At 42.1% G+C, this 144,179-nt stretch overlaps 1 protein-coding gene across 1 annotated transcript; it reads left to right on the forward strand.

The window, feature by feature from the left end:
* The first annotated feature begins 38,846 nt into the window (after nucleotides 1-38,846).
* Nucleotides 38,847-117,291, forward strand: LOC124803407 (facilitated trehalose transporter Tret1-2 homolog). Its single transcript, XM_047264591.1, has 4 exons — nucleotides 38,847-39,115; nucleotides 67,203-67,449; nucleotides 86,693-86,986; nucleotides 116,788-117,291. Exons 1-4 carry the CDS (start codon nucleotides 38,847-38,849, stop codon nucleotides 117,289-117,291), a joined length of 1,314 nt encoding a protein of 437 aa, XP_047120547.1.
* Nucleotides 117,292-144,179: the final 26,888 nt, after the last annotated feature.

Here is a 144,179-nt window from a genome sequence, read left to right on the forward strand (position 1 = left end):
GCTATTTAAATATTATTCGTGGAGCAGAGCTGCGCTACGAACGAACGAGCCGCTGCCGCGGCGCATTCAAACGCCATTATATGAAACCAATCATACCGCAAAGAAGCGGACAGGTAATAGTGAAATAAAATTATTTCTTTCAGCTTTCGGGATTTCAAGGCAGAGCAGCAGATTTTATGATGTGTTTTACAGGTGGAAGCGGGTTAACAGTGCAAAAAGATAATTTACCTTCATGACATAAAATAAATCATGTTGTGCGTAGTTCTGGTCTGGCAAACACTATGGTAAAAACATTTCTTTCTCTGATAATAGTCTCACGTTCTCGTGTTAGTCGTGGTACTTACTGGTGTTTTACTGTTCACAAAAATCCATTGCAAAATTTTGATGTTGAACGATCATTGCGTACTGTAACATCAGTACTGATAACGAAATAATTTTCAGTAACCTTTTTAGTAACTGTAAAGTAAGGAAGATATGTTGAACTTTATAGCAAGTTACAGTAACGAAACAATGTTCCTTTTATAGAAAGCCAGATCCAGAATACTAAGAACACAATACATTTTCTGAATGAGATTTTCACTCTGCAGCGGAGTGTGCACTGATATGAAACTTCCTGGCAGATTAAAACTGTGTGCCCGACCGAGACTCGAACTCGGGACCTTTGCCTTTTGCGGGCAAGTGCTCTACGAACTGAGCTACCGAAGCATGACTCACGCCCTGTCCTCACAGCTTTACTTCTGCCAGTATCTCGTCTCCCACCTTCCAAACTTTACAGAAGCTCTCCTGCGAACCATGCAGAACTAGCACTCCTGAACGAAAGGATACTGCGGAGACATTGCTTAGCCACAGCCTGGGGGATGTTCCAGAATGAGATTTTCACTCTGCAGCGGAGTGTGCGCTGATATGAAACTTCCTGGCAGATTACAACTGTGTGCCCGACCGAGACTCGAACTCGGGACCTTTGCCTTTCGCGGGCAAGTTCGCAGGAGAGCTTCTGTAAGGTTTGGAAGGTGGGAGACGAAATACTGGCAGAAGTAAAGCTGTGAGGACCGGCCGTGAGTCGTGCTTCTGTAGCTCAGTTGGTAGAGCACTTGCCCGCAAAAGAGAAAGAAATGTTTTTACCATAGTGTTTGCCAGACCAGAACTACGCACAACATGATTTATTTTATGTCATGAAGGTAAATTATCTTTTTGCACTGTTAACCCGCTTCCACCTGTAAAACACATCATAAAATCTGCTGCTCTGCCTTGAAATCCCGAAAGCTGAAAGAAATAATTTTATTTCACTATTACCTGTCCGCTTCTTTGCGGTATGATTGGTTTCATTTAATGGAGTTTGAATGCGCCGCCGCAGCGGCTCGTTCGTTCGTAGCGCAGCTCTGCTCCACGAATAATACTTAAATAGCTGAAAATGTCTTAAAAGGATGGGATAAAATACCAAGCAAGCTTATTACAAATCATAATGCAAGTTTTCACTAAGCAACTCTATTCAAAACATTTAGAGAGATTAAATTTTTACACACCTTTAAAAAAAAAATTATTCAAATGGCTCTGAGCACTATGTGACTTAACAGCTGTGGTCATCAGTCCCCTAGAAAAATGGTTCAAATGGCTCTGAGCACTATGGGACTCAACATCTTAGGTCATAAGTCCCCTAGAACTTAGAACTACTTAAACCTAACTAACCTAAGGACATCACACATACCCATGCCCGAGGCAGGATTCGAACCTGCGACCGTAGCAGTCCCGCGGTTCCGGACTGCAGCGCCAGAACCGCACGGAGTCCCCTAGAACTTAGAGCTTAGAGCTACTTAAACCTAACTAACCTAAGGACATGACACACATCCATGCCCGAGGTAGGGTTCGAACCTGCGACCGTAGCGGTAGCGCGGTTTCAGACTGAAGCGCCTAGAACCGATCGGCCACTCCGGCCGGCTTACACCTTAACAGATCAATGCATAATGGCGTCCTTCTCTCAATCTTGACAAAAGAATGCTACACAAACATACAATATACCGTCACAGGCTCTTCCTACCCACGTAACTCCAAGAAGACGACAGAGAAATTAATGCTCGGTCAATACAATTTATACTCGTTGTGACATATTCTCATCTTTTTTTGATATTTAATAAGTATCGTCTGTGGTGGTTTCAGTACTCGCCGACACAGATATTATCTTTAAAAAAGTCGGTACATAATTCCATACAAGTATAAAACATGACACATAATGGTTACTTTTTATTACATAAAGTTCACGCAATCATTATCCACGCAGTTATAATCATCCAGCCAAATTATTCTTTTCTCTTTTCTTTAGCACATACGTGTTTTGCCAGGAGACGTTACACGTTGACAACTCTGACCGATACGGCCGGAACCATTTCCATTGTCTGCCAATAAAACTGATGCACCCAAAACGGGAGGAGGAAACTAAATGAAACTACACGGGCTGAGAGAATATGTACAGTTATTTCAACGATCGCAATGTTGAGTCAAGTTTACTGAGAACATGGCAGTATGAGCTCACGTGTCAACATGACGATGCACTCCTCCTGGCTGCGATACATGCACGGATTCGGCTGATAAGTATCCTTTCGAGATACAACTGTAGAAATTGGTCCTTGGTACACTAGATACTGCCATTGGAACCGAGTTTACATCCAAGCTGTTTCCACACATAGTCTATAGAAGACAGATTTGGGAATATTGTTAGTCACAGGAGCACTACAACAACACGCAGCCAGTTCACAGGGAAGCGTGCCATGCTGAAAAATGCCGCAACAATACTGATGCATGAGACTTAACACATGACGAAGCAGGATGTCCGCTACCTACCGTTGCGCCATAAGAGTTCCCTGCACCACTAGTGGCTTGAAGACATACCCAATACTTCCTCACACCATGAAGGCAGAAGTAACACTACTGTGCCTCTCCAAAACCTAAGAAGAATGGGACTTCTACCCAGGTGATGATATTCATCCACGGTAGTGCAAAACCATGATTCTTTACTGAACACAATGCGACGCCATTTATCAGCAGTCCATGCTTCACAGACATGCACCAGTCCAAATACTGTTTGTGTTGTGGTGTTAATTGGCTGCCCACACATGGGATAGTAACTCCCCAGTCGGTCGGTTGCCAATGATGGCATGGACTCTAGCAGGGAGTCCATTACTTGTTCTCGGATGGCAGCTGCAGATCTAAAGGTGTTACGATGTTCCTGTTGACAATATGGCTATCATCCCACATGGTGGTCAGACGTGGTCGACTGGAATCTCCAAGATGGGTATGCCTACCCTCACGTTCCCACCCAGTGCGACGTCAGCCACTGTCTCATCGAAACGCCAAAACGATACACTCAGCAGTCCAAATGGAGACACACAATTAGACCTGTTTCATGCTCCGTCAGTTCTGATAAGGCTGTCTCAGTCGAGTACGGTACATCTCCATGTCCTTCACAGTGATCGCTCTACATCTATCGCTGTTCACTACCTTACATATCCTACCTGACCTGCTAACAATACCAAACATGAACAACACTAATGCTCTCTCTCTGTTGATCCATCTTGGAAGCGGAACTGCGACAGGCCACATATTTACCAAAGAAAAATCACCAAACAACAATATGTTTTCAAAAGTTACTTCATTTAGATGAACAGTTTCGGCATCATAGGAGACTGAAGATAAGATTAACGAGAGCGGGAACCAGTCGTCTAAATAAAATAACTTATGAAAACATAAGGCTGCTTGACCATTTCTCTTTGGTAAACTAATATTCTCTGGTGGCCGTTCTGTCACTGAGAATTGTAGCTCTAATCATTTACATGCCCGCCAGTGGTGTGTATGTGTATGGAGTTACATATGGACATCTAAGCATGCCTTATGGATGCTTCACTTTTTCGTCAGGCAGTGTATATCCCACAATCTGTCGGTGCCGCAACTACAAAAGTGCTTTTATTTTTCTTATTGCAACTCACATCTATAATTAATAACATCACATTCAGCTGAAGCATGGATACCTCTGTCATCATAAAACGTACCACTTTTTATTGAGATTCCTCTCGAATCATTCTTTGCGAACTCTTGCCAATATTGCGTGTTATGTACTAAATTTATTGCTACCATTTTTATTACATTATTATTACATAAGAATACGAATGAGAATTTCATATGCTTATCCAACTTAGATGACTAATTACTGAACTCTAAGAGGAATCTGATATCTCAATGTTGCTGGTATGATATTCAACCACATGCTGACAAAGTAACTAATTTTTTAATGTAACTCAATTAGCTCTAAGATATTGGAACTAGCCTTCTGGCTTCTCATTCACATTATTTTATATTTACAAAAGTCTGACTCTGTTGTTTCATGGCGCAGTCCAAGCATTGTCTGATGATATTTGATTTAAGATAATTGCGTAACATCTTTGAAAGTTACTATTTTTTTTAAGGACAGCACCATTTCAGTTCATTTTTCATACTGTTATTTTATAACGAACCGAGATTACGGGATTCCTATCCCAATATAGCTGTCGACACTATCTTCAGTTTAACGAAAACTGCGATCTTATTCTGTTATCAGAATGTTCAAGCTGACTGTATTTATATGGGATTGATGTCTACTAGATTAGCATACTATACTAAAGTACTTATGAAAATTACATACTTTTCCAAAGTATTTTGCAAAATACAGCAACATTATTTGTGTTTTTCAATGCAAAAGTGTTTGCTCATAAAAATGAGTTATCGTTTTTTTTCCACTTTATATGAGCTATAACAAATGCCACATAAATCTAATATTTTCTCAAATGTAATTTACGTAAAATTTCATGTAAATTTATTGTTTAGTAAATAGAAAGCTATTATTATGTCCCAAAAATACACTAAACTGTTTCATAAATAATCCAGTATTTTGTAAAAGCTGAACATAAACAAACTTAGTGATGTGTCATATTTTAAAATTATTGATTTTATTTTTGTAGCTGTGTAAATCCCATTTGTTTCCCTCTTATTTCTGAGAATTTTGCAGTCATACAAGGTGATGTACTGTTGCTTCTGGATGCTTCCCGAACAATGCAGTTTTATGTACACATCGGGCGCGCGCCAAAATGCCCTCCTGCTTCTGTGCTAGCAGAGGGAGCATTTTGTTATTTGCACTAAATTACTTGTTAACAATCTTGTGAGTATAAAACATCAAAACAAAGAAGGTTAAAGTTAAAAATCAGCGATGTGCTTCAGTCCTGTACAACCTTAAAACATGGATGAAATGTATTATAATCAAGATATGTTCTTGTTTAACCTTTTCTCTCGCAAAATTAAAAACGCTAGAAATGCATGTCTGAAGTATTATTAGCATATCCAAGGGAATTGATATAACTTATAGAGCGACCTATTCGCACAGTGATAATTAATTATAGATTTTTCTTTGAGTTATCATCATTCTGACTGGTTTGACGCGGCGCTCCACGAATTCTCTCCGGTGCCAGTCTCTTCATCTCAGAGTAGCGCCTGCAGCCTACGTCCTCAGTTGTTTGCTGGGTGTATTCCAATCTCAGTCTTCCTCTACAGCTCTTCCCGATAAGTCATATCCTGATGTCTTAACAGATGTCCTATCAACCTGTCCAATCTCCTTGTCGTGTTTTCCACATATTCCTTTCCTCTCCGATTCTGCGCAGAACCTCCTCATTCCTTACCTTATCAGTCCACCCAATTCTCAATTCTCTAATGTAGCGCCACATCTCAAGTGCTTCGATTCTCTTTTAGACTGCAGCGTGACTACGCTTGCATATCCATAGTTTTATTACGATGAGTGATGGTAAGTAAGCTATTGTGTGTGCAGTAACATCACCTCCCCTCAGGTGTGAATCTGTTTGTGTAAGTATAGGTCGTGATGTGGGTGCTCGTGGGAGCCCTACTCAATATTAGACCAGTTTCTTTGGCTCTTCAGTGTATAATCATACGTAAAAGGTGTAACACAGTAAGACAAGTACTAAATTTAGAAACTATGTATATGTCTTGCGTCAACATAACTCTCGACGACCAAATTGTCCATACGTCATTCATCCAGTATTTGAGAATGAAAGCACTTGTGACTCGTTCTGCATCTTTAAGCTTTCGTGTGATGTTCTGAATTTAGAATTTGAACCGCATAAATTATTTCTTCGATTGGTATGTGGGCCAGTTGAAAACTGCGAACAGCCTCGCTGCAGCAGTGACACCGCTTCCAGTCAGGTCCTCGAAGTTAAGTACAGTCGGGCTTGACTAAAGCTTGCATAGGTGATCGTCCGGTCTACTGAGTCCTGCTGGTGAGTGCGCTATGCCCTTGTGAAGACAGTCGATTAGCTACTAGATTAAGAAGTAGCGACTCTGGCCACGAAAACTGGCAACGGCCGCGAGAGAGGTGTGCTGAGTACAATCCCGACCACATCCGCACCCAGTGACGTCTATTGACTGAGGATGACACAGCGGTCGGTAGGTACCGCGTGGTGTTCCGAGGCTTCATTTCTCCGCAGGACCCATTTGGTGATCATTCACGGAACCCTTACAGCACAAAGTTACGTTGTCGATATTCTATGCCCCGTTTTGTTGCCCTTCATGCGAAGCTAGCCAGCTTACATTTCAGCAAGATAAAGCCCACCTGCTCCTGCTGCTTCGCTTCATGCTTGTCAAACCCTACCTAGGCCAGCAGTGTCGTCATATCTATTCCCAAAAGAGAGTTAACTTACAGCACAATTTCGCCACTCCAGGCGTCTTGCGGCAATTATTTCTTACGTAGCCATTTCCTCTTTTTTTTCTTTTGAGTCATCAGTCCTCTGACTAGTTTGATGCAGCCTACCGTGAATTCTTCTCCTGTGCCAAGCTCTTTACCTCATAGTAGCACTTGCAACCTACGCCCTCAGCTAGTCCTGGAGTATGTCAATCTCTGCCTCTTAGTTTTTAATCCTCTAATCTCCCCCTAGTACCAAGGAAGTTATTCTTGGCGTCGTAACGGATGTCCTGTCATCCTGTCCCTTCTTTATGCCAGCGTTTTCCATAGATTTCTTTCCTCTCCCATTTTGTGCAGAATCTCCCCACTCCTTGTCTAATCAGACCACCTATGTTCAATATTCGCCTATAGTATCACATATCAAATGCTTCGCGTCTCCTCTGTTCCGGTTTTCCCACAGTCAGTGTTTCACTACCATATAACGCTGCGTCCCAAACGTACATTATTAGAAATTTGTTCCTCAGATTAATGTCTATGTTTGGTACTAGTAAATTTCTCTTGACCTTAAACGCTCTTTTTGCTAGTGCGAGTCTGCATTTTATGTTCTCCTTGCTCAGTCCGTCATTGGTATTTTGCTGCCTAGGTGACAGAATTCTTTGACTTTCTCTTCTCCCTCATCACCAATCTTATTTTAAGTTCCTCGCTGTTCTCATTACTGCTACTTCCCATTACTTTCGTCTTTCATCGATTTACCATCACTCCACATTCTGTACTCATTAAATTGTTAATTCCATTCAGTACATCCTGTAATTCTTCTTCACTTTCACGGAAGATAGCAACGTCATTAGAGAATCTTATCGTTGGTATTCTTTCGCCTTGGATTTTAATTTCACTCTTGAACCTTGTGTTATTTCTGTCATTGCTTTTTCGATGCACAGATTGAACAGTAGGGGTGGAAGATTACATCACCGCCTTACACCCTTTTTAATCTGAACACTTCGTTCTTGCTCTTCCACTCTTATTATAGCCTCTTGGCTCCTGTACATATTGTACATTACCCGTCTCTCCCTACAGCTTACCCCTATTTTTCTCAGAATTTCGAACATTTTGCACAATTTTACACAATCGAACGCTTTTTCCAAGTCGACAAATCCTTGAACTTGTCGTGATGTTTCTTTAGTCTTGCTTCCATCATCAACCACAACGTCAGAACTGGTTCTACGAGTATGGTGTCCTTACCTTACCTCAAGCTAAACTGATCATCATCTAACACTTCCTCCATTTTCTTTTCGATTCTTCCTTATTTTATTCTTGTCAGCAACTTCCATTCATGAGCTGTTAAGCTGATCGTGCGATAATTCTCCCTCTTATCGGCTCTTGCAATCTTTGGAACGGAGTGGATGATGTTTTCCGAAAGTCGGATGGTATATCGCCGGTCTCATATATTCTACATACCAACGTGAACAGACGTTTCCTTGCCAATTCCTCCCAACGATTTTAGAAATTCTGATGGAATGTTACCTATCCCTTCTGTCTTATTCGATCCTGAGTCTTCCGAAGCTCTTTTAAATCCTGATTCTAATACTTGACTCCTATCTCTTCTACAGTGAGGGTTGCTTTTTCTTCTGTCACGTCATCATACAAGTCTTCCCCCTTATAGAACCCTTCATTGTACTCTTTCCACCAATCTGCATTCTCGTCTGCATTTGACAGTAGAATTCCCATTGCACTCTTAATGCTACCACCGTTGCTTTTCATTTCACCGAAGGCTGTTTTGTGTTTTCTGTATGCTGATTCCGTCCTTCCCACAATCATTTCTTTTTCGGTTTTTTCCAACCATATCGCCTTAGCTTCCCTGGACTTCCTATTTATTTCAATCCTAAGTTACTTTTTTTATGTATTCCTGAGTTTCCCTAAACATTTTTGTACTTTCTTCAACCGGAGTCTTTCTTCTGTTACCCACGATTTTTTCGCAGTTACCGTCTTTGTAACAACGTGTATTTTCCAATTTCTGTGACTGCCCTTTTTAGAGATGTCCTTTCCTCTTCAGCTGAACTGCCTACTGAGCTATTAATTATCTCAGTGTACATAGCCTCAGAGAATATCAAGCGCATCTCTTCGTTCCTTATTATTACTGTATCCCATTTCTTGGCGTAATAATTTTTCCTGACTTACTCTTCATTACTAAATTGCGATCTGAATCTATATCTTCTCCCGGCTCCGCCTTATAATTCAGTATCTGATTTCGGAATCTCTACCTGACCATGATGTAATCCAAGTGAAATTTCCCGTATCTGCCGGCCTTTTCCAAGTGTTCGCCCCCCTCTTGTGATTCTTTGATAGAGTATTTGCTGTTACTAGCTGAAATTTATTGCAGAACTCATTTAGTCTTTCTCCTCTCTCATTCCTATTACTTCACTTGTGTTTTCCTGTAACCTTTACTTCTTACTCTAAAACCGCATTCCTGTCCTCCATGACTGTTCTACATCTCCCTTAACGTACTTTGTTACATGTTCAATATCCTCATACACTTTCTCTATGTCTTCATCTTCAGCTTGCAACATTGGCCTGTATACTTTAACTACCGTTGTTTGCGTTGGTTTCCTGTCGATTCTGTTCAGAAAAACGTTATCACTGAACTCTTCACAGTATCTCACCCTCTGCCCTCCCTTCCTACTGATAAAGAAACCCACTTCCGCTGATATTACCCTCTACTCATCTGAACAGAAATTCTTGTCTTCTTTCCATTTCACTTTACTGATCAACGCCATATCTAGTTTGACTGTTAGCATTTCCCTTTTCAGGTTTTCTACTTTCCCTGCTTCTGACATTCCACGCCCCGACTCATAGAATGTTTTCCTAGGTTGGTTATTCAGTTTTTTCTGATCATCACATCCCCCTTGGCAGTCCAACGCCCGGAATTCGAATTAGGGACTATTCCGGAATCTTTTGGCAAAGAGATCTTCATGATACTTTTTCAATTACAGGCCACATATTCTGTGGACAGACACTACGTGGCCTTATGGCAGTGGTTTCCATTGCCTTCTGAATCCTCATGCCGTTGATGATTGATGATTCTTTCGTCTTTAGAGGCAGTTTTCCACTCCAAGAGTGTGTCCTGAATCTATGTACGGTCCTCCTTCCTCTTTGACATGGCCGTTGGCTGAATAAGGGTGATTTCTTATTATGGAAGTCTTCGGCAGCCATTGCTGGCGATTTTTATTCAAAATTTGAGCTGTAACGGTGTACGAACCCGGGAACAAGGACGTTTTGATTACTAATCAAAGACACTACCCCTCCTTAGGACAGTATATTCTAACACGACTATGTTGTGGTGGTACTCAAGCTTTAGTCATCTGACCTGGCGGCGTGTTCCTATTGTCCCTTGATCATTGATGTCACACCTGATGATAACTTGTTTCAATAACGACAAGCACATGGACCGTCTGCTACTGTAGCCCAGTTTATATGGTGATGTGTCGAAGCAACTGTTGCATTGACCGTCGCTGTTCTCCAATGTCGGATTGCAACACAGATAGTACTCTATTGTCTCTTACAGACAGAACAAGCCTCCCGCGTGCATTTTCACTGTCGTATTACAATATGTCTTCGGTAAAACATTGATGAGTTAAAACAGTCCTCCTTTCAGAAAACCAGGACGGACTACTCAGAAGAAATCGTAGGCAAAATCGTATATGGCGCACTGTGGGTCGAGGAATGGAATGTTAGAGCCTTTAATCCGGTAAAGGTGTGGCAGAAGTAAAAAACAATAATGGATAAGCTGAAGAGAGATATTGAGAGAATTAGTGAAGTATTGTGATAGAAAGAATACAGCATTTTGTTAGGTGAGTGCAGAGTGAGCAACACAAAATAAAAATAGTGGTAATTCAGGAGTAGGTCTTACTATGAATGAGAATATAAGGAGGTGGATAAGCTTTAATGAAAACATAGTGAACGGTTCATAGAAGCTAACACAGTAACACAGATACAAAACAAACACACTTTACAGTAGCAGAACTTTGTGTGAATTCTAGTTCCGAAGATGATTAGAATGAGAGAAAGCATTATGTAAAAGAAACTACTTAGATAAGACAGACGAAAATTTGACTGTGGTGGGGAATTGAATATTCGCTAAGTGGAAAGAAAGAGGAAGAAAAATTGTAGGAGGCTATGAATTGGGAGAACACAACAAAGGGAACGCCACCTGGCAGAATTTTGCACCGGTAATTTAATCATTGCTTGCACTTAGTTTAAGACCTATGAAAAGGTTGCATATGTGGAAAATACATGGAAATGTGTCACACAGCTTTTATAGTGAAAAGACAGCTTTTGTACAGCATCCTTAAAATTGGGCCGGCCGAGGTGGCCGAGCGATTCTAGGCGCTTCAATCTGGAACCGCGCAACCGCTACAGTCGCAGGTTCGAATCCTGCCTCGGGCATGGATGTGTGTGATGTCCTTAGGTTGGTTAGGTTTAAGTAGTTCTAACTTCTAGGGGACTGATGACCTCAGAACCTCAGATGTTAAGTCCCATAGTGCTCAGAGCCATTTGAACCATTTTGAATCTTAAAATTGGACGTGAATTCGCTAGAAGCAGTGGAGAAAAAAGTTTCACTTGAAATGGCCTATTTAAAAATTTCGTTCCTTACAAGTGAATGAAATGCAGAGGAAATATTATTATGACGAGATCTGTCTTCTCTAAGTAACAGTTCGAATTAGACACGCACACACATCGCACCAGCACCTGAACTGCTCTACTACTGTTCACTGAGACCTGGTAATGTAACGTTGTCAAGGAACATAAAAACAAGACAATGAAACACCTGTTGTCCTGAAGCTCTTGAGACAAGCTTACATTACATCTGAAAGCAGGCTGCTAATGCAAAGAGTGGCGTATCTCAGAACGTTTATTACAATTCATTACAGACTGAAGCTTTAATTTAATTAGCTACAAAGTTTTCGAGCAAGGCCTTATACACTCCTGGAAATTGAAATAAGAACACCGTGAATTCATTGTCCCAGGAAGGGGAAACTTTATTGACACATTCCTGGGGTCAGATACATCACATGATCACACTGACAGAACCACAGGCACATAGACACAGGCAACAGAGCATGCACAATGTCGGCACTAGTACAGTGTATATCCACCTTTCGCAGCAATGCAGGCTGCTATTCTCCCATGGAGACGATCGTAGAGATGCTGGATGTAGTTCTGTGGAACGGCTTGCCATGCCATTTCCACCTGCCGCCTCAGCTGGACCAGCGTTCGTGCTGGACGTGCAGACCGCGTGAGACGACGCTTCATCCAGTCCCAAACATGCTCAATGGGGGACAGATCCGGAGATCTTGTTGGCCAGGGTAGTTGACTTACACCTTCTAGAGCACGTTGGGTGGCACGGGATACATGCGGACGTGCATTGTCCTGTTGGAACAGCAAGTTCCCTTGCCGGTCTAGGAATGGTAGAACGATGGGTTCGATGACGGTTTGGATGTACCGTGCACTATTCAGTGTCCCCTCGACGATCACCAGTGGTGTACGGCCAGTGTAGGAGATCGCTCCCCACACCATGATGCCGGGTGTTGGCCCTGTGTGCCTCGGTCGTATGCAGTCCTGATTGTGGCGCTCACCTGCACGGCGCCAAACACGCATACGACCATCATTGGCGCCAAGGCAGAAGCGACTCTCATCGCTGAAGACGACACGTCTCCATTCGTCCCTCCATTCACGCCTGTCGCGACACCACTGGAGGCGGGCTGCACGATGTTGGGGCGTGAGCGGAAGACGGCCTAACGGTGTGCGGGACCGTAGCCCAGCTTCATGGAGACGGTTGCGAATGGTCCTCGCCGATACCCCAGGAGCAACAGTGTCCCTAATTTGCTGGGAAGTGGCGGTGCGGTCCCCTACGGCACTGCGTAGGATCCTACGGTCTTGGCGTGCATCCGTGCGTCGCTGCGGTCCGGTCCCAGGTCGACGGGCACGTGCACCTTCCGCCGACCACTGGCGACAACATCGATGTACTGTGGAGACCTCACGCCCCACGTGTTGAGCAATTCGGCGGTACGTCCACCCGGCGTCCCGCATGCCCACTATACGCCCTCGCTCAAAGTCCGTCAACTGCACATACGGTTCACGTCCACGCTGTCGCGGCATGCTACCAGTGTTAAAGACTGCGATGGAGCTCCGTATGCCACGGCAAACTGGCTGACACTGACGGCGGTGGTGCACAAATGCTGCGCAGCTAGCGCCATTCGACGGCCAACACCACGGTTCCTGGTGTGTCCGCTGTGCCGTGCGTGTGATCATTGCTTGTACAGCCCTCTCGCAGTGTCCGGAGCAAGTATGGTGGGTCTGACACACCGGTGTCAATGTGTTCTTTTTTCCATTTCCAGGAGTGTAGTCACTTAAAGCTATGACCGACAAACGTTGCACTTCGTTTAATTATATGAATGGTCTGGATTTGAAATAAAGCTATAAAATTAGTGGTCACTTTGGATTATTGTTGTGCCTCAAACATACTGAAGTTTACATAACCCACTCCAATTAAAGTTGCATGAGACATATATTAAGATCAGTTTAACACCGAACTTTTGAAAATCATGTAAGAAGAAACGTATTTGCTGGATGAAGTACCATCTTACTAAACCTAATTCCAAGATAACTACAGTTTATAAGGAATCCGAAATGCTCCAGTGAATCATTCTTGCGGGAGTCGCCCTGTCAGAACATTCCATACATAGGCAAGATAAACTTCGGACAGCCGACATGGCAGGCCCTGCATTTAGTAATGAATGATACCTCCTGTCCAGAGTTATCATTTTATTTTAATAAAATCTCTCTCTCTCTCTCTCTCTGTCTCTGTCTCTCTCTCTCTCTCTCTCTCTCTCTCTCTCTCTCTCTCATACACACACACACACACACACACACACACACACACACACACACACACACACAAACATAATAGCTCTGTCGCACTAGCATAACGTCTTTGGCACGTTGTCATGTAGCACGAGCTCAGGACTGACACTAGGGGGCTGCGACTTAGCGCTTCACTGGGAATCAGCCTCATGCATGAACTAAGGCTGGGTGGTCAAATGACTGTGAGAACTTAGAACCACTTAAACCAAACTAACCTATGGACATCACACACATCCATGCCCGAGGCAGGATTCGAACCTGCGATCGTAGCGGTCACGCGGTTCCAGACTGAAGCACCTACAACCGCTCGGCCACTCCGGCCTGCCTGAGTGGTCAGTTGAGTGTGAATTGCAGTACTGTGAGCTACAGGCGACACTTTGTTGATGGCTCCATGTAAGGGGCGACAAGCGCTTCGGCATCTGCGTCCACCTGGAATGTCGAGGTGGACGCGTTGACGGTGAAAGGGGTGGCTCACTTTTGGAAGAGGGCGTTTGCTTCCTGTTTGGGCAGGGGCGAGTGGCGGGTTCGAGTCCGAGTCCCCGAATATGCTGCCTTTCCCGGTGGAGAGGGGGCCTGTGATGGTTTCAGTTCCGTGAAGGAACAACGTGGAAACTGCGGCGAGTATCTGCTTTATAGCCATCAGATACCAGGGAGGAGATTTTTGGAAAATCCCTGTGGTCTTCTGTAAGAGTCTATCATACTAATTATCACGATACATTGCACTGCAATATTGTGTGGTCCCGACCGGTGTGGGCGCATTGGTTGTGCTTTGTTCTTGTAATAAAGAAGCGTGTTGTTTGGTCGTTAAACTTTATAAAGTACGACTTCATATTTCGCGTAGGATTGGCTTCTGAACACTGTCTGCGTGTAATCTGTTTTATATGTATTTACATTGTATATAAAACTGCGTAAGACCGACGGCACTGACAGAAGAACTGCGCACATTTATTGTTACCTGCCTTCCGACTTCGTGTGTGCGACTTCAGCGTTAACTGGTATTTCGATTCTTGTGACCTCGCACACTGTTGTGGTGTATTCTTTACTTTTTTACCCTCTGAACACTACATGTTTGATCTTCTTTGTGTATTTTAAATTCAGGCTTTAAGCTGTGTGTTTGTAGTATCGACTTTTGGTGTGTCTGAGGTAGCCTCTTACTGTTTATGGGCCTTCACATTAAGTTAAAATCTTAGAAGATAGCCCAGTGTAGGGCCTTGTTTCATAAAGATTTCTATTGAAAATCAGCTTTGTACGGTTTGGTAATTCATCTAAAACGCATGACGCGTATAGTGATGTTCTTTATTTTGGTAATTTAATCGGCAGCTGCGTCCAGTTGGCTATTTGTGAAATGGTACATTTTTTTATTTTTTATTTTGCTCTTCTTGTTGTCGACTAAGGCGAGCTACTAATTGTAACTGTTTTTAAAATTGTATTTAAACGCATTGGAGGCCGTGAAGCTGCTTAGTTACTGTTTGTTCATTCTATTGCCTTTAAAGGCGGATAATAGTTGCAGTTGTCATTCATAATTGGTTGTGCCCTCATCATTCTTACTGTTGTGGTCTTCAGTCCTGAGACTGGTTTGATGCAGCTCTCCATGCTACTCTATCCTGTGCAAGCTTCTTCATCTCCCAGTACTTACTGCAACCTACATCCTTCTGAATCTGCTTAATGTATTCATCTATTGGTCTCCCTATACGATTTTTACCCTCCACACTGCCCTCCAATGCTAAATTTGTGACCCCTTGATGCCTCAGAATATGCCCTACCAACCGGTCCCTTCTTCTTGTCAAGTTGTACCACAAACTCCTCTTCTCCCCTATTCTATTCAATACCTCCTCATTAGTTACGTGATCCACCCATCTAATCTTCAGCATTGTTCTGTAGCACGGCGAAAAGTTAATAGGGTGTAAACGCTTTTCCTAAAATGTCCACTTGGAACTTTAAGAGAGCTAACTTATGGTTGTTTTTGGCGTTTCAGCTTACAGTTAAGTAAACTAGTTAGAACTCCGAGGATACATAACAGGAAATGTATCGGTTTATTTGATGCAGCAATGCACCAGCCTAGTTCCGCACCGTTTGAGCTCTCTCTCTCTCTCTCTCTCTCTCTCTCTCTCTCTCTCTCTCTCTCTCTCTCTATTCCTCAGTATGTATAGATGCAGCCACTTCCAATAGCACATCGCTTCACACAATAAGAAATTAAGAAATTACATCTTATCTCTACCATAGCCACGAAAGGACCAGGAAGCCGACGTAGTTCTTTTTCTCCTTAAAAACTTGAAAACGATAGCCAATAACTGTGCGTCTAAGCATTTCATTGGCTGATCCACTCACGCCTCAAGGAACCTCAGCAGGTACTCCGCCGTAGCAGCCTCCGTAAATTAAGTCGATCAGTGTATTCAGAGACTAGAGCAAAGGTTGTTAAGGAATAAATGGCGTGACACAAATTGAATCATTGGAAATTGGGACATATACAAATATAACAAATTTCAATTTCGGGAAAGAATTTTCAAGATTAAAAATTATACTGGTAATATTTGGACTGTGACCGTTTGGCTACCAAGTTCAGTTTAAAAACAGAAAAAATTGCAGAAAGATAGGAATTTAAGGAAATGGGATTTGGATGATTTGAAAGAACCAGAGGTTGTTGGAAATTTTAAACGGAACATTAGGCAGCGAATGGCTAAAAACAGTGGGAAGGAATACAATAGAATACTAAAAGGTAGCTTTCAGAGATGAAATACTGCGGAGGCAGAGTATCAAATTGGCAGAAATACAAAACCCATTAGGAATCCTTGGACAATACACGAGTTACTGAATTTAAGTGACTAAAGACAATTCGGACATTTGGTTCACGCACTCGGCCGAGCGGCCGGTGGTGCGAAGCTACCATCCGTGGGATTAAGCCTGAACGCCTCTAAGGCCGAATCCCGTCTAGCCATTGTGGCAACGATATCGCTAAGGAGTCCCGAGGGTCGAAAGGCTCGAAAATACGTGACTTTACTAGGCGCGGTCAACCCACGTGGCGCCGCGCCGTACGAGCCCAACTTGTTTGCCGGACGGGGCACTCGGGCGGCGCTGTCTGTGATCTGTTCCCGGCGCCGCCCTGCCGCTACCGGTCGACCATGGGTGTCTATATTTCGATGTCGGGACTCGGAATCGTCTGTAGACGACTTAGATGGAGAAAAGAGAAAATATGAAAATGCAGCAAATGAAAAAAGCAAAAGACAATACAAACGTCTAAAGAATCTGACAGATAGTGCAAAATGAGATAGCAGAACTGACTAGACAAACACGAAACTGTAGAAGCATGCTTGACTGTGGGAAAGATAAGTGGCATCTATAGGGAAAAAAAGGAATCCTTGGAAAAGAGAAACAGTTGTATGTATATTAAGACCCCATGTTGCAAGCCATTAATAAACAAAAGACGGAAGAAATGTACAGAAGTGTTATACAAAGGAAATAAAGACGACGCTATTCAAAGGAAAGAAGAAGGAGATACAGATGAGACTGAACATCTTACACTGTAAGAATAATTTGACAGAACTCTGTAAGAACTAATCCGAAACACAGCTCCTGGAGTAGATGATATTACCGCAAAATTATTGAGATCCTTGGAAAAGCCTTCTTTGGCAAAATTATTCCATCGCGTGTGCAAATTGCAAAACAGCGGTATCCAAGCGACGAGACTGAGGTATGCATGTTACGAGAATGGCGAAATACCCTCATTCAGAAGAGTCTGATAATTGTAATTGCAAAGAAAGCAAATGCCGACAGTGTACATATTACCGACTTACCAGTTTTGTATGTCGTGGTTGGAAAATACTAACACTATTATTAACAGAAGAATGGAAATTTTGGTGGGAGTCAACCTCGGGGAATATCAGTTTGATTTACGGATAAATGAAGGAAAACGCCAGGCAATACACTGTGGCTTATCCTGGAAGACATTGAGCCTGGTCGAAAAATACGTGCCAGGAAACCGACAGGCCGTGAGATTAGATTCCGGTTGGACCACGGGATATTTCAGTCTGCCCTGGACCTAGCCTTCATCTCCCTACTACAATACGACAATATTAGTATTAGTAATACTATGGGCCACTGCTGGAAGGAAACATGTCGAAATTTTGAAAGGGAATTAAAATTCAATGACAAACAGCGAAATCTCTCAGAGTTTCTAATGATAGTACAATTTTACAGAACGAATATTCACTCTGCAATCAGATAAGCACTAATAAGGACCTTCTTGATAGATTAAAACTGTGTCCTTAACACAGTCTGCTAATCTGGGGCCTTTGCCGTTCGTGAGCAAATCCTCTGCCTATCTAACTAACCAATCATAACTCAACACCTGCCCTCACATCCCTATTTCTGCTACTACCTCTATTCATACATTCTATATTTCACATAAGTACTCAACGTATCTTTGTGGGATTAGTACTGATGTGAAAAACGAAACTGCGTTGAAGAGCTGATTTGAAACTTGCCTGCGAATGAAAACTGTGTGTCGGACCAGGATTCGAATCCGGAACCTTTGCCTTTCGATAAAGCACTTACTTGCAAAATATTTGGGTGCCAAGTTAGAGTCTCGGACCGGAACGCCTTTTTTTTATCTGCCAGGAAGTTTCATGTTGTAATTCTGATAGAGACGGCTAAACACTTGGAAGAACAGCTGAACGGTATGGAAATTTCCCACAGAGAGTTATAGCTGGTACTAATCCAAGATACGGAATTGTGTGATAAGTCTGAGTAAGCAAGTGATCCGCATTTCTGGGGAGTTTAAAAATGGTATTAAGGCCTCTCCACTATTTGCGTCTTACTGCGACGTCGCTTTGTCTGGTATCTCGCTCCGAAAGCTGTGTTAAATACGTTGCCTGACAAAACAAGTGAAGCTCCTGAAAGACGTAGTCGAATGTCAGCATAACTTGGTACACATGCGCGTTTCTCTGTGACAGTTAGGACAGACATTTTAGTACATGAGTGTTTTTCATGTAGGGTATATAAAGGACGTGAACAGCGTCAGATGTAGAATGATCACTATGAAGGACACGCAGAAGATGCATACTCGCGTGAGATAGCATTATTCGCACTTGACTGAGTTTGAAAGGAGCTTCATTGCGGGCCTCCATTTGTCTGGCTTGTAGAATCGCGCAACATCTAAGTTTGTGGAGTACACGGGAAAGTGAGGGCAGTTGTCAAGGCTCCACTGGGCCACGTCTGACCACCAGAAGAGAGGATTGCTGTATTGTGAACCAGATGAATTGTACTACCTTCATATCTGTGTATGGGAACGGGTAATGGATTTCCTGAGAGATTCTGTTTGCAGAACGAATATTCATTCTGTAGTCAGATATATGCTGATATGGACCTTCTTCATAGATTAAAACTGTGTCCTGAGTATGGACTTAGTCTTATGTCAAAGCGGTAGGTGAATCAAAACAAAATGTCCAGGCACTCTGTGACGAAAATGGTACTGAAACAGAGGATGCCAGACTAATGGCCGAAATACTAAATGTCTTTTTCCAAAGCTGTTTCACAGAGGAAGACTGCACTGTAGTTCCTTCTCTAGATTGTCGCACAGTTGACAAAATGGTAGATATCGCAATAGACGACAGGGGAATAGAGAAACAATTAAAATCGCTCAAAAGAGGAAAGGCCGCTGGACCTGGTGGGATACCAGTTCGATTTTACACAGAGTACGAGAAGGAACTTGCCCCCCTTCTTGCAGCGATGTACCGTGGGTCTCTAGAAGAGCGTAACGTTCCAAAAGATTGGAAAAGGGCACATGTCATCCCCGTTTTCAAGTAGGGACGTCGAACAGATGTCCAGAACTATAGGCCTATATCTCTAACGTCGATCAGTTGTAGAATTTTCGAACACGTATTATGTTCAAGTATAATGACTTTTCTGGAGACTAGAAATCTTCTCTATAGGAATCAGCATGGGTTTCGATAAAGATGATCGTGTGAAACCCAGTTCGCGCTATTCGTCCACGAGACACAGAGGACCATAGACACGGGTTCCCAGGTAGATGCCGTGTTTCTTGACTTCCGCGAGAGGTTGTAACAATGGAAAATTGTACTGAAATGCAGGACGATCTGCAACCAATTGCCGCATGGTGCAGGGAGTGGCAATTGAATCTCAATGTAGACGAGTGTAATGTGCTGCGAATACATAGAAAGAAAGATCCTTTATCATTTACCTACAATATAGCAGGTCAGCAACTGGAAGCAGTTAATTCCATAAATTATCTGGGAGTAGACATTATGAGTGATTTAAAATGGAATGATCACATAAAGTTGATCGTCGGTAAAGCAGATGCCAGACTGAGATCCATCGGAAGAATCCTAAGAAAATTCAATCCGGAAACAAAAGAAGTAGGTTACAGTACACTTGTTCGCCCACTGCTTGAATATTGCTCACCAGTGTGGGATCCGTACCAGATGGGTTTGATAGAAGAGATAGAGAAGATCCAACGGAGAGCAGCGCGCTTCGTTACAGGATCATTTAGTAATCGCGAAAGCGTTATGGAGATGATAGATAAACTCCAGTGGAAGACTCTGCAGGAGAGACGCTCAGTAGCTCGGCAGGGGCTTTTGTTGAAGTTTCGAGAACATACATTCATGGAGGAGTCACGCAGTATATTGCTCCCTTCCTACGTATATCTCGCGAAGAGACCATGAGGATAAAATCAGAGAGATTAGAGCCCACACAGAGGCATACCGACAATCTTTCTTTCCACGAACAATACGAAACTGGAATAGAAGGGAGAACCGATAGAGGTACTCAAAGTACCCTCCGCCACACATCGTCATGTGGGTTGCGGAGTATGGTTGTAGATGTAGATGTAGAACTTGTGACGTCACACTAGTAGTCTTGTCCGCCACAATTCGCGAGCGCTAGGCTCCGTGCAAGGCCCACGAGATATCAATATTTAAACGAAATGGTACCGTCCAAATTTCCTAATACTTTCGTGTGCTATCAAGAACTTGCTTGCATTTAAACGCACAGTTACGAATTATTAAATTCCTTCTAAATTGTTTCTCGTTCCCAACTGCTGGCGCCGGCCTGTGTGGCCGAGCGGTTCTAGGCGCTTCAGTCTGGAACCGCGCGACGGCTATGGTCGCAGGTTCGAATCCTGCCTCGGGCATGGATGTGTGTGATGTCCTTAGTTAGGTTTAAGTAATTCTAAGTTCTAGGGGACTGATGACCTCAGATGTTAAGTCCCATAGTGCTCAGAGCCATTTGAACCATTTTTTGAACCCAACTGCTGGCACTCGTAGGGCCTGAAGTATCACGTGCTGTGATGTACGCGCCATGGCCTGTCTTTCTCGTGGGCCTCGGCGACATCTCTGAAACAAGCAGCAGTAACTAGCTCATAAATACAATAATTTTTGAGAACATTTCTCTCGGAGAATAGCGGGCTTTTTGCTACTTAAAAATGAGCATGAACAGTCACAACTCCAAGAAACTTCTTTATTTTTAGGAGGTAACCGGTTTCGGTCTGTTTTGGACCATTTTCGGAGCAGACGTCTCGATAACACGAACGCCAACAGCTGCAGTTTACATAAATACAAAACCTTCGCTGCTCACTCCTTCGAATATGTAAATACTCATACGCTAATAATAGTTTGGAGAAAGGAAGTAAGGAAGATTAAGAGTTTAACGTCTCTTCGGCAGTATGAGCATTACGACGGAGTATATGCTGGAATTACAAATGGATTGGGAAAGAAATCGGTCGTGTCCTATTCCAAGAAACCATATCAGCATTTGGCTAGAGCGATTTAGGGAAATCAAGGTAACAGTGCAAGTTGTAATTTTCTATCCACTTATTTGGAAAAGCATTAATGAATTTCTACCCAATTCGAAATTTTGAAATTAATCACCAATTGACAACTCTCGACAGTAAACATGAAGTTTTTTCCCATTCCCATTCCAATCACTTTTTCTCTTCTTATTTCTGATATTAGCATACAAATTTACTCTTCAATCTTAATTTCTGCTTGTTGATTGCTGTGAAGTTCAGATATCGAACCTCGGCGTACTTGTCGCGGCATAGTAAATTACGTACGTAGTGCTGTCGACCATTGGACAAATATGCACCTGAGAAAGCTGCTTCAAGGTCTGCAGAACCTCTAAATTTTTCCACGACGAACTTTCCCAAAATGTAGTTCTTTGCAGATCTGCCTCATTAGAAAATCTTGAGCATGAAACATAAACTTGTCAATCTTATGTTAGGTGTTAACGTTGCATCTACCTTGTATCAACATATCAGTATCTTCTCGTATCAAACACCGATCAAATTCAGCATTACAGTTATGTTTGTCCTTGACATATTTATCCAGTTTATTAATTTTAATATAAAAAGAATGTCGTCGTCCATTAGAAATCAGCTTGACGTCTGAATCATTTTTCTCACATAGTTTTAACGTGTCAACAACGACATCATGAATCATTGTACTTGGTTCAATAGTGTGAAGAATTTCTTGTTGCTGCGCGATTAACTGAGATTGACTTCAGCCGCCTTGTCTTCTTCGTCTTTTCGTGTATTTTATTGTCCTAAGTATCATTAGACTGTTCCGTATTCGTCGACCGCATAGGTTCGTTTTCCAAATCTGTTCTCAGCACTCGGTAATCTGTTACATTGCTCAGGTCGTGATAACGATATATAGTGTTTTGGACAAATATGTCCTACACACTCGTAAATACTGCATTAGTTTACCATCTCTTCCTGCGTTATCGACATGGCTGTCTTCTATTCTTGCATCTAACGAGCAAATGACTGCATTCAAATTTCAACCTTCATTTTCAGTTGACTCTGTAGTTTGAATCTGCTAATTAGTACCGATTCATTAATAACATCCACGTCAAAACTCTGCCGCACGACATTTTTCTTCTCACTGATTATGTCACATTTCTGTTTTTCACTAGACATTGTTATTCAAATATGTATACTACACACACAGTTACTAACCGAAATTATAGTTAAATGTCTGTATCTTTCTTCCTGTCCAATATTGCTTGGAAAACCGAGGCGCAGATGACTATTTCAAATTCACTGACCGTATGTAGACGCTGGCGCTCGAGCTACGCATTCAAAGATAGTTGGAGGATATTGTGTCCCGTCACTAGCCTCCATATACAGTGTACGAGGTGCATTCAAGCACTAAGGCCTCCGATTTTTTTTCTCCGGACTGGAAAGAGATAGAAACGTGCACATTGTTTTAAAATGAGGCCGCGTTCATTGTCAATACGTCCAAGAGATGGCAGCACCGTACGGCAGATGGAATTTTACCGCCAGCGGCGAGAATGAGAACTGTTTTAAATACTTAAAATGGTGACGTTATCCTTATTTGAACAGCGTGCAGTCATTCGTTTTCTGAGTTTGCGTGGTGTGAAACCAATTGAAATTCATCGACAGTTGAAGCAGACATGTGGTGATGGAGTTATGGATGTGTCGAAAGTGCGTTCGTGAGTGTGACAGTTTAATGAAGGCAGAACATCGTGTGATCACAAAGCGAAACAACCTCAGGCTCGCACGAGCCAGTCTGATGACATGATCGAGAAAGTGGAGAAAATTGTTTTGACGGATTGCCGAATGACTGTTAAACAGATCACCTCCAGAGTTGTCATTTCTGTGGGTTCTTTGCACACAATCCTGCATGACGACCTGAAAATGCGAAAAGTGTCATGCAGGTGGGTGCCACAAATGCTGACGGACGACCACATGGCTGCCCGTGTGGCATGTTGCCAAGCAATGTTGACGTGCAACGACAACATGAAGGGGACTTTCTTTTCATCGGTTGTGACAATGGATGAGACGTGGATGCCATTTTTCAATCCAGAAACAAAGCGCCAGTCAGCTCAATGGAAGCACACAGAATTTCGGGTAACCGCCAGTGCTGAAAAAATGATGGTGTCCATGTTCTGGGACATCGAGGGCGTAATCCTTACCCATTACGTACCAAAGGGCACTACGGTAACAGGTGCATCCTACGAAAAGGTTTTGAAGAACAAATTCCTTCCCGCACGGCAACGAAAACGTCCGGGAAAGGCTGCGTGTGTGCTGTTTCACCAAGACAACGCACCCGCACATCGAGCTAACGTTACGCAACAGTTTCTTCGTCATAACAACTTTGAAGTGATTCCTCATGCTCCCTACTAACATGACCTGGCTCCTAGTGACTTTTGGCTTTTTCCAACAATGAAAGACACTCTCCGTGGCCGCACATTCACCAGCCGTGCTGCTATTGCCTCAGCAATTTTCCAGTGGTCAAAACAGACTCCTAAAGAAGTCTTCGCCGCTGCCATGGAATCATGGCGTCAGCGTTGTGAAAAATATGTACGTCTGCAGGGCGTTTACGTCGAGAAGTAACGCCAGTTTCATCGATTTCGGGTGAGTAGTTAATTAGAAAAAAAAAATCGGAGGCCTTAGAACTTAAACGCACCTCGCAATACGACCAGCCGGTGTGTTATCTCAATAGAAGCTGCATTACTGCTCTTCACCTAAAGATCTCAAATTGTGTGCAATTTTTAGATGGCGAACACTGAAAGACTCAATTTAGACCAGTTACTGGCGGATCACTGACTGTACGATTTATTAAGGAAGTTGTTATTCATTTCAGATATGCTTAACTATACTCAGTTTTAGCAACGTCCCGTACGCCGTATTACAGCGTTGTTCGTTTCACAAAGAAGGTTAACGAGTGGCAGAAAGCGGCGCGAATAATTAACCTGAATCTGTGACTTCCGAACAGCATGCCTTAACGCGAGCAAGGCTGGCTAACGGATAACGACAGACACCAGCTATCTCCATTGCAACTGTGCTTAGTAGCATGAGAGCACAGTGCGAATAAGTAGCCTCGGTGGCCGAGCGGTTCTAGGCGCTTCAGTCCGGAACCACGCAGCTGTTCCGGTCGCATGTTCGAATCCTGCCTCGGGCATGGATGTGTGTGATGTCCTTAGGTGAGTTAGGTTTAAGTAGTTTTAAGTCTAGGGGACTGATAACCTCAGATGTAAGTCCCATAGTGCTCAGAGCCGTTTGAACCATTTAGTCATAACATATTATTCAAACATACACGTTACAACCGTGTGCAATTAGCGAGAGTGGACAGCCAATACCGACGCACTATCGCAGCTGCCTACTCGCCACAGCAGTGCTACGCCACATGCATGCAGAAAGCAACATTCACAGTTTCAAAAAGCATTATCATACGTGTGTTAAAAATCCAAGGAGTATGAAGTGTGAAGAACAAAACACGCCAAACGAAAAACAGCAACAAGAGATAGAAATGCTGGACACGGCTAAACCTGCAGTAGCTGCAGTAATACCCTGCGTGAGCCTTATCAGTCAACTTACAAAAAATATCACAAAATGTAACAAATATTCCGTCGTGGGTGAACATAGGACGGTATTCTTTTGTGGCACTGAAAATAGCCTTAGAAGAAACATTTAACATACGTGGAACTTGATCAAATACAAGAAAACAACGCCCCAACTACGTCTGAAGAAGAGGTATCGAAACACTATAGTACTGTATTTACCAAATGTAAATAAATACTTAACTTAGATCGGTTTATGTGTGTACCGGTACACTTGAAGACCATCAGTTGTTCTCCAATGTTATAGCGACGACATAACCTACTCCTGAATCTCTTCAGCTTTACAAAATGTTAACGACAGTTACGAGTGTGAATGTGGGTTTCCTTTGTGACGACTGTCGCCAGTGTATAGCGGTGTCTGTTCCATCGAATATGTCCACCAAAACAGACACCCCTCAAACGTATACATTTATACTGGAAAATCAATCGTGACGGATCTCCTCACCAATTCATACTGGTAATTACAGACCTTCCTAACAGAATAGATATCGACAGATTGGTCGTTCGGGAAACAAAAAACTGTTCTGCACGCTTCTAGATTTTTATATTTGTGAAAATTAAAACAATAGATTACAAAGAAATTCCGACAACTCTTGAATATATGAAGCGCCGTATGACATAGAGCTGTGTGCCGGTAAGTCCAGATGAAGATGAATGTGCAGTACTGAACCCTTCACACGGCATAACAATAAACACAAGAGCGGACAGAGCCGATCATTTGCTCACACTTCGTAAGTTAGGCCACACATCTATGGGCCCTCTTTTCCTGAAGGTAGCATAGTTGTTTGGGGCCCTGTCACCTTGTTAGTACTTGATCAAGTTGAACCTGTTTTATCACTAAATCCCGTTCCGAAGGTTCTTTCAAGTCCCATAGGGAAAAAGTGTACAGTTCCGTTAAATCTCCAGGTCGATGTCATTTTCCGTCAACTATAAACGATAAAGATTAGTTGTGTGCGTCAGAAATCTCGCAACATTGTCAAATGTAAATCTGCAAAAGCAGCACTTTGTTATATTTCCGTCCTCTGTATGCTTTTTGTGTGGCGTCCATGTATTTATACTACGTGATTGTCGTTACACTACTGACTCCACAATAAGAAACCGTGGTTAGCAACAAAACTGATTCTCGTATCGTCTGTGCCACATCACTCCTTTGACTTTGGTGTAGGTGTTAATAAGCTCCCAGTCTTTCGCTGTGCCCTCGTGTTTTATACAAACACTGGCGCCTGAGCAGACACGTGTGGATAATCGCACGGATTTTTCGCAGGTACTTAAGGAACGACGTCTTACTGCAGGTAAGTGCAGGAATGAAGACCTTCACAAACAAACGGTGCAGTGTGGCTGACGGATGCGGAGTGGCAGGTGTCTTCAACAACACTGCAGCGCCATGGCCCAATATCAAACCTATCACCAACGGGAAGATGGTTGAAGAGGGGCAGTTGGCCGAAGCGAAGCCGGCTACGTGGCCTCAGTTACTTGCTGCTATTGTGGGTAAGGCGAGAAATAAATCGTTATTTGAATGTGTGTGTGTGTGTGTGTGTGTGGGATGGGGAAAGGGGTGCGGGGTTGCTCATGCAAAATAACCACAAATAGAATCGAGTCTCGAAGAGCAGATTATTTACAATCTTCTCTAGTTGCTGCAGAGCTTTAGAACCAAACAGTCAGCACGTGCTATGGAAGTTGCCAGTCGCTTTTTCGCACAACAGCTATTGGCATGACTGAGAAAATTCTTGCCAACACATACTGCAGCATGAAAAACACAAAATTATTTAGCGTCATGCCAATATATGTAGCTACGTCCATACTCTGTTGAGCTTTGTACAATGTGGAAAGATGTTTTTCTTGTTATATTTTAAACATCTAGGGGCGTAGGATCAAATTGAGGGGCAAATTTCCATGGTAACAGAACGTGTCGGTACTTGAAATTACGACAGAAAGGTAATAATAGATAAAATACAATATTTATGAATCTTACAAAGACGACAAGCTATCTCCTTTGAAGACCGATGGCATCTTCCCGCTTACCGAGCAATAAATCGATGCACTCTCTTGTTTTACCTACCACTAAGGATATGTTACCGGTACATTTCATACCCCTAAAAATATTAGATTTACTCGTACGATTGTGGTTCCAACTGGGTAACAGTGATTTTATTTTGCAACAGTAAATTCAGGGCAAAGAGTAGTCTTTATAAATTTTATGGAGAAATGAATTGAATAGGGGATATATCGTCAACTGAGATCCTCGACATGGAACACTGGGAGAAGGGAGTAACGCACAGTTAATGGTTTTTCTGTAACATCGATCCTGGACGATCCAGACTGCCGTAGGGACATGTAAAATAGAATGTATTTTAGGAAGGACATAAGCAGAAGGATTCGCACGGGACATCCTTCGACCTCAGCCTTATTCCCAGAAAGTGGGTTCGCATTGAGTATAGTCACTATATGAGTCGGGGGTAGTGTGACAGATTTTCAAGACCAAGGACAGAGTACAAAGTACTTCGAGCGTCAGGGCAGGGGGATATTAATAAATGGGACGACGTTTGACATTTGGGTGCTATATTTTTGATTCCCAGGAACTGTAACAGGAGGTACAGTCCTGAACATAACATATCCGCTACTGACATTGCCCGGCAAACCTTTCGGAGTATTACCAGCCGACACCACGACCTTCCCTCACGATTCCTTGTATCTCACCTAACCCAGTTCGCTGGACGAGGCTACAGCAGTATAGAAGGAGCACATCGGTGCAGAGCAAGTGTTTCAACATGTTCAATAGTATCGCAGTAGAACCTCCACAGAATCATAGTGATGGGAATATTATCAACGGGTACCATCTTGATTATGGTTCTCACTTGTGCAGCCCATGTCTTTCCATAACGGAGAACCATACACCTTCCCGCACTTCCCAACCACTGACTGAGTGGGTTGGTTCAAATGGCTCTGAACACTATGGGTCTTAACTGCTGTGGTCGTCAGTCCCCTAAAACTTAGAACTACTTAAGCCTAACTAACCTAAGGACATCACACACATCCATGCCCGAAGCAGGATTCGAACCTGCGACCGTAGCGGTCGCGCGGTTCCAGACTGTAGCGCCTAGAACCACTCGGCCATTTCAGACTGAGTGGAAAACGTGTAGAGTTTAAATAATCAAAAGTATCTCATCCATTATGCGCAGAGAGGTGTGCTGGACTAGTATCAAGATAGTTTGTGCAGTTGCTGTAAATACACACATAAAAAAGTGCACCATCTCGTTTCCTAGAATTCCGGATCCTGTGCAGAAAATTTGAATAGAGATCAACATACACATCATTTCCACCCATTTTATTGCTCATGAAAACTACACATTGCATGTTGTACCACCGTACAGAAAGACCTTCAGAGGTGGTGGTCCAGACTGCTGTACACACCGGTACCTCTAATACCCAGTAGCACGTCCTCTTGCATTGATGCATGCCTGTACTCATCGTGGAATACTATCCAAAGTTAATCAAAGCGCTCTTCGTCCAGATTTCCCCACTCCTCAACGGGGATTCGGCGTAGATCTTTCACAGTGGTTGGTGGGTCACATAAACAGCCCTTTTCAATTTATCCCAGACATGTCGATAGGATTTATGTCTGGAGAACATGCTGGCCACTCTAGGCGAGCGATGTCGTTATCCTGAAGGAAAACATTCACAAGACGTTCACGATGCGGACGCGAATTGTCATCCATGAAGACGAATGCCTCGCCAATATGATGCCGATATGGTTGCACTATCGGTCAGAGGATGGCATTCAGTCGGAGGATGGCATTCACGTCTCGTACAGCCGGTACGGTGCCTTCCATGACCACCGCTGCGTTCGTCGGCCCAACATGATGCCACCCCAAAACAGCAGGGAACCACCACCTTACTGCACTTTCTGACCAATGTGTCTAAGGCGTTCAGCATGACGGGGTTGCCTCCAAACACGTCTCCGACGATTGTCTGGTTGAAGGCATATGCGACACTCATCAGTGAAAAGAACGTGATGTCAATCCTGAGCATTCGGCATGTTGTTCGGCCCATCTGTACCGCGCTGAATGGTGTCGTGGTTGTGAAGATGGACCTTACCATGGGCGTCGGGAATGAAGTTGCGCATCACGCAGCCTGTTGCGCACAGTTTGACTCCTAACACGACGTCCTGTGGCTGCAGGAAAAGCATTTTTCAACATGGTGGCGTTGCAGTCAGCGTTACTCCGAGCCATAATACATAGACAGCGGTCATCCACTGCAGTAGTAGCCCTTGGGCGGCCTGAGCGAGGCATGTTATGGACCCCGTCTCTCTGTATCTCCTCCGGACAACATCGCTTTGGTTCACTCAAAGACGCCTGGACACTAACCTCGTTGAGAGACCTTCCAGGCACAAAGTAACAATGCAGACGCGGTCGAATCGCGGTATTGACCGTTTAGGCATGGTTGAACTACAGACAACATGAGCCGTGCACCTCCTTCCTGGTATAAGGACTGGAACTGATCGCTGCTAATGCATGGCTGTTTACATCTTTGTGCGGTTTTAGTGACATCTCTGAACAGTCAGAGGGACTGCGTCTGTGATACAATATGTACATTACGTTGAGCACGGATATCTCGTGCTGCTCCCACTTCTTGTTGAATGAATGCCTGCTGAGCTGCACGACCCATGCTACTCAAAGATCGCAATGAACATTGTGTCACTTTTAATAGGCTATGAATACTAACCATTTAAATGTCTTACTTAGGGGAGGAAACTTACAAGTCTTTTTTTTATTGAAACAAATGATTAACATGTGTCTAAGCCTCCTAATAATGACACTGAATTTTTGTTCGTTTAGAAATAGTTATATTTAGAGTAACCAGAGGAGAAATAAAATAAAGAGAATATGTTCTTCAACTAAACCTCCGTAACACAAGAACCGCAGTTTTTTGGAAGATTCAAAACTGTGTTTTGAAGGACAAAGAACTTGTTATTCGTGACCAAGGCAGGAGAAACAATGAGGGAACAATGAGGAAAAGAGAACTAGTTGGAAAATCACAATCGATTAAACAACTGCCAGACAGAGCATCGTGTGAATGATGAAAAGGCGTAGTAAATCTATGACTGTTTGAGGCTGGTAATGAATGGAACTTGCGATAGAAAAGAGAAAAATTTCTGTAATGTTTAGAACATGTTGAGTCTTAGCCAAAGTAAGATACATGCTGGCTAATGACAGTGAAAGGCTCCTAAGCTGTTAAGGTTTCCAAGCTCTTAATCAAGGGCTAACCTACTACAAAAGCAATATGTTACAAGGCAATGGTTGTTTCTCATTATCAGATCCTTGTATAAATTCGTAGGTCTAAAATTAGAAACAAATTAAATTTCATAGTAGGCTTCGCTGAAAAGGTTATGTATATACAAAGAAATACGACAGAAATAGCTTCAAGCTAGTTTTAACTACGAGAAAATGTAATAGAAATACTGGAAACACATAAGTGGCAGACAATCACTGAACGAGGCTTCACCTTATGAAAAGTAGTTTATAAAATTTCCACAGCCGGTTTAGGGTCAGAGCTTCCGTATTTTATAGGTACGTCGTCTATCAAAGTAATGGAGGCCGCGAACAACTGAAAATACTATGTTATCTTTTCTCTGTAAAGTACTGAATGAATTAAAAAGAAGTTTTTGAACGCTAGGCATCCTTTTTTGTATTTAACCGAGGCGCTCGATTGTGTTGATCACAAAATATTGCCCCAGAAGTTGCACCATTATGGAATATGGGGAGTAGATCACAATTGACTCACCTCTTACTTTAAGAACAGGCAGCAAAAGTAATTCTCCACAGTACTGAGAATGGCTAAGAAGTTGGGTCCGAGTACAGCACAGTTAATTGGGGAGAGAGAGAGAGAGAGAGAGAGAGAGAGAGAGAGAGAGAGAGGTGCCTCAGGGATCCGTACTGGGGCCACAACTTTCCTTATTTATATAAATGGTATACCTTCTAGTATTACTGGTGATTCTAAAATATTTCTCTTTGCTGACGACACTTGCTTGATATTAAAGGATGTTGTGTGCATCGCTGGCACTGTTTCAAATAGTGTAGTTCAAGCCGTAAGGTAATGCCCTGTAGAAAATAAACTAACGTTAAATCACAGTAAGACACAGTTTTTACAGTTTATAACACCCAGTTCAATAACACCTGACGTTTTAATTACACAGAATGGGAATACTGTTAGTAATACCGAACAGTTCAAATTTCTAGGTGTTCAGATAGAAAACTGGCTTGGACAGCCCATGTTCAGGATCTTGTTCAAAGGCTTAATGCTGCTACTTTTGCTATCAGAACAGTTTCTGTAGTAACTGATGGTTCGACACGAAATGTAGTCTACTTTGCTTATTTTCATTCGTTTATGATGTATGGTGTCATATTTTGGGATAACTCTTCCCATTCTCAAAGGGTATTTTTGGCTCAGAAACGGGCGGTTCTCGCAATAAATGGTGTAAGTTCGCAAACCTCTTGTCGACCCTTGTTCTGCCTCTGGCCTCTCAATATATATATATATATATATATATATATATATATATATATATATATATATATTCCTTGGTGTCGTTTCTCGTTAACAATATCAGTTTCTTCCCACGAATTAGCAGTTTTCACTCAGTTAATACCATGCAGAAATGCGATATGCATTTCGATCGCACTTCCTTGACTGTTGTGCAGAATGGCGTGCAGTATTCTGTTGCATCAATTTTCAGTAAGATACCGCAAGAGTTTAAAAATCTTAGCAATAATCCACGTGCATTCAAATCTAAGCTGAAGAGTTTCCTTATGGGCTACTCCTTCTATTCTGTTGAGGAGTTCCTTGTAAAATTAACGATCATGTAATACTGTTCAAGTATGTGGGATTCATACCAAATAATGCCATGAGAGGATACTGAACACTTAAAAAGGTGCCGGCCGAAGTGGCCGTGCGGTTAAAGGCGCTGCAGTCTGGAACCGCAAGACCGCTACGGTCGCAGGTTCGAATCCTGCCTCGGGCATGGATGTTTGTGATGTCCTTAGGTTAGTTAGGTTTAACTAGTTCTAAGTTCTAGGGGACTAATGACCTCAGCAGTTGATTCCCATAGTGCTCAGAGCCATTTGAACCATTTGAACTTAAAAAGGTGAGCCGCACGAATGTTCACACTTGTTCCTACCCATAGGAGAGCATCACGGATATTCTGGAAAACCTGAACTGGTAGTCGCATGAATTTAGACGCAATTTCATGAAAGACTTCTTAAAGAATAACAAGGAACAGCATTAAGTGAGGAATCTAGGAACATACTACAGCACTCTACCTATGGCTCCCGGAGTGACCCCAGGGACGAGATTAGCCTAATTGCAGTGCGCACCGACACAGTTAAGCAATCGTTCCTTCTGCACTCCATACGCTTATTACACACATAAAAGACCTAATAATTGCTATAATGCCCTGTACTTCACAGTGGTTTGATGAGTACAGATGAACAGCTGGACTTTGTGTGATGTCCGCGTTCGAGAAATTACACAAAATCGTTCTTACATGGAAAGCGTACATCCAACTATATTGTTCTACCGTCATACAACCAAGGAACGGAATAGTGAGTACGAGAAATGGATCTCAACTAATGTGTACCCTACTGCACGTAACGAACGACGGGATACTCAGCATGAGTGTATGATGTAGACATACAAATCACCAAGGAGACGAACACTAAATTTTTTTATAACAAACAGCTTGGTTAGTATGCGCGGCAGCAGGAAAAGGTATCAGCCGCTCACGGTACCATGTGAAGCTTGTTTTTTGGTTCATTAGTCTTGTAAGACATAGTGGTCTCCTGACCTTCATTGCTTACATATTCCGCCCTCACCATCATATTCTACACATCAAGACGCTTCATTCGAACCCAAACTCGATAAGATAAAGTCAATGTTGTATGAATTCATGTAAACGATATGCAAATAACTAATAAATCGCAAGTGAACACTGTGGTTGAAATACTCGAGGACGGCGTACACAGATACATTCCAGACACGACGGTCACAGGAACTTTTAGTTCGAGAGAGGCAACCGCACGCCAGGAGGCCGGTCCCAACCCTTCTACGTCGGTCGGTGGCCGCCCGTGAAGCAGACAGCGTTCGCCGGAGGGAAAGCAGGAACGACCACGTGTTCGGCTTAAAAGCAACTTCCGCTACATTGTGTGGGAGCGGCCAGCCTACGCATTCTTTACACATAGCACGCAGTTTCAGAGATTTTCACAGGGGGACAGCAAACGCCAAACGCCGATACTACAGATTTCGGGATTGGTCGCCTTAAACGAAACGTCATTCTCCCATTTTAAAAGAGCAATGCTGATTGGCAGACGATATTTCTGACGCCTTGAGCTGAAGGAGTAATGGAAGAGACCAAAAGATATACCCCTTCACGTCTGGCGTGGAGAGGCGCCGTTCCATTGTCGCTCTTGGAGCGAGGAACAAGTCTCTCCTCAGTAATTCACTGGGAGAGCACCTCTGTCGAGAGCGAATTGAAGTGCGACTCTCTATATTGAGTCCTTGCGATTAAGCGTTGTTCAATGTGTTGGCCGACACACTTAGTTAAACGCCTCCGAGTGAATTTTGAGCGGCATCGCGGTGGACTGGTTATCTGACCGGTGTACCACGCCAATAGTTAGACTAGGGCGAATAGGAATCCTAGACTTCATCAAGGCATAGGGAGAGTTTGATTGGCGAAGGTCAAACCAGATAGAACGAGAGTTATCTTATTTGTCAGCAGCGAGCGGCGCAGACAGCAGTCATCTCAGCTTACGGCATTGTGCGCTACAGCTATTGCGAGCCCCATATTTCCTCCACAACAGTACACTTCACTGCATTTCACATGTGACAGCCTTGACCGTACCTAGCAACATTCTAAAGGATAATTATTAAAGTTGAGTAGGCGCGCCTCTCAGCCATTCTGCCAACTCAACAACAATCTTAAACTTTATATAGAAATTTCATTAGCGAATCCTATCCTTGAGAGGTAACTTCACTTTCCAAAAAGAACCAAGATATAACTTGTTCAATTCATAACTAAAAGTGCCATTGCGATCTTTCAGAATTTTTGCAAAATAAATAATAATTTTCATTAGTTTCATGTTTTCCTTACACTAACTAGCACTACTCCAGTACCCAAGTATCCCACTAGTTATGTAAGAAATTTTGTGAATTTTGGTGTCATTTCCTTATAGCGGACGACTCCAGAAGATATTTATTGCTGAAAGTTTTTCAGGCATTTCTCTTTAGAACGTTAGGAGCGTCTGTCTGACTTCTGTAGTAGTGTGGGAGTGGAAATTGCATCTTTCAGGAGCCACAGGGCAAAGGGTACATCTCAGATTAATCCGTTGCGCAGAAAAACAGAATAGCAGATCATCCCCACGCTCACAGTCTTCCCACTGGCATGACGCGACCAGCCACACATTCGTCTCATGACCCAAGCTCTTCGTCTTAGATTACCATTTATACCCAATGTCCTCAATTTTTTGTATGTTTTCCAATTTCTGTCTTCCCCTCTACAGATGCCCCCCCCCCCCCCTAGTACCATGGAATTTATTCCTTAATGGCTTACCACATATCCTGTCACCCTTTCCCTTCTTCTTGTCAACGTTACTCTTATGTTCCCCTCCTTGGCTATTCTGCGGACTGTGTGCTCATTCCTCATCTTATCAGTCCATCAAGTTTTCACATCACATCTCAAACACCTTGAAGGGTTGCTGTACCTATATAATGTGAGTAGACTTCACGACAAAATTGTGGATGTGAGCACTGTCTTACTTTGATTTAATTATATTTGCAACAAAAACTGCCTAAGTCGCTGTCCTTACGTACACCAAATTCACTTTTCACACATACCCTGGACAGATTTTAGCGCAGAAATCAAAGGATTGGCCCGACAAAAATATGGAACGACCACCCATGAATTATTTAATTACGGGACGGGTAACGCGAATGTTAATTTGCATGAATACTAAGTAAGTATGTACGGCTTAGTGAAAGTGGCGTCATAAACATGAAAGGTTCTCTGAATCTTCTACATACAGGTAATCATCCCTTCCTAACATTCCTATTACACTTTTGTCAGGACATCTAACGCTTTGAGGTTGCTTGCAGCGACGAATGAGGAAGAAATAAGTGATCGGGATATAAGCTTCTAAACTGGTTTAATTTAATTTTAACTGTTTCATTACAATTCGGAAAACCAAACTTGACATGCTAGTGCTCATGTTCTCGCAATTAATTATTCAATGCACACAAAATATCTGCGATAAAAGAGATCCCTTAAGGTGAATTGAAACACACAAACTAGATTTATTTAACCTTGCACATTGCTGATAGGACTGAGGACGCGATAACTCTGCACGGTTAAAAAGAAAGGATATACTCGTTTTCTCAAACATCGATCGGTATATTCCCTTTAAGTTACTGATCTTTACCATCCAGTAGATGCTGAGACACAATCTGATGGCAATATCTGACAATGTTTGTACTAAAAAATGCTACATGTGCGTAAATAATCTCGATAGAGAGGATAGAAAAGAAAATATATACAAAGCGGTTACTAAAAAAAAGATGAAACTTCCGCTGATGTACTACTGAAACAAAATCCTAGCAATTACGTTCTCAAACTTCAAAGCCAGCCGGAGTGGCCGAGCTGTTGTAGGCGCTTCAGTGTGGAACCGCGCGACCGCTACGGTCGCAGGTTCGAATCCTGCCTCGGGCACTGATGTGTGTGCTGTCCTTAGGTTAGTTAGGTTTAAGTAGTTCTGAGTTCTAGGGGACCGATGACCTCAGATGTTAAGTCCCATAGTGCTCAGAGCCATTTAAACAATTTTTTTTCAAACTTCAAAACAACGACCTATGTAGGAAACACCACGTGGTTGGATCATGGGACAAAGTTAAAGTATCGTTCAGAAAGAAAATTAGTCAAAAATGTGAGACTTCACGTGCCACATGAATACAATTGTTACAGCACACGCACAGTCATTTATGAAATGTTCTGTCTTAGAGACAGAATAACCGACGACATATCTGGTTGAGGGCCACAATAACGAAGATGTGAATCAGAAGCAAAACTAGTTAAAATTACGAAAATTTACAATTAAATTGTATATCATCGTGCTTATTGTAACACGCGCGGTCATTTTCTAATCGTTCTACTTTGGCAGGGGAGAGTTAAAGACTACTTGGTTGGCTGAAGACCACAACAGCAAAGATATGGATCATAAAGAAAACTAGTTATAATGATGAGGTTTCAGGCGCTTTCCATACGAAGTATACTCAATAGTCGAAAAACTAACACGACCCCTAGTAAAGCCTACAACGCCTAGAAACTGAAAAGAAAACGCTACGTAAGTGCCAAGGACCTCTGTCGATAGAATTAAGAGCGCACTTACCAGAGACTTCCACACCTTACCGGTCGTGCTGCCAGGAACCTAGTAACCCACGCACGTCTCTCTGTCCCAACGACAGGACTAGTCACTGGGTGGGAAAACAGGTACCAACTGATAATAAGATGCATGCGGAGACGGTGGTTCGACAGTACTAGCAGGTCAGCTTCTTCGGTCCCAGCATTACCTACCCAAAAGTTGGAGTTTGCAGTATTACATTAAACCCTAATAGACTACCAAACACTCTGACAATGCTGAAGCGAGTTTTGTGTTCTCTTTTCCCTGTTTCCTCATTCACCCTCATTCATACAGGTTGAATGCAAGGAAGTGGGGCTGTGTATGGGCAGAAAATCAATAAATAGGAGCATTCCTCCTCCAGAGTCTCTGTGTGGGATTGTGAGTAAGCATGTGAAAGAAATTTCGGACATGTCCGAAAGAACGGACATATACCACTTCAGGCAATGATGGCCAATGATCCCTTCAGTGTAGAGGCACACGAAGGTTGAAATGGCTCTGAGCACTATGGGACTTAACATCTGAGGTCATCAGTCCCCTAGAACTTAGAACTACTTAAACCTAACTAACCTAAGGACATCACACAACACCGAGTCATCACGAGGCAGAGAAAATCCCTGACCGCGCCGGGAATCGAACCCGGGAACCCGGGCGTGGGAAACGAGAACGCTACCGCACGACCACGAGCTGCGGTTGGCACACGATGCTCTGACTCTTACTGGAATTGGTGAGATGGAGCGACTAATGAGGCTAAAGAGCAGTGGCACTACTTCAGTAGTGTGTAGTATAAGTAGAGAATTTGAGCCTGACGGGAGGTGTGCTAGGCTAGTCCACGTGGTTGTAATGACTACTGTGTCCAGATGACATAGTGGTCCGCTAACTTACCTAGTAATCAGGAGACCCGGTTCGAATCCTGAAATGGCATAAATTTTCAACTTAAATCAGTGCCCACTGGTAGCTAATATCTTCAATTTCTTTGACTCTTCCAATGACCTCATTATCGACAGGACTTTAAACTCACTTCTTCCTTCCTTCTTCCAAGGTGGGAGAAGTGCCTCATTTCACCTACGGTGTGGTCACCAATTTTGATGTTAAGTTTATCAGTAATCTTATTTCTGGTAATTCTCATGGTTTTCGTCTTTTTTGCGTTACTCTCAATCCATATTCTGTGTGTATTAGACTGGTCTTTGTTTTTAACAGGTTCTGCAGTTCTTCCTTACTTTAACAGAGGGTGACATTGTCATCAAAGAATCTTAGATAAATACTATCCTTTCACTCTCAATTTTTATCCCACTATTGAACTTTTCTTTTATTACCGTCATTGCTTCTTCCACGTGTAGACTGAACAGTAGGAGGGAAGGACTACATCCTTGTCTTATATCCTTTCTTAATTCGAGCATTTCGTTGTTTACCTTCCATTCGCATTTTCCCCACGTACCCGTTTTTCCCCATACCTTTCATCTCTATTTGTGCTAATCCCGAACATCTTGCACCATTTTACATTTTCGCAGGTTTTTTCTAGGTCGACAAATCCTAAGAATATGTCTTGATTTTTCTTATGCCTTTCTCCCATTATCAAGCTCTATGTCAGAAATACCACTCTGGTGCCTTTGCCTTTTCTACAGCCTAACTGGTCGTATTCTAACAGTTGCTAAATTTTACTTTCCACCGTTCTGTGCATTATTATTGTCAGCAGCTTAGATGCACGAACTGTTAAGCTGCTTGTGCGATAGTTCTCGCACTTACCTGCGCTTTCTATCTAACGGTTTGTGTGGACAATATTTTCCCATGAATCTGATGATATTTCTCGTATCTCGTTGATTCTACACACCCACTTCAGTAGTCGTACGGTTGGCACTTTCCTAATGGTTTTAGAAATTCTTACGCAATATTATTTCTGCCCTTCTCCACATCTGATCACAGTTCTTCCATAGCTCTGTTAAACTCTAATGCTGGCTCTCCAGTGTCATCCGTAACGACTCCAATTCATCTGTCACACCAGGCTAGTCGTCGTCCTCGTAGAGGTCTTCAGCATACTTTTTCCATCAATCCGCTTCCTCGTCTGTGTTTAACATCGGAACTCCCATTCCACTCTTGCTTTCTTCAACAAGGGATGCTTTGGCTTGTTTATACGCTGAATCAGTCCTTTCGACGACCATTTATTTTCTGATTTCTTCATACCTCCCCTGCAGTCATTTCGCTTTCTCTTCCATTTTTTTCAAGGCACTAGACCTTTCCTCATCCTCTTAGAGGCCTTCAGTGTACTCTTACCACCTATCCTCTCTCTCATCGTATTTAACATCAGAGATCGTCTTATACTATTAATGTTGACGCCTTTGCTTTTAATTTCACTGAAGATTGTACCGAATTTTCTATGTGCTTGCGCAGTGAGCCTGAACGTATTCGCCATGGGCTCGGCCATGGTGTGGCCGGCGATGGCGCTGCCACAGCTGATGTCTGCAGACAGCGGACTCCGAGATCGGCCGATAACTGTGGATGAGGCATCCTGGGTGGCCTCTCTGCAGCTACTCAGCAACATGGCGTTCATTCCCTTGACTGCGGCTGCCAGCGCTCACGTGGGCCGCAAAATGCTCGGCTACGCCACAGCAACACCGCTGCTCGCCAGTCTGATCATCCAGATGTTCTCAACTTCCATCGAAGCTCTCTACATCGCAAGGTAAGAGTGGTAGTCTTGAGAATTATGGAAACCTGCTTAATTTTTTTTCCCCTTGATTTAACGCAGCCCACCGTGACTTCTTCTCCTGTGCCAGAGTCTTTCCTCACCTCCTCATTTGCACACAACGTCCTGTATTATTTGTTGGGTATGTTCCAACCTCTGTCTTTCCGTACAGCATATCTCCTCTACGGCTACAATTAGTACGTCACTTCCTCTAGTCACTTTTTTTCTGCTAATTCCTTTCCCCGCCAGTTCTTTGGAGAACCTCTTCATTTGCATAAGGAGGCCGCTTTAATCTGAGGAAGAGCAGCCAGAGGCAGGTCACATGTGTCACTGCCCAAGGCCAGGACATTTCCTAGCGAGAAGGCGATAGGCGTCCTCTCTTTTGGCCACGAGAGAATTTTCCGTTGCAGAACTGTTGTAAGTAGGCTGTTTAGGTTTTTATGTTGGTAACGACACGTAGCGCTCTATATGAAAATCACTGACTCTGCTGTGTGCAATCTGTGGCTGGTTGGCATTGTTGGAATATTTGCTATTGTAGTGTTGGGCAGTTGGCTGTTAACAGCGCGTAGCGTTGTGCAGTTGGAGTTGAGCAACCAGCTGTGGTGGGTGTGGGGAGAGAGAAGCCAGAGTTTTGAGATGTTAATATGAGTGGACGATTTGAACGTGTGTCAGTCAGAAAAAGGAATCTTGCCAAACTGGATGTCACAAATCATATAATGAATAATGACCTTTTGATCACTGTTAAGGTAAATACATCTTTTGTTGTCTATCAAAATCTTCCATTTGCTAACTATGCCTATCAGTAGTTAGTGCCTTCAGTAGTTAGAATCTTTTATTTAGCTGGCAGTATTAGCACTCGCTGTATTGCAGTAGTTTGAGTAACGAAGATTTTTGTGAGGTAAGTGATTCATGTAAGGTATAGGCTATTGTTAGTCAGGGCCATTTTTTTTTGTAGGGATTATTGTAAGTCAGATTACGTTGCGCTAAAAATATTGTGTGTCAGTTTAAAGACGAACAAAATAAGTAAAGAGAGAAATGTCTGACTACGTTCAGTTTTGCACAGCTGTTTGAAAATCAAATAACGTAAGATGTTTATCAGCACAGAAATTTATAAGTTTTTTTAAGGGGATGTTTCACTGTAAGATCCTCCACCGTGCCTTCCAAATACAGTGAAGGCCAAATAAACTGGTACACCTGCCTGATATCGTGTAGGGGCCCCGCGGGCAAGCAGAAGTGCCGCAACACGACGTGACATGGACTCGACTAAAGTCTGAAGTAGTGCTGTAGAGAACTGACAACATGAATCCTGCAGGGCTGTCCATAAATCCGTAAGAGTACGAGAAGGTGGAGATCTCTTCCTAACGGTATGTTACAAGGCATCCCAGACATGTTCAATAATGTTCATTGTAGTGTTGGCAGAAGAGCCAACACTGTGTTGCTAGAGGAGGCCGAAATGCACGCGTTTAATTACACGCTGACTGGTGTGAGGTCTGTAACAGTTAAGGGAATTAATAGTAGCAAATAAAGTACGTAGTTGATATAATACTTAACTTTAATCCACAATTGTAGAACATCTCTCGTTACGGTACATGCTTCATAATATTAATTGTCAAATGCTATGGCGCCTTGCTAGGTCGTAGCAAATGACGTAGCTGAAGGCTATGCTAACCATCGTCTCGGCAAATGAGAGCGTATCGGTCAGTGTAGCTTCGCTAGCAAAGTCGGCTGTACAACTGGGGCGAGTGCCAGGACGTCTCTGTAGACCTGCCGTGTGGTAGCGCTCGGTCTGCTATCACTGACAGTGGCGACACGCGGGTACGCCGTATACTAACGGACCGCGGCCGATTTAAAGGCTACCACCTAGCAAGTGTGGTGTCTGGCGGTGACACCACATTCATGTCTGGATAGTTTAGTAGCCAACGGAAGTGTTTAGACTCAGAAGAGTAGGCTCACTTCTGGAACCACTCTGCAGCAATTCTGGACGCTTGGGGTGTCGCACTGAAGAGCTGGAATTGCCCAAGTTCGTTGGAATGCACAATGGACATGAATGGATGCAGGTGATCAAACTGGAAGCTTACGTACGTGTCACCTGTCAGAGTCGTATCTAGATGTATAAGGGAACCCATATACTCCAACTGCACACGCCCCACACAATTGGCCGGCCGGTGTGACCGTGAGTTTCTAGGCGCTTCAGTCTGGAACCGCGTGACCGCTAAGGTCGCAGGTTCGAATCTTGCCTCGGGCATGGATGTGTGTGATGTCCTTAGGTTAGTTAGGTTTAAGTAGTTCTAAGTTCTAGGGGACTGATGACCACAGATGTTAAGTCCCATACTGCTGAGAGCCATTTGAACCATTTGAACCCACACAATTACAGAGCCTCCAAGAGCTTGAACAGTCCCCTGCTGACACGCAGGGTCTGTGGATTCATGAGGTTGTCTCCATACCTGTACACGTCCATTCGTTCGACACAATTTGAAATGAGACCGTCCGACCAGGCAACATGTTTCCAGTCATCAACAGTCCAGTGACGGTGTTGAAGGGGCCAGACGTGGCGTAAAGGTTTGTGTCGTGCAGTCATCAAGGGTACAAGAGTGGGCCTTGGACTACGAAAGCCTATGTCGATGATGTATCGTTGAACGGTTCGCACGCTGACACTTGCTGATGACCCAGCATTGAAACCTGCATCATATTGCGGAATGGTTCAACGATTCTCTTTAATTGTCTTTGGTCTCGTTCTTGCAGGAACTTGTTCCAGTCGCAGTGCTGTCGGAGATTTCATGTTTCACCGGATTCCTGACGGTCAGAGTACATTCGTGAGATGGTCGTACGGGAAAACCTCATTTCATCGCTACCTCGGAGGTGCTGTGTCCCATTGCTCGTCCGCCGACTGTAACACAACGCTCAAACTCAATTAAATCTTGACAACCTGCCATTGTAGCAGCAGTAACCGATCTAACAACTGTGCCAGACACTTGTTGTCTTATTTAGGCGTTGCCGACCGCAGCGCCGTATTCTGCCTGTTTGCGTATCTTTGTATTTTAATACGCATGCATATACCAGTTTCTACGAAACTAAAAGCTACTGTTCGTTGGTTTAATTCATCATCACCTACACTCTGTAAGTTCAACACGGAAATAATCTTCTTGTAGAAATAGTAAACAGCTATTCAGTTGCAAAATGGATGGTTTATTAAATCTCTTTCACCATTGTTCAACGTTTATAAAAATGTCTTCTTTAGAAAGAAATATTGACGACTGGATTACATGTCGTGGCAGAGCTACGTTATAATACAGCTGAAAGGCATCAGTCAATTATAAAATTTCACCTCCTTAATAATTAAGACATCCATAACATGACGCGTCTTTCGACTGTATTTTAAGGTGTGTCTGCCTTAAGATGTAATGTAGCTGTCAATATTTCTCTCTGTGTAAGAGGTTTTTTTTTAACGTTTAAACCATGGTAAAGGGGTATTTATAAACCTTCCGTTTTTCAACTAATTGGCTGTCACTGTTTCTACAAGAAGATTTCAGTCTACGGTTGGTGCTGCAGCCATATACCAAATTTTTAAACGGAAATAATCATTGCGATTGTTATTACCCCAGAACTTAATTGACGCCTGTCGATTTCCAGCATCCTTCTGTAAAAGTACATCTCAAACCCACTTCTCCTCTTTCTCGACGTTAATTATGAAAAACCACAGTTCGTACAGTTCTGTTCTGTTGCAAACATGCCACCTCTTATTAGCCTCTTATAATAAGACGCAATAGATAAGGAAGAAAGTTAAAATTTCTTTTGTGTTCGTACTCGTGAAAACTTAAATTTAAAAAACTGTGCTTAGCAGAGCTGCTACGCTTAGATTCTCTTGCTTCTGCCACAAAAATAGAATGCCAACTTTGGGGATATTTTGAATATTTTCATTGTCAAACGCCACACAAGATAAAATTATGGTATACCGCAAAAAATCATTGTACAAAGAAAGTAATTAGAATTATGTGGAGGGTTCACACGTGTACTTTTTTCAGGCATCTCCAACCAGCTGGGAACGTCAACTATGGCCTCACAAGACATTTACGCATTTACGAAATTTGCTATGAACATTCCATCTGTTTGGGAAAGCAGAGACATTAACAATGATAATACCACAAATAAATAAATCTGCGATAGTCTTTAACGATTCCAGCTTTGGCGCAAAAAGGGGTGAAATACGTAGCTGCAAAACTGTTTGGCAATCTACCCAGGAAAATAAAACGTCTGACAGATGGCGGAAGTATTTTTCATACGTAGATTTCATAGGTTTACTCCACACGGAGTAGCCGTACGGTCTGCAAAAGTTCGCGCGGGTCGCCCCGTCGGAGGTTCGAGCCCTCCGTCGGGCATAGGTGTGTGTGTTGTCCTTAGTGTAAGTTAGTTTAACTTAGCTTAAGTAGGGTGTAAGCCTAGGGACCGATGAACTCAGCAGTTTTGTCCCATAGAACTTACCACAAATTTCCAAAATTTCCATAGGTTCACGTTACCAACACCTAAAAAAAGAATAGTTCTTGAATAGAAAGTAATCAGTCATTTTTAGAGGGTAAAGCTATAAACGGCCAGCATGTAGGCTTATAAATATTTTTGCAGCTTTTCGCATGTAGTTATTTTATGTTCTATACCGCCTCTGTAGCGAATGGTTAGCGCAGTTGCCTTCGGTGCAGAAAGACTTGCGTTTTATTGTCTATATCTCCTCGGATTTTTGTGAAGTAAGGAGGTCTGGAATGGGGTTCTTCACAGACGAATGGCAAAACTGGTCGAAGCCGACCTCGGGGAAGATCAATTTGGATACCGTACAAATGTTGGAACACGTCAGGCAATACTGACCCTACGACGTATCTTAGAAAATAGAGTAAGGATAGGCAAGCCTACGTTTCTAGCATTTATAGATTTAGAGAAAGCTTTTGACTGACCTCTGTTTAAAATTCTGAAGCTGGTAGGGGTAAGTAAAACACAGGGAGCGAAAGGCTAGTTACAATTTGTACAGAAACCAGATGGCAGTTATAAGAGTCTAGGGGCATGAAATGGAAGCAGTGGTTGGGAAGGGAGTGAAACAGGGTTGTAGCCCATCCCCGATGTTATTTATTCTGTATATTGAGCAAGCAGTAAAGGAAACAAAATAAAATTCGGAGTAGGTATTAAAACCCATGGAGAAGAACTAAAAACTTTGAGGTTCGCCGATGACATTGTAATTCTGCCAGAGACAGCACAGGACCTGGAAGAACAGTTGAACGGAATGGACAGTGTCTTGAAAGGAGGATATAAGATGAACATCAACAAAAGCAAAACGAAGATAATGGAATGCAGTCGAATTAAGTCGGGTGATGCTGAAGGAATTAGATTAGGAAATGAGACACTTAAAGTAGTAAAGGAGTTTTGCTATTTGGGGAGCAAAATAACTGATGATGGTCGAAGTAGAGAGGATACAAAATGTAGACTGGCAATGGCAAGGAAAGCATTTCTGAAGAAGAGAAACTTGTTAACATCGAGTATAGATTTAAGTGTCAGGAAATCGTTTCTGATAGAATTTGTATGGAGTGTAGCCACGTATGGAAGTGAAACGTGGACGATAAATAGTTTAGACAAGAATAGAATAGAAGTATTCGAAATGTGGTGCTACAGAAGAATGCTGAAAATTAGATGGGCAGATCACATAACTAATTATGAAGTATTGAACAGAATTGGGGAGAGGAGAAATTTGGGGCACGACTTGACTGAAAATTAGATGGGCAGATCACATAACTAATTATGAAGTATTGAACAGAATTGGGGAGAGGAGAAATTTGGGGCACGACTTGACTAGAAGAAGGGATCTCTTGGTAGGACATATTCGGAGGCATCAAGAGATCACCAATTTAGCATTGGAGGGCAGGGTGCGGGGTAAAAATCGTAGAGGGAGACCAAGAGATGAATACACTAAACAGATTGAGAAGGATGTAGGTTGCAGTAGGTACTAGGAGATGAAGAAGCTTCCACAGGAAAGAGTAGCATGGAGAGCTGCATGAAACCAGTGTCTGGAATGAAGACCACAACAACAACAACTATTTCATTCTGAAGTTGGTGTTCACTACCGACCAATCTCGCTTCTTCTTCTAGGCGCTTTTGCCTTATTTCTTCCCCATCATATATATAAGTATCTTCGAGTATAGTCTTCCAACAAAAAGGATAACTGTCAATCCTCTAAAAATATTTGGGTCATTCCGTGGCCCTTTTCTATGCACCGGTGTTATGTAACATGATATCCATTCCGATGGAACGTCTTATCCAGTTAGTATACTTTCAAACAACTTCCTTAGTATCTCCAACAACTTCAGTGGTCTGAACTCCACCAGCTCTGGATATATTGATCCTTATCATCTTGCCTAACTCATTTCATAGAGCCTCACAGCTTGATGAACTTTTATATGTAAAGGCCGTGTGTCCTCCTATTGCCTCATCGCCTCCCATACTTTTTTCTTTTTAACACATTTACAGTTGTGTATAGAGGGTCCAATACTTTGACTGCCATTCACATTCAGGATTCTTTTTTTCATTCCTTTCATCTCAGGTAATTCTAGATCCCGCCAAACTTATTTTTTCTTCGTTTCATATTCTCCAAATGCTTCTTTTGCTGCTTCATCTATGGCCTTCTTTATGTTCTCATATTCCTCTTCTACTTTTCTCTTTGCACTCTCCAGTTTTTTTGACAGGTGCTGTTGGTATAAGTACTCAGTACTGTCTACTTCGGGCTGGTCAGAATTTTGCGTCGTATTCTGTGCGCCACAGCTTCTGTAAGTATAGGAGAAATATACTTTATATTCCACCAGATGATGGTCACTTCCACAACATTGTCCTCTTTTAACTCTGACATCCTCTATTTTTATATTGGCCTTTTGCCTAAAGATTAGATAATTCGTAACTGATTTCAGCCCTCTCGTATGGTTACACTGTGATAATTTATGTATATCCTTACAAACATTCGTAAATCATATCGCTCTAATCAATCCACCAAACTTTTCACATTCTCATTCCTAAAATCATCCTCAACTTCTTAAGATATAGAATGCAGTATTTTGCCTCGGCAGCGAGTGTTCATCAGAGACATGCGTATCGTCAGGACTGCTCCAGGTAAGTGAGATAGGACGGCTGTTGTTCTCTATACAGGGTGTTACAAAAAGGTAAGGCCAAACTTTCAGGAAACATTCCTCACACACAAATAAAGAAAAGATGTTATGTGGACATGTGTCCGGAAACGCTTAATTTGCATGTTAGAGCTCATTTTAGTTTCGTCAGTATGTACTGTACTTCCTCGATTCACCGCCATGAGTTCATACGGGATACTCTACCTGTGCTGCTAGAACATGTGCCTTTACAAGTACGACACAACATGTGGTTCATGCACGATGGAGCTCCTGTACATTTCAGTCGAAGTGTTCGTACGCTTCTCAACAACAGATTCGGTGACCGACGGATTGGTAGAGGCGGACCAATTCCATGGCCTCCACGCTCTCCTGACCTCAACCCTCTTGATTTTCATTTATGGGGGCATTTAAAAGCTCTTGTCTACGCAACCCCGGCACCAAATGTGTGAGACTCTTCGTGCTCGTATTGTGGACGGCTGTGATACAATACGCCATTCTCCAGGGCTGCATCAGAGCATCAGGGATTCCATGCGACGGAGGGTGGATGCATGTATCCTCGCTAACGGAGGACATTTCGAACATTTCCTGTAAAAGAGTGTTTGAAGTCACGCTGGTACGTTCTATTGCTGTGTGTTTCCATTCCATGATTAATGTGATTTGAAGAGAAGTAATAAAATGAGCTCGAACATGGAAAGTAAGCGTTTCCGGACACATGTCCACATAACATATTTTCTTTCTTTGTGTGTGACAGGAATGTTTCCTGAAAGTTTGGCCGTACCTTTTTGTAACACCCTGTATACACAAATGATTTGGAGGATAGAGTGGGCAGAAAACTGCGGTTGTTTTCTAATCATGCTGTCGTGTACGGTAAGATTTCGAAGTTGAATGACTGTCTGAGGATACCCGCTGAATTAGACAAAATTTCTAGTTGGTGTGATGAATGGCAGCTAGTTCCAAATGTAGAAAAATGGAAGTTAATATGAATAAGTAGGAGAAACAAGCCTGTAAGATTCGGATACAGTATTAGTAGTGTCCTGCTTGACACAGTCACATTGTTTAAATTTCTGGGCATAGCAATGCAAAGTGATATTAAATGGAGCGATAATGTGAGCACTGTGGTAGGGAAAGCGAATGGTCGGCTTCGGTTTACAGGTTTTACTTGTAGGTTCGAACAACACGTGTCTCGGAAATGCTTCGAGAACACAAGTGGGAGTCACTGGCGAGAAGCAGACGTTCTTTCCGAGAAACACTATCGAGAAAATTCAGAGAACCGGCATTTGAAGCTGACTGCAGAACGATGACGATGCTACTGCCACTTACATAGATTGCGAGTAACGACCACGAAGACAACAAACGATAAATTACGGCTCAACGGAGCATACAGACAGCTGTTTTTCCCTCCTCCACTTGCGACTGAGCAGGAAAGGAAATGACTGGGAGTGGTACAGGATATCCTCTGCCACGCGCCGTACGGTTGCTTTCGGAGCATCTATGCAGATGTAGATGTAGATGTCAATAGCTTTACTGTTGCGCTCTTTCCCTACTGTTCTGTTAAAATCTCCTGCCAGTAGCAATTCATGGTCACTTGGAACGACTTCTATAAGCTCTATCAGCTAATGTTCAAAATCATTTTTACTTTCACGGGTGCACCGTCGGTAGGAGTGAAGACTCCCGTATTCATATTCATAGATCTATCACTTAGACTGAGCATTATTAATCTTTCCTTAACTGCTTTTCTCTAGATAACATATTTAGACCATAGTTTACTTAGAATAATGGACAGTCCTCTTCTCGTCTGTTTTTGACTACTCCACTAAAACAATGGGCGAACTCCTGCAGATATTCACAGCAATACCTCTCCTCTTTGTTTCGGTAAGCATAGCAACATCAGTGTTGTATAGTCTTATGGTGTTTATTCCGGATTCTTTGTACAATCTAGAAATCAAAATGCTAAGACTAGTTTCACCTCCGTCGCCGAATTCCACGAAAACCAGCCGGAAACCCAGTCATATTGCCAGATATTTCAGCTGGCTATCGGCGAGGAGCTGGCCCGTAATACAATCCCCAACCAGGATTTGTCATCACGGTTATCTTTCCCTAGGAAGATTAGCTTCACCAAGCCTTAGAGTTCCGTCTACCTTACCATCAAGAAGATGGGAAATTAGTAACTGAGGGTAGCAAAAGAAGCCGAGTTACTTACTTCACCCACCGACTCTTGCGGGTAAGGAAAGGAAAGGGAGTGGTAGGTCGCTGTAGGACACAGTTCGTGATTCATTAATCGTAATTCATTGAGTATATCTTTTTACAAAATCTTTGAGTATTTGCCATATCTCATTTCAGGCGCGAGGAACTGATTACAGCCGCAACTGAAACGGGAAACCATTATCAACAAAACTGTATCCAGTTTCTAAGAACCAAAGTGTAATGTCAGCCTTTCTACAAATTTTTTTCGTCGGTGACTAACGTCCTGCTTTCAAGTGCTAAGGAATGCTGGAGGTGCAGTTCGGTGATAAGTGCGCTACCTCCATGCGTTTGGCGTATGGTATTGGTTGTGGTGGTGGTGAGTTCCTATGGGACCAAACTGCTGCGGTCATCAGTCCCTAGGCTTACACACCACTTAATCTAACTTAAACTAACTTACGCTACGGACAACACACACACCCATGCCCGAAGGAGGACTCGAATCTCCGAAGGAGTTAGCCGCGCGAACCGTGGCAAAGTGCCTGAGACCGCCCGGCTACCCCGTTCGCGCATGAGTAAAAATTCCGATATCTACGGTTTATTTTTCCTACGCCACCCTTCTTGTTCTCGGTGCAAAGTTAGCCTATCCCAATAAGGCGGCTGACGACTGTTAGCTCTAGAAACGAAATATCGCACCGTTCGTAGGGTTGGCATGCTATACTCGTTGTCTCGCTTTTCTGTGCCGTTCCCTCGAGTACAATCGCTTGTTCACAGATACAAGCGAAAGGTAGTGAGCATTGGCAAATTATCTGAGAATGCTCGTTCGCTTTTGACCGCTTCCATTCGCTGCAATGTAAACGATACAGTACGCTTCGATATGTTCACTTTCGTTTCACTTGAACATCGGTATCTCTCAAGATCGCATATACCGTGATTATCTGGAACATCAGCTGTATAGTCCACCACTGTTTATGCTTGAAACACTGAGCAGACCTTTCCTGTGACACTGAAACATTCACGACCAATCATCTGACCATCCCCATCGCTGTTATTTACGGCCACTCGTGAAATGCGTGCAAAAACAATGATCTCTTTCGTCTACTGCTGATCACCTAAGTGTTACAGTACTTCGTTTTTTTGGGAGAGCATTTGCGACGTGTCCATCGGATGTATACTATTCCTATCACACGTACAAAATGACATCATTCTCATCTCATAACTGTCTGCCAAAATTACATCGTAGGCGCCTAACATAACAGTCGCTCCAAATGTTAACATAAATTAAGCCGTTAATGAGACCAGGGTACATACGAGGTGCACTTGTAGGTAATCCAGACTTAAGACGTGTTTGTCGTAACGTATTAATTACGTGTAACCTTAATTTTCTTCAGTGGAAAAATTTCCGTGTCGCTGAAGTTGGCAGTGCGCTTCTTAAGACGTTCTTTGAATATTTTGATCCACTATCGTGTTCCTATTCCGCCCATATTGTTCAAAGACAACTCTTTCTGTGGTAAACAGAAAAACGCAGTGCGTTATCACAGTCTCTTGCCACTCGGTATCTTGTTAAATTACGAATAAAGTAAAAACTTTGAATATATTTACATGCAATAAACCTCCCGGAAAAAAAATTGTCGCCTGGGAGATGAAAGTTAATTGCTACTTCAGACGACAGTACATGGCTCTGGACGAACCAGATGGATGAATCAATAGATATCAGATGACATCTCTTTGCTTTCTAGATGCTGCCAAGGTTACCTAGTAGTCAACCAGATATGTATGGTAATTCCATTTGCACGCCAGAAGTGGCTCAGAGGCTCCGACCACATAAATGTTATATGTAATCCAGCTTGAAATCATTCTATTTGATAACATGTTACTCCTATGGTACATTGTTGCCGATGGGAAAATGATTTATAGAGTAGCCTTGGAATTGGTGCAAACTGATGCCCATTTCGCCTGACGAGTGTGACGTGAACCCAAGGCTGATGTGGCGGGGTGGCCAAAGAATTTGACCATACCAAGGGTAGTCCAAAGAAGGTTGATGCAGGTTTTGGTTGATCGATCGCACCTACATTTGTTCCCAGATAGGAGCAGAGACTTTCATGTCAAAATTGTAGCCGAAAGACTATCATGTCGTATTAGGATTGGCAGCATGTTTACACCCTCGTGATTATTTATCAATTACCTGTGGATATTGAAAATATGCAGTCACTCTGTAACGGAAGAGTGTGGTTCCTGGCTCAGGCCGCAGAAGGATAGGTAACCCGCTAAATAAAGATCAAGGTCGCCCTCCCCCCACCCCTCACCCCTCCCACATTCTATGTCACGATATCGACAGGCCAACTGAATGAGTCAGAAACTGTGTGAGACTAAAAGCGGCCCTGTTGTACTGGTCGAGAAAGCTGGATGAGCCTACATGATTGCCAGATTTATCCACACCTAGTCAATTCACCTACCAATGAGATTAGATTGCGGTCAAGTTCAAGGTTGAGATTTATTTGATAGGATGATTTACATACAAAATTACACTGTCAGTTACACTTCTCCCACACAACTTCATGTCGTACTGAATACAGTTAACCACAGAGCAGCTGCTGTGTAAGTTATTCATTAGTTGACCCCACATTAGGTGACTGGAACAGAGTTAAGCAGAGCACATCGTAAATACTCTCTGTTAGTATTTAATACAGTTGAATGCTCTTTAGAGCATTCCTATGGACGTCAGAAAATCTCACTTTATAAAGTATAGCCACAGGTTCTTTTCTGCTTCCTCGAAACTATTTCCAGTGCTTCCTTTCGAATATGCCTCTTGCTGCCTCAGTATTGTTCCCATGAAGGGGAAATAGTAGTTTCGTCTTGACACTCTGACTCTAGAATGCTTCGTCTCTCTTCTATTACAGTACAGATATGTAATGTCATCCACCACTTACTTATCGAGTGCTTACATTAAATACTCATACCTTATAGCACAAATTCCCATTACTTCCACTGTATAGTACTTTTTTCTAACAGTAAATGTATGTATAAAATCAGTTTAATATTATGAAAGTGGGAGAGTTTGTAAAGCATTCTATCACAAGAATGTAGGCAACAAATTATAATTGTAGTGTTACAGAGGGATTGTGTGTAACAGAATCAGGTATTTTCCATGCTACCCGTCCTAATGCAGCCTAGAGTCGATACTAGGTTAGTGGAGCATACAATTTGTCGTTGGCGTGCTTTTCCTAGATAGCAAAGCCATTCTTAACAGATGACATGGAACAGCTCAGTGCAGGTCTAAATATCTTAACAACAGGTTTTTGCAGAGAATAAAATGATATTTTAGCCCTGCGAAGGGCGTCTACGTAAAAAAACGTTGATATTGCCTGACAGTTCTTCGTTTTGACAAAAAATTCAGGATTCTTTTCTACAGGTCAGTTTTTCGAAGAAACATCTGACCTACCTAGGTATTATTTGTTTCTATTATGTGTTTCTACAGAATGTTTTGCGCTGTGTCTCACTGTAACGCATGTAGATGTCTTGTATCCTCCTTTTGTATCCAGATTTATCCCATACCCTCTGTTTTAAATAATATGTAAGCCTTGCTTACACATCAGCAGTGGTTTGTTCTTGTTCAGGTAGGAAGCTGTTTATAGTTTTCCTTCATGGCAAAGTTTTTCACGTTAACTGTATTTGAAGCAGTTATTTCTCTAATAAAGAGTGGCCTTAGTCTATTTGACACATTGCTATTTTTTTGTTAAGGCCTCAAGACCTGGAGAATAACATTATTTGTAGAAGATGTAACCGTTTATGAAACTTTTTTTCTTTCCTTAAGACAACATGTGCAATGTCCAGTCCACAATACAATATAACCACTCTTTTTTAAGAAGATCCAAGTGAGGTTTATAATCAGATTTTTTGTATGTTCTCTAATATAATAAACGCCTCAGATCCACCATTTTTCTGCAAGTATGCCAACATGTGACTACTTTCCATTACCATATATAGTGAATGCAAATATCCTTTCTTGCCTTTTGATCCAGATTTTTTTCATATTTCATGTCGAATTGTATATGCAAATTATTAAAGATTTTGAACAAGAATATTTTATTCTTATTGGTTATCCTGTCAGTTGTAGGCAGCTTTCTTTACCATCAAACAGTGATACAAATGCCACACCCAACCAGAGCATCTACTAAGTGATTGCAGGAGCACTTCTGCTACTTCCTCCTCCAAATGATTACCCAGGTAAACTTTTATAAACGCACACAATGCAAACTGCCAAAGCCACCCCTTATGTGGTCTGTGATGGAGTGGGTTAAAGTGTTAGTTATCTGAAATACAGCTTTATGGTTTGTGATTCTTGCAAAAGTCACTCCATGACCCCCCTGACGAATGTGACACCCAGTCTCATTTTCTCATATGTTAATAACTCAGAGTACTGATCAACTCCAGCTGTCAAAGCTTTGTATATGCTCTGAAAATCCAAAATGTATGCAAGAACTGGAAATAATTGTAATCACCTAGCCCTAGTCCTATTTTGTGTATATGCTGGTTTGTTGCCAATGCCCCAAGACCCTACCCTGGACCTAACACAGGTGGACATATCCAAAAACTGTTCCAGATGTACCACAGGTAGATACACCTCTGAACCCTACCCAGACCTAATGCTGATAGATTCACCTTCAGACACCATCCCAGACCTAAAGCTGGTGCACCCATCTCCAAACACTATTCTGGTCCAGTGAGGGTGGATTCACCTCCAAACCAGACCTGAAGTTAGCAGTGATGAATTCACCTCAGCACTCTGCTCCAGACCTATACTGTGATCTGGGGTCACTGCCACAAACCACCACATACACAAAGTAGTGCACGTGGGGGCACATTTTTCTCATATGCAGACTGCAGTGGGTGGAAGGGGAAATGGCACGACCCTGCTGTGGCTCATTCAGACACCACAGCCAATTGCAACCACACTCCAGATGCGATGTGTGCATGCTGGTTTGCACTCACTGGCTGTCGATTTTCGAGTATGCATGTGTACAGCATTGTTGCATAATAAAAACTTCATACCATTCCTTCTCCACACTGTACTTGCAAAGTGTGCATCATGTAACACAGACTTCGAAATGGTTCCTAAACAGCGTGCTAATCTCCAAAGTGTGACTGCCGAAGTGAGCTATAGTGTAAATGTACTTGTGAGTCATTTTGTTCAATAAATCCTGATCTTGAAGATTGCAACCAGCTTTTTTGCATACTAAAGACTTCTATAGTTGCATCCACCCTTCCCAACGGCATCCCCGTCGATTAATTGAAAAAGTGAGTTACATTATACATGTAAAAATAAATAGAATCATTGTAGCTGCCAATATAATTGTGCTCGTAAATCATCCTACCCAATAAATCCCAACTTGAGCACAATCCATCCTCACTAATAGTTGAATTGAATAGGTCTCGATAAATCTGGGAACCATTATGTAAACTTAAATCTTTATCCACTGTTCAATAGGTCGATAAGTAAGTATTCACTTTGCTGTTGAGAAGTGATTTATTGGCGTGTTTCGAGGTCTGACAATCATCAGAAATATCTACCAAAGAAGAATACAACGCCATAACCATAAATGTAATTAGCAACATAGCACATATACTAAGTTTTACAAAAGATGTTATGTACATCTGACAGCAGAATGGCATGACAAAGCTTAACCGATATCAGTTGCTGCCAGATACCATGAATGCATAACAGAGTCGATGTACTGTGTTCATAGAATTAGTTGAACTACCTCTATTAAAAATGTAAATAATAAAAGGAAAAAATTCAAGAGTAAAGCATGAAATATTGTAAAACAATGAATATATACAACAGTGCATTTAGAGCACAGGATTCAATAAACAAAATGTAGCCGACAGGAACAACTACCACGTGGCGAGACTGAGTTAAAAATGACGTTATGTGCGTCACATTAGTAGTAAATGGTAAAATACAAATAACTCCCAATTCATAATTCATACAAAAAGCAAAATATAAAGTAAAATAGTGAGTGACAATATATAACCACAAAGCATTGCAGTAAATAGGCACATTTAGGATGAGGAGAGGTATGTCTGTTGCTTATGTGGTGCCACTTTGACAAAACGTTAAGAGTGTGAGCTATTTTATAATAATCATTGGCTCAAAAGTCTGTGTGTGTTTTCATAATTATTTCCTTATATCGTTACTATACAAAGCACAAACATGGTACAATGTATAAAATATTCGAAAAATGTTGACAATGTCAACTGTATGCAATATTGTAAATACTCCTCTTTTTCTAAGTTCATACACAGATTCCTTTCCTTTCATTATTTATGTTTTTAATATAAGGTTTTTCGGCTATTTCTGTTGGTACAATACAGTGATACAGTCCTTATGCATCCACAGCACCTGGTGGCAAATGAAGTCAGTGATGCTATGTAAGGCTGTCCTCCTATCAGTTAAGTTCTGGTTACGATTTGTGGTATACATGACTACATTCTCTATATGAAGATTTTGTTCATATTTTTAGTGTGTCTCCTCCTGTACTTCATGCAACAACTCTCGATAAATTTTATACAATTGATGTGTTGGTCATTACATTACTGGTTATGGCTTTGCATTGTTATTTGACAAGAGTTCTGACGATGGACAGAGCCCAAAATGTGTCAATAACTCACTTCTGAAAAGCAAAGGGAATATTTCTGTTAGCAACCGTGTTTAAATGTGTTCTGCACTTTGTTACTGGGGGACGATAAGAACAACCACAAGGTAAATGGTCTATACGTAAACTTTCCAGGCACTCAGGACCTACAAAACATTATAAACTGTGTTCTGTTTCCCTATGTGGAAATTATTAATGCAGATTCCAACAGAGAAGACGTAAGTATTATACATAAATGTTGTATTAAAGCTGTAGAAACATAATTTTCTGAAACCAAGACGACGATCTCCACAATACCATCAGATATAGATATTATCGAATTAGGATTGATTCCTACAATGTTATTCCACAGGCCTTAAAGGAAAAAATGCTGTCTCATACACAGTTAAACCAATCTGTATTAAAGTTATGGAGTGTAAAATGCCTGTGGATGACTGCTGTGACATATTGCAATACACAATAGTTTGCATTATATTTCAGACGTAGGGGACGTGGACGATAAGTTGACCTTTTTGATACCCTACACTGAAGAGCTAAAGAAACTGGTAAACCTGCCAAATATTGTGTACAGCCCTCCGTAAGCACGCAGAAGTGCTGCAACACGACGTGGCATGGACTCTACTGTAGTAGTGCTGGAGGGAATTGACACCATAAATCCGTAAGAGTACGAGGTGGAGGAGATCTCTTTTGAACAGCACGTTGCAAGGCATCCCGGGTATGCTCAATAATGTTCACGTCTGGGGAGTTTGGTGTTTAAAATCAGAAGAGCTTTCCTGGAGGCATTCTGTAGCAATTTTGGATGAGTATTGTGTTTCAATGTCCTGATGGAATTGGCCAAGTACGTCGTTCGTCGGAATGCACACTGGACATGAATGAATGCAGGTGATCAAACAGGATGCTTACGTACGTGTCACCTATCAGAGTCGTATCTATACGTATCAGGGGACACACATACTCTAACTGTACACAACCCACACTCTTACAGAGCCTCCACCAGCTTGAACAGTCCCCTTCTAACATGCAGGGTATGTAGATTCATGAGGTCGTCTCCATACCCGTACACGTCCATGCGCTCGAGACAATTTGAAACTAGACTGTCCGACCAGGCAACATGTTTTCAGTCAACAACAGTCGAATGTCGATGATGACGGGCCCAGGCGAGACGTAAAACTTTGTGTAGTGCTGTCATCAAGGGTACACGATTGGGCTTTTGGTTCCGAAAGCTCATATCGATGATGTTTCGTTGAATGGTTCGCACGCCGACACTTGTTGATGGCCCAGCATTGAAATCTGCTGCAATTTGCCGAAGGCTTGCACTTCTGTCACGTTGAACGATTCTCTTCAGTCGTCGTTGGACCCGTTCTTGTAGGATCTTTTTCTGGCCGCAGCGATGTCTGAGTTTTGGTGTTTTAAAGGATTCCTGATTTCACGGTACATTCGTGAAATGGTCTTAAGGGAAAATCCGCACTTCATCGCTACCTCAGAGATGCTGTGTTCCTTCGCTCGTGTGCCGACTGTAACACCTCGTTCAAACTCACTTAAATCTTGATAACCTGCCATTTGTTGTCTTATATAGGCGTTGCCGACCGCAGCGCCGTATTCTGCCTGTTTACATATCTCTGTAAGTCAATACGCATGCCTATATTAGTTTCTTTGGCGTTTCATTGTATATAACTTACCTTGCGTTTTAGATACACGGTCACAAATCCTACCGTAGAAATAGCAAAATGTTGTATCATTATATACAGCCATACGCAGTTAATTGATTGTGCGTGTTACTGTGGACATCTTAGGAGTCTATATATGTTCACGCAGTTGGAATAAGACATTCAGGTAAGTGAAACAACCTCACTGCCCCAGTAGTAAAATATAATTCTGACCTATCTCCCTATTCTACTACACACAGTTGTGGTAGCACTATAAATGTTTAAACAAAATGTGACAGATATGTTTACGACTGGGTAATCATCGTATAAAACATCCTGATATGTTTCTCCCTGACTAAAGAACATAGTATTAAGCTGTTAGTTACGTCATCATGGTGGTACTATGTCGTTTGCATACTACCAGTCGGTTTTTACATAAATTGGCAAACAACCATTTGTTTGTTAAAGTTACAGAAAATCTAGTTCTATACACAAGCATACAGGGAAAGCATTTGCTAATGTGCACCCATCTGCTAAAGCCTATCTCAATGTCATCCACCCATTATAGTGACCACTTTATGAGGGTAATTTCTGAAATTAACAGTTGATTGACATTTCCTTGTTGACCGTCTTCGGTTGTTCACCTGGGCATCACATCTTAAAAAGATACGAGGCCGATACTTTATTAAATACACGCCACTAAATTTGTTCCGTAAGTAAATGTTTTTAAGTGCAGAGTGCGACGAGAAATGTCTCATCGACCTTATTAAATATCCTATTAAGCTGCTGTTTGCAACTCCATGGTAGTGCTAGACATTTTATGTATAAGTATTAATAAATATCTACACTTAAGTAAATGTATCATTGCTAAAGAAATATCCTCCACATTCTACAAAGTTATAGCAACGATCTTGACAGAAGCAATCTATTAAGAAGTCGAAATTATGAGTTAGAAACCTTTCTCACCTGGACGGACTAGAAATCAATGACTTTGTACGAATTTTGTCTCAAAATCGGTAACAGATTCTTTTAGGATTCCCAATAATATTCTTGGTTACATGTAAGCTTACAGAATTGCGATAGTTTACTCCTTACATCTCCATTTTACAACAAAATTGTGGCAATCTACTCTGATGACAGTAAAATCTTCAGGCATTTAGTAGAATACTACACACATTGCAAATTACAATTGCATAGCTGTATGGGAATTTTATAAATTTTCCAGGAAATTGAATTCTCAAACAAACTTCGGGCTTTCAGCCGCTCGTCATTGAACGATTCTGACTGTGCACCTGCCAATCATCACCAGGCCAGCAATCGACTGACGATGAGTTACTCCGTTTCACCTTGTTCAAGTTGGCGGACGGACCACACTTCAAGGCGGCAGCGCCCTCGCTGGTGGAACTGCGTAACTCAGATGTCTTCTGCGTTACTGCTCGCCGCAACCATTGGCGCACTCTGTCGTCTTCGAACAGAACCAGCCGTGTAAATGAGGGTGTTGCACGCGTTGTTAAACTGGGAACTGCTATCACAGTTCATTAGGTTTTGCGCCAGTTTCCACGGATCCTTCAATAATCTAGTCCCAAAAATATGTAGCTGTGGTCAGAATCACTGTTACACCATAAAGACTAAAACTCCGCCCGAACAGGTCATGGGGCCCAAAGATACCGACCGGCCGCCGTAACATTCTCAGCCCACAGGCGTCGCTGGATGAGGATTTTGAGGGGCATGTGGTCAGCACACCGCTCTCCTGGCCATTTGTTAGTTTACGAGACCGGAGCCGCTACTTCTCAATAAAGTAGCTCCTCAGTTTGCCTCACAAGGTCAGACTGCAGCCCCCTTGCCATCAGCGCTCGGCAGACAGGATGGTCACCCATCCAAGTGATAGCCCAGCCCGACAGCTCTTAACTTCGGTAATCTGACGGGAACCGGTGTATTTTCATGGACATTCAATGAGGACGGCAAGGCCGTCTCCATTGAATGCCCATGAAAATATAGTGTTCGGCAACAGCGGGCTTGCTTGTTTGCAAAAGGCGAGTGCAACGTTGATGTTCAGTGCACCGTTACTTCATAGTGCGTGTGGTCTGTCCTATGTAAGCCATATCACACTCATACGGTATTTTGTAAATTACGGCCTTCCGTAATAACAAGTCGTCCTTCACCGATCCCAAAACGTCTGCAGTCTTACACGGTGGACGAAAAATAGCTTCCACTTCAAATTTACAGAAGAATCTTGCTATTTTAAACGAAATGTGCCCACAAAAGTAAGAAAGGCTAAAGATTTTGCCGCGTGTTCTCCTTTTTATCAACTTCCCGAGTCTTGATTTTAAGTGACATTGTCCATTTAATCTGCTGGGTGGAATACCCACTCTTTCTGAGCACTGACTTCAGGTTGGCGTGTTCTTTAGGTAAATTATCCAGTTCTGAGACGGTGTGAGCTCTGTGTACGAGTGTTTCAAGCACGCTCATAGACCCATCATTCTTTCGTCTAACCCAGACATCCAAGAAAGGCATATAACCGTCTTTTTCTATTTTCACGGTTAACCGAATGTTGTTATGAATGGAGTTGAGGTGGAGAAGAAATTCCGTCAGTTTACCTTCTCCACGAGGCCACACAATGGAAGTATCGTCCACGTACCTCCAAAACATAGCTGGTTTAAGGACAACTCTTTCAAGCTCTCTCTCCTCGTAATCTTGCATAAAAAGGTCGGCCACCAAGGGAGACAGAGGGCCGCTCATGGCGACGCAGTCAGTCTGTTTAAAATATTCTTGATTGAACGTAAAAGAGGTTGAGGATAGACGATGCTGAAACAAAGCAGCGATGACGGCCTCAAACATTTTACCAATTAGTGCCAATGAATCTGCGAGGGGGACCGTTGTAAAAAGTGATACTACATCAAAGCTAACCCAACGGTCAGAACTGCTTAGACGGAAAGCCTCATGTCCACTGATAAAGTGGGCGAAGTTACGGATGTGATGGCATTTTCCCACCAACGATCTCAGCAACGAAGCAAAACGTTTGGATAAATCATACTTAGGCGCTTCATTGTTGCCCACTATTGGATGTAATAGAACACTTTCGTTGTAAATTTTGGAAAAGCCATACTGTCTTCGTGGTATACAACCATGTGGTCTTAATTTCGTAAAGATCTCCTGAGGTGTTGAAGGGGTAATTTAACAGTGCTGAAGTTTTCCATTGTACATCTCCTGTAGGGTCGTATTGGACCCTATAGGTAGAGTCGCTTAGCAGACAATGCATCTTATCGTCAGACACACTACGAGGTAAAAAATCGGATGCATTATCTTTGTCAGCCTTCAGTACCACTACATAAGGGGCCTCTCTGAGATTTCGTAATCTTTGCAGAAAAGGCTTCACTACAATTTTTCCTACAATAAGGTCCTGTTCATTGTTTCTGTAGCACTAACAGTTTGCGCATATCGAGTGAGAGAATACGGAAATCATGTGCTCAGTATTTGCAGGCGTTACAGGTGTTTCAGGCTGCATCTACATCTACATGGATCCTCTGCAAATCGCATTTAAGTGCCTGGCAGAGGGTTCATCGAACCACCTTCACAATTCTCTGTTATTCCGATCTCGTATAGCGTGTGGAAAGAACGAACACCTATATCTTTCCGTACGAGGTCTGATTTCTCTTATTTTATAGTGGTGATCGTTTCTTCCTATGTAGGTCGGTGTCAACAAAATATTTTCACATTCGGAGGAGAAAGTTGGTGACTGGAATTTCGTGAGGAGATTCCGACTGAACGTAAAACGCCTTTCTTTTAATGATGTCCAGCCCAAATCCTGTACCATTGCTGTGCCACTCTCTCCCATATTTCTCGATAGTGCAAAACGTGCTGCCCTTCTGTGAACTTTTACTATGTACTCCGTCACTCATATCTGGTAAGGACCCCACACCGCGCGGCAGTGTTCTAAAAGACGACGGACAAGCGGAGTGTAGGAAGTCTCCTTAGCAGATCTGTTACATTTCCTAAGTGCCCTAACAATAAAACGCAATCTTTGGTTAGCCGAGGGCCCACTCATTACTCTTGATGACTGCACGAACAAAGCTTTACATCTCGCCTGGGCCTGTCAACGCAGACATTGGGCTGTTGATGACTGGAAACATGTTGCCTGGTAGGACGAGTCTCGTTTAAAATTGTATCGAGCGGATGGACGTGTACGGGTATGGAGACAACTTCATGAATCCATGGACCCTGCATGTCAACAGGGGCTGTTTAAGCTGGTGGAGGCTCTGTAAGGGGGTGGGGCGTGTGCAGTTGGAGTGATATGGGGCCCTGATACATCTCGATACGACGCTGACAGGTGACACGTACGTAAGCAGCCTGTCTGATCACCGGCATCCATTCACGTCCATTGCGCATTCCAAAAGACTTGGACGATTCCAGCAGGACAAAGCGGCCCCACACGTCCATGATTGCTACAGAGTGGCTCCAGGAACATTCTTCTCAGTTTAAACACTTCCGCTGGTCACCAAACTTCCGACACATGAACATTATTGAGCATATCTGGGATGCTCAGTAGAGATTTCCACCCTCTTGTACTCTTACGGACTTATGGACAGCACTGAAGGATTCATGTCGTGCCGGCCGCGGTGGTCTAGCGGTTCTAGGCGCTCAGTCCGGAGCCGCGCGGCCGCTACGGTCGCAGGTTCGAATCCTGCCTCGGGCATGGATGTGTGTGATGTCCTTAGGATAGTTAGGTTTAAGTAGTTCTAAGTTCTAGGGGACTGATGACCACAGATGTTAAGTCCCATAGTGCTCAGAGCCATTTTGATTCATGTCGTCAATTTCCTCCAGCACTACTTCAGATATTTGTGGAGTCCATGCCACGTAGTGTTGCGGCACTTCTGCGTGCTGGCGTGGGCCTTGCACGATATTAGGCAGGTGTACCAGTTTCTGTGGCTCTTCAGTGTACATATTACTGAATTATGACTGGTTCCCACAAACAAAATTAGTCCAATGGTCTTGGGAAAAATAACCAGTCTGCCAAATGGAATTATTATAGAAATTACTCCATTTAACACTCTCGCTGTTAGAGACGTGCTCTTTGCATTCCGTCCTTGGGCGGCTTTTGTTATAGCTGTACTCCTCGCTAAGTATTGGTGCTCGTGTGGCGATACGGTGTTCTGGTCGATATGAAATACTTATTATCTGATGATTCGTAAAAAACTAGGTGAAAATATCGACTCTTTCACGTCTTAAATTCTGATGTATTCACTTAATATAGAAGTGAATTTATATTCCTTATACGTCATACTTACTGCGCTGCACCAAGCTAAGCGAAACATTGCACGAAATTTTAAAGTTTGCATTGCGTAAACTTTGCGTGCGGTTGATTTCAGTTCGTACACTGTAGTGAATGAAATGTACGTAAGGTAAAGAATTTTTTTATAAATTTGAGAGAAAAGCGATATCTCATTTCCTTCTCAAGTTCAAAATGGTTCAAATGGCTCTGAGCACTGTGGGACTTAACATCTGTGGTCATCAGTCCCCTAGAACTTAGAACTACTTAAATCTAACTAACCTAAAGACATCACACAGATCCATGCCCGAGGCAGGATTCGAACCTGCGACCGTAGCGGTCGCGCGGTTCCGGACTGAGCGCCTAGAACCGCTAGACCACCGCGGCCGGCCCTTCTCAAGTTATTGGGTTTTATATCAGATGGACGGGTGAGCGTGACTCGCATAGATCCGTCCATGAGGACTGGCCGGCAGCTAAGAATTACTCCTCATCTGTTTTCTAGAAAACCGTTAGCTAAAAAAAATGATTTTTTTTTTCACATCTCACAATCTGATATCTTCATATCATAAAAGACTCAATTTCTTTTCGTTACATCCCATTGTTACAATGCTGCATGAAATTAAGTAAAACATTACGTGAAATTTTAAAGATTTTGCAGGGGTACAAACGCATTGCGTAAACTTTGCATATGATTGCTTTTAGATCGTAGAAGCAAATAAAATGTAGATAAGATACCGAAACTTTATTTAAAACTGAGAGCTAAAGGATATTTCATTTCTTTGTAGAGTTATTGGGTTCTATAACCGAAGGACGGACGCGCCCTACACGCCCCTTCACGTCCTTGTGCCTCACGAAACGTGGTCATAACTATCGTCATATCTCACAAACTGTTCGAGGCCTCGAGCCGAATCGTAGTACGCAATGAGTCAGATATATAGTACGATAAATACTCGAAATGTTTTTATTCACCTGGATATGTAAGTAACTCATCCGCGGCAGTGAGAGGTCGGCAGTTCACGACGCGTACAAATGTCCAAAGCACTGTAAAAAAAAAACCTAAGTGGCGGGCGTATACATGTCCACACCACCTGGGGAACGCCGTACCAGGATATGTACACACACTACCACAGAAGCGGAAGGGCGAAGTGCAGTTAACATGTTTTGCACATAGAAAAGAATACTGTGGTATATGACGACAACGATTGTCATAAACTACTGCTAAATAGACAACAGGACGAGGCAATCGTGTGGGCGAGTCTTGTACATTACATTAAACACAGTGTATGGGAAAGTTTGGAAATCATCAACCAGTACAGAATACGAGCATTTTCTGTTAATACCGATGGAAAGTGTCCATATGTTGGAACACTCACAGAAATCAATGGATCCATGGACACTTACTACACCGAAGAATACAGCAATTTTCTTAGAAATATCCACTCACATTTGGATTTGTTTAAAGGGGGGTAGGACGTCAAACGGGACGACTTGGAGCAGGAGAGACGCCACAGGACATTTTAATTTCCACTGTCTATACTTTTAAAAATAAATTCATAAAAAATTGTCAGAATGACCAGAAAGGATTCAGGATTTACACTTATAGTGGTGGAAGTTCAAAATTATAAGAAAATAATTTATTTTTTTACATTAGTATTTCACCTTTTTTCACTTACCATTGGCTGCATTTGTTGCTATAGGTACACTTTTTCCATAAGTAAAGGAGATTCTTCGATGAATTTTGCACAGCATACAAACCATACTTACAGGTGTATGAAACTCTAGAATTTTCCAAATCTATTAAAAACTGTGGTAAAAATTGAGATAATTAACTATAAAATTTGAGTTTTTTCTAAACATGAAGTTTAAAATACGACAGCACATTCATTTTTTCATAAATTAAATAATATCTAGAGTTTCATACACCCGTAAGTATGGTTTGTATGCTGTGCAAAATTCATCGAAGAATCTCTCTTACTTATGAAGAAACGTGTACCTATAGCAACAAACGCAGCCAATAGAAGTGAAAAAATAATGAACTTTAACATGTAAAAAAAATGATTTTGCTATGTTTTTGAACTTCCACTGCTATGATTGTGAAACCTGAATCCTTCCTGGTCATGCTCACATAGTTTTATGAATAGACTGTGCAAACTAAAATATCCTGTGGTGTCTCTCCTGCTCCAAGACGGCCCGTTCGACGTCCTACCACCCTCAAAAAGTATGGTTATATTGCACCTAAATGTGGTATACTGGACATCATGCATATTGCATTACCACAGGTCTTAAGGAAAAAAGTGTATTGTCAGTACATGGAAGCAGGATTGAAAAGAAAATCGCTAATACAGTTACGATAAATCCCCTGTGGCTGCAGAGTATGAGTAGACCCAGTGCAAAACAGCTCACAATTGTTATGGAGACGCTAGACAACAAACTCTATTGGCCTTTGGTACAAGACACATGTCGCTTATCACTGGATGAACACTGTTTCACTTCAGATAGTTACTCTCTGGGTAACATAACTTCCATGTATGTCTTGTGAAATGACCACAATGAGAAATTATTGTTTGTAAAAAGATTTACCAACAATAATTCTTCCCAAGTGAATATAGCAAAATACAGTCTTCATTTCGAGCAGTAAACTCACCCCATATTTATGTACACCAGTAGATATTCAGATACTTACAATAAGTGTCTACATACAATGTCGAGGACACTATGAGAAGCTGATACGGGCATAAATTATTTACCACACAACTGGAGAAGAAACATAGGTTAAATGACTGCTGTACTCTACTCCAAATATCATAAGATGGTATGCAGGTGTTATGTATCTGATTTTTTTTTTGTATAATACATATAAAAACTATATCATCATGTGGGAAAAGCACATATATACAATGTTATCTATTGTAAACAGTATAGGGGGTGTAGGTATGGATTATGTCAGGGTTGAAAGGTAAATCAGTTATGTTCTCCCATAAGAAATCATTGTAGTTTTTAGGAATTTATTTTTGTCATTGCGATATCAGTCTGCATAACCAGTAACAGCTTGCAGGTTGGGACGATTTTCTGTGCAATGGAACGAGGGTATTCCATCATAACAGAAATCACTTTCTGAAGTGGCAAGGCGAGATAACTCTTGAAACAGAATAGACTACTGCCCATTAAAATTGCTACACCAAGAAGAAATGCAGATGATAAGCAGGTATTCATTAGACAAATATATTATACTAGAACTAACATGTGATTACATTTTCACACAATTTGGGTGCACAGACCCTGAGATATCAGTATCCAGAACAACCTCCTCTGGCCGTAATAACGGCATTGATACGCCTGGGCATTGAGTCAAACAGAGCTTGTATGGCGTGTACAGGTACAGCTGACGTTTTCAATTGGTGAGAAATCTGGAGAATGTGCTGGCCAGGGCAGCAGTCGAACATTTTCTGTATCCAGAAAGGCCCGTACAGGACCTGCAACATGCGGTCGTGCATTATCCTGCTGAAATGTAGGGTTTCGCATGGATCGAATCAAGGGTATAGCCACGGGTCGTAACACATCTGAAATGTAACGTCAACTGTTCAAAGTGTCGTCAATGCGAACAAGAGGCGACCGAGACGTGTAACCAATGGCACCCCATACCATCATGCCGGGTGATACGCCAGTATGGCGATAACGAATACGCGCTTCCAATGTGCGTTCACCTCGCTGCCGCCAAACACGGATGCGACCATCATGATGCTGTAAACAAATCCTGGATTCATCCGAAAAAATGACGTTTTGCCTTTCTTGCACCCAGGTTCGTCATTGAGTACACCATCGCAGGCGCTCCTGTCTGTGATGCAGTGTCAAGGGTAACCGCAGCCGAGCTGATAGTCCAAGCTGCTGAAAACGTCCTCGAACTGTTCGTGCAGATGGTTGTTGTCGTGCAAAGGTCCCCATCTGTTGACTCAGGTATCGAGACGTGGCTGCACGATCCGTTGTGGCCATGCGGATATGATGCCTGTCATCTCGACTGCTAGTGATACGAGGCCGTTGGGATCCAGCATGGTGTTCCGTATTACCCTCCTGAACCCACTGATTCCATATTCTGCTAACAGTCGTTGGATCTCGACCAACGCGAGCAGCAATGTCGCGATACGATAAACCGCAATCGCGATAAGCTACAATCCGACCTTTATCAAAGTCGCAAACGTGATGGTACGCATTTCTCCTCCTTACACAAGGCATCACAACAACATTTCACCAGGCAATGCCGGTCAACTGCTGTTTGTGTATGAGAAATGAGTTGGAAACTTTCCTCATGTCAGCACATTGTAGGTGTCGCCACCGGCGCCAAACTTGTGCAAATGCTCTGAAAAGCTAATCATTTGCATATCACAGCATCGTCTCCCTGTCGGATAAATTTCGCGTCTGTAGCACCTAATCTTCGTCGTGTAGCTATTTTAATGGTCAGTAGTGTATTATCTGACAGGGATACCATACAGTACTATAAAGGAGGACTGATAGGTGTACTTTCTTTAATACGTTCTCCACACATTGGAAGTTTTCTGGCAATAAAACACAGTTCTTTCAGGTCCTTCTATCTAAGAAAGCACCAGTCCTACCTGTTGTGATTTCCTTACAATATCAGTAGCAGGGAGACAATGCTCCAGCAATAAGACATGTGCCTCATTATGGCCTTCACGAATCTGCTTCGATGTAGAGTGGCAAAAAAAGCTCGCCATTTTGCTTGGGGTTGGATCGGCCACAGCCTTCATCCAAGGTGTCACATTCCCTGGCGCTCACTGTGGCTGACGTGGTTTTGCATCGTAAGCACGAGTCTAGTGGTGTCAACCATGGCCATACAACGTCTGTGAGGTGGGCAGTTTGGACTTTCCCAGCATTTGTAACTCATCCAGTTGGTCTAGAAAAGTGAGGAAGAGAAGGCGAGCAGGGAAGAAGGTGGGGGAGGAGTGACCTTGACTTTGCGGGCTGCCTGAGCCAGGAACTACACTGTCCCTTTACTTGCCTCAAAGCTGATTTCTCCCAGCTAGGTTCTGAACAAATGTAACAGAATTACAGTGATATTAAACAACTTATCTGAACTTTTTTTACTGATACTATCTCGTAAACTTTTCCAAGTAATGGGGTGTATCTGTCCGTATAGCCAGTACTTCGCATGTCCCGGCCCTCCTCGGCTTGCAGGGTGCTGGCTGGTGTGCAGAGTGCTGGCTCTGCGATGCTCACGACGCTGTACATCAGCGAGACGGTTAGCGATGAGGTGCGAGGCAGCGTGGGCTGCATGCTGCCCCTGCTGTGCAACAGCGGCATCCTGTTTGCTTACATCATCGGCGCTTTCCTGCCTTACTACGTCGTCCTGTACGTGAACGTCGCTCCTGTGGCCATCTTCTGGTTCTGTTTTGCCTTCATGCCGGAGACCCCATACAGGCTGGCATCTACTCATTGATATCAAGAGGCAAGAAAGGTAATGATGTTGCATGGCCTTCCTTTTGTGGCTTTATCAAAACAACCGTGAAAAAGATTTATTGCTACAAATCGCATTATTGTTTAAAAAAATACTGCCAATTACTTACACTCTTTGAAGCTTCCACACTAAGTCTGAAAGCTTTTTTCCAGTAATGAAAATCTGGGCAATCTTAAGACTTAATCCTGGGTTTCCTGCTCTTGGCAAACTGTCACTTTAACGATATGGCTCTCTGATAATGAGTACAGACCTGACCCTAACCTTTATTGTCACTGTGGTAGTACCATATGTGAAAAAAGAGCCAGAATTTATTTATGGGGTGTAAGGGTGCACCAGGCCCACCTGGTTGGCCATGCGGTCTGACGCACGGCTTTCCGGGGGCCAAGGAGCGCCAGTCCGCGGCACAAATCCGCCCAACGGTTCCCCTTATTCCGCCCCAGTTACACCATGTCAGCGATTGCTGCGCAAACAAGTTCTCCACGTACGCGTACACCACCATTACTCTACCACTTAAACATAGGGGTTACACTCGTCTGGTGTGAGACGTTTCCTGGGGGGGCCCACCGGGGGTGGGTTCGGTGTGGGGTGGCAGAGTGGTGAAGTAGACTGCGGTAGTCGTCGTGGGGTTGTGGACCACTGCGGCTGCGGCGGGGATGGAGCCTCTCCGTCGTTTGTAAGTCCCCGGTTAACATACAATACAATTCAATGCAAGCATGCACCACGTATGATAGCAGTCTGCGGCTGACGGTGTCTTCAGGATCTATACCAATTGAATTTAAATGAGATGAATGGAGCTATTTATTTGTTTATTTACGTATTTATTTCAGCTGTTACCAATTATTTACGCATTTATTTCACCTAACCAGACATCCTTTGTGAGCCAACACATCCGTTCTCAAGACATTCTCCGGCAGAGAAAATTGTGTACAAAGTTTCTGCTAGACACCTCGACTCCAAAACAAAAACGACGCGTGGACACCTCCGCAATTTGACTGAAATGCAAAATGCGGAATATCATTTTCTGGAAAAAAATCATCATAGTAATCAATACGAATCTACCGCGAAACAACGAAGTCCAGAAATTCACGTGAACGGTCAATGCTTTGACGACATTACGACAGTCAAGCCTGTGTGACATGCGAGTTGCCGGCCGGAGTAGCCGAGCGTTTCTAGGCACTTCAGTCTGGAACCACGCGACCGGTACGGTCGCAGTTTCGAATCCTACCTAGGGCATGGATGTGTGTGATGTCCTTAGGTTAGTTAGGTTTAAGTAGTTATAAGTTCTAGGAGACTGATGACAGACGTTAAGTCCCATAGTGCTCAGAGCCATTTGAACCATTTTTGACATGCGAGTTGAAAAACGCCTCACAGAAGGTCTCTTCTGACAGTTTCACATGGTTGTATGAACGTTTTGTGCGCTGCACTGAAGTGGAGGAGAGAGACTACGTAAAACATCTGAAAAATCTCCGAATCAGTTATCAGATTCACAAGTAGTATGTTACGACGCATGTCGGGCTATGATATATAAACTGGTGCCAGGTGTTCACGTTTCGACACCTGGCTGAATATGTTAAATAAGAAATAAGGTGCCTTAGAGTCCTAAAGGTAGGATTTTCTCTTTGGAAATCTAACAATCCTAGTCTTTGGACAAGTCGCCCTGAGATTCCGATGTAGAACAGGTGGAGCTTTCTTTTCTAATACAGTGAACAAATGGAGCAGTTATTTATAATGTACAGAAGGAACAAAGGAAGAGGAAGAAGTTGGGAGATCCTTCGCCACAGAAGCAGTCCGCTGCAGTATACACAAAGCACGACACAAAGCTTTACGCCACGCCTGGCCCGTTCAACACCGACATTGGACTATTGATGGCTGGAAACATGTTGCCTGGTCGGACGGGTCCCATTTCAAATTGTATCGAGCGTATGGACGTGTACGGGTATGAAGACAATCCACAGACCCTGCATGTCAGCAAGGGACTGTTCAAGCTGGTGGAGGCTCTGTAATGGCGTGGGGCGTGTGTACTTGGAGGGATATGGGATCCCTGATACGTCAAGATCGACTCTGACAGGTGACATGTACGTAAGCACCCTCTTTGATCACCTGCATCCGTTCATGTCCACTGTGCATTCCAAAGGATTTGGGCAATTCCAGCAGGACAATGCGACACCCCTCATGTCCATAATTGATACAGAGTGGTTCCAGGAACACTCTTCTGAGTTTAACCACTTCCCCTGGCCACCAGCATCCCCAGAGATTATTGAGCATACCTGGGATACCTTGCACGTGCTATTCAGAAGAGATCTCCACCCGCTCGTATTCTTACTGATTTATGGACAGCCCTGCAGGATTAATGTTGTCAGTTCCCTGCAGTACTACTTCAGACGTTATTCGAGTCCATGCCACGTAATGCTGCCGCAGTTCCGCGTGCTCGCGGCGGCCCTACACGATACCAGTTTCTTCGGCTCTTCAATGTATAACAGAGAGCCTAATGGAGGATGTGTCTTCAGAGTCACAATTCCAACCAGCCTTTCCGCCCAATGTGGAGAATGTTGTTGCATCTCCCGAATCTGGCAAAAAACTTTCTGGGCCTGAGGATTTTGGAAATTCAGTGTGAGTATTCTTCGGGACGGACAATTTGATAAACTCATAAGTGTGACATGAAGAAAGTGTCTCAGATCAAGAACAAGAAACAGTTCTAGTATCGAATGGTGAAATTAACTCGCGAAAAAGAAACTGCGGATGACAGTGATCGAGTAGGGAAAAGATAAGGGCAAACTTACGAAGAACACTTTGGAATTTTATTATTCTTGTTTGAGGAAACTCTATGATCACCACTTTTTTTTCTGATCAACACTTTTCGGGAATACACAAAATAAAAGCAATTCTAACAGAGTTAAAGAGGAAACAGCTGGACGGTTTGTAGGTAAAATCGTGAATGCAACCAAATTTACAAGACGAAAATGCCTCACATATGGAAAACGAAGAATGAGAAGAAAATATTTATGAATCAACTACGTGTTGCGAACAAGGAAATTCTTCTACAACACAAAAAATTATAATTAATGTATTTCGTGGGTTATTAAGGACTTACACAGTTGGAGAAATAAAAGTGGTCTGAAGAATGGAGTTCCAGGGTCAAAGAAACACAGCAGAGGAAAGGGAATACAGTACTAAGCTGACTATCACTGATGTTGAAAGTGACCAAAATTCATATCTTGGCACTTGTGGGCACTGGTGAGGAAGTTGCTGAAGGTGGATCGAAGCTGGACTACTGGAACTGCTGAAATCTCACCCGTACAGTTCTACTGCAGTTCTTGAAGACTATGGTATACATTACATATACCAAAGACTCGAGGACTCCCGACACAAATTAATCACACACTGACAGATCAGGTGACCTGGGTGACAAGCTAGGCCAGCAACTAGACTGACCTCTGCTGACAGTTCTGTCATGAAAAGTGCATAAATGTACTCCAAGGTTCAGCTGGCTGTATGGACAGCTTCTCCATTCTGTATGAAGTAAATGTAGGTCTTTTCCTCCTCCGTTAAAGCTGCCACAAATGGTATCCAATCGCCTGGGCAACTGAATACAATGAGCCGTCTACAGTGTAGTCACAGAGTCTGATAACAGTGTGTCGTTGACAACATTTTCTAGTGACGAATATCTGTATGTCAATGTCGGAATCTCAGAGTAGCGAGATTGGAAGAAATGGACAGGGAGTGGGGACAGGTGGTACATGTTGAGAATGTGGATCGGATGTGTTCCGGATGGAGCAGTGGTTAACACACCTGCCTACTAAGGAGGAGATCCCGGGTTCGAATCCGCGTCCATTATACATTTTTACTCGTCGCTGCTGATTCTGCGTAATGTCCCGATGCAGCCAACATCGGTAATCTCTTTCCTTTCCTTTCACTTCCTTTCCTTTCCTTTCCTTTCCTTTCTTCCCCCCCCCCCCCCAACCCACTTTCAAAATACTATGAAGAAGATAGAGATTAGAATACCTTCAGTAAATAATTGTGGACATAGATTGCAAGTGACACTCTGAAATGAAGAATTTTGGTCAGGAGAGGAATTTGTGGCTGGTCGCTGGTGACTAAAACAGAAAAGTGGAATTTCATTCCTATTACTCCTCCCCCCTTTGGGAGCTTTACCTTTGCTGTCTGGCAGTGTTAAGTCATTCTGGAATGAAATACATTAGAAGCGGAGGGAATAAAAAGCGAAATGGCTGCATAAAAATGCGAAAAAATCTAAAAAAGAAATGCTAGTTAGGACTGATTCAACATACATAAAAGTGCAAGAGGAATTCCACCGAGGAGAGACAGGTAGAAGGAGTGCACTGAAGCCATGGCCGAGGAATTGTCTGATGACGTGATAGACGAAGAAATGGTAGTCGATATGGAGGACACAGGGGCTCCAATAATAAAGTGAGAGTTTAAAAGGACTTTGGAAAACTTGCAGTCAAATAAAGTGGAAGTCATCGATAACGTTCCTTAGGAATTTCTGATATCATTGGGGGAAGCGGCAACAAACGAGTAATCAAGTCAGTGTGTACAGTCTATGAGAGTGGCGACAAATTATCCGACTCTGTGCGAGACCTAACGAGCAGTCCGCTTGAGAACTAAGGCATCAAAGTTGCCGAGAAGAGTAACACACAGAGACGTATTAGTATCAGACATCCACCTTAGTTTGAGAAGGAAAATTCTGAGAATTTACGTCTGGAGCATAGCATTGTATGGCAATGAGACGTGTACTATCGGAAAACCGGAACGGAATAGAATGGAAGAATTTGAGATGTGGTGCTACAGGAGGACTTTGAAAACCTGGGTATTTTATAAGAAATTAGGAGTTCCTTCGCCGAATCGTCGAGGAGTTAAACATGCGGAAAATACTGACAAGAAGAGGGGAGAGGATGGTATGATATCTGTTGAGACATCAGGAAATAATTTCCTTGTTCGTAGAGAGAGCTGTAAGTTGTATAAACTATAGGGAAAGAAAAGGACGGGAATACATCCAACAAGTAACTGAGGACGTTGGGTACAAATGCAGAAGAGGTTGATATATTAGAGGAATTCGCGGTGGGCCCCATCAAACCTCTCAGAGGACTGAGACTCAATAGCTTTGCACCATGAGATATAGGCCAGTGTGTGTCAGCTTCCACTAAACAGAATGCTCTGACAGCCCATCTGGTTTTCGTTTGAGCAAAATACCTTAAAATTTTCTTTTTTCTCTACATCCCAGCTGTGAAACAGATAGTAAGATGTATTCTCCTCATACCAACAATGAACAGGCGAAGAGCTTCGACATCACATCGAAAGGTATTTGTGAAGCATTAATCCAAGGATGTCGCGACGGAAAAATACGTTCTCAAATAACTCAGTCCATATTTTGTTTGATACTGTACATGACCGCAATTTTGGAATTAAATGTTGCCATCGTGCAGAGACCAATAGTCTTCGAAAGTCAAGAAATACTGAGTTCTCCCGATTGCCTTGAGCATGGATTTCAGGATATCACATGAGAAACGCTCAGCGTTAAAGACCAGAAATTTGGAAAAAATCATTTTTTTTTGCCACCAGCTTTACAATTTTATTTAGTCTCTACCGGTTTCGTTACTGGCTACTGTCTTCAGATGAGATACTGCAAGGTGCAAAGCAGGATAACACAAGTATATGCTTTCCTACAATCTTACAACATGAAAGTAGGTGCAAAAGTTCTTGAAGCATGACGTATTATTTACGTGATCTACACCAATTATTCAAAAATACGTCTCTGCCAAATACGGTAACATCTATGTGAGGAATTATCATAAAAATTGATTTACTGAATTTTCACTTTAGGAGATTTACACAATCAAAATGAGTAAACATGTACACTCTTATTAATATGAAGTTAATTAATATTAATTTAGTTATATAATATTAATTTTTAACATTGCAATTTTATCTTTGGACTGATGATGATGACAATGTTTGGTTTGTGGGGCGCTCAACTGCGCAGTTATCAGTGCCTGTACGAAGTCCCAATCTTAACACAGTCTAGTCTCGCCACTTTTCCGATGACAATGAAATCAAGAGGACAATGCAAAACGCAGTCGGCGGTTGGAGAAAATTCCGGACACACCGGGAATCAGGAGCCCGTGATCCAGAGGCAGTAACAATAGGCACTTTTTTTTGGGTGCCTTCCTGACGCCCAAATGGAGGGGTGGGAGGCAAAGTGGGCAGGGGTCGCAACCCGAGGTCTGGCTACCATGTCCCGTTCCACCCTCCAGGAAGAAAGGGAAGTGTAGCGAACGTGGAGTAGAGATACAATGAACATCAATGGTTTATTTAGTTATTTCCATTTTTTATCAACATTAATGCCACGGAGAATAGCAGGAAACCTGCGAACCCGCGTCGTGGTCGCGAGGAGAAGGGCTCAGCAAGACATCAGACTCAATGAGATTATCGACTTTTTCCGAAGATACTCCGATGACCAGAGAATATATTGGTTGTAAGTGTGTAAGAGGCAGGGACCAACTCTTTATGACAGGAACATCCAGCTCTGGGATGGGTTAAAGAACACACTGCAAAGGAAATTGGAGAAAAATCGTCTGTATTTTGGATTACAGACAACTGCACTATGGCGTTCGTTAAGGAACTGCCAAAAATCAAGGATACTTTTCTCGCCATCAGCAAACAGATAATGATCTGCGCGTCCACAAATCCACTTCACAGAATTCGTCTTGGCTTGTGTGGAGTATCCTGCGTCCGGAAATAGGAGCACTTCCTTAGACTTCTGATGAAGTATCGTGCGGGTAATTACGGACAACATTTGTCGCACCAATAAACAGACACCCATTGCCGATCTGCACACAGGGCGATGCTCACCTGTGTCCAAAACATCACAGATGATACACAACGGGGTATCTGCGAGATGAATCCGGTGAAGACGTGTGTGGCATACTTGTTTCCCAATTATTCAAAAACAGTCTTAATCGCATTTATTATTATTATACCGCCAGCCGGTTTCAACCCGACATAGGGGTCATCTTCTGGGCGTTTACACCACTGGTCGACTGCTGGTGGTGTCACTCCAGTCTACATAACGGCAGGAAACTATGCGTTTCAGGAGTGACACCACCAGCAGTCGACCAGTGTTGTAAACGCCCAGAAGATGACCCCTATGTCGGGTTGAAACCGGCTGGCGGTATAATAATAATAAATGCGATTAAGACTGTTTTTGAATAATTGATTAATCATACTAATCGCTGCTTCATATCCACAACCATGTTGCCCAAAAATACTTGCTTCCCATTGACACTAAGGTACGATGCAGACTGGACGTCAGTGTCGAGAAAAGGAGCGCACACCGATCGCCAGACAGCAAGCAAGTCGACATGGGAATGCATCCCCTCAACCAAATTCGGTGACCTGTGCTGCGGAAGAAAACCACAGATCGTCTCCGTGGATGTCAAGTGAGCTGGCATTATAGTAGTACGGAAGTAGCTCAGTTCAAGGAAAACGTGGCGGAAGTAAAAGAACGGCGGCGGGACAACCGAAAGCGAGATAGGTGCTGAGAGTGGATGTGGCACGAGGCCCTCCAGCAATAAGATAATAAGGCACGTAGGACGACGGTGCCACAGCACCATTTGAGAGCCACTGAAATAGGCACATGATACAGACATAAACCGCCCCTGCACCGCGGGAGGGTTAGGGTCTTGTACCTTATCAGGGTGCATCCGCGAGAAATCGCGCAAAACACGGGAATTTTTCATTGTTTCAGTTTTTCAGTTAAAACTGACATTCTAAGAAAAAATATTAGTGTCTCCCGATGCTGCAGTATAATACTGCAGAAATGAAACATAAACGAGAGAAAAAAAACGAAGTGAAACTGAAGTTGCAAAGGGACAATGCACACACAAGCGTCTGCCAACAGCAAAACGTATCGAGGGCTTTAGGACGAAGGCTGTGCGGTACTTCGTAACAACAAACTGCTTGCGATGAGTGTGACGTCATAACTGTTTACATTAGGTTCGTTTTAGTCGTTGCCAGCGGGTTCATGCGCAGTTTGGTCGCCTATGAGCAGCACTTTATCCTTTTTATCCTGTTTCTCGCTGCTTAAAATGTGGCTGTTAGCTATATCGACGCGACAGAAAAAATTTTCTGTCGCGCCCAAGCTGCCATATTCGCGCATGCGTAGAGCAGTCTAAGTTGTAGAGGGGAGGGGGTAGTCTCCTTGTGATCCGTGTCTACGTTTGGTGATTTTACTGTTTCCTCTTCGTTTACAGCTCTCATATCAAATGAACACAAAGCGGATTTCTGTTGTCGGGAGCCATTAAGTGAATTAAAACACATTCACATAACTACAGAAGGCTAAAATATGTTATTAAGTTTTCTTATTTACATGTTTTTGACAGTCAAGCATTAATCCCCAGCAAAACAATGAAGTTATTTTTGTCGATTAGCAAAAGAAATGTGGTCTTTATTAATCTTTTCGGACGAGGCAGTCTATTTATTTGAAACGAAGCGTTTCATTCCATACTGTTGGCTAGTTTCAACTCTTCAATGAATTTCAAGTGCATGTTTTCATCTTCTGGCACATGTGGCATTATGCCATAATAAAGAACTGAAGTGGTGCCATTCCAAAAATGTTTACATCCCCAAAAACTAAAGTTGAAAGCTTAATATCAGTCTGGGGTCTACTTCATTGTGAATCTGGACATACGAATGTGCACTGTAAGTCGAATTATGGGTTTTAGTATGGCTTACGAAACTGCGATGCTCTTGGAGTTTCCTGTGATGTCCTGCTTCTTTTATGACATGATTTAAGATCACTCAATTCTTTATACGTACAAGCATACGGGCTTCCTATTTCATCGTAGCTGTGCACGAGCTGTATCGCCTGTTTCCTGTCGCTCTCTGGCAACTTCTGAAGTGAACATATTTCTAACAGGTAGCAGGAAAATTGCGAATGGTTGCTTGAAAAGCGTTACTTTCAAAGTAAACTTCCTTTTACGCAAGATGAATTATGTTAAGTGCGAGAACGTGCGATGAATTTCTTAAATCACAGAGCGTTTGACTCTCACTTAAACTTAATACTTTGAGAACCAGCGTCTCTGAAGAATTTAGAGCGCGGAAAACTGGAAATTTATTTCATTATTAAAATTTTACTGGGACATTTGTCTGATGTATCTTTCAAGTGTAACACACGCAAGAAAGACCAATGTAAGTGAAAGCTTCGATTTTCTTGTAGCTTATTAATCTTAGAGTTCAATATTACATGAGAAAGCTTGGCTTTTCTCGTAGCTACACAATGTATCTTAATTTAAACCATTACCTTCTTCTAATTGTGTCTTACTGCCGCTATTTAACAGTGCTGCTGCAATTGGCCGATTACATCACGTACCCAGCCATCGGCTGGCGTGATCAGTGACATGAGCTTACAAAATCGGATCGTTATCTCGATTTCAATACTTCGGAATCGAACGTGCTGTTTACGGTGGAGTTCAAAATTATACTTTCATGATACGAAAATATGCTGCATATAGTAATAGGAAAATATGCAGCATACATGTTGCTGTACATCAAAGATCTTTCAAAGCCAGGCGGTTCTAGGCGCTACAGTCTGGAACCGCGCGACCGCTACGGTCGCAGGTTCGAATCCTGCCTCGGCATGGATGTGTATGACGTCCTTAGGTTAGTTAGGTTTAAGTAGTTCTAAGTTCTAGGGGACTGGTGAACTCAGAAGTTAAGTCCTATAGTGCTCAGAGCCATTTGAACCATTTTTGACCTTTCAAAAACGTGGTTCTTTTTCTAAAGAGCTGGAAAGTTCTAAGACGGCGTGTAAAACCTTCACCATTCAAAGGGTTGTTAATTTTTATAGTTATGAGGAAAAGTATACTGCCATCCGGGAAAAAACTGTATTTTTATCCGGGAAATTTGAGAAAAATCTGGGAATTTCTTTTCTTGTCCGCGAGCACACTCTGTTTATCTTGAACAACAGGTCGTGGCAAGAAAATGAACCCAATGCCGCTAGCATAAGGCGGGCCATGAATGGCGGAGTAGAAGGAATCTGTGCCATGTGGGGATACGTGACGCCAAATATACATTAACACTAGCTATACCCGGCGAACTTCGTTCCGCCTCTGAAAATCTTTATATGTTATAGCTGACCCGGCAAACGTTCTTTTGCCATAGAAATTATCTCTAGTCTATAACAATAATGTATACGTATAACACAATGTATACGTGTAACGCAATTCTCGTTGTTGGTGGGAGCTCGTGACACAAACAATAATAATGGCTTAAACTGTGTAGGGAATGAGAAAAGGCTTAGGGGGAAGTCCGGCAGTACCGACACTATTAGTTCTAGCGTTTCTACGGTAGATCGCGCGGATTTAACAACTGCAACCGATGCACAGCTCGTCCATGAGCATACAAACATAGCAGCAATTTCGTGTCGAAACGTGTTCACCAGCATTATGAATAAGGCCAAGCCCACACACATCGATTTTTATTGGTTCAAATGGCTCTGAGCATTATGCGACTTAACTTCTGAGGTCATCAGTCGCCTAGAACTTAGAACTAATTAAACCTAACTAACCTAAGGACATCACACACATCCATGTCCGAGGCAGGATTCGAACCTGCGACCGGAGAGGTCGCTCGGCTCCAGACTGTAGCGCCTAGAACCGCACGGCCACTCCGGCCGGCGATTTTTATTGTACGCATAAATATTGTACGATGAAATTCTTTTAGAGGAACAAAGGAGAGCATGGGAACTTCTTTGTTCCACTAAAAGAATTTGATCGTACGATATATTTCCGTACGGTAAAAATCGATGCGTTTTCGCTAGGCCTAAATGTCGGTTTGGGAATGACACGTGCTACCTAGTTAAGCTTCTGGGTCTAATTAGGTCGATTCAAAGAGGGATATTCGAGTCGTTACTTTTGATACGTATTCTTCAATTACCTATCTATCGAACAGTGAAAGACTATCACCTGTAGACACCTGGCGGGGATAACTGATCAAGTGATAATTGATCAGTTATCGACCAGGGTTGAAAATTATTAAATTACTAAAACCGCTATTAAAAAATAGGGCTTGGTGGTAGAAGGTTGAAAATTTAGGGTTGCGTGTATTTTGTAATGCCACATCATAAAAAATAAAAATAAAAAGTTCTGTCCAAAAAGTAAGAAAAAATTTTTTAGGGTGGACCACCCTTACACTTAGGGGTATGAAAAATAGATTACGGCCGATTCTCAGACCTACCAAATATACATGTCAAATTTCATCAGAATCGATCGTGTCGTTTCGGAGCAGTATGCAAGTAACACTGTGACACGAGGATTTTATACATAAGGATATTGTGTCCATTGCAGAAGATCTACTTCTCGTAAACGGTGATCTAAGAGCCCACCACTTAGTTAGGAAAGAAGACGCCGGCTGTTGAGGATAGTCCTGCACCGCAGATCACTTGCGAAATCGAGTCTCCTGCGTCATCCGAACAAGACACAGACAGGGAAAAAGCTCCACAGGCGCAAAGATGCGATCTGGTGCCCGTATCATAGAGTCTCGCCACTTGCGCGAGTTCCACCAGCGCCACGGGCGGCGCTGAGGATGAAGATATTGACTTCGCCTCGCCCACTTGCCGGACGAGTACAACCCGCTAATGGCCGGACGCCAACGGACAGAAGCCTGCTCGGAAGACAGAAGAACAGCTCTCGCCCAATTGGTTACAGATCATCGTCTAGCTGACTTAGACAGGGAACGTCGATTAGTGAACTTCAACGAGGTGCATTCAAGTTCTAAGGCCTCCGATTTTTTTTCGAATTAACTACTCACCCGAAATAGATGAAACTGGCGTTGCTTCTCGACGTAATCGCCCTGCAGACGTACACATTTTTCACAACGCTGACGCCATGATTCCATGGCAGCGGCGAAGGCTTCTTTAGGAGTCTGTTTTGACCACTGGAAAATCGCTGAGGCAATAGCAGCACGGCTGGTGAATGTGCGGCCACGGAGAGTGTCTTTCATTGTTGGAAAAAGCCAAAAGTCACTAGGAGCCAGGTCAGGTGAGTAGGGAGCATGAGGAATCACTTCAAAGTTGTTATCACGAAGAAACTGTTGCGTAACGTTAGCTCGATGTGCGGGTGCGTTGTCTTGGTGAAACAGCACACACGCAGCCCTTCCTGGACGTTTCTGTTGCAGTGCAGGAAGGAATTTGTTCTTCAAAACATTTTCGTAGGATGCAAATGTTACCGTAGTGCCCTTTGGAACGCAATGGGTAAGGATTACGCCCTCGCTGTCCCAGAACATGGACACCATCATTTTTTCAGCACTGGCGGTTACCCGAAATTTTTTTGGTGGCGGTGAATCTGTGTGCTTCTATTGAGCTGACTGGCGCTTTGTTTCTGGATTGAAAAATGGCATCCACGTCTCATCCAATGTCACAACCGACGAAAACAAAGTCCCATTCATGCTGTCGTTGCACGTCAACATTGCTTGGCAACATGCCACACGGGCAGCCGTGTGGTCGTCTGTCAGCATTCGTGGCACCCACCTGGATGACACTTTTCGCATTTTCAGGTCGTCATGCAGGATTGTGTGCACAGAACCCACAGAAATGCCAACTCTGGAGGCGATCTGTTCAACAGTCATTCGGCGATCCCCCAAAACAGTTCTCTCCACTTTCTCGATCATGTCGTCAGACCGGCTTGTGCGAGCCCGAGGTTGTTTCGGTTTGTTGTCACACGATGTTCTGCCTTCATTAAACTGTCACACCCACGAACGCACTTTCGACACATCCATAAATCCATCACCACATGTCTCCTTCAACTGGCGATGAATTTCAATTGGTTTCAAACCACGCAAATTCAGAAAACGAATGATTGCACGCTGTCCAAGTAAGGAAAACGTCGCCATTTTAACTATTTAAAACAGTTCTCATTCTCGCCGCTGGCGGTAAAATTCCATCTGCCGTATGGTGCTGCCATCTCTGGGACGTATTGACAATGAACGCGGCCTCATTTTAAAACAATGCGCGTGTTTCTATCTCTTTCCAGCCCGGAGAAAAAAAATCGGAGGCCTTAGAACTTGAATGCACCTCGTAGAAGTGAAGAGGCAGTTTTTGTAAATTGCATTTGCATTTTACTGTAAAGTTTACTTAAGGTTATTTTCACTTAGCCGTCGAGGACTTTTTTGTGTTGTGTTACATGCAGTGCTGCAAACTTCATTATTCAAAGTCACAAAAATAGGTAAACCTTTTTAACTCATTTGTGTGACTTTATTACTAATTTGTTGCCGTGTTGTAGAATCTTAGTTCTCCTAACCTATTACCTGACCCTTGGGCGTAGCTGTGCAATAGTGAAAGGGATAAATTGTCCTGGTGTACTGCACCAGAAGCCGTTTCACGAACTCACAAACTCGGCCTACCGTAACAACTGTGGCAACTCGGCCTCCACAGTAGTAGCGACGAAGCCTTTACAAAACTGGTGACTAAGGTCTACGAAAGAGTCCTAAGCATCGTGTAGTATCAGCTACGAGCAAAAGAGCAGCGCTGTCCGAAAGAAGCTGAGCACCTGTAGCCATGGTGCTCGATTTGTGGACGTTAAGGCAGCTAACAGGTGCTTCGCCGTAGGTGGTAACCATACCAGTCACTCCCTGACCTCAGCGCCGCTACGCAGAACAATGACGAGATCGTCCGCATAAACAATACATGGTCACAGAGAGACATCCCAGAGAGGCGTTGACAGAGGCCGCAAAGCAACGGTTGCTTGGCGAAAGCATACAACCGTGCACAGAGCGGGCAGCCTTGACGCACTGATCGACGTATCGAGATGGGAAGAGCGAGAAGGCCATTGTAGAGTACAAGGGACGTAGCTCCGCGTAGGATCGGCGTTCCGACGGCGACGGTAGCATCAGGGTATTCCGCATTGTGGAATACCCCTTCTAGATGGTAGGGATTGGCGCGATCGATTGTCTGGCTGAAGTCAAGAGCTGCCAAAAGTCCAGTCATACGACAAGCGTGAGCAAGAGCCATTACGTCCTGATAGCGACAGAGGGCAGTACGGATGTTGTTAGCACCTCCTTCAAGAAGTTTGATCGGGAGAAACCACGTACGGAGCTGTCCGCTTACGCCGCGCAGCTAACAGTCGGGTAAAAATCCCTGTGTCGCTATTGAGTAACGTCAAGGGGAGGCAACTGCACATCCGTGAGGTACCCCGAGGCTTGTGGATGGGGATGAATAAACCATCGAGGAAACCGTCTGGAATTAGCATGAAATGTGACATTAGGTCCTGACAAATTTCCGTCCACACTGTTGCCTGAAAGGGACGAAATGTCTAATAAAACTCCAGTGGGAGGTCATCAGGGCCAGGCGACCTTTTCGTAGACCAAGTCTGGAGCAACTAGACCACGAACTGCATACTGTCTTTGGACTGAATTATGACCATTGTACTATATATTGATTGTGTAGATCATACTCCCCTAAGGGGCTGAGTCTGTGGTGGTTGTTTGCTGTTAATATCAAGAACGTACATGTTACCACGCTTTTTTTTCGATTGCGTAAATTCTGTGAAACAATTGCTGTAATAATTCGTCACATGACATGGATGATGTTGCCGTATTTGGCGAAGATTTATGTTTGACTAATTGACGTACTTTAAGTAAGTAGCCGATGCTTCAAACATTTTTGCACCTACTTTCATATTGTAAGATTGCAAGAAGTAACGAATTTGTAGTATCCTGATTTGCATCTTGCAGTATTTCCTGCGAAATTAGTAGCCAGTAGCCAGCATAAAATCGTAAATTTATGGTAAGGTCCTATGGGACCAACCTGCTGAGGTCATCGATCCCTAGGTTACCTTAAAGTAACTTACGTTAAGGACAAAACACACAACCATCCCCCAGGGAGCCGAGCGAACCGTGGCAAGGCGCCTCCCCCGCGCGGCTAGCCAGTAGAGACTAAATAAGCTGTAGTACTGTTGGGACAAACAACGATTCTTTACAAATACACAGCCGGAAAATGTTACTACACCTGGAAAAAAGATGTCGACCTTATTCCGATGACGACATATACTACCTGGGGGACAGCAGATGTACACCACTGGCCATTAAAATTGCATCACCAAGAAGAAATGCAGATGATAAACGGGTATTCATTGGACAAATGTATTCTACTAGAACTGACATGTGATTACATTTTCACGCAATTTGAGTGCACAGATCCTGAGAAATCAGTACCCAGAACAACCACCTCTGGCCATAATAACGGCAGTGATACGCCTGGGTATTGAGTCACACCGAGCTTGGATGGCATGTACAGGTACAGCTGCCCATGCAGCTTCAACACGATACCACAGTTCATCAAGAGTAGTGACTGGCGTATTGTAACGAACCAGTTGCCCGGCCACCATTGACCAGACGTTTTCAGTTGGTGAGAGACCTGGAGAATGTGCTGGCCAGGCCAGTAGTCGAACATTTTCTGTATCCAGAAAGGCCCGTACAGGACCTGCAACATGCGGTCGTGCATTATTCTGCTGAAATGTAGGGTTTCGCAGGGATCGAATGAAGAGTAGAGCCACGGGTCGTAACACATCTGAAATGTAACGTCCACTGTTCAGAGTGCCGTCAATACGAACAAGAGGTGACCGAGATGTGTAACCAATGGCACCCCATACCATCACGCTGGGTGATACGCCAGTATGGCGATGACGAATACACGCTTCCAATGTGCTTTCACCGCGATGTCGCCAAACACGGATGCGACCATCACGATGCTGTAAAAATAGCCTGGATTCATCCGAAAAAATGACGTTTTGCCATTCGTGCACCCAGGTTCGTTGTTGAGTACACCATCCCAGGCGCTCCTGTCTGTGATGCAGCGTCAAGGGTAACCGCGGCCATGGTCTCCGAGCTGATAGACCATGCCGCTGCAAACGTCGTCGAACTGTCCGTGCAGATGGTTGTTGTCTTACAAACGTCCCCATCTTTTGACTCAGGGGTCAAGACGTGGTTGCACGATTCGTTAAAGCCATGCGGATAAGATGCCTGTCATGTCGACTGCTAGTGATACGAGGCCGTTGGGATCCAGCACGGCGTTCCGTATTACCCTCCTGAACCCACTGATTCCATATTCTGCTAACAGTCATTCGATCTCGACGAACGGGAGCAGCAATGTCGTGATACGATAAACCGCAATGGCGGTAGGCTACCGTCCGACCTTTATCAAAGTCTGAAACGTGATGGTACGCATTTCTCCTCCTTACACGAGGCATCACAACAACGTTTCACCAGGCAACGCCGGTCAACTGCTGTTTGTGTATGAGAAATCGGTTGGAAACTTTCCTCATGTCAGCACGTTGTAGGTGCCGCCACCGGCGCCAACCTTAAGTGAATGAATTGCATATCACAGCATCTTCTTCCTGTCGGTTAAATTTCGCGTCTGTAGCACGTCATCTTCGTGGTGTAGCAATTTTAATGGCCAGTAGTGTACTAGTAATGGTTTCTACGTCGTCTGCTAACAGAGAGCGTAGTGGTATATCTACCTGAGTGCCATATGTGTCTATCCTTTAATATGGACTGCTCACAGTGAGAGGGATCAGTGTGATGCTAACGTGTGAAGCAAGCAGGCAACCATGCCGTGGCGACTCGTGGATCCTTCAGCCAAACGAGCGAGTTTGGAAGGTGTGAAATTATGGCCTTCCGAGTGGCGGAATTGTCCTTTCGGAGAATTGCTACGCATGTTCGACGTGCTGCGTCAGTTGTGCAACAGTACTGATATGGCTGGTCACGTGAACATACGCACACTCGTAGACGAATTTTGGACGACCACACAGCACAGATGTCCGCCAGGATGGGGCTCGACTGGCGCCGTCAGAGGATCACTTGGGGGATGGAATGAGCGCCGTGGTCTTCAGCAAAAAAAAGCGGATTCTGCCTGCATGCAAGAGATGGCCATGTTCGCGTGCGACATAGACCTGGAGAGCGCTGCCTCCTGGAATGCACTTGTCCAAGACACACTAGTCCCATCCCAGGTTTTATGGACAGGGTTGCGACAAGCTACAACCTTTGGTGTTTCTGGAGGAGACGCTAAACAGCGCTCCATACGTGCAGAGTGTTATTAGACCCGTTCTTTTGCCAGAAGGTGGTGTGTTTTTTCAACAGGATAATGCTCGCCCACACACTGTCCGTGAAACTCAAACTGCTCTGCGAGACGTGCAGCACCTTCTCCGGCAACCAAGATCTCTGGACTTGTCTCCAATATGGCAGGTTAGGATATGATGGGAAGAGAAGTGACGCATGCGACTCGGCGACCGACATCTCTTACAGGACTACATGAACAGATCGAGCACGGGTGGCATAACGTATCCCAGAACAGTATTTGACAACTGAACGATCGACTGGATACCGGTCGATGCCTGCAGTGCCGTGCGTGAAGGTTACACTACGTGCTAAATTTGGTATTTCAGCAAAGGCCGATACCTGGCACCTCATAACTGCTTGTGCTGTAAGGTGTCTGGCAAATCCAACACCTTCCATGAAAACCCTGACATGAAAGCAAATCCGGCAATATGTCACATACCTCTGAATAAATCCTGACATTAAATTAACCAAAGTAATACGATCAATGAGTGAGCAAATGGAATACCACAGACTAACACAAGAACGTCTAAATGCATGTCATACCTTCCCACCGTTAAACAGATGCAGTTCCGAGGGGAGAAACGAGAACAGAACCCGAGAGCAGAGCCGTGTAGGCTAGAAGGACCTACGATAAGAGCGGGACAATAGGACACCCTCATCGCCAGCTGACCGTCAAGAGGTCCATCCCCCAGCCCCAGTTAAAAGATAGAGCCCTCTAGAAGAACAGTATAGATCTTACGATAACATTAAAAGGGTCACACCAGCTGCAAGTTTTAGTGTGAGACTATACACATCTCTGTTAAAAGCATTCCCCCCCCCCCAATGAAAAGTATAAGGTTTCTCATTGGATAGACAGAACATTTGTAGGCGGTACTTAAGGTTAACATTGAGACGCTGATTGGTCTGTTGAAAACAAAGCCAGATACCTTTTTCTTAAACCAACTTCGGTAAACAGTAGTAATGATAAGTTCGAGAGAGTTGCTACCGAGGCAGCGAGGTGTGTAGAGCTGCACCGCCAGCCACCCCTGATGCTGCCTAACCACCTACAAGGTAATGAACGCACGCGATGCCGCATAAGAGCGCATAAGGCTTCACTCAGAACTGCAGAAGTCTCATCTGTTACATCCCCTTTTTACGTAATACTAGTGTCGATTGTCAATTAAACTTCATGGTATTCACATTTGCTACTTGAAGTTAAAATCTGAAACGTGATGATTTTTCTGTTATATAATTACTGAGAAGCCACATCAGCCACTGTAATTTACTAGTTAAATAAGTAATTAAAGGTAACTGAGGGTCACTGTAGACCATTTTTAATAGTTTTCTCTTTTATGAAACTTAATTTAAACCTAGATTATAGATGTGAATGGCATAGGTCATCCATTGATCCATTATAGAACTTGGAAATCCATTCAGGGAATATTCGTTCAGATTTCTGTTGAATGCAGTTGGTTTTTATCATCCTGTATTAAAATATTTCCTTTTATCAATAGTACAATTTATAAACAATGCTTTGTGAGTAGAATAAAAATTCCGATGGTAAACTTAACTGCTTTTTCGATGTTATTTTACCAGCTAACTAAAAATAGGAAAGCCTTGAACCCCTTCCACTAAATTTAGTTAGTATTAAGATTCTTTTACAGGGAGTGCAGTGGAGCTGATGCTGAAATCATTAAGTATTTGATTATATCATCACTAGTCTCACTGAACTCTTCTGACCTCTACATGTGATGTGTGGTCTGGCGTCTCCTTACCAGCAACAGGTCTCAGGTTCAAACTAGTCAGTTCCCTAAAAAACACGCTCAGAGCGTCGTTGCGAGAAAGTGGTAGGGAGACACGACTTAGAACAAACAGACACCACGCAGAATGTTAGAGTGCTATTGACCTATAAATGTAATCATTTCGTGTACTCTGTAGGAACTGTTGCAACAATAAATCTTGAGTGAATTGGAAACATATAAAAGGGTGTAGTAATTTTTTTCCTGCAGTGTATTTACAGGCTACCACTTGGAGGATCGTTTATCAACATCATAACGTCACACAATTTATTAGGATTTTCTGAGAAGGTGTATGTTCTGTGTCAAAGGCGCTGAGGTGGCTGCGCCGTGGAATCTCAGATGAGCAGGTGGAGCATGAGATGGAACGCATTCGGGCGTCCCTGGCTGGAGACGGCACCCAGGATGGCGGCGCCGGACGCTTCACGCTCAAGGAAATCTGTTCCAGAGCCCCGCTCAAGGGCTTCGCCAACGTCGCCACCCTCAGCGCCAGTGTGCAGCTATGCGGCTCCTTAACTGTGCTTAACTATGCCGTCGTGATGTTCGATGAGGCCGGCGGATCTGTGCCTTCCGAGTTGGCAACAATTATTCTAGGAGCGCTGCAGGTACGTTACGTAGCTCAGTACGTGAGGCAGTCTACGCGTGCAACGTTTCCCTTTCAAGTTAACGATATTTGTCAAACTTCATTGTAGCTGACCATCAGATGTTTATTTTTATATTATTTTTATACTCCACGCTACCGGTTTCGATCAACGGACAGACAAAAATCCTTAAAGTGCACAGCTCACAATACACCGACAAAATAAAAATTAGGGCGTTAAATAACGCAGCAATTAACTACAAAGAGTACCCAGCTTGTCACCATAACATTTGAAGTAAACAACTTCGACGTAGATAGAAAAACTTAGCTTCTGTTGTAACAAAGAATCTGAAAAAGACATAGATATGTAGGAGACGCACAAAGACGATCGTACATTTCAGACTGAAGAAGGCTGTAACGGACTTGTAGTAAAAAAAAATCAAATAGCTATTTGACTATTTACATTATTAAAAGATACATGTGATACAAGATTAATTCATTGTACCTATCGTTGTACTTGTTTGAGATCCCACTGTTCACATATTCCTTTAATTGATATGATTAAAACACGACACGTAACCTTAAAGGATATTAACTCCATCTTTTCGTATTTACTTTTTACTATCTTGACATTGCATGTTTTGTAAAAATTTCTATGTCGACACATGTCACTTTACTGTAATCTTTTTCATGATTGTGCTTTGTTGACACCGTTTGTTAAGTACATTTTTCGTTAAGTTTACATCGCTGTTACATCGATGTTCTCCAAAACACTCCAAAGCCCTCACATGTACCTACGATATGTACACATGATCGATGCTACAGCTATAGACACTGTCTTACCGTCTTTGTTCAAGATTCACAACGATTTGAATTCGATCTTTGCCGTTAATTTTTTTTCAGTAAGTCCGTTACAGTTTTCTTCATTTTGAAATGTGTTATCGTCTTATGTGCGTGTCCTGTATAACCATATCTTTTGGAGATTAGTTTTTGCAACAGAAGCTACGGTTGTGTATCTGCATCGAAGTTGTTTACTTCATATGTGGTCGTGATAAGCTGGTTACGCTTTGTAAATAATTGCTATGTTATTTAACGTCATAATTTTTATTTTGTCGGCATATTGTGACCTATGCACTTCAACGGTTTTGTCTGTCCGTTAGGTTTCAGCTTGATAATGGTCTACTGATCGAATCCGGTAGCATTGAGTATAAAAATAAACGTCTGACGGTCATCTACAATGAAGTTTCACAATTATTTGACAGATCTAAAGTCCCACCTCATCACAAATCTAATCATCAGTATTTTATTTGGTGTGACGCCTTCCTCAGTCGCCTCTTACCACAGGTTAAACATTACATCTCTACATAACAACTACACCAAACATCGTCCGCAAAATGTTGCGCTTAAACAACTCTTAGTCTGCACTAGGCGAATTTTTCAGATAAGCGAAAACGTGAGGGAGAACAAAGAGCCGGCCGTAGTGGCCGTGCGGTTCTAGGCGCTACAGTCTGGAACCGAGCGACCGCTACGGTCGCAGGTTCGAATCCTGCCGTGAGCATGGATGTGTGTGATGTCCTTAGGTTAGTTAGGTTTAATTAGTTCTAAGTTCTAGGCGACTCATGACCTCAGAAGTTAAGTCGCATAGTGCTCAGAGCCATTTGAACCATTTTTGAACCAGAACAAAAATAGTGGGAAGAGGGGGGTGGAATAGGGGCGGGACAAAAATAAGGAATGAAATAATAAGCAGTCAATTGCATAAAAGAAATTTAGATTTCCAAACTGGTTGCTTAATATTTCATTATATACGACTACAATTGCTGAAGATGAATGAAATAGTAACAATAAGAAAAGAAGATGTAGGGAATGGTTTAAAAGACGTTAAAATAGGGAGACAGTAGAGGCACACCGACGGAAAAAGCTGCAACATAAAGAAGGAGTTGTGTGACATAGACGAAAGTTAGTAGGCGTGTTTCTACATCTGAAAGATGATGTCTGTTCAAATTTCAAGCCAGACCCATTAGAGGAGATAGTAGCGCCACTATGAGGAAGCAAATCATGTTTGCTTCAAACTGACGCTGTAACAGTCGTGAGCGTTAGTTACCTTCTAGACTGGACGCGGTGAGTCGACAATCAAGAATGCCTTAAAGGCGATAAAGACGCAATTATCAGCACCTCACTGAGGTTGAACGATGTCATGTAATAGGCCTACGAGAAGCTGGATGTTCCTTCTGTGATACTGCGGAAAGACTTTGCAGGAACGTAGCCACTGTATGTGATTGCTAGTAGTGGTGGTCACGAGAACGTAAGCTCGCAAGAAGATCTGGGCCCGCATGGCCACACAGCACTACGGAGAGGGAAGACATTCATGTTCCGCGTGTGGCTGTGCCGCATCGTACAGAATCTGCAGCAGCAATCTGAGCAGCATTTGGAACCACAATGACAGAATCGGTTAATTCAAGGATAGCTTCAAGCCAGACGCCCTGAACCCTGCATTCCTCTGGTCTCAAACCACCGCCGTTTGTGGTTTCGTTGGTCTCAAGCTAGGGTTCGCTGGAGAGCGCGGTGGAGATCTGTTGTGTTTCCTCATGAAAAGTGTCAGTGATAGCCATGAGTTGATTAGGAAGAGGCCAGTTGAGAAATTGTACCTAACCCGTCCGCTTGCTAGACACACAGGTAACGGTCTTTGGTGCCATTTCGTATGGCATGGGATCATTCTCGTTGTTACTCCACGCACCCTCACTGCAAAATTGTAAGTCAGTCTGGTGATTCGATTTGCATTGTTGCCATTCATGAACGGCGTTCAAGGGGTGTTTTCCAACAGGATAACGCTCTTTCACATAACCCAACATGTTCTGAAGGGTGTGTACATGTTGCTATGCCTGCACTATCAGCAGATCGAACACAGATATGGCATATCATAGGACAACAACTCCAGTGTCATCGACAAACAGCATTAACCGTCCCTGTACTGACTCGCCAAGAGCAAGCGGCATAGAATTCCACCGCACGATCTGGTATCCGACACCTGTGCAATACAATCGGTGCTGTGATTTTTCTGTTGGTTTATACGGAAAGGAATCATGAGGAATTTTGTATTGCGCTCTGAGGAGCAGCACTTCCATAAGACCTAGGTCTCTCTCTTGCTTGCAGATCCTCTTTTCTTGTGCTTGTGCGGTTCTAGGCGCTTCAGTCTGGAACCGCGTGACCGCTACGGTCGCAGGCTCGAATCCTGCCTCGGTCATGGATGTGTGTGATGTCCTTAGGTTAATTAGGTTTAAGTAGTTCTAAGTTCTAGGGGACTGATGACCATAGATGTTAAGTCCCATAGTGCTCAGAGCCATTTGAACCATTTTTCTTGTGCTTGGCTTAAAAAAGAAGCCACTCTCGTTATGCCAAATGATCTAACGCAAGCGTAAAGAGTGTACACTGTCTGATCAAAAATATCTGAACATTTATTACTGGACATTAACATGAGGTGTGCCCTCCCTTTGTGTTTATGATGGCTTGAATTCTGCTGCGGACACTTTCAGTGGCCTGTCTCAATGTCGGTGGAGGAATCGCAGTCCATTCTTCCTAAAGAGCCGAAACTACAGAAGTTTAGGACGTTAGGGTCGGAAACAAAGTCGGCGTCGTAATTCATCCCAAAGGTGTTCCATCAGGTTCCGTTCGGGAGTCTCTGGCGGCCACTTCATTTCAGGAATGTTATTCTCCACAAATCATTGCCTCATACGTGCTGTTTTATGACATGGTGCATTCTCAGGATGATCAAATAATCATCGTCTGCCAATTATTCCTCTACCGTACGGTGTACACAGTTCTACAAGTTGTATCGATATCCTACTACATTTACCGTTTTCTTAAGTTCAATAAGGGGACCACACCATGACCAACCTTCCGTATCCCGATCTCTTTCGCATTTCATTGTTGGCACTGCGCAGGATGGCTAGTAAATGTCCTTACTCATTTGCCACTTACAAGCCCTTCCATTGGATTGTAATAAGGAATAACGTGATTCATCAACACAATTAATTTATTTCCATTCACCCACTGCCCAATGGCGTCACTCTTTGTATCATTATAAGCTACGGTTAAAATTGACTGCATATACAGGGTCATCCATTGATCGTGACAGGGCCAAATATCTCCCGAAAGAAGCGTCAAACGAAAAAACTACAAAGCGCTAAACTTGTCTAGCTTGAAGGGGGAAACCAGATGGCGCTATGGTTGGCCCGCTAGATGCCGCTGCCATAGGTCAAACTGATATCTACTGCATTTTTTTAAAAATAGGAACCCCCACTTTTTATTACATATTCCTGTAGTACGTAAAGAAATATGAATGTTTTAGTTGGACCACTTTTTTCGCTTTGTGACAGATGGCGCTGTAATAGTCACAAACATATGGCTCACAATTTTAGGCGAACAGTTGGTAACAGGTAGGTTTTTTAAATTAAAATACAGAACTTAGGTACGTTTGAACATTTCGGTTGTTCCAACGTGATATATTTACCTTTGGGAACTTATCATTTCTGAGAACACATGTTGTTACAGCGTGAATACCTGGAAATACCACATTAATGAAATAAATGCTCAAAATGATGTCCGTCAACCTCAATGCATTTGGAAATACGTGTAACGACATTCCTCTCTGTTGTGGGTTGGCAGGAGAGCCAACACCGGGTACTAGAGGAAGCCGAAAGGCACGCGTGTTAGCTCACGCAGGCTGGCGTGAGGTCTGGAACAGGACAAGGAAATTAGACTTTAGAAAAAAGGACGTAGCTGGTGGAATACTTAACTTTAATCCATTAATGATGAGCGTCGCTCTTGACGGTACATGATTACAGTATCAATAGTAACTGGTACTGGCACCTTGCTAGGTCGTAGCAAATGACGTAGCTGAAGGCTATGCTAACTATCGTGTCGGCAAATGAGAGCGTATTTTGTCAGTGAAGCATCGCTGGCAAAGTCGGTTGTACAACTGGGGCGAGTGCTAGGAAGTCTCTCTAGACCTGCCGTGTGGCGGCGCTCGGTCTGCAATCACTGACAGTGGCGACACGCGGGTCCGACGTATACGTACTAAAGGACCGCGGCCGATTTAAAGGCTACCACCTAGCAAGGGCGTGTCTGCCTGTGACACCACACTCTCAACAGCGAGTAGTTCGCCTTCCGTAATGTTCGCACATGCATTGACAATGCGCTGAGGCATGTTGTCAGGCGTTGTCGGTGGATCACTATAGCAAATATCTTTCAACTTTCCCCACAGAAAGAAATCCGGGGACGTCAGATCCGGTGAACGTGCGGGCCACCGAATGATGCTTCGACGACCAATTCACCTGTCATGAAATATGCTGTTCATGCTTCAACCGCACGTGAGCTATGTGCCGGACATCCTTCATGTTGGAAGTACATCGCCATTCTGTCATGCAGTGAAACATCTTGTAGTAACATCGGTAGAACATTACGTAGGAAATCAGCATATATTGCACCATTTACATTGCCATGGATAAAATGGGGGCCAATTATCCTTCCTCTCATGATGACGTACCATGCAATAATCCCCCAAGGTCGCTGATATTCCACTTGTCGCAGCCATCGTGGATTTTCGTTGCCCAATAGTGCATATTGTGCCGGTTTACGTTACCGCTGTTGCTGAATGACGCCTCGTCGCTAAATAGAACGCGTGCAAAAAATCTGTCATCGTCCCGTAATTTCTGTTGTGCCCAGTGGCAGAACTGTACACGACGTTCAAAGTCGTCGCCATGCAATTCCTGGTGCATAGGAATATGGTACGGGTTTAATCGATGTTGATGTAGCATTGTCAACACCGACGTTTTCGAGATTCCAGATTCTCGTGCAATTTGTCTGCTACTGATGTGCGGATTAGCCGCGACGGCTGCTAAAACACCTACTTGGGCATCATCATTTGTTGCAGGTCGTGGTTGACGTTTCACATGTGGCTGAACAATTCCTGTTTCCTTAAATAACGTAACTATACGGCGAACGTTCCGGTCACTTGGAAGATGTCCAGGATACCGAGCAGCATATATAGCAAACGCCCGTTGAGCATTTTGACCACAATAGCCATACATAAACAGGATATCGAAATTTTCCGCAATTGGTAAACGGTCCATTTTAACACGGGTAATGTATCACGAAACAAATACCGTCCGCACTGGCGCGATGTTACGTGATACCACGTACTTATACGTTTGTGATTATTACAGCGCTATCTATCACAAGCGAAAAAGGTAGTCCAACTGAAACATTCATATTTCTTTACGTACTACACGAATATGTAAACAAAATGGGGATTTCTATTTTAAACAACGCAGTTGATGTCCGTTTGACCTATGGCAGCGCCATCTAGCGAGCCAACCATAACGCCATCTGGTTTCCCCCTTCAAGCTAGACGAGTTTCGTTCTTTGTAGTTTTTTCGTTTGATGCTTATTTCGTGTGATATTTGTCCCGGTCACTATCAGTGGACCACCCTGTATAATATACAATGGCCGGGTGCTTCCTGTCGGGAGATTCAAGTGGCATCCTGGAGTCATATACGCTGGTGGCTCAGAAGTCCGATGCGAGAGCCGACTTGGCGCCCACAAGCGAGGCAAATATGAGTCGCTCCAGCGGGTGCGTTAGTCATAAGCTCATGTGTGTGCGCGATCGTTTTGCAGGTAAGTTGTGAAGCCATACTTGGTCGGGCATCTCGCTTCCATCTGCAGTCAGTTTCCTATATTTGTTGCGATCGTCAGCGAGTTGCTCCCACTTGTCACTGTCAATATCAACTGCCCACGTATCAGGCTTGTCGCAGTCCCTAAAGCGTAGTGAAGGTCTTCCACGAGGTCTCTATGTTCCTGCTATTTCATTGCGCACTGTGCGCCGGGACAGACGGGAGTGGTCCACGCGATGCAGATGTCCTAACCACCGCAGGCGACTTTGCTTCAGCGTGGCAGTGATACTGTGTTGTTTTGCAGTTTTCAGAACCAAATCATTTGTCGCACGATCCTTCCCAATACGCGCCGTAAGCACCGCAGGTGAAAGGCGTTGAGCATTCGTTCCATTCCTGTTTGGCATACGACGTCCAAGTGTCAGCTCCATACAGGAGAGTACTCAGCACACAATATTGATCTACAAGAATTGTTGTCGACAATGTGAGATGTCTGTTATCCCATACACGTGTGCGGAACTTCCCGAAAGTACTGGCAGCTTTTCTTATTCGTGCATTTATCTCGTCATCCAGGGAGAGATCTTCTGTCATTATTGAACTAAGATATCAGAACTTACCGAATACCTTCAACAAGGAGGATCTGTGTATCCTTGTGCCATGACAACTGTCTTCTTTACGTTTATAGCCATGGAGAAGGGCTTGCATGCAGTAGAGAATTTATCCATAAGCTCTTGCAGACCGTCTTGGGTGTGCGCTACAAATGCAGCATCGTCAGCAAATAAAAGGCTATTTACAATTAAGTCCCCTCGAAAGCGCTTGGATCTGAGTAGAGAAATGTTGTAGAGCTCCCCATCAGCTCTGGTATACAGACGACTGCCCAGATTAATTTCACCAAAAGCAACTTTGAAGAGTGCTGAGAAGAAGGTATTGAACAGAGTGGGAGCCAATACGCAACCCCTCTTTTCACATCAAACGGGTCAGATGTGATTCCGTCAAAGACCACAGCACCTTCCGTATCTTCTTGAAAATCCTTGATCATCTTTAAGAGCTTTGGAGGACACCCTGTCTTCAAAAGTACTGCATACAGTCCTGATTGCGTCGAAAGCCTCGTATAGGTCGATAAAGGCAATGAACAAAGGGGTTTTCTGCTCGCGGCAATTACCCTGAATTTGTCTGAGTGTGAAGATCATGTCAACTGTAGATCGCTGAGGATGAAACCCACATTTTTCCTCAGGGTATATGCGCTCGGCAAGCTTATGAAGTCTGCCGAACACCATACAGGAAAATGATTTTTCCAGGTATACTCAGAAGTGAGATTCCACGGTGGCAGTTACAATCGCCGCGATCACCTTTACCTTTGTGTAACAATATTGGCATCGCGCATGCCTTGCGGCACTGCAGCCTGAGCCCAACATTTCAGTAAGAGCTTGAAAAACAGCGGAAAAACTGGCTTAAGTTTTACAGTTTCTATGGAGATGTTGTCTTCGCCAGGGCACTTCCCACATTTGAGCAGTGCAATTGCTCTTTGAAGCTCCAGCATAGTAGGCGTGACATATAAGTCATGTTACGGTGTCATCTGAGGAGTTTCATCCATTGCTTCTGGACTAATGTTGATGGGATTTGAGTAGAGGCTGGAGTAATGTTCTTTCCAACGGAGCAATTGACGATTTCGATCTGTGATGACTTTTCCATCTATTTCCTCGAGTGGTACGCTCTTCTTTGGAATGGATCCACTGGCCCGTTTGAAGCCCGAGTACACACCACCAATGCCGCCAGCATTGAAATACTCCTCTAAGCCAGTGCAAAGTTGCTCCCAATAGGTATTGATACAGTCGCGGAGAGTGCGTTTAACAGCTGCCTTTGATTTTCTTAGCTCCCTGCGTGTTGAACTGCGTGGGTTTTTATAACAGGTGACAGTGGCCTGACACGTAGCCTCAAGGAGAGGTTTCAGGACATCTACGTTCTCGATGAAACAATCGTGGGATTTTGCTTCCAGATTACGAGCACATTTCCAGCCGTAGCGATAAGATGCGATTTTATCTTCTGCCAGTCTTCAGAAATAGGAGCGGCTGGGTCCCAGGGATTAACCTCTTTTGGTGTCTCTTTACCAAATACATTTACTGCAGCAGTATTTCTTTTTTGGCAAAGATTAATTTTTGTTTTGTAAGATGTTCTGGCAGAGTGAAACTTTTTAGTCATGAAGCCCACTTTTGTCGCTGCTAGTGCTTGATCCGTGTCACAATCTGCACTAAGGACAGAATTTGTATGAAGAAAGTAACGCAAATCTTTCCTTTCAGTTAGAATAAGATCTAATTAGTGCCAATGTTTTGAGCGGGGGTGCATCCAGGAAACCTTGTGGTTCAGTTTGCCTTTGTATTATGTATTGGTGACACATAACTGATACTTTGCACAGAATTCAAGCAACCGTGGATCATTATCATTCATTTTGCCCACTCAGTGTTTGCCTAGGCAGTCAGGCCTAGTGGCAAAATCACTAGTAATACGAGCGTTGAAATCACGATGGTTGCATATACAGTCCCGGAGTGCGCTCCCTGTACTACATCACAAAGCTGTTCATAAAACTGATCTTTGACATTTGCAGCTGAGGTAAGTGTCGGTGCATACAGGGTGTTACAAAAAGGTACGGCCAAACTTTCAGGAAACATTCCTCACATACAAATAAAGAAAAGATGTTATGTGGATATGTGTCCGGAAACGCTTAATTTCCATGTTAGAGCTCATTTTAGTTTCGTCCACCTACGATCAATAGAGCACGTTATCATGATTTCATACGGGATAATCTACCTGTGCTGCTAGAACATGTGCCTTTACAAGTACGACACAACATGTGGTTCATGCACGATGGAGCTCCTGCACATTTCAGTCGAAGTGTTTGTACGCTTCTCAACAACAGATTCGGTGACCGATGGATTGGTAGAGGCGGACCAATTCCATGGCCTTCACGCTCTCCTGACCTCAACCCTCCTGGCTTTCATTTAGGGGGGCATTTGAAAGCTCTTGTCTACGCAACCCCGGTACCAAATGTAGAGACTCTTCGTGCTCGTATTGTGGACGGCTGTGATACAATACGCCATTCTCCAGGGCTGCATCAGCGCATCAGGGATTCCATGCGACGGAGGGTGGATGCATGTATCCTCGCTAACGGAGGACATTTTGAACATTTCCTGTAACTAAGTGTTTGAAGTCACGCTGGTACGTTCTGTTGCTGTGTATTTCCATTCCATGATAAATTTGATTTGAAGAGAAGTAATAAAATGAGCTCTAACATGGAAAGTAAGCGTTTCCGGACACATGTCCACATAACATATTTTCTTTCTTTGTGTGTGAGGAATGTTTCCTGAAAGTTTGGCCGTACCTTTTTGTAACACCCTGTATACAGATATCAGCGTCAGTGGTTCACTGTTTGTTGTGAATCGTAGTCACAATGCGTTCAGAGATCTCAGTCGGGTTTTCGGTACAACACAGCAAGTCATTGCGTACAGCATAACCGATTCCGTGCTGTCTGGGGCTAGCAACATCTTTGTCCTTCCAGAAAACAGTGTAGTTTTTTTCCCGTATTGTGCCTCCTTCTGGTAGCCTGGTTTCTCGCAGTGCTGTTATAGCGATATTGAGTCTGACTAGCTCTAAGTCGATAGCAACCGTTTTGCGTAGCTCTTGTGAGCTTCCACAGGTGCCCAGGAAGTGTTGCAGCATAGTGTGGATGTTCCATGTACCGATGCACAATGGAATATCTTTACTTTTTATTTTATTTTTATTTTTTATTTTGTAGCAGCGGATGTCGATATTATGGTGACGAGTACTAGCAAAGCTAGTGTTCCATACACCCAATGGAACAATCGGCACCAGGATGGGCCAGTGCCTATCTGACTGGGGGCTGCCCAGCTTGAAGCAGGCGGTGACTGGCCAGTGGAGCTACGATGGGCCCTCCCACTGTCAATAGCGATCACTGGCGGCCGCTCCTACGACCTATTGAGCTAGCTTATGACCGGTAACTGCAGCTATCAGTGTTTTTATTTTTTTATTTTTTTTTTTTTTTTTGGATGGAGTGTCCTCTACGTAGATGCTACTGCGTCTGGGACGCAGATTTAGGTAACGATGAGCTTGCCCACTACTCGTGCCATCCTCTCGGTCTAGCTGACTGGTTCCACAGAAGTGAAAATACACGAAATACGGAGTCAGGTTGGCTACAGACAACTGCCGCTCATTTCCGGTTGGACCGTACTTGCGCCTGACGGAAGTGCCAATTCTGGGTTTGCCGGCCGGAGTATCCGTGCGGTTCTAGGCGCTACAGTCTGGAGCTGAGCGACCGCTACGGTCGCAGGTTCGAATCCTGCTTCGGGCATGGATGTGTGTGATGTCCTTAGGTTAGTTAGGTTTAAGTAGTTCTAAGTTCTAGGCGACTGATGACCTCAGAAGTTAAGTCGCATAGTGCTCAGAGCCATTTCAACCATTCGAACCAATTCCGGGTTTCCATTTATAGTTGCCCCTCTCCTATACGGATGGCATGCCAGTGCTAACGAAGTCCGTATCTCCGAAAAACAGGACAGGATTAGAGGAAAGAAAGGGCGTTGTGAGAGACACTTTGTCCAGCTGCTGTGCAGAAGCCCGTCCGGCTTAGGAGGCCCTGCCGGTAGCTACGCTACTGCTGGCATGGCCCTCTGCTTCCCTGGAGCACGCAAACCATCCCGTCCGCACGGACAGTGTTACTCTAAGGCGCTGTCTCCTGAGAGGGTGACTACACATACGGGTGGCTTAAGAGGAGCTGCTACACTGTTCTACCTCATTCTTCTTAACATCCTAAGTGCAGTTATAGTGCTAGCTGTGCTGCTGCTAGTTGTTTGGAACTCACGAATGTTTCCTTTAGCTAATTTCCTGCAATTTCTTGCAAGCACCCGGTCCATGTTCGTCAGCACAAGAGCTGTGATTGGGCAGCTTTAGAAGAGGTGAAATGTCTCTGGGGTTGTAGAAAAATATCCGCTACCAGTCACAATAAAAGGTTGTTTATTCTTCACACGACCGGTTTCGGGCTTGCGTCCATCTTCAGGTGTTTATACATTCGTTTACATGTTTGTACTGTCGGAGATCACTGTATAAATACAAAAAAAAAAATTATTTGCTGGCGACTACACAAATATAAGTGGGACAATTGTAAGTGGTAAGGCAGCATTTGACGAAAATATATCTGTACTTACAAAAAGATGAAGCACCAATATTACAGTTATGCTGTGATGATAGTTTTGCCACTTAGTTACACATTTATCGTCATTTTCACGTCCATATATCAGGTATATCACCATATTACACTATTATGATGTGCACTACACTATGTTTACATACAAATATGTGGGCTGTGGTCAAAGAACTTCCATGTAACATCTGCTATATAAACATCTGAAGATGGGCGCAAGCCCGAAACCGGTCGTGTGACGAATAAACAACCTTTTATTGTGACTGGTAGCGGATATTTTTCTACAACCCCGTAAAGGAACAGTCACGGAGTTCGGCAGCATCGACTATGGATGAAATTCATGAAATGTCTCTGATGAATATGTTACTCAGGTGACATCCAGTGACTAGTCGACGTACGAAGCCACTCATCTCTCTCGAGTGACTCTTTCTCCTATTATTGCTTTTCTACTGACAACACAGTTCTCCACGCCTCCTTTCATACTGGCGAGTCTGCCTCGTGTGACGTCTAGTGAACAATTCCGCATTACATAGGTGTACGGATGCTTCTGGCCCGATGCTGTATTTCGTTTTTGTAGCCTATTACAGTTTAGCAATGATGGGAAATGAAACAGTGCAGAAGAAATCGAGTTGCTGGACTGTTGGAATGAGCGTTGTTTCACGTTTTGACTTGTCTCTTTTTTTCTTGGTCATCATTCCTCTGATTGGCTTGATGCGTCCCGCAACGAACTCTTCTCCTACGCCAACCTCTTCATCTTAGAGTAGCACTTACAACCTACGTCCTCAATTATTTGCTGGATATATTCCAATCTCTGTCTTCTTCTATAGTTTTTGCCCTCTACACTTTCATCTAGTACCATGAAATTCGATGCCTGATGTCTTAACAGGTGTCCTATCAACCTGTTCCTTCCCCTTTTCAGTGTTTTCCACATATTATTTTCCTCTCAGATCCCGGCAGAATCTCCTCATTCCTTACCTTATCAGTCCATCTAATTTACAACATACGTCTGTGGCACCACATCTCAAATGCTTCGATTCTCTCCTGTTCCGCTGGCCGGGGTGGCCGAGCGGTTCTAGGCTCTACAGTCTGGAACCGCGCATGGATGTGTGTGATGTCCTTAGGTTAGTTAGGTTTAAGTAGTTGGAAGTTCTAGGGGACTGATGACCTCAGAAGTTAAGCCCATAGTCCTCTGAGCCATTTTTTTTTCTCTCCTGTTCCGGTTTTCCCACAGTCCATGTTTCATTGCCATACATACGAATAAGAATTACTGGTATGTAACTCGCGTTTATCTCAATAAAGGAGTAAATACACTAACTAAGAGAGATTTCCTGTGGTGGGATCGACTTTTTGAAACCATCTCTACGGCTGTGTAGGTTAATATCCCAGGTATCACACGCTGTAGCCACGCACCCTGGTGAGCTCTCGTTTGTAAGTATTGTCGACAAAATTTCAGAATTTTGCGTGATCCTCAGAATCGTTAAAAAAGCTGAATAAAGTTTTCTAGTTGCGTAGCGTAATGGATAGGATTATAGCTTCACATGCTTGAAGTTGTGGGTGCGAATCTTGTCACATATAGCAAATTTTTCATTCATAAATCTTTATCGAAATTACGTTGATCATTATTTTTATTCAGTTAATTACTTTAACTGCAATTTCTATTCTGCTGTCACATCATTTTAATCATTGTATGAACTTTTTTCATTTGTTTCAATGTTTCCTTATATCATTTTTTTCCGTCGGAATGTTTGTGAATATGAATTTCACTAAATTTATCAATTATAATATTAAATTATTTAAAAATTCCGATTTATCAGTTAAAAACAAAAGACTAAATATGTTTATATTGACTACAGTGTTGTGAAAAATGTACACACATCAAAAAAAGTTTTACATCTCGTCGGTTCCGAGAGTTCCGGAACATCTACAGAAAATTGCAATAGAGATCAACATAAACATCATTTCCGCCCTTTTTATTGCTCATGAAAGCAACACTTTGCATGTTGTACCACCATAGAGCGAGACCTACAGATGTGGTGGTCCAGATTGCTGTACACACCGGTACCTCTAATACCTAGTAGCAGGTCTGTGTGCATGCCTGTATTCGTCGTGGCATACTATCCACAAGTTCATCAAGACATTTTGGTCCAGATAGTCCTACTCCTCAACGACGATTCGGTGTAGATCCCTCACAGTGTTTGGTGGGTCACAATGTCCATAAACAGCCCTTTTCAATCGATCCCAGGCATCCTCGATAGAGTTCATGTCTGGAAAACATGCTGGCCACTCTAGTCGAGCGATGTCGTTATCCTGAAGGAAGTCATTCACAAGACGTGTACGATTCGGGCGGCAATTGTCGTCCATGAAGAAGAATGCCTCGCCAATATGCTGCCAATATGGTTGCACTATCGGTTGGAGAACGGCATTCACGTATCGTACAGCCGTTATGGCGCCTTCCATGACCACCAATGGCGTACGTTGGCCCCACGTAATGCCAACACAAAACGGCAGGGGTCCTCCACCTTGCTGCACTCGATGGACAGTGTGTCTAAAGTGTTCAGCCTGACCAGTTGTCTCCAAACACGTCTCCGACGATTATCTAGTTGAAGGTATATGCGACACTCATCTCTGCTCAATCCTGAGCGGTCCATTCGCCATGTTGCTGGGCCCGACTGAACCGAGCTGCATGGTGTCGGGTTGCAAAGATGGACCTCGCCATGGACGTCGGGAGTTGAGTGGCGCATCATGCAGCCTATTGCGCACAGTTTGAGTCGTAGCACGACGTCCTGTGGCTGCAGGAAAAGCATTCTTCAACACAGTGGCGTTGGTGTCAGGCTTCCTCTGAGCCATAATCTGTAGGTAGCGGCCATCAGCTCCAGTCGTGTCCCTTGGGCGGCCTAAGCGAGGCAAGTCATAGACCTTGTCTCTCTGTATCTTCTCCATGTCCGAACAACATAGCTTTGGTTCACTCCGAGACGCCTGGACACTTCCCTTCTTGAGAGCCCTTCCTGGCACAAAGTAACTATGCGGATGCAATCGAACCGCAGTACTGACAGTCTAGGCATGGTTGAACTACAGACAACACGAGCCGTGTACCTCCTTTTTGGTGGAATGACGAACTGATCGGCTGTCGGATCCCCTCCGTCAAATAGGCGCTGCTCATGCATGGTTGTTTACATCTTTGGGTGGGTTTAGTGACATTTCTCAACAGTCTGTGATACAATATCCACAGTCAACGTCTATCTTCAGGAGTTCTGGGAACTGGTGTGATGCAAAACTTCTTTTGGTGTGTGTATCTTTCGTTACCAGATGTGCATTCTTTCTTTTTTTTTTTGCACGGTAATCGTCATATGAACATTTAAAACATATCCTAAATACCTATTGCACTATGGACAAAATAACGCAGATGAAGAGTCAAATGAAAGAAGGGTTTATAAGTACAACGAAATTTTAAAAAAATGAGTAACAGATATAATGAACACGATAATGTGGACAAAACAAACAGGGTGATAAAACCAAAGAAAATAAATCAAAATTAATACATAAAATTAATTAAAGACACATGACCTAAGAATACAAGTAGAATAGGAAAGATAGGAAGAAAAATGAGAGCAAATGAAGAAGTCGATATTATCATTAAAATGATGTGACAAAGGAATGGAAATAAAAAATTACATTACTGATTGTCTATGCACTTATGTTAAGTTCATCTTACAACATTTACTGGTTATTTTTATATAAAGCCCAATTATATGCAATATACAAATATGTTCCACATATAAAAATAAATTGTTTTGCAAATATAGACCAATTCCTACATTAAAAACGTATAAACTGTCCAATTATAAAAGCAAATTGCTTTATAAACAGTCTAATTGCATTAAAACTAAAAAGAGGAAATTGTTTTAGAAACATAGTCCAATTATAGTGGTTACTGTAACCATAGCCCAGTTATAAAGAGTATGATGCGTCCATCAGATCTAATTAGGAAATTGTAGTGCATCATCGACAGCACCAATACCGAGTTAAGAAATCCTACTGCAGTTTTAACTCAAAATGGGAGTTATTAATGCACTATATGTGATCAAAATTCCTTAGGAACTATAGTTTAATCTGATTATATGACTATTATCATTGAATTATATTATATGAACTACAGTACCCCACTGATATTTAACACAAGTAGTTGCCATTGATGTTGAGATGTCAGAAAAATTATCTAACAATTTTCAGAGTGATCCACATACTCATTGACTCTTCTGTGGATTGTTCCAGTCAGGTACTGCACCATATTTCACTGAATGTTAAGAGGATGAATACATTACAGTGTTAAATCTCACTTTATATCAATCTTACTTTATATCCACTTACTTTCCAAAGGAGTTTTAGTAAAGTAGAACTGCCACACAATCACACCCACTCACCACTGCAAACCGCCCCCCCCCCCCCACACACACACACACATTATACATGTATATTTACTCTTATACATCTGTACAGTTAATACTCCTAAAATTGATTACAGTGGCTACATCAATCCACGACACTTCACTCAAAAATAAACTATGTAAGTAGAATCAGTTGACCATGTGTTTATAAAAGGCGGATATCGATATTCATTTAAGATATCAGAATGATAAATTTTGTTTCTTATATTTCTGCATTCTCTAGCTGTGAGGAGAAATCAGTAGAACAGTGTCAAATTATGAAGTTGCACTGTGACAGCCTGGTCAGTAGTAGATGCCTATAGCCAAAGTGATCGTTTCACCTCAATGGATATACATATTTTGGGACCTTATCCATTGGAAAGCATATTATTGTTGTTGTTGTTGTTGTGGTCTTCAGTCCTGAGACTGGTTTGATGCAGCTCTCCATGCTACTCTATCCTGTGCAAGCTTCTTCATCTCCCAGTACCTACTTCAGTCTACATCCTTCTGAATCTGCTTAGTGCATTCATCTCTTGGTCTCCCTCGACGATTTTTACCCTCCACGCTGCCCTCCAATATTAAATTGGTGATCCCTCGTTGTCTCATTACATGTCCTACCAACCGATCCCTTCTTCTTGTGCCACAACCTCCTCTTCTCTCAAATTCTATTCAATACATCCTCATTAGTTATGTGATCTACCCATCTAATCTTCAGCATTCTTCTGTAGCACCACATTTCGAAAGCTTCTATTCTCTTCTTGTCTAAGCTATTTATCGTCCACGTTTCACTTCCATACATGGCTACACTCCATACAAATACTTTCAGAAACGACTTCCTGACATTTAAATCTATGCACGATGTTAACAAATTTTTCTTCTTCAGAAACACTTTCCTTTCCATCGCCAGTCTACATTTTATATCCTCTCTACTTCGACCATCATCAGTTATTTTACTCCCCAAATAGTAAAACTTCTTTACTACTTTAAATGTCTCATTTCCTAATCTAATTCCCTCAGCATCACCCGACTTCATTCAACTACATTCCATTATCCACGTTTTGCTTTTGTTGATGTTCATCTTATACCCTCCTTTCAAGACACTGTCCATTCCTTTCAACTGCTCTTCCAAGTCCTTCGCTGTCTCTGACAGAATTACAATGTCATCAGCGACCATCAAAGTTTTTATTTCTTCTCCATGGATTTTAATTCCTACACCAAATTCTTCTTTTGTTTCCTTTACTGCTTGCTCTATATTCAGATTAAATAACATTTGGGAGAGGCTACAACCCTGTCTCGCTCCCTTCCCAACCACTGCTTCCCTTTCATACCCCTCAACTCTTACTACTGCCATCTCCTTTCTGTACAAATTGTAAATAGCCTTTCGCTCCCTGTATTTTACCCCTGCCACATTCAGAAATTGAAAGAGAGTATTCCAATCAACATTGTCAAAAGCTTTCTCTAAGTCTACAAATGCTAGAAACGTAGGCTTGCCTTTCCTTAATCTTACTTCTAAGATAAGGCGTAGGGTCAGTATTGTCTCACGTGTTCCAATATTTCTACGGAATCCAAACTGATCTTCCCCGAGGTCCTCTTCTATCAGTTTTTCCATTCGTCTGTAAAGAATTCGTGTTAGTATTTTGCAGCTGTTACTTATTAAACTGATAGTTCGGTAATTTTCACATCTGTCTGCGCCTGTTTTCTTTGGGATTGGGATTATTATATTCTTCTTGAAGTCTGAGGGTATTTCGCCTGTCTCATACATCTTGCTCACCAGATGGTAGAGTTTTTGTCAGGACTGGCTCTCCCAAGGCTGTCAGTAGTTCCAATGAAATGTTGTCTACTCCCGGGACCTTGTTTCGACTCAGGTCTTTCAGTGATCTGTCAAACTTCACGCAATATCATATCTCCCATTTCATCTTCATCTGTATCCTCTTCCATTTCCATAATATTGTCCTCAAGTACATCGCCCTTTTATAGACCCTCTATATACTCCTTCCACCTTTCTGCTATCCCTTCTCTGCTTAGAACTGGGTTTCCATCTGAGCTCTTGATATTCATGCCAAGTCGTTCTCTTTTCTCCAAATGTCTCTTTAATTTTCCTGTGGGCAGTATCTATCTTACCCCTAGTGAGATATGCCTCTACATCCTTACATTTGTCCACTAGCCATCCATGCTTAGCCATTTTGCATTTCCTGTCGATCTCATTTTTGAGACGTTTGTATTCCATTTTGCCTGCTTCATTTACTGCATTTTTATATTGTCACCTTTCATCAATTAAATTCAATATTTCTTCTGTTACCCAAGGGTTTCTACGAGCCCTCGACTTTTTGCCTATTTGATCCTCTGCTGCCTTCACTATTTCATCCCTCAAAGCCACCTATTCTTCTTCTACTGTATTTCTTTCCCCCATTCCTGTCAATTGTTCCCTTATGCTCTTCCTGAAACTCTGTAAGACCTCTGGTTCTTTCAGTTTATCCAGGTCCCATCTACTTAAATTCCCACCTTTTTGCAGTTTCTTCAGTTTTAATCTACAGTTCATAACCAATGGATTGTGGTCAGAGTCCACATCTGCCCCTGGAAATATCTTACAATTTAAAACCTGGTTCCTAAATCTCTGTCTTACCATTATATAATCTATTTGATACCTTTTAGCACCTGCAGGGTTCTTCCATGTATACAACCTTCTTTCATGATTCTTAAACCAAGTATTAGCTATGATTAAGTTATGCTCTTCGCAAAATTCTACCAGGCGACTTCCTCTTTCATTTCTTATCCCAAAACCATATTCACCTACTATGTTTCCTTCTCTCCCTCTTCCTACTCTTGAATTCCAGTCACCCATTACTATTAAATTTTCGTCTCCCTTCACTACCTGAATAATTTCTTTTATCTCACCATACATTTCATCAATTTCTTCATCATCTGCAGAGCTAGTTGGCATATAAACTTGTACTACTGTAGTAGGCGTGAGCTTCGTGTCTATCTTGGCCACAATAATGCGTTCACTATGCTGTTTGTAGTAGCTTGCCCGTACTCCTATTTTTTATTCATTGTTAAACCTACTCCTGCATTACCCCTATTTGATTTTGTATTTATAACCCTGTATTCACCTGACCAGGAGTCTTGTTCCTTCTGCCACCGAACTTCACTAATTCCCTCTATATCTAACTTAACCTATCCATTTCCCTTTTTAAATTTTCTAACCTACCTGCCCGATTAAGGGATCTGACAATCCACGCTCCGATCTGTAAAACGCCAGTTTTCTTTCTCTTAATAACGTCGCTTCCTGAGTAGTCCCTGCCCGGAGATCCAAATGGGGGACTATTTTACCTCCGGAATATTTTACCCAAGAGGACGCCATCATCATTTAATCATACAATAAAGCTGCATGCCCTCGGGAAAAATTACGGCTGTAGTTTCCCCTTGCTTTCAGCCGTTCGCAGTATCAGCACAGCAAGGCCGTTTTGGTTAGTGTTACAAGGCCAGATCAGGCAATCATCCAGACTGTTGCCCCTGCAACTACTGAAAAGGGTGCTGCCCCTCTTCAGGAACCACACGTTTGTCTGGCATCTCAACAGATCCTCTTATGTTGTGGTTGCACCTACGGTACGGCCATCTGTATCACTGATCCCGCAAGCCTCTCACCAACGGCAAGGTCCATGGTTCATGGGGGGGAAAGAATATATTTCTCCCATAAATATAATCATAATGGGTTAAGCTATGTGATTCAGCCTTGTTATTCGTGTAATATTACGCCCGTATCATTTGTGTTTCATCCATAAAAATGTGTCTGTTTAACTATAGGCACCATTTGCATCTTTTATTTTTTGGTGGTATTTCTGTAACTACATACTATCCCAAACTGTAATTAGACAGCAAGTGAATTTTCCTAATTAGCTGTTTGACATATTGTTGTGTCTGTAACATAAGATCTTTGGAAAACAGCAGCAGTAAACTACATACTATTGGCTGTTCCATGCACTTTAATGTTTATATTCTATGATATAGGAGATGTTGTGTACAACACACCTTATACTGAATTAGTACATTTCAGAATGAGTAACCATTGCAGCTGGGAAATAGACAGCTGAATAAGTTTGAATATATGTTGTTATATCTATGTCACACTGTGTGCGTAATACTCATACATATAAAATGAATGTTGTAACCTTCCCACAAAAATGTAAAAAGACAATAATTTCCCCGCAAATAATGTAAAAGACTATATTTGAATGTCAACCGAAATTGTGCCAAATGTAACTTCCCAGCAAAAATAAAAGAAAAGTCTATGATAATGAAAACGAGCCAAATATTTGGTCCCCACAAAAGTTATAGAATAATAATGACCAAAATGTAAACTCGACACAAAAATTGAGAAATGAAATTTAATCATTAAACCCACAATAATAGGGCAGCATCGCTGACCTTAGGCCCTGTGCAATAGTTAATCTGATAAATTGAAGGGCAGCATCGCTGAGCTTAGGCCCTGTGCAATAATTAATCTGATAAATTGATTCTGGGAGGAAAAGCATAGGAAATATTGTTACAATTGGAATGATTCTTTTCTTAAAAACGATTGCTTTGAAAACAAAATTATTATTGGGGCATTTCTTGAACAAATTAAAAAATATACAAAAATGGATTATTAAACTGAAAGAAGAAACGCATTTTATGCTGAAAAGTAGTGAACTTCGAATTAACAGGTAGTGAATGTGTATAAAAATGTGTTCCATAGCTGTCCTTTCCAAAACCTTCAGCCATTATACTCTGCAATAAAACACCTGCTGTCAAAACGAACTGCAACAAATACTTAAATAACTGCATAGCATGAATACATAACTTCCACATTATCCTTATCTGTAAAAAAACTTCATTATCCATCACTTCATTATCTATATTATCATAACTCTGTTATTATCATCACCTGTAAAGATAAACTTCATTATCCATAGTAGTATATTCTTCATCATTATACATCAGTATTCATTATCATCTGCAAAAAAATCACTTCATTACTCATTATACAACTATTCCTTATCTCTAGCATATTTCATCACTAAAACTAAGATGTGTAGTTCTGTCTGACAGCCTGCATCAATCGCCTTGTATTCTGAAAGAAAAAATTAGTTAAGACTGCTATTCTACAATGTGTATAGTATATTCTTGTTAATGCTTGTTAATTCTGATCCATTTACTCTTCCTCATAAGGTTTTTGCATCTTCTTTCGTCTATTCCGTAGGTGAAATTCCCATTTCTGTTTAATTTATTTCCTTTACACGCATCATTTCTTTCTGAAATTGATGAACAAAGATTAATGTCTTGCATTTACATCATATACTCACTAAATAATGACTGGTTTATGGTAATATAATTAAGCATTCAGCATAACATGACAAAAAACGTAATATGTCAAAATATATAGACAGTGTTCAGATGCAAAAATGTACACAGAATATCATAATGCAGCAGCAAAAAAAATGTAAAAGAGTCACGATGTTGAGATATCATAGGGCAAAAATGTCAAAGTCAACTGGTGTTTGCTATATCTTAACTATTTCATAGTGCATACAAACAAAACATGAAACAATCATATATACATAAAAAAATGGAAAATGTGCACGGTCTGATATGTAACGACAAGAAAAGCGACCTGCTAACCTTACCTTGCCGGGCACTTGCCAAGAAAAAATACGACAACCATCAGTAAGTGTTCATGTGAATATAATTGCATATGTGGTCATAAATAAAAAAAATTAGGAAATGGCATTACAGTGTGATAAATCATAAAGTATGTTCATTCAATAAAGGGTTTAATGTTGGAGACGTGGTGGTTTCCTTTGGATTTTCTGGTTCTCAAAGTTTCAACGTGTACAACATTGGGGTGAGGAATGCTGCGAATCCGATATGGTCCTGCGTATAGAAGTTCAAATTTACTGCACCTACCTTTTCCTTTATTGGACAAATGCTGTGTACGTACTAATATCTTCTGTCCAATGTGAAAGTCACGGCGTATAAAACCTGTTTTTATTGTCTTCTCCGGCGCTCTGCGGCACGTTTGATGTTGTTCAGTGCAATGTCAATTATTTCATGGTGTCGTAGTCGACGAGATGTAGGAAAGTTTACTAATTCTGTAATCTTGTTAGGTGGTTCAACATTTTTCAGTATAACAGACGGAGATAGCATAGTGGATTCATTTGGTATCGAATTAATTACATCTTGGAATGAGAATATGTGTGTGTCCCAATCAATATGTCTTTTGTGGCAGTATATTCTACACAGTTTACCAATTTCTTTCATTAATCGTTCACAAGGGTTCGAAGAAGCATGGTACTTGGATATATAGATCGGAGAAATGTTTCTAGCTCGTAACGCACATGTCCATATAGCAAAACGAAATTGTGATCCATTGTCAGAAATTACTTTCAACACATGCCCTACATGAAATAGAAAATGCTTTACAAATGCTTTCGAAACGGTTTTAGCAGTAGCTTTGCGTAACGGAGTGATGGTAACAAATTTTGAAGTGAGTTCATCAGCGACAAAGATGTAGCAAAAACCTCTATTTGTTCTCGGAATCGGACCAAAAATGTCTACAGCGGCCATGTGTCTTAATTTAACAGGTACAATGGGATATAATGGAGGAATATGTGAAATTGTGTCTGACTTAGCTTTCTGGCAGATTTTACATGACGCTAAAACTCGTCGTATACGTTTCTCCATGTTGGTAAAATAACAGTTCTGTCGCAGTATAAGAAAACATTTTCTGGCTCCGTAATGTGCGTAACTTAAATGAGTATACCAGATTAATTTGTTAACGAGTTTATCAGGAATGCATAATAACCAATTGTTGCTGTCAGGGTGAGGGCGCCGAAACAGAATGTCATGGCGTACAGTGTAATGGTTTCTAATCGTAACATTATTCTTATCTTCCCAAAGGTGTTTAATTTCTTTCCACACGTTGTCTTTACTTTGCTCTTGTGCTATGTCCTGTAATGACGATGAAATGAAATTTTCAAATGCAACTTGTTGGATGTACATCACGCTGAAATTTTCTTTGCAGTAGTTGGTTGCGACGTCTTGCTGATTGTTGCTGAGAGAACGAGATAGTGCGTCTGCTACAACATTTTGTGTGCCGGGAATGTGAACAATTGTGAAATTAAATTCCTGTAAATAAAGCTTCCATCTGCTTAATCTGTCGTGTGTGAATTTAGCTGAAAGTAAAAATTGTATTGCTCTACGGTCTGTGTAAACGGTGGTGTGTCTTCCATAAAGAAAGTGCTTAAATCTCGTAAAAGCCCAAACAACACATAATGTTTCCAGTTCTGTAACAGAATAATTTCGTTCAGCAGGTGACAGAATGCGACTTGCAAATGCGATGTTTTTAATTACTGTAGAACCATCTTCTTCAACTTCCTGGAAAATATGTACGCCTAAAGCGATGTTAGAACTGTCGGTGGCAATGGAAAAATTTCTGGTAAGATCTGGGTGCGATAAAAGTGGTGCATTCAACAAAGCATGTTTCAGGTTCATAAATTCAGAATGTGCTTGCTTATCTCAGGACCAGATAGTGTTTTTACCTGTCAATTGACATAATCGGGGGGTATCTAAAGCAGAGTAATGAATAAATTTACGAAAAAAGTTAATTAAGCCCAAAAAACTGCGTAGTTGTTTCTTCGTCGCAGGAACAGTAATGTCACGTAGAGCTTGAAGTTTTTCCGGGTCAGGCGCAACGCCTTCTGCTGAAATTACGTGTCCAAGAAATTTTATAGAAGTTTTACCAAAGTGCGATTTACTGAGATTAACTGTGAGTCTTTGTGCACGAAAAGTTTGTAACAGACGTTCAAGAATCATGTTGTGTTCAGACCAGTTAGCTTCTGCGATAAGAATGTCGTCTACGTACGTCGTGATTCTGTCTTTAAGTTCTGTCGGAAGTATTGTATTCAAACCGCGAATAAAAGCTGCTGAGGAAGTAGTTAAACCGAATGGTAATTTGCAAAACTGATAACAGTCACCAAAACAGAGAAATGCTGTGTACTTTCTGCAGTTCGGATGGAGCTGAATTTGCCAAAATCCCGATTTCAAATCTAATGTAGAATAAATAGCAGTACCGTGAAATTTCTGTAGAAGTTCCTCTAGTGTCTGTGGTCGATCTGTTTCATTAATAATTATGTCATTGATGTGACGTGAATCAAGCACGAGGCGAAGTGAGCCATCTTTTTTCTTAACAATATGTAGCGGGTCTATGTACGGACTAACTGCCGGTTCAATAATTCCTTGGTCAAGCATAACTTGCAATTCCTTCTTAACTTGTTCTCTATAGATATATGGAATGGGATAATGCTTTGCTTTAAGTGTGTCGTGCTGTTTGACTTGAAATTCATACATAAAACCGGACGTAGTACCAGGAACATTGTCAAAAACTGGAGCTTGCTGTAAAAGAATTTTGTGTAGTTGCATGCGTTCGTCGTCTGTATTTGCACTGCTTTGTTTAACTTTATCAGAAATCATCTGCATTACGTTGTAGTCAGCTTCGTCTGAAGTATTATAGTTATGGACGTACGTATCCGTGAACAATTTGGAATTACAGTCTATGCCACGTGATACGGAAATGACCTCTGTACAATTAATTGTTTGTTCTTCCGCAGATAAAGAGTGCTGAAATTCTAAAGCCAACTGAACATTTTCATCCTTTAGCATTAAATAGGAATTTTGAAAATCAATAACTGCGTCGTGTTGTACCAGAAAGTTCGTGCCTAAAATAACGTCTGTTGTCAATAAAGGAACAATCCAAAAATTTGACTGAAATGTGTGACCTGCAATACAAAATGATAAATGTGTCTCTAATTTAACGTCTACTCCTTTACTCGATACTGCTCCTTTCACTTTCATTTTGCCTAATGGTAATGTAGGATAGGTATTCTCTTTGTTACACTCGTTGAAAGTTTCTTCATTTATTACTGACATAGGTGATCCGGAATCGATTACTGCTGAAAATTTCGATGAACCAATTGTAATTTCGATGACAGGATGTGAAATGGTTTTTGAACAACTGGTCTTTCCTGTAAAAGAATGTCTCTGATATCGTCAAAAGTAATAACATTTTCGTGAACAACATTCTGCGTGTCAAAAGTAGTGCTTGTGTTACTGGAAGATGCGACCTGTACAGTATCTACTCAGATTCTATCTGACGTGTTATTATTTTCTGGAGGATGTTGTGGCATTTCAACTATTTGTACTGTTCTATTATTTCTTCCAGACGTATTACGCTCTGGATGATACCTACCGTCGGGTTCATTCATGAGACTATGTTGCTGCTGATCGTTTTGCTGCTCGTAAGACCGACTGTTATTATACGTACGCTGATAATTGTGCTCATTGTTTTTACGTCTATCGTGATAGTCATTACTTTACGGTGCATTGCGATAGGAACTGAAATATTGAGTTTTCTGTACGTAGTTATTTCCTTGCTGGCGTGCGTTACTGTTTGTTGTAGCTGGGGCTATACGTGCACGCGGCGAAACATTAAAGTTAGGTTGACCTTGTGCATTACATTGTTGGTTATGTATGCTAACCGGCTGGTTTTGTTGCTGTTGTTGTGAAAAATCCCTATTGTTACTAAAATGTGGTTCCTGTTCCTGCTGATAATTTTGTCGATACTGATAATCAAAATTTTGTCTGCTATTAAAGTTCTGGTGGTTGTCGTTCCTAAAGCGTCTATTAGCTTTGCTATTGAAATTGCGTGGTTGATCGTAATTACTGTAAGTTTGTTGGCCTTGGTTGTTATATGAAAAATTTTTGTTCAAGAAGGAATAATCTGATTGCTGCACTTCTAAAAGCTGCAACAGATCCCTGAATGCCGAAATATTTTCTTTTTGCCGACCCCTTAAAAGTGTCTCTTAATGATCGTGGCAATTTAGAAATACATAATTGAATGAGTGCAGATTCACTATATGGTTCACTTAAGTACTGGTTTTGTTGTACCATATGCTCAAAAAGTTGCGTGACAGTGAAAAAATTCGAGTTCTCATAATTTGGCAACCTGATTAACTGATCTTTAATTCCACACTGTGTCGTCTTCGACCAATACGCAGGCAGAAAAGCATTCTGAAACTCTTCTACCGAGTAACATTGTCTCGTGATAGGTCTCATACGAGTTGCCGGTTCGCCTTCCAAAATACTACAAATAAATTCAAGTTTGTGCGATACAGGCCAAGTCGGTGGAAAAGCAAAGCTAAATTGTTGTATCCAATCCAAGGGGTGAATCTGTGTTCTGTCATTTTTAAATACTTTAAATTTACTCACTGATAGAAAATGTTTGTAATCGAAATTATCGTCTCTGTATGACGGAACAGGTTCAGTATTGTAAGAGAATCTATTTGTCTGTGTCTGTTCGGAATCTAAGTCCCGTACTCTCTGTGGATTACCCAAATTATACGCGCTGCGTGAGTCTGACAAATGTTCACAAAGTGGCGTCTGCTGTGATGTGTTAAACGCTGAAACATTTTTTATCTCTGTTACCTCTTGCTGTAAACTTGACAATTTTCTACGTAATGTGTTATTAGATGAATCGATCTCATTGATTGTCTGTTGTAGATTTTGAAATTCCGGTGTTTGATTAAATGAAACCGGTGAAGTATCGTCTGATTTGCTGTCTTTATTACTTTCAAAACGTCAATACGACTGGCCAATTCATCATATTTTTCAGTCAGTATTTTTACCTGGTCATCGTTCTTACTGTCAGAAGCATTAATCTGTTTTTGTAATTTACGTGTGGTTTCGTTCAATTTTTTAACGTCAGCTTTGACGACATCAGAATCCTGTGTTAGTTCTAATTGTTCGAATCTGTTTGTCACTCTCTGAATATCTGCTGTGTGTGTATCTGTTTTTGATTTAAGGTCAGAAATCTCATCACGTAATTCGGTGTTCAACTGTTCGATGGTATTAATTTTGTCCGATACTGTAGCAATATTGTTGTTTACATATGTTTTTGCCTTCGCAAACATTTTACGTTTGTCTTCTTGTCGCTGAGCAGTGAGTGTTTCCATGACTTGACGTTTTACTTTATTTTGATCCTGTATAAATTTGCGGAAACGCATATCACTGTTTTGTATGTGGTGATTAAAACGTTCGTCAATCTGAGTGTTCTGTTGGTCGAATTTCGCGTCTATCTTTGCATCCATTGTGGGCGAAAGTTCTGATGTCATTAGTTTAAACTCGTCACGTAATTGTGTAGCCTTTTCAGAGCATTGTTTACCGACTGCACTAATTTCGTCTCGAAGTGTTTCTGTTGTAGTTGTTTGCATATGCCTTAATTCTTGAGCAACAGATCTAATTTCATCGCTACTTTTCCTAGCACAAGCCTCAATTTCTTCGCGTAACTGTTCTTTAGTATCATGACACTGCGCAGCAACGGCTGTAATCTGCTCGCTAAGCTGTCTGGAATTGTTGTCTAAATTTTCATTAAGGCTGTCATGTTTTTCATTAAGCTGTTTGATCTGTTCACTAAGCTGTCTGGAATTGTTGTCTAATTTTTCATTTAACTGTCTGGAATTGATGTCTAATTTTTCATTAAGGTGTTTGTTCTGTTCACTAAGTTGTTTGTGATTGTTGTCTTGTCTTTCATTCTGTTGTTTGGAATTGCTGTCTAAATTTTCACAAAGTTGTTTGAATTTTTCATCAAATTGTTGTAGCAATAGTGCTATAATGTGACCCGAGCCAGTATTACCTACTCTATTCTCTGTGCTCTTTAATGACGTGCCTGCAATTGTCACGCTTTCTGTAACCATTTGGTTATTTTGTGATACTTGAAAATGGGTGTTGATCAGATGTGCGTTGTTAGTCACTGCACCGGAATTAAATAAATCTGTCATACTTTGAGTATCCTGTTCATTTTCATTAGAAAAATTTATCTGTTCGTCACGTGAATTTTTCAAACCGGTTGTGTTAAGCTGGGCAGCGCTCATTGCAACAGAACGCCCTGCGTCATCAATTGTCGTCAAATTAATAGAGGACACAACTGAATTCGTCTGTTCATCACTAAGATCAAAATCAACATTAGTGGTCGGTATGCACTGATTGTCACTAAATGGAGGGTTGTCATCATTACATTGTGTGTCACAAGTACTATCGGTGAAGTTATTTAAATCGGTTATCTCACTCATTATACCTCGCGATGCGCTATTAACAGTCTTTCGTGGCATTTTTACACTAGTCACAATTATTCACAATGAAACAAAGACAATACGAAATGCAACAAACAAATACAACAAAGGGCAACGAATTGCCGATGATCTGAGGAAAGAAAGTCACACAATTAGTAAAAGCGTTGCGCCAAAAATGCTAATTATATTAAGTAAATAAGAGCAGATATCTGACTACTTTTCAAAAGATTCTCAACGAAATACGATCCTGGTCCGGATGTCGCCAAGTGTAATCTTCCCACAAAAATGTAAAAAGACTATAATTACCCCGCAAATAATGTAAAAGACTATATTTGAATATTAACCGAAATAGTGCCAAATGTAGCTTCCTGGCAAAAATAAAAGAAAAGTCTATGATAATGAAAACGAGCCAAATATTTGGTGCCCACAAAAATTATAGAATAATAATGACCAAAATGTAAACTCGACACAAAAATTGAGAAATGAAATTTAATCATTAAACCCACAATAATAGGGCAGCATCGCTGACCTTAGACCCTGTGCAATAGTTAATCTGATAAATTGTACGGCAGCATCGCTGACCTTAGGCCCTGTGCAATAATTAATCTGATAAATTGATTCTGGGAGGAAAAGCATAGGAAATATTGTTTCAATTGGAATGATTCTTTTCTTAAAAACGATTGCTTTGAAAACAAAATTATTATTGGGGCATTTCTTGAACAAATTAATTACAATTAACAGATGTTATTGGCTGAGCGCAATGCTGCTTCATTACCTTTGATAACAATATACCTCGTCCTGAATCGTGACTAGAGACCCATGTCGACGCCCGCCGACTCCTCACAAACGACTACTAGCACTGACTGAGTGCAACTAGCAACTGACAACTCGCAACTGAGTACAACTGGCAACTGAACTCTCGCCCGGTCAAGCGCAGACTAGCCACGATAAACAACTCTCTGGTCAGAGATTCTGTCATGCCTCGCCATCGCTGGTACTGTTTCAATGTATGTATGTATGTATGTATGTATGAACAATCTTTTGTGAGGTGTAGTCATTGTATATACTTTATGTATAGTTTGTTTCCTTTGTGCAGATGACCCGTGGAATGTCAGAAATTGACCAAAGTCGATATTTAAAAAAAGAATAACTAGTACAGCTGTGTATGGTTTAAGGCAGTTCTCACCATGCGTATATGCTGTCTGGCACTGCCTATAACAATATTTCCAATTAAACTGTATGTACATTCATAAATAATATTTACAATACCTTAAACAGTCACATCCTCATTACCAAAATATTTCGAAAATAAGCAATGTACAAATATTTCTGAACGTTGATTTTCCATTTGTTGTCTTTTTCGACAGGTTGTGGGCACTTTGGTGTCTGCACTGGTGATAGACCGCCTAGGTCGACGACCCCTGCTGTTTCTCTCTAATGGGATTGTCGGGACTTCGGTAGCAGTCCTGGGTGTCTACATGTACCTCAAGCAAGAGATGGAGGTGGACCTGTCTTCCTTTGGCTGGCTTCCTGCTACATGTCTCTCTATATATTGTTTTACAATGGCAGCTGGACTGAGCTCACTGCCATATGTGGTGCTATCTGAAATAGTGGCTCCAAGGATCAGGCCCGTGGCCGCCATTATCATGTACACAATGCTCGCTGGCGCTTCAACCATCATTACCAAACTTTATCCAGCCATGTCAGAGACAATGGGAGCTTACGGCACCTTCTGGTTCTTTGCAGCTGTCTGTCTGGTCTGTGCTGTCATCGAATGTTGGTTGCTACCAGAAACCAAGGGACGACCTCTGGAGGACATTATCAAGGAACTTAATGGTGCAAAGGATGTCATTATCGACAGCTCCCAATGATGTGCTATTTTGCATTAGGAGTATTTCTGAAATTTGTCACTTCTGTTTGCATAACATTTTGTCTCCTACTTGCTGTTTCACCCTGTAGTAAAGCATTGCCTCCAGAATACTGCTAAACTGCGTCGTAATCTGAAAAGTGCCTTTTCTTGATAATTGATGCGTTATGTTCCAAAATCATTTTCTTTAGCCACTGATTTGAAGAATCTATTAAAATAGACGTGAAATTGTGTGTATGATATTGACCCAAATCTCGCTCCTCAGAAATCTTTTCAGCATCTGCATCTAATTATTCACCACGTCAAATAAGAAGACTTATGGTGATAAGAGAGCTGGAGTATGCGTACACAGAGTGTTTTTTACATGAAGAAGCTTTAAGATTTTGACAGATGAAGGAAGATTCCATTGTAATAGAATTGCTATATGCTTAGTTACTATAGTGAGATCGGCGCACCATTACTGCATGAATGTCATGCACAGTTAATTGTCAGTCATAGTGTAGTTAATTAACTCCACAGTTTTCGAATGTTGACTGCAAAAGGAAATGTTGATGTAAGAGTCTACAACAAGCAATATTTATAGTTGATCAGTGATTCCCATAGTCTTTATGTCGTGATCCGTCTTCCTTGCTTCAGATGTTTTCCAGAGAGTATCAATGTGTTCTGCTCTACCTTTGGGACGGCAGCGAACTGTTGTCAAGTGCGTCACTCGTTATGGGGTGGCGTTTTGTGGGAAAACGAATAAATTAAAAAATAAACCCAGATATAATTGTTTTGTAATGTAATGTTCACTTTGTTTGTCAGCACCTAATATTACAATATAATGCTAGTTCCAATTGCATCACTTTGCTTAATCATGTCAGACAGTTGCGAAATACACATGTTTCATTATTTTACATGTAACACTTGCATCTTTCATGCACCGTCAATACTCTGTCCCCAATGTTAATATCATCACTACTTCTACTCACAATTTCACGTTCTCTATCGTCGATTTCTTCACTGCTACCATCCGACCGACAATGACTGAACGTCGGCTCCGCTGGATGCGTTCACCAACATTGCACGCCACAATTACACTTATATCCCACAGTGGTTGGCAGCAACAAGGCGGCGGAACATGCACCTTTTCACGTGAACGTAAGTGAAGCGGAATAGTCTTCGGGAGAGGTCCTTCCCTTTATGGTACTTTTGTAATAAAAAAGCCACATAAAAAAGGGCACTGAGTTGTAGCTGAAATTTAGATATACATTTACATACACCGAACTATAATGTACACTAATAAAAATTTTAATTGAAATCTGAGGACTCTGAGGATACGGTCACCTCACATCATATACAAATTGTTCCCAATATACTATTCGTATGTATCTGCATTTAAATTCATCTTATATGCTCCATGAACTGGGTGACCAGCTTCACTGGTGTCAACGCCTCCTTATCAAGGGTCTGCAGGCAAGAGGTATACAGAACGAAGAAAAACGTGTAACGAAAGAACTCTCCAAGATGCGATCCTCACCATTCTATGAACAGCGCTGATTCGCATGCGGCATGCGCGCCAGTGACAGAGAAAACATATCTCGACATATTAGAGAATTATGCAGTTCCATAGATGGCACCCGACGCCATTTCCAGCAGGACGATTCCTGCCCCTCCCCCTGTTATGAGTTCTGTGTTTTGTATCTGAAGGAGCGAAGGAGGAGGGGGTGGGGGGGGGGGGGGGGAGTGGCCCCTAGGTCTACGAAAACCACGTGTTTTTATGCTGTCAGACATAACACTCGCTTTATCCATTCTCGGTTTTTGTCCTATATGAGGATTCTCATTTCGTGACCTCTACTAAACATAGTAAAAAAAAAAAAAAAAAAAAAAAAAGAAAAGAAACTGGAAGTACGATATATTGGACAACTATGTTTGTTGAGAACGCGAGTGTGATCAGGCATGCATTATTAACAGGTTTGTCGTCTGAAACCTGCACTGTTTAGCGATTTAAGGATTTCAAGCTAATGTTAATCACAGCTTTAAACTTGTGTGTTACATGGAAACTTCCAAGTTCGGAAACTGATATGAATCGCTCTCGTTATAAAGCATTTTGTGAATTCGTCTAATATGTTGGGTGCCAACAAAAGTATCTTGTCCAAAGCAAAATCAAATGTGTGTCTCTGACAAAATTATCACACATCAATACTTGGTTTCCCACCATAATGTTCTACAGATAGAACCCATTTTTGTATGTCCTGAGTACTACCCTGGTAATATTCCTATAATCTTGATATGACTGTAGTGACAGTACTTTTTTTTCCTTGAGTTTTGCAACTAAAATCTCCTAGTTATTGTGTATTTAGAATTTTATCCGTCTTCAGAAACAGTACTTCTATTTGTTGAAATAATCAGCAACCAGTTACACAAAAGAAATTTTATTTCTTTATCGCTTTCAGTCACCTAATGCCCTTCTTCAGAAGATGGAATGGTGTTTGTAGTTGATGTTTGGTTCAAATGGTTCAAATGGCACTGAGCACTATGGGACTTAACATCTGTGGTCATCAGTCCCCTAGAACTTAGAAGTACTTAAACCTAACTAACCGAAGGACATCACATACATCCATGCCCGACGCAGGATTCGAACCTGCGACCGTAGCAATCGCGCGGTTCCGGACTGAGCGCCTAGAACCGCTAGACCACCGCGGCCGGCAGTTGATGTTTGGTTTGCATATTCCATATCTCTACAGACTCTATGATTCACATGACTACAGTAATTTGCTGCAGGCGCCTGCCTATTTCTGACACTTTCTATGAACGCGATAGTTATAATCTTCTGAAGAATAGCACTAGTTGCCAGAAACCGCTAAAGGAATATAATCTCTTTTGCGTAAATGTCTGCTGATTATTTCAACACATCGTGTGTTTTTGTTGTAGATGAGCTTAATGGGCCACAATAATTCTCCATAGAGTGCAGTACCTAGTTAGAATCTTCCAACATATATGGAATGTATATTAGAGAATAACGTTAGGTGTCTTACATGGCGAAGTGCAACTGCGAAATACATTTTTGTCATAATCAAAATTTTACTTCTGGGCTAGAATCAAAAAATTTGAGAATGCTTCTTAGATTATTACAATGAATGTAACACAACAATGAGAAAATAGCTGTGATAATAAGAACATAGCCTTGTTAATGCCACTTTTTTATGGGAACAGCAGTTATCTTAAAGTTAAACAGTTAATTCCTATGGTATTTTTTGAAATTATTTTATATCTTCATCTCTTAGCCAGGAGGTGAATAAAAGGAAGTTGTGTGTTACAAAAAGCAATGTGTAAGAAGAGGAATACAAAATAAAATTTGAGCTAATAGCAAATTCATTACCAATAATTTAAATGATGCCAGATGATGTTACGAATGAACTGCTAAAAGTAATACAAAGCGTTTGTTACTCACCAGATATTATTAATGAAAAACATAGAGAAATTTCAAAGAAGGGTATTCCTAGCCGTTTCTTTCTTAACTCTATCTTTTACATACATGAAATAACAGATATTTACCTAATAAAAAACAAAATCTGTAGGCACACTAACTTTCAAACGATATACGGATTAAATTTACTTATGTTCTTCCTTTTGTAGGGAAGGGGCAAAACATTCCTACGACAGTTTTCCATGGGAAAATGTTTGCAAATGTGATGATTACATAAAAGAAAGTTCGTGAAATAAACTAAAGAAATAAAGACAATATCACTCAAATTTATTAAATTTAAGCATCTACATTCATGAGGCAGATACAGCATTATCTTTGTCAATAAACCGTAACACTTTTACAGAAATATCGTCCCTAAAAAAGACGATTCGAAACTGGTCGTAAAAGATATCATTCCTTAATTTCAGCCTTCAAGCGTATAATTCAATGAGCTGATATAGAAAATATGTATGAAAATTTAACGACTAAAATATTTATTGCTTTCATGCATTTTCCGTGAACTTCACAAGACTTCACCACTACAGTAAAAAGCTTGACTGTAAACACTGAAACAAAGAAAAAGTTTAGTCTATAAGGCACTATCAAGACGTCGGTAACACCGTAACGTGAGACCATATGCTGCCTATTGTATCTGTGGCTAGACGCTTCAATAAAGGATCTCACTGATCCTAGCCACTCTTCGTCAAATAGGGTGAAACAGCGTTGTCGTGTATAAAAGGCAATGACACTTCCGTTAAAATGATACCACTTTCTTTCTTAGGTCGGAATGTTAAACATATAGTGCCGTAAATAAGTGTCTATAGGTTTTACTGAAAAAATAACAATTCATGCACTTTCACCTTCAAAATCTTGAATAACTTGAATTTTTGACTAAGATAGCTTGCACAGTATGTATACAGGATGTTACAAAAAGTTACGGCCAAACTTTCAGGAAACATTCCTCACACACAAATAAAGGAAAGATGTTATGTGGACATGTGTTCGGAAACGCTTAATTTCCATGTTAGAGCTCATTTTAGTTTCGTGAGTATGTACTGTACTTCCTCGATTCACCGCCAGTTGGCCCAATTGAAGGAAGGTAATGTTGACTTCGGTGCTTGTGTTGACATGCGACTCATTGCTCTACAGTACTAGCATCAAGCACAGCAGTACGTAGCATCAACAGGTTAGTGTTCATGAACGTGGTTTTGCAGTCAGTGCAATGTTGACAAATGCGGAGTTGGCAGATGCCCATTTGATGTATGGATTAGCACGGGGCAATAGCCATGGCGCGGTACGTTTGTATCGAGACAGATTTCCAGAAGGAAGGTGTCCCGACAAGAAGACGTTCGAAGCAATTGATCGGCGTCTTAGGGAGCATGGAACATTCCAGCCTATGACTCGCGACTGGGGAAGACCTAGAACGACGAGGACACCTGCAATGGACGAGGCAATTCTTCGTGCAGTTAACGTTAACCCTAATGTCAGCGTCAGAGAAGTTGCTGCTGTACAAGGTAACGTTGACCACGTCACTGTATGGAGACTGCTACGGGAGAACCAGTTGTTTCCGTACCATGTACAGCGTGTGCAGGCACTATCAGCAGCTGATTGGCCTCCACGGGTACATTTCTGCGAATGGTTAATCCAACAATGTGTCAATCCACATTTCGGTGCAAATGTTCTCTTTACGGGTGAGGCTTCATTCCAACGTGATCAAATTGTAAATTTTCACAATCAACATGAGTGGACTGACGAGAATCCGCACGCAATTGTGCAATCACGTCATCAACACATATTTTCTGTGAACGTCTGGGCAGACATTGTTGGTGATGTCTTGATTGGGCCCCTTGTTCTTCCACCCACGCTCAATGAAGCACGTTATCATGATTTCATACGGGATACTCTACCTGTGCTACTAGAACATGTGCCTTTACAAGTACGACACAAAATGTTGTTCATGCACGATGGAACTCCTGCACATTTCAGTCGAAGTGTTCGTACGCTTCTCAACAGCAGATTCGGTGACCGATGGATTGGTAGAGGCGGACCAATTCCATGGCTTCCACGCTCTCCTGACCTCAACCCTCCTGACTTTCATTTATGGGGGCATTTGAAAGCTCTTGTCTACGCAACCCCGATACCAAATGTAGAGGCTCTTTGTGCTCGTATTGTGGGCGGCTGTGATACAATACGCCATTCTCCAGGGCTGCATCAGCGCATCAGGGATTCCATGCGACGGAGTGTGGATGCACGTACCCTCGCTAACGGAGAACATTTTGAACATTTCCTGTAACAAAATGTTTTAAATCACGCTGGTACGTTCTGTTGCTGTGTGTTTCCATTCCATGATTAATGTGATTTGAAGAGAAGTAATAAAATGAGCTCTAACATGGAAAGTAGGCGTTTACGGACACATGTCCACATAACATATTTTCTTTCTATGTGTGTGACGAATGTTTCCTGGAAGTTTGGCCGTACCTTTTGTTCAAAATGTTCAAATGTGTGTGAAATCTTATGGGACGTAACTGCTAAGGTCATCTGTGCCTAAGCTTTCACAATACTTAACCTAAATTATCCTAAGGACAAACACACACACCCATGTCCGAGGGAGGACTCGAACCTCCACCGGGACCAGTCGAACAGTCCATGACTGCAGCGCCTTAGATCGCTCGGCTAATCCCGCGCGGCGTACCTTTTTGTAACACCCTGTATAGATGTAGGTAACCCCATTACATGATCGAAAGTTCTTGTACCCTTTAACATATGTCTCGTATTGTCTATACACGCGCATACAAGTTATTCATACAGTGTCATAAGCCTATATGAAATCATACTGAGCTATTACCAACAAACGTCGATGCGTGAATACCAAATAAATTGAAAGCCTCTTCAACCCACAGACAGGTGTCCCATTAATTATTTCATAATCTCCACCAGCATACAACTAAGAAAGGTATGTACCAACTGAAACCTACAGAAATAACAGTTATCATCACGCTCGGTGGATACGATTTCCAAAGACACTAAGACTAAATACGGAAATATTTCCTGTGCATCATACATTGAGCACATGGTAATATAACGTCTTGGACAAGGGATGTCCTAAGTTAATGGATGCAGTGCTACTGTGAACGTCGGGAGTAATACAGGAAGAGTGTGTGTTCAGTATTAGCCCTGAAAATGAGGGCTGTCTTCAAAACACTCAGTTTAAATTAGGAAATAAAAAGCGGTGACACATTACATGTATTATGCATAATCGCTACCGCTGAACACTTATTGATCAAACACATAGTTTAGTCACTAACACTAAATATATTACATTTCTTTACAAATTGAATTGGAATGTCCGCAGCTCGTGGTCGTGCGGTAGCGTTCTCGCTTCCCACGCCCGGGTTCCCGGGTTCGATTCCCGGCGGGGTCAGGGATTTTCTCTGCCTCGTGATGCCTGGGTGTTGTGTGCTGTCCTTAGGTTAGTTAGGTTTAAGTAGTTCTAAGTTCTAGGGGGCTGATGACCATAGATGTTAAGTCCCATAGTGCTCAGAGCCATTTGAACCATTTTTGAATTGGAATCTTTTTCTCTGACAGGATGGTCTTAATGTCAGAAGCTATATTACAATAGATTTCTAGAGCCATAAGCAGTATTACTTAGAGGTTGTAATCTCCCCATGGAAAATTACCCTCTACCACGCAATAATTAATAATTATCAATCAAGTCATCCACATTTATTCACTTTTGGAAAGTATCTGATCGGATTTTCTAGTAATATATGCGCCGACAGCTCGTCGACGCCAAGGTATTTTTCTAGTACGTTTATTCTTTGGAAGAACAGAGATACATATATGTATTCTCCATGGTTGTTAGGGACGGATAATGAGGACAGCTTCGGAAGTATCTGTTGGAAGATTGTCGGGTTGCTAAAAGAGACATATTTGCTCTTCTTCTCGCTAAAGCGAGCTACTAACGTTTGCGCCACTAGCGGGTTATTTGAAGAGAGAGAAAAACTGTAAACGCAAATTAAGTAAGACTTGGAATCAACAGAAAACGGAACATGTAATGGAGATGGATTGAATATACAATTTTCCTCGGAAATAAGGTTTGTGACCCTTTTATTCTAGAGTGAATGACGAATGAGTTCTCTGTCTGAATCATTGATGATTGTCTTGGCCCTGTAATTAGTGGGGAAGGTTCAGTTGTGACGAAGAGAGCCTGCAATCACCGAGATTTTATAAAATCGTCCAAAAAGGCTTCGGACACATCTGAAATTCTAAATCTGTCGTAAAATGAACGAATTGTTCAAACGATCGATTTTCCCAACTGAATGCAGCGCTTAACAATAAAGATCTTTTACAGCAAGCCAGCCGCTGAATATTAAGACGAAGGGCTCCACCAGAGATTCTATTGGGCTGAGTTCACGTAATGAAATATTATATCTAAAACTGTATATAGATAAAGGACAGAGAGAGAGAGAGAGAGAGAGAGAGAGAGAGAGAGAGAGAGAGCGAATGAAATTAGAGAAAATACGCAGAATCCTCCATTAGTATAATTGTTTGCCTGTCTTATCACGGATCAGCCTAAAGATAAAACAGGAGGCCCTTATTTTACTGTACAGGTTTATGTGTGAGAGACATTACACCAAGTTAGCGGCAAGCTGCATTCACATATATTCATCAGTCAGTAATATAGATATAAAGATATTCTCCCAATAACATTATATTATTCATTATAATGGCCAATCCGTGACAGGACACGTTTTTGGACGTTGTTAAAATAATTTTGTTCTCTGTTTCATGTGAACTATGACGAGCCAACTTAACTGACGCTTGGAAAAGAGAAGAAATAGTCGCAGTCACATTAATTGGATCTACAAATAAGAACATAAAACAACACGCTGGGCGCAGAGAAAAGGCCAGATCTATAATTTTATTATTAAAGCTTGCTAGTATAGATAAAGTATACGCTTTTCTATTTAGTATTATTGGATATTTGAACATTGATTAATTGTGTTCATGCTAGATGTAGTTTGATTGACCTGCCCCAGTTGCATTTATTTGCATAAGTACAGTAAGAAACTAGCCACAGAAGTACTCTTGTGTGAACGGAGTTACATATAGTGACAGTAGAAGGGAGATTATATATATATATATATTTGACGGTAGAACATTTATATGGTTTTAACTAGGGCAATGTTTAAGATGAGTCAAGCAGAGCAGAGCAACACGCAACAGGCTTCAGCTGTTAGCACTGATAATAATGATGTAGTAAGAAGGCCAGATCTATAATTTTATTATTAAAGCTTGCTAGTATAGATGAAGTATACGCTTTTCTATTTAGTATTATTGGATATTTGAACATTGATAAATTGTGTTCATGCTAGATGTAGTTTGATTGGCCTGCCCCAGTTGCATTTATTTGCATAAGTACAGTAAGAAACTAGCCACAGAAGTAGTCTTGTGTGAACGGAGTTACATATAATGACCGTAGAAGGGAGATATATATATATATATATATATATATATATTGACGGTAGAACATTTATATGGTTTTAACTAGGGCAATGTTTAAGATGAGTCAAGCAGAGCAGAGCAACACGCAACAGCCTTCAGCTGTTAGCACTGATAATAATGATGTAGTAAGAAGTGTTGTAGAACCGATTGCTACAGATAGCGCAAGAGAACGCCCTGTAGACACGGCTGGAGATGAAACGGCAAGTACGCAACATGGGTTAGATCCATTGGTCATTATCATGAAACAGATGCAGATGATAACCGAGAGCATGAATAATATGAATACAAAATTAGCCTCAGTTATTGAAGGGCAGGAAAATCTGAAAACCGACATTAACGCGAAATTAGCCTCAGTTATGGAAGAGCAGGAAAATTTGAAAACTGAGATTAAGCAGCAGTTACAAGACAGTTTTTCCGAATTAGAGGCGAAGACAAAGGAACTTAAAGATCAGGCCGAAGAGACGGAACGAAAATTAACTGCACAAATAGAATTGGTGAAAGCTCAATGCGAGGAATCTACTCACCGCGTACGTGTAGAAATGAAGGAGTATGTGGCTATTAAGATAGATACCGTACGGGAACAGGTGGAAATGGTTCCGCAATTAGTACAAAAGCAAGATGCCATGTCATGTGCAATTGCGCAACTTCCTGAATTGGCACGTACGCAGACTAACCTAAAGGAAAGTGTTGAACATCTGACAGAGCGTCAAGATGTTATAGACCACCAAATTAATGTATTAACGGGTAAATTATCCGAAATCACATTAGAAAACAAAAGGCTAATGTGTGAAAACGTTGAGCAAAATGTTAAGGCAGCATTCCAGAGTCTATTTGGCAAACAGGAAGAGAATTTGTTTGCGAAAGGACTTGAGGAAGTGCGACAGCAGTTAGGTGCTAATTTCGAGCATTGGAAACAAACGATAGAAGAGTCGATACGCGTTTCACAACAAGGCTCAGAACAAATGAATACAGGCCAGCAGCAGAAGTTGGCAGCGACTATAGAGCCAGTTACTGCACATTCGCACACGATACCGACTTGTGTAAGTAACTCAAACATTAAATTGCCTCGAGCTAGTTGTTCGCGTGAAGTCTTATCTAACGGAGATTACGAAAGCCTTTGCCATGCCGAAGAAAAAATGATAAAGCATCGGCAATTCCAGATTTTTAACACTGACAAAAGGGGGGTCCATCCAATTGTTTTTATTCGAAGTTTCAGAGGAGTGCTACCCAGAAATTGGTCGGAGTGGCAGAAGATCAGTTTCGTTACAGGATATATACAAGGTTCGGGGGCGATTTGGGCCTCGGACATGACTTCTGTTTGCTCGACATATGACGATTTTGAGAAGGCGTTTTTAGCAAAGTTCTGGTCAGAAGGGGTACAGGAACGCCTAAGGCAGGAGGTGCTCTACCCAGAGCCTTTCTCCTTTTCAAAAGAAAGCCTTAGGAAGTATTTTGAAAAATATATAAATAAAACTAGATACTGGGACAGACCTATGCCCTTGCCAGACATAATAAACATACTTAAGGCAAGACTACCAACTAGCATCCGGAATCAATTGATTTACGGCAACGATAAAGACTTGGCGTCGTTCCTCACGACGTTAGACCATATAGATATTATCGAAGAGAACAACCAGAAAGCCCGTAATAACAGATTCCAATATAGGGAGATAGAACCTCCGCCAAATGGTAGGCAAGGGAATGCACAGAGATCGTTAAATAGTGGAGAAACCCCTCAAAATCTCAATAGTAATACCGGCAATAGTCTTGCGAGGGGCTATCCAAGGAACAACAGGAATGGGAAAAGATACAATCCCGTATGGGGGAACGAAAGGAATTTCAGACCTCAAGCCTGGAACAATAACAGTAATAGAAAGTGGAATCAACCGGGGGGAATGAACTCAAATAACCAACATCAGTGGGGACGGACATCTGCGAATCAACCGGTAATTACCGAAGTGACGGACGATGTCAACCACCAGGCGAATCAAAATCCAACAAACTTGTAAGGACCCACTCGTGCCCCGGAGGAGCGGTCAACAATTGGTTGAGGGGCAACAGGATATGTGTACCCATGCTAACGTATAATGATGGACGATTACTGGCAGATGAATTGACCGAGGACTTAGAACCCCAAGATGAGGATAAGGAACAGGTGGCAGTAGCTGAAGTGCAAGTCATTTTGCAGACTGTACCTATAGTGGCGGTATTAGACACAGCTGCAACCACAAATGTTATTTCGGAGGCTCTATTCAACAAGATCAGAAATATAAGGCGAGTACCAATTTTTCCAGTTCAAAATTGCAGAATAATAGGAGCCGTTGGGGCTAGATCGGCTAATGTAAAAGTGCAGTCACTACTTAGTGTAGAAGTCGGAAATGTAGCAATATTAAGCACATTCCTTGTTGTGAAAAATTTGGTGGTAGACTGCATTATCGGAGTCGACAGCCTACGTCAATACGGATGCAGAATAGATTTTAAAACAGGAAAAATTTGGTTAAATGTAAATAAACAAGAAATTGAGTTGGACTTGTTGAAAAAAGAAAGCCTTACCAGAAAATATAATAGTGGGATCAGTGTGCAAGTAATCAGGACGGCACAAAATTCTAAACAGCATGTAATTAGTGAATTCCAAGTCAAAGGAGATTTCGGTCAATTAGTGTACGAGAAGTTAAATGAATCCGACTGCATTACTGAAGATCAGAAGAAGCAGCTAAAAGAATTATTATTAGCGTATAAAAACGTGTTTGATGAAAGGCCAGGAGTTATTAAGGGATACATATGCCATCTCTACGTTAAGCCGCACGAAACGTATTGTAGAACTTTCTATCCTGTTCCCTGGAGGTTAAAGGCTCAAGTCCAAAAAGAAATAGATCGCATGTTGAAATGGGGTTTGATCGAACCCTCTACAAGCCCATACTCCTCCCCATTGTTGGTCGTGCCAAAAGCAAATGGGACTGTGAGACTGGTACTCGACGCCAGAGAAATAAATAAAATCATAATTCCAGTGAGAACACATCCGGAAAACATAGACAAACTTATACAACGGTTCCAGGATGTCCAATATTTGACAAGCATTGATTTGCGGAGTTCTTATTGGCAAGTCAAGCTGGATGAGTCATCAAGGAAATATACGGCTTTCATTTATTCCGGAAGAAGTTACCAATTTACTGTAGTTCCTTTCGGACTCAACATTAGTGCTGGAATCTTTATAGCAGCTCTAGATTATGCACTAGGCCCAGAACTAAGAAGCAGGATAACAGTGTTTGTTGATGATTTGCTTATAGCATCGAAGACTTGGGAGGAGCATATTACCTTACTGAGTCGGGTGTTGGACGTGTTCAAAACCATGGGAATAACTGCTAACCTACAGATATCCCATTTTGCACTAAACAGAATCAAGTTCCTGGGGCATATAATTGACGCAAAGGGAATTTTACCAACCAAGGAGAAGCTAATTGCGATTAGTAAGCTTCCAACACCTAGAAATAGGAGGCAATTAAAAGGGTTTATGGGTCTTGCCTCATTTTTTAGAAGATTTATAACAAATCTGGCCATGAACGCAATAGCTCTAAATAGTTTGCTGAAGAAGGATGTGCCCTGGCTCTGGACATTAGAGTGTCAAGAAGCATTCGAAGAGATAAAGAAGCAATTAGTAAATGCACCGCTTTTGTACCATCCGGACATGCAAGAAGAATTTTACTTGTCAATAGATTCGTCGAATGTGGGTCTTGGAGCGTGCCTTTTCCAAGTACGCAAGATAAATGGACAACTTACCTTCTGTCCTATTGCGTTTGCTAGTCGTGTTTTGTCCAACTGTGAACGAACTTACACGACGACAAAATTAGAGGCTCTTGCGGTCGTCTGGGGATTTAAAAAATTTCATTATTATCTATATGGGTCAAAGACTATCGTATATTGCGATCATCAATCATTAACGTTTTTACAAACGTGTAAACTGTTACACCCCAGACTGGCTAGATGGACTCTCGCTCTGCAACAATACCAATTTAAGATCGTGCATGTCTCAGGACAGCAAAACATTAATGCTGACGCTCTATCAAGGTCACCGCAGGGTTTAACCAAAGAGATTGAAGTAAATAATAACTCAGAATTCCCTGTATTGCTGCTGCAGGAAAATCCATTTAAGACGTACTACGTCAATTTGTGTGCGCATATGGCCCAGTTACAGAAAAGAGATGCTCAATGGGGAAGTGTCATTCAAAGGTGACAACAGCAACCTTCGGATCAGATGGCAAATTATTACAAGCTGGTAAATGGCGTATTATTTTTCCGCTGTGGAAGGCCAAACAAAGTCCGTTGGTGTGTTTGTATACCTGAGGCGCAAATAGAGAAACTTGTATGGTTCACCCATTTAATCTGGGGACATTTCGGTGCGACAAAATGTGCAGACAAGATAAGTGGGTACTGTTATTTTCCCAACATAAAGCGCAGAGTGCATGAGGTCTTAAAGAAATGCATAATCTGTCAAAAAACAAAGCCGGATTCAAAAGGGAGTAAGCACCCATTATGCTCTATATTAGTCCAAGAACCAAAAGAATTAATTTCGTGCGATCTGTGTGAACCGTTACCTACTTCAAGAGGTGGTGTTAGATATGTGTTGGCATTTCTCGATGTGTGTACGAAATACGTAAAGCTATACCCGATAAAGGCGGCTACAGCCAAAGTAATTGTATTAAGATTGATAAGGGATTATCTTCCACATGTTGGTACCCCTAAAGCGATCATAACAGACAATGCCAAGATATTCACGGGACTCCGATGGAAACAGACTTTGTCTCAAGTCGGTGTGAAACACATACTAACATCATTTTACCACCCACAAGGCAATTTGGTTGAGAGAATTTTTAGAGAGTTCAATCGATTTATGAGGACGTATTGCCATAATAAGCAGACTGCGTGGGCAAATTATGTGGAAGAGTTTGAGCAGATACACAATAACATGCCCCACTCCTCAACTGGATATACACCTCATGAATTGATGTTCGAAGCAAAAGAGGAAAACTTCTGGACTGACCATATGCCCAAAACTCAGAAAACTGAGATGCCTTGGGAAGAAAAAATAAGACAAGCCATCATAAATATGACGAAAGAGGCTGATCAGAGAAAACAACAATATGACAAATTAATCAAGAGGGTACAGACATACCATGTCGGAGAGAAGGTACTAGTCAAAAGACATACCAAATCATCCTTAATAAAGAAAAGTATAAAGAAATGGGAGTTACTATATACTGGCCCATACATTATCCTACAAATTCCGAATCCTGGGGCTTATCTGTTAGCATACCCGGGATCGAACAAAATAAAAGGGTTATTTTCCCATAACGACTTGAAAAAATTTAATGAAGATTAGAAGATAGGGAGGAATGGTGTTGCGAGTGACAGAGATGAACGCTCGTAAAAAACATAACAATAAACTGTGTGTGTAGTGTTAGAAAACTTTAAATTGAGATAATTAATCAGAGACATAGACTATAGAAATAGTGAAAAACTATTACTATCGCGTGTTGCAAAGAAGATAGTGGAGATAGGCTTCACCTGTGTTTGGGTGAACATGGAACTTTAGCATTGCTAATGTCATCAAGATTTATAAAGGATCTAACTGACCTTCAAGAAGAATGAAATGTTTCCCGTAAATGACGCTGAATAATCAAAAGAGGTTCCGAGTGAAGGTTCATATATAATTTCAAGTGCACGCTTAGATGTGTAAACGTGTGAAGGGATGTGTTGAGGCAGTGAATCATGAGTGACGGTTAACGCCGCAAAGATAATTTCCCGCGCAAAACAGTTGACGTCGGCGCGAGAGTTAGAATCGATATAGACGACACAGATATGCTTTGTAAGAGACTCGCACCAAACGCGAGGGTAAACTGATTCATGTTGAACTTTAAAAAGAAAAGGTGTTATAATTAGAAGTTAAGAGTTTTTAATTTATTATTGAATGTTTAAAGAAAGTAATATTCATAGAATTAGTAGTTATTTAATGGGTCGTGTTCGTTTGGAATTTTTGTTTGAAAAAAAAAAAAATCCATTTCCATATACGTGCATGTGTGAACGCCGTATGAATCAGAGAATAAATGAAAGAAGTGAATCCGCATTCCTCAGTGCTAATAACTTTTACATTACAACAATCAATTGGAGAAATATGTGTATTTAGGATAAAAAGTTTTTGAGTATAGATAAATTATATGACTTTCAATGAAATGAGGGATTATGTCTTTGTATAAAATGAACCACACTTTCCATTATTCGATTATTTGAATCCAAAATCTATTGTAAGTTGCATGAATCCTTTAAATTACGAAGAACAAATCAGTGATAGAAAATGTGTCAGAACTTTTGGACTTATAAGCACAAGTGGGGATGCAAAGTCAAAAGGAGTATTCAAACGAGAGTAAATATGATGATGCTTTTGGCAACATCATTAGTTAATGGCTAAATTCCTTGAAGTACGTCGTAACAAAAAGGATGCATGAAGCCATAAGGATTTTGCTTTCAAAAAGGAGAATCTTGGACAGTGCAACCTAACCAGTTCTTTTACAGGAAGAGTTTCCCTTTTGGTCATTGCTAATTCTTTTGGAATGAATGTTGCATGTGAATTCGAGTATCCCTGTCCCTTCTACTCTTCCCATTGTGGGCCGCGTAGAAGACCGACTACAAAGTGGGCCGCGTAGAAGACCGACTACAAATGTGGACGTCGGGGACATGCAAGACCCGGGGGAGTTTTACCACCGCAAGAGATTGTCCTAGGAACAAGATTGTAAAACGAAAACTTACGTTATTTATTGTAAAACGTTTTTTTTTTTTTTTTTTTTTTTTTTTTTTTTTGCCAGAGGCACAAATCACTCTTCTCCAAAGCGTTATATAAATTGATCCCTATCTTTCCTTTAGAGATCTATTTCCACAATTATTTTTTTTCCTTCTATAGGCTTTCCTATCTTCTATGTACCGTAAGCTGGGGGTCTAGGCTTAAGAGGTTTTCCAAGGTTTCCCTGCTTAAGAAAGTTCCCGAATGGGTAGACCCTGATAACAGTTTCATGAAAGATCATCTTCCTTGGTTGTGCACAGCAGACATAACACCTTGATGCACGTAAAAGCAATACAGCCGCGGTACCTGTCTCTTCATTTCTTCTGTTTTCAATATTTCTTTTCTTCGTCTGTCTTAAACATAATATTCTTTTCCAGTCGGAGGACTGACAGTTATCACTTCCGGGTTATCCACACTAATAGATAGCTTGCGAAGTGTGTTCGGCAAATAAAAATTGAGCTCACAAACTTCGCTCGCTGCGAGGGGCATTGTAATCTCCCCATGGAAAATTACCCTCTACCACGCAATAATTAATAAATATCAATCAAATCATCCACATTTATTCACTTTTGGAAAGTATCTGATCGGATTTTCTAGTAATATATGCGCCGACAGCTCGTCGACGCCAAGGTATTTTTCTAGTACATTTATTCTTTGGAAGAACAGAGATACATATATGTATTCTCCATGGTTGTTAGGGACGGATAATGAGGACAGCTTCGGAAGTATCTGTTGGAAGATTGTCGGGTTGCTAAAAGAGTCATATTTGCTCTTCTTCTCGCTAAAGCGAGCTATTAACGTTTGTGCCACTAGCGGGTTATTTGAAGAGAGAGAAAAACTGTAAACGCAAATTAAGTAAGACTTGGAATCAACAGAAAACGGAACATGTAATGGAGATGGATTGAATATACAATTTTCCTCAGAAATAAGGTTTGTGACCCTTTTATTCTAGAGTGAATGACGAATGAGTTCTCTATCTGAATCATTGATGATTGTCTTGGCCCTGTAATTAGTGGGGAAGTTTCAGTTGTGACGAAGAGAGCCTGCAATCACCGAGATTTTATAAAATCGTCCAAAAAGGCTTCGGACACATCTGAAATTCTAAATCTGTCGTAAAATGAACGAATTGTTCAAACGATCGATTTTCCCAACTGAATTCAGCGCTTAACAATAATAATAGATATAAAGATCTTTTACAGCAAGCCAGCCGCTGAATATTAAGACGAAGGGCTCCACCAGAGATTCTATTGGGCTGAGTTCACGTAATGAAATATTATATTTAAAACTGTATATAGATAAAGGACAGAGAGAGAGAGAGAGAGAGAGAGAGAGAGAGAGAGAATGAAATTAGAGAAAATACGCAGAATCCTCCATTAGTATAATTGTTTGCCTGTCTTATCACGGATCAGCCTAAAGATAGAACAGGAGGCCCTTACTTTACTGTACAGGTTTATGTGTGAGAGACATTACACCAAGTTAGCGGCAAGCTGCGTTCACATATATTCATCAGTCAGTAATATAGATATAAAGATATTCTCCCAATAACATTACATTATTCATTATAAGGTGATGGAAGATGACAGAAGTGCATGACGGGGGTAAAGGAAGAGAGAGAATTAGACCATACTCTGTAAGAGTTTTATGGGGCTTGTTTCATCAGACAACGTTAACCAGTCTGGACATTTACCGATGGAATCAACTCAGATCTGTAGGCAACTGAATATCATAGAAAACTGCCAGATGCTCTTGATAATAAGCAAAATCATTTCTTACAATGTACACAACATGCATTCCCTCCACCATTACAGTACGAATTTATGTCTCCTAATGCTCAGACTCAGAATTTATTGTGAGCTAATGTAAAGCTAGATTAAAGATGTCTACTGACATGTGAATATCTGGTCTTCACTTCGAACTATAAAACCGCTGTACCTCGACCGTTAATTTACATAGTATGTAGTGTCTCTATACCACATAGTCCTCTGAAAAAGACAATAACAGGACTTAGTTTTCTATCTATAAACATTCAAAGAAATGAGTAATACAGTAAGTTAACACCAAATGCGATTATGTTCGTCTTCTAACTGCCAATTGAAGCTTCTGTGGTTTCTAGACGTTTCCAACTTCCGAATGCCGTACAAGCCATTAATTCAGTCTTTAGCAATCGGCAGATGGCAACACTATCTCAGCGTCTAGTTACTATCAGGCAAATCGCACTGAAGATGTGACGAGGAGAACTGACCTGTCGTTTTTATGCCCAAATGACAGGGAAGGGAGATAGTAACACCGTATAAGCTCGTGGTCTTAACAAGTGGAGCATTGTGACGTACCACACCGGCTATACCAGCATCTCAGTTAATGGCCCAAATAGAACACTAACAGACCCAAGGCATAAAATGTTATGGCGTGAAGTCAAGCGCCGGCACATCAGTCGGAAATGAGAGAGCAGAGGGTGCTGCGAAGAAATGCACGCTGACCGGACACACTCCAGGGCGACAACGCGCAGGCAGTGCCCTCTATGCGAATAATCGGCACTGCGACTGGTCGCGGCCCACTTCTACAGCGGCATCAAGATTAGACACTTCAAGACCAGCAACTCAGGAATTGTATATGCTGAAAGACATTGTTTATTTTGCATGTAGGCCTTTGCTTGCGACACATCTGTTTAACACAAAGTTAAGTACTGTCATCACTTCCTTTTGTAAGGAAATTCATTAATACGATTTGCCTGTATTGTTGTCTAGCGATCCGAGAAAGCAGGTTTCCTAGGCACCCGATATTTGACGAGTAGGCAGGATTCAACATACAGTGCTCGTATATTTATTTTTGCATGTTTCTTGTGATGCCTGTTATCACAGCAGCTGCACATAAATTGTAGTAGCTAGTGAGGAAGTTTCTTGCATACTACACATTAATTTTTGTTCATAAACCCAGACGCATTTCCTCTTTTTAACAGGATATTCTCAGTGGTTGACCTGCAGTATTACACGATTTTTCGTTTTCACATATTCACTTGTAGATTTAAAAAGGATCACGTAAACATTTTACAATAAAATGGAAAAGTACTTACAGTAAAATGTCTAATTCATTACATAAAGAATATGTATTTTTCCACATTGTGCAAAACGTACTGAAAATCATCATTTTTCGTAACATCATATTCATTCAACTATCATTTTTGGCGTCTACTGTGTCATCTGTTCCTGAAAGTGATACTATACAATACATTATTATTTTTAGTTTTTATTTGTGTGTGGAAATTCTTGAAAGACAGAGGAAACAGTGGAACGTCCCCTTAGAAAAATTATGAATTACAGTGCTGGTAAACCCCTTACGTTATTTGATTTTCAAACGGCTGAGCAAAACTGAACGTGCTCAGACATTTCTCTCTTTACTTATTCTGATCATCAATAAACTGACACGCAATATTTTCAGCGCAAAGCAATCTGACTTTCAATAATCCCTACAAAAGAATGGCCCTGGCTAACAATAACCTATACCTTTCATGAATCACTTACCTCACAAAAATCTTCGCTACTCGAACTACTGCAATACAGCGAGTGCCACTACTGCTAGCTAAATAAAAGATTCAAACTACTGAAGACACTAACTGCTGATAGGCATAGTTAGCAAATGAAAGATTTTGATAGAGAACAAACAATGTATTTACTTTAATAGTCTTCAAAAGGCATTATAAAGTTCATGACATCCAGTCTTACAAATTTACTCTCTCTAATGGACACACGTCCAGATCATCATCTCTCAAAACTCCGCCATCTCACTCCCCACAACCCCCACTGCTGTAGGCTCACCTCCAACTGCGCAACGCTACGCGCTGTTCACATCCAGCTGCCCAACACTACAATAGCGAATATTCCAATAATGCCAACCAGCCAGCGATTTTCATACGGAGCGCTACGTGACGTTACCAACATAAAAACCTTAGCATCCTACTTACAATAGTTCTAGCGAAACCTTGTTCATTAAATTTAGTGAGCTGTACTCGAGCTTTGTTGCGGGTCTGACTTGGAGTGCATCAAAACGGGAACAGCGCTATGTGTCATCTGCTACACAGAATCTAAATCTGTGACAACGGTACTGCGGCATTATCGACACCAGTATGAGAGGATTCAAATGGTTCAAATGGTCCTAAGCACTATGGGACTTAACGTCTGAGGTCATCAGTCCCCTAGAACTTAGAACTACTTAAACCTAACTAACCTAAGGACATCACACACATCCATGCCCGGGGCAGGATTCGAACCTGCGACAGTAGCAGCAGCGCGGTTCCGGACTGAAGCGCCTAAATCTGCTCGGCCACAGTATTAGAGGGCAACACCGGAAAAATTAAGAGTAATGAGTTGGTTCGAAATCTTTAAGGAGACAGGCAGTGTCAAAGCCTCTCCTCAAAGAGAATATCCCCCTGTGTCCCACGAACTGGGGTAATTCATCAAGCCAAGCTAAAGTTTTCCGGGCACAAAAACGTGCAGTAAGAATTATATGTGGTGTGAACTCAAGAACATCCTGCAGAAGCCTGTTTAGGGAACTAGGGATACTAACTACAGCTTCCCAATATATTTATTCCTTAATGAAATTTGTCATTAAAAATATATCACTTTTTCAAACCAACAGCTCAATTCATGGAATCAATACTAGAAATAAGAATAATCTTCACAAGGATTTAAAGTCACTTAGTCTTGTACAAAAAGGTGTGCATTATTCAGGAACACACATTTTCAATAACTTGCCAGCAGCCATAAAAAGCTTAACAACCAATGAAATTCAGTTTAAGAGAAGCCTAAAGGATTTATTGGTGGCCAACTCCTTCTACTCCATTGATGAATTTCTGAGGAAAACCAACTGATTTGTATATAAGTACAACATAACTTCTGCACAATTTCAGTGCAGTAATGTGTTCACTGAAAATTTGTGTGTGTGTGTGTGTGTGTGTGTGTGTGTGTAAGTATAATCTAACTTCTGCACCATTTCAGTGCAGTAATGTGTTCATTGTAAATAAGTATTACAGTAGTTGTATTACATGTTTCTTACCTTATAAATAAATATAAAACTTTTTTATTTTAAATTCAGTGCAATAGTATTTGTAAAATGACTCTTAGTGTTCATTAAAAAATGACGATCATTCCACTTGGGACCTGTAGAATGGTACATTAGCTTATTTGTTTTAGTTTAAATATTTGTCATGTATTGTTGTTTTTCTGACATGTTCCACATCCTGGAGGACCTCCTCACTACGGATCAATTGGAATGAAAGTAAATCTAATCTAATCTAAAAACGGAGAAATAGCCGCATTTCAACACAGGAGTCAGATCGTTGTCCATCAAGCGAATCGCAGGGAGATGTACTGTACATAAAGTGTTACATAAGTGGTTACGCCCCTTTGCTTCGCAGCCGACGATCGTCCTGCGCAGTATGTTTTCGCCAGTTCCGTTATGGACTCCATATGCTGACAACGACAAACTGAAAATGATGAAGCAACGTTCCACATTTCTGGACATGGGAGTAACCACAACATTATCATTTCGAGCTCCGGAAACCTATACAACGCATGTCATCACACCAGTCATAGCCTGAAGATTAATGTTTGATATGACCTAATGTACGATAGAGTGACAGGCCGATTTTTCGTTGCAGAGAAGACCACGGCGGGAAAATTCAACCTGGACATGCTAAGACACATTGAATAACTGCAGTCAGTCATCATCTTCCAGCATGATGGTGCACCCATAGTAGGATTTTAAGCGTTCTGGATATGCTGGACGGCATATTTTCTGAGAAATTGGTGGGTCGTGATGGTCGCATCCTTAGTCTCCGTACTGTTCCGATGACACATCGCTACCCTTCGTGCAGAAATCAATGAAGCAACCCGAACTGTTGATTCACCAGTGCTGACCTGTATAAGGGCACAACTCACATATCGCCTTGATGTTCTACTTGCGACATAAGACACACACATTGAAATTTTGACTTAACAGAAAAAAACTGTGAGAGTTTGTAAACGTTTTACAACAAACCGCAGTACTCTCATAGCACTTCACCCATCCTTGATAGGAGGGACGATAGGATTACAGACGATATACTAAGATATACAGGGTGAGTCACCTAACGTTACCGCTGGATATATTTCGTAAACCACATCAAATACTGACGAACCGATTCCACAGACCGAACGTGAGGAGAGGGGCTAGCTTAACTGGTTAATACAAACCATACAAAAATGCACGGAAGTATGTTTTTAACACAAACCTACGTTTTTTTTTAAATGGATCCACGTTAGTTTTGTTAGCACATCTGAACATATAAACAAATACGTAATTAGTGCCGTTTGTTGCATTGTAAAATGTTAATTAAATCCGGAGATATTGTAACCTAAAGTTGACGCTTGAGTGCCACTCCTCCGCTGTTCGATCGTGTGTATCGGAGAGCACCGAATTACGTAGGGATCCAAAGGGAACGGTGATGGACCTTAGGTACAGAAGAGACTGGAACAGCACATTACGTCCACATGCTAACACATTTTTATTGGTCTTCTTAACTGACGAACATGTACATTACCATGAGGGGTGAGGTACACGTACACACGTGGTTTCCGTTTTCAATTACGGAGTGGAATAGAGTGTGTCACGACATGTCAGGCCAATAGATGTTCAATGTGGTGGCCATCATTTACTGCACACAACTGCAATCTCTGGCGTAATGAATGTCGTACACGCCGCAGTACATCTGGTGTAGTATCGCCGCAGGCTGACACAATACGTTGTTTCATATCCTCTGTGGTTGTAGGCACATCACGGTACACATTCTCCTTTAACGTACCCCACAGAAAGAAGTCCAGAGGTGTAAGATCAGTAGAACGGGCTGGCCAGTTTATGCGTCCTCCACGTACTATGAAACGCCCGTCGAACATCCTGTCAAGGGTCAGCCTAGTGTTAATTGCGGAATGTGCAGGTGCACCATCATGCTGATACCACATACGTCGACGCGTTTCCAGTGGGACATTTTCGAGCAACGTTGGCAGATCATTCTGTAGAAACGCGATGTATATTGCAGTGCTCTCCGATACACACGATCGAACAGCGGATGAGTGGTACTCAAGCGTCAACTTTAGGTTACAATATCTCCAGATGTAAATAACATTTTACAATGCAACAAACGGCACTGATTACGTATTTGTTTATACGTTCAGATGTGCTAACAAAACTAACGGGGTTCCATTTAAAAAAACGTAGGTTTGTGTTAAAAAACATACTTCCGTGCATTTTTGTATGGTTTGTATTAAACAATTACACTAGCCCCTCTCCTCACGTTCGGTCTGTGGAATCGGTTCGTCAGTATTTGATGTGGTTTACGAAATACAGGGCTATTACAAATGATTGAAGCGAATTCATAAATTCACTGTAGCTCCATTCATTGACATATGGTCACGACACACTACAGATACGTAGAAAAACTCATAAAGTTTTGTTCGGCTGAAGCCGCACTTCAGGTTTCTGCCGCCAGAGCGCTCGAGAGCGCAGTGAGACAAAATGGCGACAGGAGCCGAGAAAGCGTATGTCGTACTTGAAATGCGCTCACATCAGTCAGTCATAACAGTGCAACGACACTTCGGGACGAAGTTCAACAAAGATCCACCAACTGCTAACTTCATTCGGCGATGGTATGCGCAGTTTAAAGCTTCTGGATGCCTCTGTAAGAGGAAATCAACTGATCGGCCTGCAGTGAGCGAAGAAACGGTTGAACGCGTGCGGGCAAGTTTCACGCGTAGCCCGCAGAAGTCGACAAATAAAGCAAGCAGGGAGCTAAACATACCACAGCCGACGGTTTGGAAAATCTTACGGAAAAGGCTAAAGCAGAAGCCTTACCGTTTACAATTCCTACAAGCCCTGACACCCGATGACAAAGTCAAACGCTTTGAATTTTCGGCGCGGTTGCAACAGCTCATGGAAGACGATGCGTTCAGTGCGAAACTTGTTTTCAGTGATGAAGCAACATTTTTTCTTAATGGTGAAGTGAACAGACACAATGTGCGAATCTGGGCGGTAGAGAATCCTCACGCATTCGTGCAGCAAATTCGCAGTTCACCAAAAGTTAACGTGTTTTGTGAAATCTCACGGTTTAAAGTTTACGGCCCCTTTTTCTTCTGCGAAAAAAACGGCACAGGACACGTGTATCTGGACATGCTGGAAAATTGGCTCATGCCACAACTGGAGACCGATAGCGCCGACTTCATCTTTCAACAGGATGGTGCTCCACCGCACTTCCATCATGATGTTCGGCATTTCTTAAACAGGAGATTGGAAAACCGATGGATCGGTCGTGGTGGAGATCATGATCAGCAAATCATGTCATGGCCTCCACGCTCTCCCGACTTAACCCCATGCAATTTCTTTCTGTGGGGTTATGTGAAAGATTCAGTGTTTAAACCTCCTCTACCAAGAAACGTGCCAGAACTGCGAGCTCACATCAATGATGCTTTCGAACTCATTGATGGGGACATGCTGTGCCAAGTGTGGGAGGAACTTTATTATCGGCTTGATGTCTGCCTAATCACTAAAGGGGTACATATCGAACATTTGTGAATGCCTAAAAAAACTTTTTGAGTTTTTGTATGTGTGTGCAAAGCATTGTGAAAATATCTCAAATAATAAAGTTATTGTAGAGCTGTGAAATCGCTTCAATCATTTGTAATAACCCTGTACATCCAGTGGTGACGTTAGGTGACTCACCCTGTATAACTAGCAGTAAATAAACGAACAGTTGCGTTTTCATCTCTGATTTATTCCAGAAGCAACCGGTTTCGGCATTCCTTTATGCCATTATCAGGTGCTATGAACAACATAGTAATAGCAGCACAGCATCTGAGGTCGCATAATCTTCTAACAAACTTCATATGAATTATATTATTATATATTTTCATTATACAAAATTACAATAGGGAACGTGAAACTAAATGCAACAATCTGGCGTAGCACGGTTTAAAAGTGGAATTACACCACCATAGCAATATGCATAGGTAACAAACACTTACGTTACTCACTGAAAGAAATGAGGTATCGACAAAATAAAACTATCACCTTAAAACATGGGTCAATAAAAGCAGTGAATTACAAATAGTAAACCTGTATATGTAACCACTAGGGCACCATAATAACATAATTACATGTAAGTTGTGGCTAAATGAAAACAGACCGAATATACAGCAAATAGTAGACAAAGCTCCATGTCAAATGTAGTGTATGATGTCAAACCAAATATAAATCTGATCGATTTCAAACTAGTGTGTTGACGCCCGGTGAAGAAAGCCAAAGGTACAAAGACAAACAATGGAGTTCTCAGTTCTGTAAGTTTTTGCTTTTGTACATGACGCATCATCAAAATCGAACTGCCTGCACTATTGTTCAATATCGCAAAGTTGCAGACAGACGTGGCACAGGGCAAAAATGCCCCTATCGGAAAGCCCCAAAAAGTAGTAGAAACGCCATAAATAGCTAACGGAGTAAACTGACCGAGAATCAATCTCTCGATGACACCTATATGCAGCCAACGAACCATGACATACACGTAGCCAAAATAATGTACATAAAGCACGCGACTTACATGGATTTATTTAAATATGGTCTACTAATAGTAACTCGTGCAGGTATAGTATGTGATTCATTGCTCTTATTTGAGTAGATTTTAGCATATTAGTGTCAGGGGACATCATCTAGAAGTACACGGGTAGCATCCATGGGGCCCCGAGCTGAGTCTGACATTGCTTCCACTTACTTGTGTCAGACACCTTTCTGTCTTCTTTCCTGTCGACCTGCCTTGGCCAGCTCATGTTTTCTTCGACCCCGATGGTATTAGGTGTCGAGGCCTGAGGGTGTCTTTCAGTTTCCAGCCTAAGCACTGAAGGCAACGGGAAACCACAGTGTTCTTTCCTTTCCCAGGACACTCACTGGTAAACTACCCGAGGAGGTAACCCGCAAGGGAAATCCTCCACCATCAAAGCAGAAAAACATCATGGGTGAAGGTTTCGTACTGAAAAACTGAAGAACCTAAAATTGAGAGAGGAAGTGGTGAAAGAAATGGCAAACAACATGCCACCCATAGACGAGATCCAAGAAAGAAGTACTAATGAATCTTGGGAAAAGTACGCAATGCAGCTATCCAAGTTGCTATAGTCAAAATTCGTGTGTGTAAAAACAGCCGGCCGTTGTGGCCGAGAGGTTCTAGGCGCTTCATTCTGGAACCGCGCTGCTGCTACGGTCGCAGGTTCGAATCCTGCCTGGGGCATGGGTGTGTGTGACGTCCTTAGCTTAGTAAGGTTTAGATAGTTCTAAGTCTAGGGGACTGATGACCTCAGATGTTAAGTCCCATAGTGCTTGGAGCCATTTGAATTTTTTGTAAAAAACATACGTCTAAGCCCTGGGTGATAGAAGATACTCCACTGAAAATAGAAGAACGTAGAATACGGAAGGTGCATCATAAAAATGTGGAATAGCAAGATACACATAAACAGATAAATAAGATGGTTCGAGAAGCAAGAGGAAAGTGGATTGAGGAACAATGCACCGAAGCGCGAGGAATGCTGAAGTTACATGACTCGTATAGTTTCCATAAGCAGATCAAGGTTATAGCTGGATACTTTAAGAAGCAGAATCTAACCGCTTTAAGAGATGAGGATGTCCGCCCCTGGTGGCTGAGGGGTCAGCGTGACGGAATGTCATACCTAACGACCCGAGTTCGATTCCCGGCTGGGTCGGAGATTTTCTCCACTCAGGGACTGGGTGTTGTGTTGTCCTTATCATCATCATTTCATCTCCATTGACACGTAAGTCACCGAAGTGGCATCAACTCGAAAGACTTGCACCAGGCGAACGGTCTATCTGACAGGAGGCCCTAGCCACACGGCATTTACATTTACAAGAGATGAGGATAACTGGATTATCATCGAGTGGGAAAAATTGACAAAACACTGGGAGAATTACATATCATCTCTGTTTCGCGACAAAAGAGACACGACAGTAAATCAAAATGAAGAAGAATCTGGTTCACGTATCCTACAATTACAGTTAGAATATGCGCTGAAAGTAATAAAGAACA

The sequence above is a fragment of the Schistocerca piceifrons genome, chromosome 6 (assembly GCF_021461385.2).
Source record: "Schistocerca piceifrons isolate TAMUIC-IGC-003096 chromosome 6, iqSchPice1.1, whole genome shotgun sequence".
Classification (NCBI taxonomy): Eukaryota; Metazoa; Arthropoda; class Insecta; order Orthoptera; family Acrididae; genus Schistocerca; species Schistocerca piceifrons.

What these genes read in the sequence shown, in the direction of transcription:
- LOC124803407 (XM_047264591.1), top strand. Translation starts at nt 38,847, where the DNA reads ATGGGCTCGGCCATGGTGTGGCCGGCGATGGCGCTGCCACAGCTGATG. An exon ending in GAAGCTCTCTACATCGCAAG is followed by an intron (nt 39,116 to 67,202) that starts GTAAGAGTGGTA and finishes CTCGGCTTGCAG; the next exon opens with GGTGCTGGCTGGTGTGCAGA. An exon ending in TTATTCTAGGAGCGCTGCAG is followed by an intron (nt 86,987 to 116,787) that starts GTACGTTACGTA and finishes CTTTTTCGACAG; the next exon opens with GTTGTGGGCACTTTGGTGTC.